The 144,179-nt window shown below is 35.7% G+C and overlaps 1 protein-coding gene across 3 annotated transcripts; it reads left to right on the top strand.

Annotated features, from left to right (window-relative positions):
* The first annotated feature begins 39,218 nt into the window (after positions 1-39,218).
* CDH9 (cadherin 9) lies at positions 39,219-135,385 on the top strand. 3 transcript variants are annotated; one of them, XM_054059997.1, is made up of 12 exons: positions 39,219-39,523; positions 64,093-64,405; positions 90,358-90,652; positions 111,804-111,923; positions 114,242-114,409; positions 118,337-118,524; positions 119,853-120,106; positions 121,450-121,586; positions 122,937-123,058; positions 130,883-131,000; positions 131,083-131,334; positions 133,874-135,384. In XM_054059997.1, exons 2-12 carry the CDS (start codon positions 64,178-64,180, stop codon positions 134,359-134,361), a joined length of 2,370 nt encoding a protein of 789 aa, XP_053915972.1. In that variant the 5' UTR covers positions 39,219-39,523; positions 64,093-64,177; the 3' UTR covers positions 134,362-135,384. The 3 variants fall into 3 exon arrangements, with proteins under 3 accessions (XP_053915972.1, XP_053915973.1, XP_053915974.1); XM_054059998.1 differs by lacking the exon at positions 39,219-39,523 and adding an exon at positions 63,411-63,428; XM_054059999.1 differs by lacking the exons at positions 39,219-39,523; positions 64,093-64,405; positions 90,358-90,652 and adding an exon at positions 92,652-92,670 and having other exon boundaries at positions 133,874-135,385.
* Positions 135,386-144,179: the final 8,794 nt, after the last annotated feature.

Genomic DNA, 144,179 nt, shown 5'->3' with positions numbered 1-144,179 from the left:
TCATCTTGGGCATTTAAGCTATTTCATTAACTTGGCCTTGGAGATTTTTTTGTCCTGTTTTTTAACCTATCAATTTATACTCATTGTACCGCAGATTTATACAGTTTATTCTCACCATGTAATGATAGTGTTGCTTCATCTTCAAATCTCTTCCTCCTAACCAGCTGGATTCCACCTGTTCAAAGACATTCTACTGCATGCCTTTGCAATGTCCTTCCACATGAGATTGTGAACAGTGGGTTGACTATTTTCCAGTCAAAACTACAACCCCATTCTTTCAGCTTGACTTATGCTTAGTGACAGCTCTGTGTATTTCTCACTGTGATGTAAATACATGAAAGACACAGTATAAAGATGGACTGAATTATATTACATTGAGTGGTAAACGTGATTGGAGTAATTTCCAGTGTCCATGTTTTTATCCTTTTTTTCGTTAAAGTCTCTGTTATGCCAGTGATAGAACTAAATAATAGAACTATTTTATTGTCTGTCTTACCTAAAATGTGAATGACAAAAAAAGCAATAAAGAAGGCAGTAAAACCATAGAATTAAAGAAAAAAATGTGATTCTTAAAAATGCAGATGTAATTGTCAATACTAAGGTAAGAACAGATACTTGATGTTAATTATCCTGAGTTGCTTAAGTGCAGATCTGAATATAAATATTGGAGGATGCTTGTAAAAAGATATAATCAGAAAAGTTAACCATTAAATTGTATCATGCACTGTGTGGAACTATATTCAGTTTCCTTTGTAAAGTGGCATTTTAAGGTGTGTAACACTGAATGTACCAACTTTGACTAAAATATTCCAAATATATGTGAGATTCTTTTTTCCTATGGTGATTACAGAAAGAATGTTTTCAAGCAAACCTCTCTGAAAAAGTTCCAGACAAACAATGGGTGCTTTTAGGCTGTATATTGCGTTGCTACTTTTATTATTATTTACTCTTAGCTACCATTATTTTTATATTGTTAACATTTTTTTTCAATTATATTTTATTGACACAGTATTATTTCTGGGTTTTACTATAAAATTATTTTGTACTCATCATTGACTTTAGTACTTCTCCAGGTGTTGCATAAATCTCATATTTTGGACTAATTTCAACTATTGAGTCATTATTCCAGTCTGGGAATGTATTTAAGGGGGATGCAACTATACTTCATAACCAAGCATAGATCACAAAGCTCCATTAAGTAAGTGCTTTATCCATAGACTGACTCTGTGGGGTGGTCTCCTTTTTATTTAGGAATGAAGGCATTTCAACATCTTCTACACATTCTGTTTGAAATAAATTATAATTCCTGAAGATTTTTTTCCTTACACAGAAGTCATAGGGTTTTTTTTTCCGATTCAACAAAGTTTTTAAATGCTTTCTTTCAGACTTCTCCAAATGAGATTAGTATGAATTTTAAGTTGGTTTCTAACTCATCTGGCTCTATGGAAGCAAGTGGAACTAAACTAATTCACACTAGCTTAGAGTATCTCCATAACACTTACAGTCCTGTTCCCTAAATTTTCATCGTAACATTGATTTTGCAGATTGATTAAAACTATATGTTAAGAAATTTTGACAAGAAAGAAAAGAAGCTTTTGAAATTTTGATATCAACATTTCACTTTAAAACAGATCAGCAAGGACCACCTGCTGTAAGAAATCACAAAGAGCAGCTCTTATTATATAAATTAATTTCCTAAGATGCACAAGAGAGAACATTTAAAGTCTATAGTTCATTAATCTTATTTTTTAATGAAGTTGGCAATAATGACTCATGAGGAACACCCTTCACAGTGAATGGCAGTAGTGATAGAAGAGTCACAGCATAAATACTATTACTATCACTATCAAAATGCTCCAGTGTTTACCTAACTAGAAGTCAGTGATGTTATTAGAACATTGTACTCTGTGAGTGTTATATATGGAAATAACCATTTCTTATACTATTATCATATCATATTTTATTCAGTATTTTCCTCTGTCCAAAATCAGCTTAAAAATAATTTCTGAGGAGAATTCTACATAAAAAAATAGGAAAATGATGATTTAATACTGCTAACAAAATAAAGGTTAATTGCAAATATGTAGTTAATATTATCTGACTTATTTCTCTCTACCTTTCTAGGAAAACTTCTTCAATTTAATATCTCTCAACTATGACATTGAATCTTCTGACAGAATTTCAGTATCCTCATTGAAGCAACTGCTCACATAGATTGATTTGCAAAGGTGTGAAACATTTGAAGCTCCCTTAGAGTGCTGCAACTGCTCAATAACACCATTCTGACACCATTTGCATCTGTTAAATATAGACTTAATTGTCAAATTAAACATTGGCCACACAGAACTCCAAGACATTGACAGTGAAGTGTCAAAACAGTCAAAATTAACTTTCTAATGATCCCAGTGTTCTAAAAATAACACTGCAGCTTTTTAAATTGCAAAATACTGATAACATTTTTCCATTAATGTTCTTTTTGGTGGGAAGAAACATTCAAAAAAACAAAGTACAATCATGTTTTTCTTTCAATTTGATAGGAAACGAATGAAAAAGTAAAAAGAACACAATTCTCAGAAATAACAAACAAATGTATCTAAACTGTGCTAGAAGAAAAAAAATGCAAATTCTTTATAATCATTCCAAGAGTGATTTGAATATTGAGAGATTCAGAAGTTTTAATCCCCTTAGTCTCTGAGAATTTCATAGCCTCTTAGGTATTTAAATCACATTTGCAAACTTTTCTTACCTCTAAGCATATTAATGAAAGTGAAAATCGGTTTAATTTCTAAATCATTTAGACATCTTTGAAAATGTTACATCTGGCTAAAGAAATTGCCAGAGCTGAATCACTACAAAATTTTCTTCTCTATTTCTTTTTTGTGGTGTTCTCAGGTAGTAACAAAAGAGCAGAGGGAAGGTGTAAGTCTCCAAGGTTTTTTCAAAATTTAAAGGTGGATTTTCTATTCCTTCTCAGCTGGACACAATTTTTTTTGTCGATCTTTGACAATATGTTTTTTTGAAGAACATTTGCTGTAACTTTCTTCATTCACAGTAAAAGCAGAAAAATGCATGAACCAGTGCTTTAATTTTCAGTATGTGATTCAGAGTGCAGAACTCAGCTTTATAAAGATCTGTAGTTGCTGATAAGAATTAACAGTGTGAATGATATGCTTGACCTACAGTTACGTAGCCTTTTGTATTTCATGTAAGACACAGATAAGAATGCTGAGTGTTCATTTAAGTGTTTGATTGCTAGGCTGAAAAGCTATTACTGTAATATGGAAGGTAAATGATAAGATTCAGACCTTTACAGTGAACATAGGAAAGGGAAATGTTGAAACAAACAGCAGGATGCACATTTCTGCAAACCAAACCATAAGGAAAAATAAAACCTGCTTCTATGTTAATCCAAATACAACGTAGACTGCTAAACATATAACCCTGGTAGACAAGATATAACCTTTATTTTAGGGTTAAGGATGCAGAAGATGGAAGAATAGCATAGACTATATGGTGTTTATAATCTTTAGATAAAGATAGCTGGAGTGAAGCAAAGCCAGTCATTCACAGGGGCAATCAGCTTCAGTGTGTGCATGTACCACAGCAGAGTGGGGAATTGTGGTGTTCAAAAGGGTTTCCTGAACCAAGGAAATTCCAGGAGGAGTGCAGAGACCCACAGAGATTCACCAGGAAGTGGAAGTTCTCATAACCTAATGGTGGCAGCCCTAGGAATCACAACGACCAGAAGCACAGCAAATAAAGTGGACAAAGAGAAGAGGTACATCAGTTTGAGTGTGGCGTGGCAGCTTACTAGGCAGTTCACAATGGGAAAGTGCACAGAGAGAGTGCCTCTCCAAAGGTGGCATGTTACTGGCCAAGTAGGAGTCAGAGGTACACTTAACCCAGCACCCAGGGATGTTCTGTGACCACCTGAACAGTTCAACTACCCTCAATGTATCTGGCTTTCAAGGCAGAGTGGTGGGCACTCATCTCAGAACAAAGGCTGCGGCTCTGGCTGGGTGGATCTGTTTCATCTACCCCAGTGACCACCAAAGCCTCCACACAGATAGAGCTGCTGAGGAGAGAGGCTGTGGTGCAGACCTTGGACTGCAGGAAACACCTAGACCTTTCTCCAGTAGCAGGTGCAGGTGGCAGAGTTGCCTGCAAAAGGTATGCTAAGGTGGAGAACCTCCTGCAGTGAGTGGCTGAGCTGCAGGAGGTGGTGAGAAGGCTGTGTAGAATCAGAGAGCCTGAGAAGGACCTAAATAGCTGGTTCCAAGTGCAGTCTGCGGTGGACAGCACATGGCCAAACAGCCAAAAAGTCCCTCACATGCACACAAAGGAGTGAGAGGGGACAATAATGAGAGAGAATAGAAGCTTGAAAGTTCAAGGACCAGCAAGAGGAAGAACCCCAAACCCAGCAGTGCCCTTACAGAATTGTTTATCTGGTCTGTAGACTGAAGAGGAAACACCCATCACATCCAGAGAGATGCTGGAGCCACGTAAGGCAGCCCCCTCTGCTCCTTGGAGAGCAACCAGCAGAACAAAGAAAATGTGATGGGTCAGAGTAGTAGAAGACTATCTTCTGACAAGTACGGAGGCACCCATTTGCCAACCTGACTCACTCTCCAGAGAGGTGTGCTGCCTACCAGTGACTGGAATGCATTGATGATAACTTTCATTTCCAATTGATAAGAGAGCCAAAGAGGAGAAGTGCTGTGCTGGACCTTGTTCTCACCAACAAAGACGGGTTTGTGGGCACTGTGAAGTCCAAGGGAAGCCTTGTGTGCAGTGATCATGAGATGGTGAAGTGGAAGACCCTTAAGGCAGCAAGGAGGGCACGCAGCAAGCTCAGTGCCCTGGACTTCTGGAGAGTCCTATGCAGATGGAAACAGGAGACCTGGTTACCAAAGGTATGGAGAAGGCTGAGCTATTCAACAGCTTTTTTGCTTCAGTGTTCATTGGCAGCTGCTGGAGCCACACTGCCCAAGTTGCAGAAGGCAAAGGGAAGAATGAAGAACTCCCTATTGTAGGAGAGGATCAGGTGCAAGACAATCTAAGAAACTTGAAGGTGCATAGGTGTATGGGACGTGATGAGATGCATCCACAGATCCTGAAAGAACTGACAGATGAAATTGCTAAGCCACTACCCATCATATCTGAAAAGTCATGGCAGTCCAGTGAAGTTCCCACTGACTGGAAAAAGGGAAACACAATCCTCTTTTTAGAAAAAGGAGGAAAAGGAAGATGAAGGGAACTACAGGGTGGTCAGTCTCAACTCTGTGCCCAGCATAATCATGGAGGAGATCCTCCTGGACATTCTGCTGAGGCACATGGAAAATAAGGAGGTGATTTGTGACAGCCAACATGGCTTCACTAAGGACAAATTGTGCCTCACAAATTTGGTAGCCTTTGGAGACTGGTAATAAGTCAGGGGTCAGTATTGGGACCAATGTTGTTTAACATCTTTGTTAAACACAACTATAGTGGGATTGAGGGTACCCTCAGCAAGTTTGCCAATGACACCAAGCTGTGTGGTGTGGTCAACATGCTGGAGAAAAGAGATGTCATCCAGAGGGACCTTGATGGTCTTGAGAGATGGGCCTGTGAGAACCTCATTAAGTTCAACAAGGCCAAGTGCAAGGTCCTGCACCTGGCTTGGGGTAATCCCAAGCTCAAATATGGGCTGGATGGAGAATGGATTCAAAGGAGACCCAAAGAGAACAACTTGCAGATGCTGGTGGATGAGTAGCTCAATATGAGCCAGTAATGCATCCTTGCATCCAGAGAAAACCAGCCGTATCCTGGGCAGCATCAGAAGAAATGTGACCATTTCACACAAGAAATGTGTGAGGGAGGTGATTCTCTTCCTCTAGTTCACTCTCGTGAGGCCTCACCTGGAGTACTGCATTCAGTTCTGAAGTCCTCAGTGCAGGAAGGACATCGATCTGTTAGAGCAAGTCTAGAGGAAGACACCGTAGATGATCAGAAGACAGGAGTACCTCCCATGCTAGGATAGGCTGAGATAGTTGGGTTTTTTTAGACAAGAGAAAAGAAGGCTCATGAGAGACCTTGCAGTATCCTTCCAGTACTTAATAAAGGGGGTCTACAAGAAAGCAGGGGAGAGGCCTTTTATCAGGGAGTACAGGGATAGGATGAGGACTAATGGTTTTAAGCTGAAAGAGGGTAGATTTAAATTAGATATTAGGAAGAATTTTTTTTACTGTGAGGGTGGTGGGGCACAGGAACAGTTTGCACAGAGAGGTTGTGGATGCCCCATCCCTGGAGATGTTCAAGGCCAGGCTGGACGAGGCTTTGAGCAACCTGATCTAGTGGAAAGTGTCCCTGATCATGGCAGTGGAGTTGGAAGTAGATGATCTTTAAGGTTCCTTCCAGTCCAAACCATTGTATGATTCTATGATTCTCATAATTCTATTACCTTGTTCTCTCCTGATTTTTGTATCCGTCTTATAAATGTATAGAATTAATACCCATAAGGTCCGTTAGGCCCCCTGTATATTATATGTTGTATCCTTTCACCAAATGATTCTATGATGTAGCCCTTAATTTCTGATGCTTTGGTTTTGTTTATCTTTCTTCTGTCCTTTAAGTGATATATTCTTCCAGTGTGGGTTGTCTGTCAGTGCAATGCTTCTAGCACTGCAGGACGATCTTCTACTGCTGCTTAAATGAAATCTTGCAGCATAAAGCACGAACTGTTTGTTTGGGTAACCTGAACAATGCATGGCCTGAAACTACCGTTTCTGGGAGGGTGGTTGGAGCTGCATGATCTTTAAAGTCTCTTTGAACCCAAATCATTCCATAGTTCTATGGTTCTATGTATAAGTAAAAACTATTCTTTCTTTTGTGACAGGCATATTTCCTTTACTGATTTCAGACAAGGGAATCTTGTACTATCTGAAACTGCAAATCCTGCTCCAGACATTCAATTCACTGGAGCCTAGAGGATTAACTTGGACTGAAGAGTGATCACCAAAAGGAAGCTCTGAAAATAAGAATTATTAAAAAAAAAAGAAAAAGCCTAAATAATTTGATTGATAATTAAAACATAATTTAATTGATTCTTCTCTCCTTTTTCCAGAAATCAAAACCAACCTCTGTCCAAACATTGTAAAATTCATTTTTTTTTCTCCTCTGAGTGTTAGAACTGATTTTCTTTCCCACAGATCTGCATGGGATACCACCTTTAAATTATGGATAATCATAGAACAGACTACACCCGATGATGTACTGTCCAGCTCTCAGCACTTTCTGAGGTAGTGCTTCACACCATTAGACTGGGCATACACTCCTTGTTACTGTGAAAGCCTTCATCTGGTATAATTTCCTACTTTTTGAAAGCTCAGGCTGTGCTATCAGAAAGAAAACACAGTGCCGTTCCTGCAGCTGGACAGATGATGAAACAGAAATAGGAGGGTCATACATATATCTCTCTTGGCTAGTTATAGGAAAGAAGCAATTGGTGCCTGAAAGGAAAGATGCAAAGTTTCTCAGATGCTTCGTGTCTGAAAAAGCCAAATTGATCAGGAATTTCGGGCCACTGGGAGAAGGTCAATGTTGGAAGACATCTTATTCAGATTTGGACAGATAACTGACAAGGACATAGTTATCTTGTTTCAGAAGAACATCAAGCAAAGGATGAAGGAAAGATAAAAGGACAAGTTTGAGATATGTAAAGAAGTCCTATATTCCTCTTTGCTTGTAGATTTTCCCTCCCTATTTCCAGAGCTTTTGTTTGTATTCAAGACAAACATAACCAGTACAGGTCTGCTGTGGGTTGGGAGCTCATGCCTTTCAATGACAAATTGTGTGGAAGTGGAGAGGTTTTTTTGTAATTAAATAAGCTTCTGACATATGGTCAAATATGCATGCACGAAGGCACATAGAATACAAAGAAAAAAAAATCCTTTCGTCTTCTTTCAGTGTTGGAGAATTTTTGGCACATATAGGTTATCAAGAAAACCTGTACTGTAGTTTTGTGTTAGAATGTACATCACAAAAACTGAGTTCTAAATACAGAGGAAATGGGTTCTCAATAAAGACCTACAATACATCTGTTCATTGCATGAAACTTTCTGTCATAGTATCATAGTATAGTAAGGGTTGGAAGGGACCTTAAAGATCATCTAATTCCAACCTCCCTGCTATGGTCAGGGACATCCCACTGATCCCACTAAATCACGCTGCCCAAGGCCCCATCCAGCGTGGCCTTGAACACCTCCAGGGATGGAGCACCCACAACCTCCCTGGGCAACCTGTTCCAGTGTCTCACCACTCTCATAGGGAAAAAATTCTTCCTAATTTTCAGTCTAAATCTGCCCCTCTCCAGTTTATACACATTCCCTCTGGTCCTATCCCCCAAAGCCTTTGCAAGCAGCTCCTCTCCAGCTTTCCTGCAGGCCCCCTTCAGGTACTGGGAGGTTGCCAAAAGATCTCCTCTGAGTCTTCTCTTTTCCAGGCTGAACAACCCCAATTCTCTTAGCCTGTCTTCGTAGGGAAGGTGTTCCAGCAGTACAGTATTCTGTCCATAGATTTTGAAATGCAGAACAAAGATTTGAAAAGTAACCAATGAGAGACTAGACCCTACAAGGTGATGTGGTTAAGATACCTGAAAAATCAGATCCTTTAAGGCCTCTATCTCCTTTTCTTTAAACTGTAAAACCAGAAAGAGAGACATTATGCATCACTGAGTTTGGGTATACATGGAATCTTTTTGGTGAAGTATAGCTGGAAGAATGAGTTCAGACAGAGTGAGTATCATACTAAAGTAAGAAAACTGTTAAGTAGATTGCTAGTGCCTTCCCCACTTCTCAGTTTTTAACATCATATTTTCTTTCTTTTATGGCTAAAGCAAAGCGATGAAATCACTATATAGTGAAAAAGTACGGGCCAGCAGTTCATAATTGTTTATGACTGTTACTATTGGAAAAATATCCCTGTTGTACTTCTGATTCATTTTCATGATCCATTGACCAGCTGGTATGAGAAGCATCATTAATGAAGCATGAGATTTCATGCAGTTTGGCCACCCAGCAGGAGATACGCTTCACCTTATACTGATTCTCTTTTTACTAGCTGCTATACTCCAGAAAGTCAATGTGTTAGGGACACATTAAAAGTAAGTTATGTATATATTATACAGTCTTCTTTGGAACTCATGAACAACTATCACAATGCTTCTTAGAGTGACAGCTTTCAACAGAGCATTGCCGTGTCAAATAGAGTACAGAGCCACATGCTGTGAAACAAAAAATGTAAAATCAAAGGAGTTTTATAACAGTTGTTATTCAGAGAAGTTTTTGATACCTTTAACAAAAGCAAACCAGGAGTTTTTCTCTCTCATAAGAAGTCAGTAGTGGAAACAAATTAGATTTATATATCAAGACAATAACTGAATTAAAAATACACAGAGATATTTAAAAAAGAACAGTCACATATGTACATGAACATCAATAGATGGGAAGATGTGATAGAGTCTTTTAGCCATGCCATTGTGCATATCCCTTACCTACATTTTCTTCCTAAATCAATCTCATAATAGGAAAAAATATCTTTGATGCCTTTGCACAACAGGCACAGAATAATGACCAAAACATTAAATCTAGTTCAGTCCCCAAGACTCTTTGTAAACCATTTCATTACCTTCCTCTACATGTCCTGGTCACTTAAAATGAAGGATGGAGGCAAGACTTCTGTAAAGTACATATGAAAATTAAGAAACAGTGTCAAAATGAATTCTTACCTGATTTTGACGTTCCTTTCTTTTTTAACATCCCTAACTAGAATTTTCAACATGTTACTATATTACTGTCCTGAAACTGAAGTAGAAATTGACAAAGGAAATAATTGATTTTGGACCTCACATCTGGGGGATGTCTGAAAACAGTTGCACATCCCCAGGGTTACAAGAAGTCAGATTGCAAGCCATAAAGACATCATTTTATACTCTGATCATTGCAGCAGAAGAGGTGATGTTCACCACTTTGTAGGATGGCTTTTTATTGGTTCAAAGAGGAATAGACAATAGACTTTGTTCCAATAAGGGATACTTACAGAGATTCTTGTAAATTCCTTGTATTATTACTGAGATTTGTGTTTGAGGGTTTTGGGTGGGTCAAAAGGAATCTAAACAGTACGCAGAAATAAATTCTATGAAATTATGTTAATAAATAATATGAGGTGATATATATAGCGTAATTAAAAGTAAATGCATTCTTTATGCTACTGACTGGATATCCATTTTTCTCTGAACTCAGTTTTCTCACTTTATAGCAAGAAATACCAATCTATTTCTACAGAAACATCGGCTGCTGGAAATAATTCATGAAGGGTCAAATGGTCTAAGTTAAAAAAAAAAAAGCAATCAATCTTAAAAAACATTGAGTAAATTAATATGAAGAAATTTAAATTATTTCCAGAAATCGTTGAATATGCCTCCTAAAGAATGGTTAATATTTCTGAAGCATATGGACTAAATATTACACTAAACCAGCGCTGTATCAGAAGGAAATTATAAGATCACCTTACCTAAGCAAAATCACAAATGTATGTTACTGAACCACAGAAAATGATGATGGTATTTTATGTCATAATCTCAGTTCAAGATTTATGGGCAGCTTAGTAGCAGTGACAGTACTCCTATCCTGATGCAGTTTTGCATTTTTTCCAGTCCCTCTTTCTGCCCAAAAATGCAATGGTGCCAGAAGACTTTCAAGTTCACTGCCTGAACACCTCTATTTTCATAAGAAATGTCCTGAGACTTTAAATGACCACAAGTAACCAGTGGCTCAGTTCTCACATCACTAAAATATGCTAAAGATACTTATAATCAGGTTTGGAGTTATTTCAAATTTTTCATTGAGACAGAAAAGGTACATCATAGCTGTCAGGGTAAAGAAACATCAGCCAGAAATGATACTTTAAACAAATGGATAACACTGCATAATAAGAAGACATTAAAAACATAAAGTAATTCCCTGGCTGTTCCAATATTTGTTGGTAGAAAAACATGACAAAAAATACACAAATAAAACAATAATTAACATTAGATGAATTAATTATGAATGGCATTTGCTTAACATATCAGGTGGTTAGAAGACAAAAACAATATTGCATATATTTACACATATCAATTTTTCAATAAGAGGTTAAAAAATAAAAAAAAAATTACATCACATTGATGTAATTAGTGATTAATGTGATTCACATAAATGTGAATCTGGAGACTTTCTTTAGGAGAACAATGAATGAAACTATCTTCTGTAGTGCTGAAATGAAGAAATAGCTTTAAAAGTTCTCATAATTATAAAAATAAACTGGACACCTGTAAAAAAATATTTTAAATATCTAATCTTTAAAAATCTACCTCAGTGCCATTTTCAGAATATCTGGCATAAAGCCAAGCATATCAAGTTCACAGCCATAATGAAAATTATCAAATTCGGAACTCAATTAATGCTGAGATCATTTAAGCATAAGCTTCACTGCAGTTCCAGTTAAATAACAAAGACAGGTGTAACAGCCCTGTAAGGTGATGGAATGAGCTAGAGAAATGAATTGTGAGTCTGCAAACATAATAAAAAAAAAAGAGCTCTGTGAGTTATGAAACACCCCAGGCAACTCCCTGGAGTCTTGAAGTAATCAGGAGAATATTCCGGTCTGTCCATTTAATTCCAAATATTTCTGTTCTGCAGAGAGAAGATAGTTTCAAAAATGACATTTTTTTAATGAAACAGTCTTTATCTGAAAAATTATCAATGGAGTCAGTTAATATCTCCGTGCAAGGCCACCTGAAAACACATCTCTGAATGAATCGGGTAAGGAGAAATGAAGGTTGCCCAGTCTATTACTTATGCAGACACGGGTAAAATAATAATGAGGCAAACAGTGGAAAATGTTCCCTTTCATTCGTCTGTATACACAGACAACAAAAAAAGGGAATTTTGGTCTGATTATTCTTTAAAAGATTAAATGCTTGGGGTGGGAACAGGGGAGAGAAAAGATGCACTGAAGAGCAACAGGCAACTAGATATCTAGGCAACTAATAAGGATATCTAGACTGACTTTACCAAAGAAAAAGAACAAAGAAATTAGCAGGAGACAAAAATAGCCAATTATCCCTCTGCATGAAGTTATCCTATTACATCTGTCACAGACCCTGGAGGAATCCAAATTTTCAAGAGTGTCTTCCCTCCCATGTGTTACGCAAGGCTTCTTGTTTTGTAGTGGCAGAAAGTATTTCAAAGCAGCGGTGGGTGCTGTTTAGAAGTTAGCCAAGAGGAAATAATGGTTTTATTGTATACTTTCCGAAGATATTCACAGGCAATGAGCTGCAGAACATGGGAAGATGTTACAAAGATACCCATGTTCCAAATGCATCAAAAATTTTACATATGTGTGCCTCTTCAGTGAAACTGCTTTAACTGTCTAGAACAAAGATCCTTGCTTATATCTAAAAACAACTGTGCTTTATAGTGAGGTGACAGAAGGATACTTAGCTCTACCTGTGTAACAAAATCTGGTCAAAACTTTGGGTTGCTTGTTCGCTACCAATGTCATTTTTATTGAGTTTTTTTTTTTCTAATTTGTGGTGAATGACGTGTTACTAGAGCTCTATTCATTGATGACATGAGCATTTTTTCTGTGCTAAGGAAAAATGTCTATTTCATTAAATTCTAGGTAAAGGGCTGTAGATCTTCATCTGCTAATATGCCAGAAATCTTTCACAGGGCTCTTTAAGGATTGGGAAAAAAACCATTGGATGCAAAACCTTTCAGGTGGAAGATTAAAAGCTAAATAGACTCACATTGTTTGAACCTAATGTTGTTCCATTAGATTATTTACTGTCACCTCTATTCTCTGAAGACTGAATATCTCATTTATTATAGATTTTAGGAAAAAAAACTGAACATATGTTCGTTGTCGAAATTGTATGGAATTTTCATATGATATTTTTCTTAAGAATTTAGAATAGGAGACTCTAGATGTGTCTGGATCCATCTCTAGTCCCAGACTTGGTCAACAGTTTATGACTAAAGAATTGTGTGTCAGAATTACAGCAAACCATAGCAAATTTATTTTAAGTGACAGAAAGAAACAAGTTGATGACCACTTAACAATGATCATATATATATATATATATATATATATATATAGAGAGAGAGAGAGAGAGAGAGAGAGAGAGATGTAAGAAACAATTGAAACTCATGTTGGTAGTTATTTTCCTGGGGGAACAACCAACAAAGTCAACAAATAATATCCTCCCCAACTTTGAAACAAGTAGTTTTATGACTTTAGTGTCAGTTGAAAGCCCTTGTTGAAGCTTTTCCTGCCACTGAGTTAAGCAGAAACATTCACTCCAACAGATACGAAAGAATATTTGTAAAATATATGGAAAATGGGAAAAATATGCTCTAAAATTCCCTTTCTGAATCTCTGGCTACTTCAGCCACATTGTCTCTCTACTTAATTTCCTCAAGGATTCATATATCTGGAATTTCTTCACAGATCTGATAGGGTGATGTACTTGCTTCGAGAGTAATGCTGTGATAAGAATTTATGGAATACTTTCAGGTTTCCTAAATGTTTGTGTTTATAATATCTTTTCTTCTTAGTCATAAGAAGAACATTACTTTAGAAGCAGAAGAAAACAAAGGATTGCCTACATCACAATAATTCTTTTTAAGTAAATTTTTGTTATGTGGTGTCAGTGCACTGTGTCTGGATGCGGTGGAAGTAACAGACTTTATGGTCCTGTGTTTTAGATCTGTGAGTAAAACAGTGTTGATAACACAACTGTGTTTTAGCTGATGCTGAGCAGTGCTTGCACAGCATCAAGGCCTTTGTTGTTTCTTCCTCTGTGCCCTCCCTCCAAGTAGGCTGGGAATCAACGAGAGTTTGGGAGATCACGTATCTGGGACAGTGGACCCAAACTGACTAAAAGGTTATACCATAATGTACAACATCATGCTTACTGAAAAAACTTGTGGTGTTTTTCCAAGGTAGTCATTACTCACAGAATGGCTGGACATTGGTCTACTAGCAAGAGGTAGTGTGCGATTACCTTATAGTTTCTTGGGTTTGCGAGGTACTTAAACTATATAGAAAATTAGTCAATATGTCCAAGTCTTGATTATAAACTTCTTTCAATTTCTGGAGAATGGAATTAACATTTGAACATAATACTAGACTTGAAGCCAGAGATGTTTTACAGTTTTATGGTCATTTGAATTGGAAATGAGAAATATTTATTTTGTAACTTGGAAAGTGTGTCTCAGGAGGACACATGCATTTATAAGTGTTCTTAACTTTAGAGGTTTGAAATGTCATGAAAGTAATAGCTCTCATAAGCTTTCCACTGGTGGAGAAAATAAGCCTTCTGATATCTATTGACATGGGATATAGCTGTCAGGAAAGGCTAAATTCAGATAAGAACAATTCTTCACATTTAAGTCTTAATCTTGCTTTTCATTTGGGTTCAAATTTTCCCTGAAGTTTCACATCCCTGACTACACTGACATGACTGAAATTTAATGATAGGTCAAATTATAGAGCTTTCAAAATAAGGTTTAAAAATCCTCATGGAACAGTCGAACCACATTTTGAATGTTTTCTGAGACAATTGATTGCACAAAAGGTGATAGATCCCTCTAATACATTTTCAGATCAATTGATTTTTGTAAGACAACTTGACCTTTGCTTCATCCTTAAGAACAGAAGTTATATGGTAGTCCTGTCCGTCTTTCTTACCAATGGAATATTTGTTTGATTTAAATGCGGGCTAATTTATTCCCCTGTAAAGTCATAGTTTAGTTTTTAATAAGTTCAGTTAAGAAACAGCAAGTTGTATTGTTCATCATGAAAATATGTAGCTTTATCAATTAAACAATAATGGTCTCAAAGTCAACTAATAAAGTTTAAGTAACACAGGATAAAATATCCCCAAAATTCATCATGCATATTTTCAGGTATGTGGCCAAAATCCCAAACTTTTTGAAAGCCAGATTTAATCTGTCCTTCCACTGCTCAAATATGGTGCAGAAATACAAATCTAAAAGAAAAAGAAGCAAACAAAAAAAATAAAAAAACCCCACCACTGTACTGCATTTTTTTTTTAATAACAACGTACCTTCAGGCTTATGCAATATTCACGTGTGAAGTTTGCATGCACATCTGTACAAGCACAGCGAAATCATCAACAATGGATATTCTGGAGCCAGAAACGTAAGGGAGAGGAAAGTTCAAGTACCTTAGCTAAAATCAAAATTTGTTGGTGCATCTACAGATGACAATTTTGTCATGGAATGCATTGTTGCTAACCTCAGTTAGGGTCACAGAAACAAAGCTGGCTTCTGGGAAATTGAGATAAATTCCTCCCACAACCTCTTTTTCTCTAATCAGAGGTCTTGCTGGTATCACCTGACAGAGGAATAATGTTTGTCCAGGTGGGAAATGCTGCAGTTTAAAAGACCACATATGTCAGCAACTGAATTTTAGGATGATACTGGAAAGTCTTCTCTTCTGAAAGGGGACATTTTCATAATAACAAAAACAGTGTAAAGGAGGAGACAGTCTGGGCTGAAAGGACTATATCAGAAGGTTTCACTTCACCTGTTATCAGGTGGTTTTGTGGGTTTCAGAGTTCTGGTCCTTCTGAAGACAGACAGGAAAAGTAATCCTCAGTGACATCTAGAATTAAAAAGATAAAATCGTGCAGAAGTTGAGTGCGGGGAAAGTTTCTATCAATGAAAAGAAATGCATACTGCAGCAGAGTGGTGCAATTTATGTAAGGTAGTCCAGAAGCTGTAAGACAGCAGAGATAAGAGAGTAGTTCACAGGAGGTCTTATTAATGAAAACAGAAGTATTCCACCAAAAAAAATTACAGCTTTCACATTTTACAGAAAAACATTGCACTTTTCCTCCAGAAAAGAGTCTAGAAAAATAAATAAATAAGTGGAACCCAGGTGCAAATGCTGTATATGAAGGGAATAGGACATTTTTGATCTTACGTCAAGATAATGGACAGATGTTAAGACTTCATCACAAATGTGAATAAAATAAAGCCTAAAGTTTTGGCATCTTTCACCTTCTCCATGCAGAAGGGAAATTGTTAGCCTTCTCCTGAGTTGGAGAAAAGGGATTAAATTAGATGACCTTTTGGTCTGACCTATTAGGACTGTTCTTATTTTCTTTTTCTAGGAACTAAAATCCCTGGGATTTTGAATTCCTACCATAAAGGTCTCCCAAGGCTACTGATGAGCATAACGCTGGATTTTTTCTGCAGAAAAAAAACCTAACAAAGAATCTTTTATTTCTGTTGACTATTTGTGATTGTTTATGTTACTTTACTGTCATAGTTCTGAAACAGCATCAAAGGACATATACTGCTGCAATTGTATGAAATAATAAAAAAATTGTGTACCACAATGTTTGCACTCCACTTATAAAACTAGAAGTATAGGATGAATAAGGCAAAATCATGAATGCTCTTTGCCCTAGCAGGCAGTGGGTTTGAAACATTAACAGCCTTAAATACTGTCAAATTTCCTGTAAAATATTTTGACAAATGAAAGAAAAAGACGGATGTGATAGGTAAAAATGCAGTACCTATAATCGTACTTCTCCTATATTAGAGGACAAGTACAACAAGGAATTCTGAAGCTCTTTATTTAATTGTTCAGCAAAATAACAATGGGTGATAATGTCTGTCCTTATCAGAGGTTTCAGGTAACATTTTGGTAGAGAATGAAGACTGATAGTCAGAGTGAGAAACTATGATTGATGGCCTTAAAAGCAATGCCTTTTAGACAAGGTATAGAAAGTTAAACCAGAGGAAGGAGACAAAAACAAGGAAGCATTTATAGTCTTGATAACAGAGATTATAAATAAACTGCAGAGCAAGATTTTACGTGAATCTCAGGAAAAAAGATTATTTATTAATTTATTTATCAAGTATAGGCAGTATGTTTTTGTAGTAGCTGAGCCAGGAGTTTAGCTTAGTGGATAGCCATCAAAGGAATTGTTTTAGAGGCATTATGCAAAACAATCTGAAAGATTTAATATCTAGTAAATTTCTGAATTAATGATGATATCCAGATGGAACTGAGTGCATTCCAGATGATGTCAAAAAAACCCAAAAAACCCAAGAATAAACTTGTTAGATAAAAGTAGTTTAGTGAAAACTTTTGGATAAAAAAATGTATGGAAAGAAAAGCCCTGAAAAATACTATGTATCTACTGACTTTAATGGTGGAAAAGCAAATGGAGATGAAATGGTTACTGGAAAAAGAAGACGATCTCTTGAGGACTTTTTGAGAGAACAGGATACATGCTTTTATCATGAAGAAAAAAGCTCTGGAAAACAATTGACAATCAACAAGATAGAGAGAGCAAAACAGAATTGTCATGGGAGAGACCAGGGGAGAAAGAGGACAAGGTAAAAGGATAAAATGAAGGAATTAGAGGGAAGAATAGATTAGTAGAAGAGGGCTAGATGAATCGCACTGTGTGAGCATTGCAACAAGAGATCAAGGAAAAAAAAAAAAAGAAGAAAACTATGAAATCTATAAGAGAGTGACTCAACAGATGAATTGGTATTTTTCAAGTGAACCTTCCAGTTCATTCTATGCAAATATGCAACATAAAAATCCACACTCAGTTGTGCCTCTGTGAAATTTTCTAATGATCTTCTAAACTGTGTGATGGGCAATGCTGACTCTTAAATCACTTCCCACAGTACCTAAACATTCCTTTGATGACTGTCTGCACATCTGACCAAACACTTGCTTTTAAGATCATTTTAATGGAGTGGCATTGCTGCTGAAGAGAAGTAAAATTAAAATGCTGGAGGGCAAAATCCAGGTGCAATGAGACTTTAATTAGTCAGATTCCTTGCTAAGGCTTACTTCAGCTTTCACTGAAATCAAGAGAAAGTCTGCTACTTATTATAGTGGAATTGGATCAAAAATGCATAACCAGAGGAAGACTCTGTGAGCTCTTTGTCCTCCACTCATTGCAACAGAGAGGTAAAAACATCATAATTCTTCTTTGAAGAATATTTTAAGATTTGGATTTATTTTCATACATTTTGTAAAGCTAAAAATAAACAGATAATGCAAAATAATTTGGTTTCCTTTCCTCTACTTGGTCAATTTTTTCCTTTGTGTTTTTCCAATGGACTAGAAAAGGCGAGAGGAAAACAATTTAGAAGAGTCTTCAGCAAAGTGATAATTATATGTCCTTTTTAAAAAAATTGTTTTTTTTCTCCCCTTTATATTTCTTTAGTAAATATTTTTCTCATCCATCGTCTTTTAGGAAGTTGGTTTAAATCACCGCAGTATCTCCTTTGCATGTGAAGAACCAGAGATGTTATAATCTCCCTGCCCTCCTTGTTGGAAAAGGAAAAGGGTAAATCCTCTATTCTCTGCTTATTATTGTTTCCTAAAACAACTGGCTTCTGTAGGTAATTGGTTATAAATGAGAGCAACACTTTCAATAAACTAGCATCAATCAGCAAATTCGCAGTTACTTGTCAGTGTTAGAACTGGTGGCCAGAAAGTTTGCCATATAGGTAGATATAATCCCTGTTCAGCTGAACTGATCTCGCAAGCTCACTAGTCAGTCATATATATCAAGGAACAGTTTATTCAAATACAGCTACAGAGGGCTGTATTTAAAGGCTGATACAATAATTGGTGAGTGTGAAAAACCACAGTTGCGCTACAAGGCCTACATGTATCTTCAAGGGAATAATAATCAAGAAAAATATCCAATATTTATCATCTAAAATTTATTGTTAAATAAGACACATTTTATGTTTTCCAATATTTAGGCCAAGTCAGACAGGATGTATTTTTCTACTTAGCAATTAAAGAATGTTGTTTCAAATTTTTTTAAAAAAAGAATCTATTTCAAGTTTGGAAAATATTTTTTTAAATTAGATTTTTTAGTAATTAATCTTTCCATTTAAATTTTTCTTCAATTTACTGAAATAAAAGGAAAAGTTCGGTATTAACTTTCAAAATGTTCAGTTTCAGATCAATAATTTAATCATCATTTTTCTTTTGACTATAATTCAAATTGTACTCAGAAGAAAAACTAATATTCAACTCTAAAAAAAATTATGAAATCATTAAAATAAGACACTTTGGAGCAATTTGTAAAAATTGGTTTCATCAAAATGGGAACTTAATTGACATTAACTTTTTTACCTATGAATTTCAGCTCCCACAATCATCGTTTTATCAAAAAAAAAAAAAATTGCACTCTAGATTTGACTAAGTTTATGAGCTACAAGTTTGTGAGTCGATCAATCATATCTGTATAGCATTCCAGATTGTTTGTTCAAACATTGCAAAATTTATTTAACATATTCTTTTAATTTATTCCCATAAAACTGGTCTTGTACTTATCAAGCGTAAGAGAATCTCTGAAAAAACCTCCACTGCCAGCAAAGGTTGAAGTAAGAATCACAGTCTCAGCTGAAAGAGTAAATCTTTCTAGGAATTACTATGTATAATCATTAGTGACATGAGGCACAGGTAAACTTTAGTATACAGGGAGTTGACCTTCTTTACAGAAATTCAGGACTGATGATGAAAGTCAGGACTAGATGACAGTGTTTTTAATGGTCTGATAGTCATAACAGACTTGCAGTGCTTTTTAGCATTACCTCATACAAGTCAAATTAAAATAACACAGTGACCAATGGAAACGCATTTCCACCTTTGACATACATGTAGAAAATGAATATTGTAATAAGACAACAATCAGTGTGAAAACATGCAGCTCTAGAGGAAGAATCTAAGTAAGGAAGTGGAGAATTTCCTTAAATTGATTCATATTTTCAAATATACAGGGGCTTGAGGGGAAGGGGGGTGATGCTTCCCCCTCTCACAGGTTTTAGAGTCTCAAAAATCAAATAATAAACCATGGAAAAATATCTCCCTATTTATAACTATGTAAAAAGCACACTTCACTCAGCTCCACCATCCTAAATTGTTCACTTCTTGTATGGCCATGAGATAAGGATTTAAAAATGTATAGGTGTGAAGCACTGAAGCGTGTTCAAAATAAGGCCTGTCAGTAAGACCTAACAAAACAAGACATTCCAGAAGACATTCTGACCTACAGTCTATTGTTATTAACTTCAAACTCTGGAGCTAAGAAAGCAGAGATGCAGTTAAAACAGCAATGAGTAATATCAGAAGTTCATTGTATAGTCCTGCAACACTACTCACAGTGTCAGGCTAATACTATTTACCCTGTTAGTGAAACAGGCATCTTAGATGGAAATTGACACTTGCTCATAAAAATCAAAAGCTATAATTGGTGAAATATTAGCCTGAGATTCAGAATGAGTTGACTCCACTGAAAATATATATATAAACTCTTTTCTGGGTTTTTTAAATTTATTTTTAATGAGTGAAACAGGCTTTCAAGAATCAGTTTTAATAGTTATCAAAAATGTTTTGGTTTTTCTTGTTGGTTCACGTGTTATGTGATTCCCTTAAAAAATCTAATAGAAGTAAAAGATAGTATTAGGTATATTCCTGGAATTATTTCTTTTCCTCCAGCCATGTTGATTGAGTATTATGTAAAAATATTACCTTGCAATGAGCTTTTCCTCACAGCTTTTGCTTCATGTAAGAAGGCCCTTGGGGCTCCTGATTAGATTCATGGAAGTTTATTAATTAATAATTAATTAATTAAAATATATGAATACTGAATATGACTATGTTTATAAGCAATTATCATGTGGATCATTGGAAATTGTCAAGATAGTCTATTTAAACTGAAGATTCCTTCTCATTCTTTCACTATTTAAGGACATAATGCTTCATTCTCCTTAAAAGCCAAAGGCACTACAAGAAAATTCAGTTAGAAAATCAGGTAATCAGTTTAATAAAGTTACTTCTTCAAGATAAAAAAATGAAAAAAATTTTCAAAGCTTGGCATTTTAAATACAGGGAGGCTAGGGATCTGTAGGATAAACTGAGCATAATTATGGAAACATATGTATCTCAAAAAAGCCAGACCTAAAAAGTCCTTCATTTCCATCCAGCAGGATTGATATGGGTTGCAGAATTCTTTCCATAGCTCATAAGCTACATTTTTTAAAAAAAATTCTTATTTCACTAAATTGTTTTCAATTAAGAATAAAGTATAATGTTAAGAACAATTGGATCTTACAGTAGCCCTGCTTGCCTTCCAGCAAGAACTATGAAGCTTCAGTGCAGGGTTCAATTAATATGAGGACAAGACAAGCTAACTTGTAATTTTTGCATGAGTAAACGTGTCAAGGTAAACTCTTGTCTCCTTCAAGACTTTATCTTGCACTGCTAACTCAGATTAAAACAACATGTCAATTCTTTTTCACTGAATTTTTGTTGTAACTTGATTACTTTGAACTAAAAAACAAACAAAAAACTTTTTATAATAATGTGAAAGTTAGATTTATTTTGAGAGGAGAGCTTCAGCATTATTTTAAAGAGAAGAAAATGTTGCCTTTATTCATCTCCTCTCAAAAAGATTAGTGTCATTTACTGCCACAAAAACAATCATAGCCCTAAGTTAAGCACTACACCTTTGCTCAAATAACAACCTAAAAGAACAGAAAGTACTACTATAAAATATACTTAGTTATGAGATGATGCTTTACAAAAGGCAGATTTTCAACTCTGTCCCTTAGCCACACTTAAATGTAAAGAGAACTCAAGAAGAAGAAATGAGAAATGCAAGAGACATGTACATGAAGATAAGAACAAATACATTCCGATCTAGGATTATATAGGAGCAAGTAATTTCTATGTAAGCAATGATTTATTTCCTACTATACGTAAAATAATTAAGCATAACAGAGTAGATTTTTAAAAGCCTTTTTCGAGTGACAGTAAAGTCTAAAACCCTGGCAGTACAGATAATAATAATGCCCCATACTTATTTAAATAATAGGATTCTTTGTCTAATTGTCCTGACCTGAGACAACTAATAGCTGTAAACCCTTCTAATTAGTTCCTAGCATAGGATTACTTTCACCTGACTGAGTAAACTGACATTTTAAATTCCTTTTTTACAATATAAAATGATGTGTTCTGTTCAACGCTGCATTTCTAATGTCCCAGTGTCTGGCAGAAGCATATTATGAATTTCATTCAAAATACCAAGGCAGGTGTTTAAATAGATATCCCAAGCTCCAAAGAAAACACAACAAAAGCCAGCATTTAGCTTTCAATGAGGAAGGAAAGGCAAGGAAACATGTCAACTTATGCAATCCTTAAGAAACAGAATAACACAGAAGCTATTTAGACTTGCATCAAATTCATCTAACTCATATGCAAACTCTGTCCCAAAGTAATTTGAAGATGCCCTTGAAGTTTTGAATGTGGTCTGGTTACTCAAATATGTAAACATAACAAATTTACCCACCTAATTCTTATTGAAGAATGAATGGATCCTATTGAAGAACTTGTAATATACAATAGAGAATCCAAGGATATAAGTTTGGCAAGTATACATGTGACTAGCTTTTATTTGGCTGAGTTATCTTACAAAGTTAAAGAAATAATTTGTCTTATCAGCCTAACATTTGAGATTTAAAAATTAGTCATATATAATTTAACCAACTTTTCCCTATAGTTCACACATTTACACCTGATTCAGATTTCCAAGTTCAAGGCTGAAAAATACAATGCACTGCACTAGAAAATCTCATAGAGGCATATTTCTTCAAACAATGGAGATTGTACTATATGATTTACATTGCGACAGGTAGCAGGGAACAGCTCCCTCTGTTTATGTAAATCCACAATATTACATGTAACTTAGATAAAGGGGTAACCTCTTCTATGGAGACATTCAATTCTGTAAGTTCAACAACGCCATCCCAGTTATTATATCATGAAGTAGATGGATTTTTCCATGGAGAGCATCAAGATTTTCAGAAAGCTGGGCAAATGAAATGATTGCTGAAGGCAGTGTCAGAGATGCTGTGTGAGAAGCAGAAGAGAAAAATTGGTTTGCTAGGGAGGTGGAAGCATACATGCCTCTTAAATCACAGATAATTGAATTAAAAACAACTCTATTGCCAGCAGAGCCCCATATCACTGTCTCTTGGTTGGTCTGCCGAAGACAAAATAGTGCCCCATGGAGATACCACAGCAGAGGGAAGGGCAGCATTACCGCAAAGGCATCACAGAATCACAGAATCACAGAATCACAAGGTTGGAAAGGACCCATTGGATCATCGAGTCCAACCTTTCCTAACACTCCCTAAACCATGTCCCTAAGCACTTCATCCACCCGTTCCTTAAACACCTCCAGGGAAGGTGACTCGACCACCTCCCTGGGCAGCCTGTTCCAGTACCCAATGACTCTTACTGTGAAGAATTTTTTTCTGATATCCAACCTGAACCTCCCCTGACGGAGCTTCAGGCCATTCCCTCTTGTCCTGTCCTCTGTCTCTTGGGAGAAGAGGCCAGCTCCCTCCTCTCCACAACCTCCTTTCAGGTAGTTGTAGAGAGTAATAAGGTCTCCCCTCAGCCTCCTCTTCTCCAGGCTAAACAAGCCCAGCTCTCTCAGCCGCTCCTCAGAAGACTTGTTCTCCAGCCCCCTCACCAGCTTTGTTGCTCTTCTCTGGACACGCTCCAGAGCCTCAACATCCTTCTTGTGGTGAGGGGTCCAGAACTGAACACAGTATTCAAGGTGCGGTCTCACCAGTGCTGAGTACAGAGGGAGAATAACCTCCCTGGACCGGCTGGTGACCCCATTTCTGATACAAGCCAAGATGCCGTTGGCCTTCTTGGCCACCTGGGCACACTGCCGGCTCATGTTCAGTTGGCTGTCAACCAGCACCCCCAGGTCCTTCTCTTCCGTGCAGCTCTCCAGCCATTCCTCCCCCAGTCTGTAGCGCTGCATGTTAGGGAATCTGACATCTCTGAAAACAATATATTTATATATTTGTGAAGAGGTTAACTATTGAATTGATTAGCTAACCTAATCAAGGCTTTCAAACATTGTTGAGGTGAATAGTTCATATAATAAGGATCTTGAAAATACATGGTTCATACAATAAAGATCATTCTGTTACACAGAATCACAGAATCACAGAATCACAAGGTTGGAAAGGACCCATTGGATCATCGAGTCCAACCGTTCCTAACACTCCCTAAACCATGTCCCTAAGTACTTCATCCACCCGTTCCTTAAACACCTCCAGGGAAGACGACTCGACCACCTCCCTGGGCAGCCTGTTCCAGTACCCAATGACTCTTACTGTGAAGAATTTTTTTCTGATATCCAACCTGAACCTCCCCTGACGGAGCTTCAGGCCATTCCCTCTAGTCCTGTCCCCTGTCACTTGGGAGAAGAGGCCAGCTCCCTCCTCTCCACAACCTCCTTTCAGGTAGTTGTAGAGAGTAATAAGGTCTCCCCTCAGCCTCCTCTTCTCCAGGCTAAACAAGCCCAGCTCTCTCAGCCGCTCCTCAGAAGACTTGTTCTCCAGCCCCCTCACCAGCTTTGTTGCTCTTCTCTGGACACGCTCCAGAGCCTCAACATCCTTCTTGTGGTGAGGGGCCCAGAACTGAACACAGTATTCGAGGTACGGTCTCACCAGTGCCGAGTACAGAGGGAGAATAACCTCCCTGGACCTGCTGGTGACTCCATTTCTGATACAAGCCAAGATGCCATTGGCCTTCTTGGCCACCTGGGCACACTGCTGGCTCATGTTCAGTCGGCTGTCAACCAGCACCCCCAGGTCCTTCTCTTCTGTGCAGCTCTCCAGCCATTCTTCCCCCAGTCTGTAGCGCTGCATAGGGTTGTTGTGCCCCAAGTGCAGGACCCGGCATTTGGTCTTGTTAAACCTCATCCCATTGGTCTCGGCCCAGCAGTCCAGCCTGTTCAGATCCCTTTGCAGAGCCTCCCTACCCTCCAGCAGGTCGACACTTCCTCCCAGCTTAGTGTCATCTGCAAACTTGCTGAGGGTGCACTCAATGCCTTCATCCAGGTCATTGATAAAGACATTGAACAGAGCTGGACCCAGTACTGAGCCCTGAGGAACTCCACTTGTGACTGGCCTCCAGCTGGAGTTAACTCCATTGACCACCACTCTCTGGGCCCGGCCATCCAACCAGTTTTCAACCCAGGAGAGTGTGCGCCTGTCCAGGCCAGAGGCTGACAGTTTCTGAAGCAGAATGCTGTGAGAAACTGTGTCAAAGGCTTTACTGAAGTCCAAGAAGACTACATCCACAGCCTTTCCCCCATCCAGTAGTTGAGTGATTTTGTCATAGAAGGTGATCAGGTTAGTTTGGCAAGATCTGCCTTTTGTAAACCCATGTTGACTGGGCCTGATCACCCGGTTCTCTTGCGTGTGCTTCATGATAGCACTCAAGATTACCTGTTCCATGACTTTCCCTGGCACTGAGGTGAGACTGACAGGCCTGTAGTTCCCCGGATCCTCTCTGCAACCCTTCTTGTATATGGGCACAACATCAGCCAGCCTCCAGTCTAGTGGAACTTCCCCAGTCAGCCAGGACCTCTGGAAGATGATGGATAGGGGTTTGGAAAGGACATCCGCCAGTTCCTTCAATACTCTTGGGTGGATAAGTGGGTGGTTAGTTTAGACTTTGAGATATCTTCTTGCTATGGACAACTGAAAAATTTCTATCAATTTTGCATGACATACAGAATTAGATTTGAATCAAAAGTAGTTTCCATGGAGAGTCTATGCCTTATGGATTCTTATTTTAGTTTTAATTTAAAGAAATTAAAAACCTAGGAAAAAAAAAAGAGATTCAGAAAAATAACAAGATTGCTTTGTTAAATTGTTTTCAAATTTTTAATCAAAGGAAAAGAGTTCTCATTTGGCTTGTCACTTAAATCTTCTATCAAAACACAATTTTCAGACTATTTTTTGAAGGTGCTGTTTTTCCCTCTAAAAAGAGTTATTTAGGTATCTTTTTGGCAGAATGGACTAGTATAAGTTCTTCTTATTTTCCTTATTTTTGACGGAAGGGGTCATTGGGCACTGGAACAGGCTGTCCAGGGAGGTGGTTGAGTCACCTTCCCTGGAGGTGTTTAAAGGACGGGTGGATGAGGTGCTGGGGGGCATGGTTTAGGGATTGATAGGAATGGATGGACTTGATGATCCAGTAGGTCCTTTCCAACCTAGTGATTCTATGATTCTATGATTCTTAAGTAAGTAGGTCTCCCATATTTATGTTCATTAGGAAACCCTTCTGTCTCATGTGTAAGATATACATCCAGCTCTTGCGCACGTAGCATATCTGACGACACATACTGTCCATATTCAGGCACATAATTCAACATATATCAGCAGTTCAGATGCATCTGGAATACCTTGGAACCAATATGTACATATTGTGAATGCTAGACCAGTCATTGACATTGCTTTCATTAGGTGTATCAGGCTTTATATTCCTGAAGATAGGAGTGTTATAGACGAGTTTCTCCAGTCTTTGGTAAAAAGGTGGAGTTACTGAATTTCCTTCTATTTTAGCTTTTTTTTTTTAAACACAGATTTGCCCTGCTTGGGGGATTTTCTAAGCACTAACACTCTGAAAGCCAAAAGTATACATTACAACATAGACACGTTTCCGGAGGCTGTTTGAAACATGCCACCTGATTTACTGAAGTACTAGAAGACTGAAAATAACACAGAAAAAACAAACAAGCAACCTCCCTTATACACACACTCCAGAAGTCCTAATTTTTCACACTGTATTGTGAAAATATGTGATGTGCTTGTCCTCCACACAGAACACTCTTCATTCAATCTTCACTACCATGCATTATTTCTTCTTTTGAAGCTCATGCTGTGTTAATAAGTTGCCTTTAAAAAGGCAATTATTTTTTAAAAAGGCAATTATTCATAATATGTTTGTATTTGAGAACAAAGTTTTATTATTATCTTGAACAAGTAATTTGGTGGAAAGTGATGATATTGACACATTGACAACACTAGCATGTGTAAAAAGGAGAATGAGCTTATCTTTCAGTGGCAAAGAAAAGCCTTATTGTATTGCCTTATCCAATAGGCTTAAATTATAATACAGTAATGATGTGAAGCTTTTGTTCAATTTTGAACATATACTTCACTTAAAATATCATATTAATTTGAGATTAATGTACTTAGTCTTTTTCCATGTGACTTTAAAAATATTTTATAATATTCTGCCTATATATGTTTCAAAGCATTGGAAAAATATCTTAATTTATAGCCTGAAGCTATACAAGCTTGATCATATCAGTATATCTGTCAGGAAACAATTTTCCTGTCCTTTGAGAATTTTTGACATATCAAAAAAATACCATCTAAAACAAAACCAGAAAAGTCAAATTCCCCGAAATAAAAGAGTAAGAGCTGATTAATCCTTCAATTCATATCCAGTTTTGTTTCACATATTGTCTTTCTCATAGAAAACAACAACAAAAACACCAGTTGTGTTAGAAGTACATTGTTTTACCTTGGTAATTTTCTCTGAAACTATTCATTAGGTTTTAATTAAGATATTTTTGATACCATAAAAAATAGTTAAAAGCATTAGAGTTGGCTCTGTTTACTAGATCCCCAAATCTACACAGGGAACAGTCATGGAAAACTGATTTTTGCTCAGTAAGAAGAAGAAAAGCCTGCATCTGTGAATGTGCTTAAAGGCAATTTCTGAACTTAAGAAACATCACAAACAAACCAAAGATACAAGCCTTCCCCCAGAAAACTAAGAAAAAAAGAAAATCAGAAAATTAGTAAATTGTCTCTGTTTTCACTGCACATTTTTTAAGCCCAGATGATATTTATATTCTTGGGTGTGTAATTCTAAAAAAATCTTATTCATTCTGAGAAAGATGGTAAAAGTCATAGTATGCATAACTAGCAAACCCTAGTCATGGTAATAATTATAAGTCCTAAACAAACAACTTCTTAAATGTGTTTTAGACAAACAAAACCACATTATTTTTTAAAAAATATGGACATCTGTTGATAGTTATTTGCAAGTTTACTCTGCATTTAGTATTTACATTTTGTACATGAAATACCTAATTGTTTATTAAAAATGAATTAATGAAAGCAAACCTTATGGCAACAGAGGAGCACATCAGAATGGAACATAAACTGTCAGAATAAAGCAAATTTGCCCTGAAGCTCTGTTAATCTGAAGCTTTATGATTGCCTGCTTCTTGTGCTAATATGTCAACAACAAATGCGTTGTAGGTTTGGGATACTTTTAATCTCTAAATGGAACAACTGTCAGTCAGAGGAGAAATTACATTTGAGTAAATGAGTGTGGCTCTCCTTTAGGGTAAAGGGAAATTATCACTGTGAGGGTGGCAGAGCATCTGGGCTGAACTGTTTGATCACAGAGATCTTTAGTGTCTCACAGACTGCATGCTTCTTCTGACACATCGAACAATTTCCCAGGAGACTTTGTTTTGGTCTATAGTACCACAAACCATTTTAGGCAGCCTTATGCAGACTGAATTCCAGCATAGGTCTAATTTCTTTAGGATATCCATTCCCCTTAACGCAACCAACACTGTTTGTCCCTGGGGAAAGTTACACAAAGATGGATTTTTTTTCTCCTTTTTTTATTAGGATTATGAATGGCATTGATGTTAAAAGCAGTAGTAATACATAGTTTCATCCTAATCAATGACTTGTAGAGTAATATAAAAGTCATTTGTCACTCTCACAACATCACTAAATTGAAAAAGGAGAAAATTTAGTGTAATTTTTTAGGAAGCCTGGCAAAAGTTACATAAGCTGAAGGACAACCAGAAAAAATAATTTAGAATCCATAAAAGAGAGAGGAAGTCTTGAAAAAAAATCCCAGAGAGTAGTTTGAATAGAATGAAACTTCCACTCAAGGAAATCCAGCAGACATTGGTAAGCTAGTCCCTGTATTGGTTCTGAACACAGTTCAGAGGGAGAAAAGATCATTGCACCTTCCCTGATATGAAGGACCTTTTGGCTGCACTAGTTTTGCAGCTTAGCAGGGGAGAATTAATTTACAATACAAGCTCTTGAGAGTCATACTGTAGAGGAAATTCTTTTAATTCAGAGCCCCCTTTTTAACAGCCCTCCAGCTGTTTGTTTTTGTGTGTTACAAAACACCCAGCTTCAAGCTAAAGGGCAGCAAAGCGATGCTTAGGGCTCAGGCTCTGGAGAGGAACATGAAAGTCCTGTTGTTACTTCTCAGATGAAGGAGGAAAAGAGCAGAGCAGTATCAGGAAAGCAAGTGTTCAGGCAAGACTGCACCAGGGCTCTGATTTGAAGGAAGCAACAGAAGGGTGACTGCTCCTTTTAAGTCTTCTCAGCAGGGCCCATAGCAGTGCCTGAAGAGAGGAATTGTGACTGGCAGTATGGTAAGATAAGGCCAATAACTGAATCTGCATATTTTATACAAGAGAATTGTTAATTGTACACTGTGGCTGAACATGAATGCACTGAGATCAAAGCATGGACATTTCTTTTATTCTTCTGAGTTCTTACACTTTAAGTATTACTCAGAGTCATTTCTCTAAGCGACTAAACCACTGTTTTGTCATTCTGCTGAAGTAACCTGACTACTTTGCTCTTTCGAGGGAATCAGTGACAAATCACTCCACTACTTGGTCTGGTCATCATCCTAAGAGGATGCCTAATCACTCCAGGATAATATTTTGAACCTTGAGCTGTTATATACCTCTTAGGATAATGTATTTTTTTGAGCACTGCATATTGTTTTTCACTAGCATGCACATCTTCAGGGGATTTTGAATAATTTCTGATTCTGAACAAATTTTGGATATTGTACGATACCACAAAATAATCAGATGATCAGGCCTCACATTTGGATGCATTTATCTAATATATTTTCCTCTCATCTGTCTCCTTTATTTTTATCCTTATAGTGAGATATAGTTCCTCTTGCTATCTTTTTCCCATTGCCATGCCTAACTTGAGATGCTTAGAAGACAGTCACTGTTTTCATGACATATAAAAACAATTAATAATTAAAGAGTATAGCATTTTTATGCTAATCTCCGTAAGTTCAAGTGTCACTGTGTGCATGGTTATGGAATATAGTTATGAGATTTTCATTAACCTCCTGATAATATTCAAGAAATGTCAATGTAAAATAATGGTTAATATAATTTAGTCAGTATTGCTTCTGATATGTATAAAGAATTATTTACACAGAGCCTTCCTACTGTGGTTAGAGTAACATTTACCAAAAATGGGGTTTGTTCAGAGAAAAGTGATTACAGCCATATAATTTTTCTAGTTGAGATAAATTCACATTAAAATAAGCACATCTTTATGAGAAACTAAGCATTGTGTAGAGCATAGTCCCATAAAACAAGACATAGAGTTTTGCACTGCAAAGAAGAAACGTATAAACCTGAGAACACACTGTTAGTTCTCTCTTTCACATTTCCCCTGTTAGAGAGAGCAATGCTATTCTAGTTGACAGAAACATAATTTTCTTAAGTTGTTTAGGGTGGTTGGGGTTTTTTTTTCAAATCAAAATTAAAAGCAGAAGAGCCAATACTTAAAAAAATCAAGAGGATGAAGTATTTGAAAAAAAAATAAAATAAAATCCAGACTCTTCCAAATGGCATGGGACAAGAGGTTTCTCCATGTACTTTAAACTATCTTCCATTGGTGAAGCCTACACAAAACACCAGGAAAGGTTGCCTGCAGAAAATACTGCCTGTCACTCAAGCCACATATACCAGCTCAAGGCATGGACACTGCCTTCTCTCAGCACCACAACTCCAGCCTGCGGCACTTAGACCTTGCTGTCTCCAAGGCTGTTGCTCAGTCCACAAACTTGAATCAACTACCAAAGCCCAGTAACTCTCTGACTGCCCTAAGAAATACCCAAAGACATAACCACGTTTCATTTACTTCCTGATTGTCCTTTTGTGAAATCTTGAACATTTCAAATTGTTTACTTGAAATGTACCAGTATTGCCAAACTGGTTTTTTTTGCTTGCTTTTCTACTAAAAAATATTTTTAATTAGAAAAAAATCTTAATCATCAATGTACTTTCTATGAATGCATGACTCGTAGGATCTATTTGCGAATCCATAAAATCTAATTGTTTTAACCAAGTCAAACTGGTCAACAGCACCGCTTCTCTCAGTATTGTTTCATTTGTATGACCTATATAAATACCTTTTTATAGCTGAGCAGCATGGCTGAGAAAACAGTGAGAGGCCATCGTAGTTTACAACAAAGAATTAGATGTTAAAATCTTCTTTCTTGCCCCATTTTTCAGGTGTACTTACATTCTTTCCTTTCAGTCATGGTGACTAGAAACATATTTTAAGAACAAGTTAGGGGAAAAAATGGATCTTGAATAATTGACATAATGAATCATAGTCATTTCAGAACTCCAGGATTTGGAACTTGAGGGCTGGATTCATTTCAGCTACTATCAGTAGTTGAAAGTTAGTCAAACAGTTGAGTTCCTTAGCAAGTTTCTCTTCATAGTCAGCTGAGAGTAAGGAAAAAAAAAAAAAAATCCAGATGAGGTTGCTTAGCAACTCCAATTTTCTTCAAATATCTTATACAGCTATCTTAAAATGGGATGACTCTTCCTCTAGAGACCTCTTTCTTCTTCCAATGATTATAGATGAAATAGCTACCTAACTTCTGGACCAATAAAATAGGTGAAATTAATTCCACCTCAAGCTACAATTACAGCACAATTACAGACTTTTGCTTGTGCTCCATGGACTGTAGAGGAAGGGAATGTAAGTATCACCACACAGAAGGTGAAATTGTTCATCTAAATAACCTGATGTAAACAAAACAGAGATTTGCCAGAGTGATGGAGGACAGCAGTGGCATGTACAGTCTTACATTCTTAAACAGAGAACAACATGGGAGAGGTCTGGGAATATTCTACACAAAAAAAGGATCCCTGTTAATAGACTTGTTTATTTGTGTATATTTTTCCCTATGTAGAAAGAATGAGAGTTAATTTATTCAGTTCTGGGATCTTTCTTTACCTTGGTCATATCAAGGGGCAAAACATCATCTGACAGAACTTTGTTTCTTTTTTTCGAAAAACATGTTGCTTCTGCTATTTTCTTTATTCTAAATCAGATTCTTCTCCAAAGTTATGAAAAAACAACTGCCCTTCCATGATTTTTTTCAGCAACTCTTCACAACTGTCATACGTCACACACTGTAAGTAAAGAACTGAGGCATCAAGCTTATGAAGGAAGGACAGCTGAAAGGTTAGCAGTTCATCTTGATAAATTTTGAACACAAATATACACAGCTCATATGCACTCTAGCTGTGGAATTAAGGAAGGTAATTTTATATGAAGCTAAAGCACTGTCTAGCTCTTCCTTAGCAAGTCAGAAATATCACAGTAGTTATTTTTCTTTTCAAAAAATAAAATTAGAAAAACTCCACGCTAATTTTACTGATATAAAATTCCAGCCCAATGAATTCTTTCCTTTTTTTCTTCAATATTATAATTTTTATGGATCATATTTGCAAATTAATTTTAATGATTTGAGATATCATTCTATAAATAATGTATGTACTGCCTAGGGTTCGTTCCTTCTGCAGCAAGCATAGAATCCTCTAATCATTGAATGATTTGGGTTGGAAGGGACCATAAAGGTCATCTAGTTCGAATCCCCTCGCCATGGGCAGGGACATCTCCTACTAGACCAGGCTGCTCAAGGCCCCATCCAATCTGGCCTTGAACATTTGCAGGGAAGGGGAACTCACAACTTCGTTGGGCAAACTGTTCCAGTGGCTCACCACCTTCATTGTGAATAATTTCTTCCTAATGTCTAACCTAAATCTTCCCCCTTCCAATTTAAAATCATTCTCCCTTATCCTGTCACTACATGTCCCTGTAAAAAGTCCTTCTTCAGCTTTCTCGTTGGCCCCCTTCAGGTACTGAAAGACTGGTATAAGGTCTCCCCAGAGCCTTCTGTTCTCCAGGCTGAACAACCCCAACTCTCTCAGCCTGTCTGCATAGTAGATCATCTGATCATCCCCATGGCTCTCATCTGGACTCATTCCAACAGTTCTAAGAACTGTTGGGAGATCCAGAACTGGACACAGTTTGCCAAGTGGAGTCTCACAAGAGCGGAGTAGAGGGACTGAATCATTTCCTTTGACTGCTGACCATGCTTCTTTTGATGCAACTCAGGATGTGGTTGGCTTTCTGGACTGTCAGTGCGCAATGCTGGCTCATGTCAAGCTTCTTATCAATGAGCACCTGGAAGTCCTTCTTTACAGGGCTGCTCTCAATCATGTTATCCCTCATTTTGTACTGAAACAGTGAATTGCCCTGACCTAGGTGTAGGATTTTCCACTTTATCTTGTTGAATCACATGAGATTCTCACAGACCCACTTCTCCAGCTCATCCAGGTCCCTCTGGATGACATCCTGTCCTTCTGATGTGGCAACTGCTCCGCTCAGCTTGGTGTCATCTGCATTCTTGCTGAGGGTGCACTCGTTCTCTCTGTCTATATCATTGATGAAGATATTAAACAGCACTGGTCCTAGTACAAACCCATGAGGGATACCACTTGTTACAGATATCCATCTGGACATCGAGCCATTGACCATTGCTTTCTGAATGGAACCATCCAACCAGTTCCAAGCAGGTGGCATTCATACTGCAGAAGACTTTGCTTGTGTCTCTTCTGAACCACAATGACTGCCATTGTTGCCCTGAAACAATTAGGTATGTAGGTAGGTAGTAGGTAGGTAATGTATGAATGAGGGTGGAAGCAGTTTCACATCAATGTTCTAGATCAAAGACGAGGGCTTTGCTGTGGCACATGAGTCTTATGTTTCTACAAAATGAAAGTGAAGGTGGGTGAATGCCTGCCCTTGGGAGTAGTACTGTTTCTAAAAAGAATTACAGGGTTTGTTTGTATACTTATTTTCTCTAGAAAATGCTGAAAAGCCATTGAAGATATGTTATTCTATTCTATAAAAAGCACGTGTCGTAGTGCTCCCTGTTCTGATGGGTATGCTCTGTTGGAGTTTTGAATATTTTTATTAATATTTGAGAAGCCTTATGTTCTTAATGTTTGGAGGTAAGGATGATGGTGTTTTGAGTAGAAAGTAGATTCAGGATATCAAAAACAAATTATTGCCTTAACTTTATTTCCTGTACTAAAAGAATGTTTAACTTGATTATTTCATCCCTGCAGCTGAAGATTTTTTTTTTTTTCACAAGTACATCTTATGAAACTGTATTGCTATAGCAATTAATTGTATTAGTATTGTGGAGAGGTCAAGAAAATTTCTATTCAACATAATTTTTCAAGTTTCTGAAAAATGAGAAGTCCTATCCTTAAGTAAAACACCTTCAAAATATTTTGCAGACAATCAAAACAATGCATTTAAATAACTTTGAAAGGACTTGTTTCATGCAGGAATCATAAGCTCACAATTTTCTCCCAAAAGAACTGATAAAGGAAATAAAGAAGAAGCAACTGATAGTTGACAATACTTGCAGTAAATCAATAATTTTTCTTTCCAAGAAAAAATCCGTATTAAAAATTGTGACCAAGTCTAATTACACATGTAAAAATTGTTTACATGAGACTGAAAAATAAAGTGCTATATGATTCAGTTTATAAAAGGATTATGACTTAAAACTCAGCCTGGAATTTACACTTCCATGTACATGACTTTATCTTCATTTTCTCTTCATTTATCGGTATCTTCCATCCAAAAATTGTTGCTTCTACTTAAGCATACTGCACTTTATATTATCACATAATAAATCATGTTTCTATGACCATTGTAATAAAGTGATTGAAACTTATAATATTTTGAATTCTACACATAGTTATATTGGCTACTATGCACTTTAAAAATATTCACTAATTTTGATCTGATTAAATGCTTAAAAACATTAAAGTCTTGCTGCTGTAAAATGATGTTTTAAAACTTCATCAAAACCCAACCTAGATTAGTCTTATTTTAGTATTTTAAAGCAGTATATCTGCAGACCAAGGAAAGAAAGATAGAAGGATCAATAACACTGATTTATGGATGACTAAAAAAGTTAATCCAAAACAAATTTATAAATCAGAAACCTCCAGGGATTTCAAAAAATGTTTTTCTACCTATTTAACCCATGAAATCAAGTTTTTTTAATATTAATTTTGAATCTTGACATACTGAGATAAACGTTCTCATATAAATGGAGAAGATGTGCGTGCAGGTAAATGAGTATTTCCATGTAAATAACTCCAATAATTTTGTGCCAAGTATCTAAAAAATAATCACTAGGTTTTTACCAAGCTCAGAAAAAAATCAAATTTAGAGATTTAATTTGCTTAAAAGTGCTGCAAACAGAATATATTGATTAAGCTATAAAACTGACTATTGCAGATATTCTTACCTATAGGGTTTATTACTGTATTTCTCAAAAGAGAAACACAAATAAGTCTGGAGACAAATTAGCCTAATCCAATGGTCTGTGTGGCACAGGGCTACCTTACATATGTATTTTAACTTTGCTTTGTTTTAAACAACTCAAATTTATCAATGTCTAATTATTCTTACCAGGTTTTGGTCCTGTTACATATTCCTTCCCTCCTCCCATATACATATCTTCCTTCCTTTCATGTCTTTTTTGGGAACTTGGAGCCAAATAAAGAAAAGTAATTCTGCTTCAGACAAGACAAACTGGTTGTTCATTGCATGATTGTAATGAAGGAAGAAGTTGAAAAGTGGGAAAGGAGCAGAAGATTTTATTCTATCTTTTATGCAGTATCCTGTGTATATGACAGAGGGGCAGCCAAAATCTAGCGCATGTCAGGTCAGATTTAGTAGTGTTCCAACAGTCTTCCGAAGTCATACGCTTTATGAGATTCTTTAACAAATTAATCATGTAAAGTCTTTCACAGGAATAGAGAAGAAAACAAGGAGAAAAGCTGGAAAAGAAGCTAATAGCATTCTTTCGAAATTATTTACTAAATGGAAATATAAATGTGTTTAGAATTAGTTTTTCAGCTAGTGGTAATTATTTCATCCAGTTTCTTTATATTTCAGAATCTTAAAGGCTCCAATGAAAATGAACAGAGCTGAAGTTGCACAACTCTTAGCTTTGTTCTTGTGACTCTTGGGAGTTTCCTTATTTATGTGTTTCTTGATTTTTCCATTCTGTTCAGGTCTGCTCTCTTTTTTGGCACCACACAGAGTGTCTTATTTGAGAGGGATTAAATACATATTTAGCATTTCTGAAAATGATAAAAACTCATAAAAGTGGCATATTGAAGGTAAGTTATTACCACCAAAACCCAGACCACTTTTTCCCTACAGACCCTAGGACATGTATGGGAACAGAGGTTTGTGAGAATTCAGGCCTGCCTTGGCTTATCGGAACATGGGAAGAGATTGCATGGGATATCAAAGTCCCACTAGCAGATTTCTAGGCATCATCTGCTGACTGGATAGGTAGAAAAAGCTAGGAATAAATATAAATTATTCCTTCCTCTTCTGATGTTTTATTTGCATTTAATTTTGCCTAAACAAGTTAAGCGTAAACATGTCAGGAGAAGACAAAATGATGGGAAACAGTGATTTAACTGAGAATGGTTTAACATGGCAACCAGCCCATCTTTGTGCACTGCTAAGTGTTTGTAGACTCTGTGAATACGGAAAAATTCAGAATTTCAATGAAGATCTGGTATGTAATAGCTGCTTTTTTGGTAGCAGACACATCTTTAGAAAGGTAAAGAAAGGATGATGAAAAGGGGTCAAAAGAGAAGAGACCCGATTCTAAAAAAGACCTCATAAAAGATAAAACTGAAGTATAACCTGTACTGTAATTAAAAAAAAAAATCCTGCCTTACACTTTTGGTGTACTCTCTGTTTTTCCGTATCTGTATCCACAACCCGTTCTTTTTCAGAAAGAGTGTTTTGTTTTCCTCCCGTATATGGAGTAACCTTCTATGTGTTAGAGCACAGCCTCAGATTTCCACTCATCTCTTCGTATTTGCTGTCACACCCACACTTTTTCATGTTTGGCCTACTTTTCATACATATTGCATTTACAGTGTATATTGCAAAAGCTTTTACCCCCATTACAAAACATTGTTTGCATTAGAAGTGCCTCTTGTTGGTAAAAATATAGCATATAACTTCAATTTTTTTCTCCTTTAGTAATTACTGTCCCATATTTACAACAACATGAAAAATACAAGTGAGAGAGCAGGCATTCCTCTGTCTAATATAAATAATGTTCCTTATTTTACTGCAAACTTGTAAATGGCATCAACAGAAATTGAGCCATCCCTATTTGTCTGAGTGTCCTCTGCCTCTTATCTGTGCCTGCCTTTAAAGCAGAGGCCAGTTCCTCAGTAATGCTTTCTAAAGCTCAAGGAGGTATTGTGCATAGATGCTTTGTACACCTCCTCAGTTTCAGGGATTCCTCTGTACCTGGACGGTCTCCCAATATTGATTAAAGTAGCCACTATGTTCCCAAAAAGCAGCCAAAAAAGTGAAAAAATGTCAATGCAGTAAAAAAAGTACAGCTATTACTCATGCCTTTTTATCATCGAGATGCTCCCTATTAAGAAAATATCTTTTAGGATCTCTGAGATGCAAGGCTGGGATCAGAGGGTATCAGAGATATACACTTACCTGTAACTTTACTTTTTGCCCTACCATGTAATTACTGAGACAAAAATTACACTAATTTCCTTTTTCTTTTTTTTTTTTTTTCATGATGAAAATATTGATTAAAACTTTGGTTTATATATTTTAGCTGAGGCACAGTGATTGATTTTTTTGGGGGTCTGGATTTTGCTTTTTTATTTTCAAAATATTAGATCAAATCCAGTACTCTGTTACATATACACAAATATTGTTTTAATTGGATGTGTTTCATTCTAGAAAAGACTTAGTTCATTCAGGGCCTAATATAACTGCCACTGAAATCAGTGGAAAGGCTCTGATTGTTGTCTATATGGATAACATCAATCTCTTAATCGTTTCAAATGGGATCTAATGGTGAAATAGATGTCATTAGAAAAAGTGTACCATGAACATGAGCCTGCTAAACTCATCAATAGTAATATTAAACCAATAATAATAATATAAAGAAAAAGGAATAATTTACTTTGGTTTCTCAATTAGCTGTTTGATTTAAACAATCTTCCTGTTATAGTAAATTTTCTCTGCCAGAATAAATAGATTGCTCCTTTCTCCCCAATTACTGAACCCATAACCCTGATGGTATTTCATAATTACAAAGCAGCCTCATGATCCACCATTCTAGAAGAAAATATTGATACTAAATTAAGTATACTACAAGCCCAGAGAATTACACCTTGTACCACTTCATGTTACTCTATTGGTACTTGCAACAGACATCTAAAGAAAGCTGTCTTCAGAGTTTGCTGCTATGTTGGAAAGGGATTGCAACATAGCAGTTCGCAGGAGTCCCATTGCAAGCGTTTATCTTATCACAGTGGCTGAAAGTCACTAGTCCCCTGAAATCCATGAAAATGTACAAATAACAGATCCAGACCAAGAACTTCATGACACTCGAGTTCTCTCACTTTAATAGTAACATCTTATGCTTCAGTTAAAGATGCTAATTCAAGGAAACCACAATATTCTGTAATAGTCAACATTTGGTGACTTAGGAGGTAGCAGTGATTACTTCCACCCAAACAGGCTGTACCAGGAAACCGGAAATTCATTACTGTTGCAGGAAAAGACAGGTATTTCTGTGATTGACCTGAAAATCATCCACAATTCTCAAAGAATCCTTTGCAACATGGCATTATGTCCACTTTCAAGTGCAGTGACAATTATAATTAACAATAACTGTATTTGACAGCAATGCTGTAAACCTATTGAGTACAGGGGGAAATTGCCTACATCTTGCATTCTTTCAGCTCAAAAACGTTTGTTACTGCACTACTACAGGATAATTTTGTATTCTTCAATGAGTATGTGCACACAAATGGGACTGTACTGCTGGTGTAAATAATCAGAATTTTTTTTTTTTTCTCCGCATAATTCACAGGCTGAGGGCATGTCTTTATTATTACAACTGAAAACAGATCAAACTGAGCTGTTCTCCGTATTTAAGCTTCAGTTAATAAGAGGGTCCTTAACAAAGCCCTCCTCTCTGAACCCTCCCACTGCATTTGCTTGCAAATCGCTGTATGGCTGGCAAAGCCATAGTCCTTTCCCCCTCAGCCCCAAACCTTCTCGTGTTTTTCACTGCGGTTCTATCAGCAGCAACATCTTTCTCTGTGAGGGACGTTTCTCATTAATCAGAGGCACTGAATGAAAACCAATCAGATAGAGAGTCCCTTTGGATTCAGCTCGCTGCCTCCCTGACTTAAAAGTGATGCTGGGAGAGAGGAAGCTCTAGTTAGATGCAAGCACATACTGCGCCGGAGATACAGTAACAGGCAGAAGGGAGAAAGCAGATAGAGAAGCGACACTGGACGGGCAGAGCTAGGCTCACACTGACAAATACGGTGAGTAGATTAACTTTCTTTAGCATGGAAATTGAGGAGTGCAAAAGAGCAGGTGCTTTGTTAAAAAGTGTCTGAAATGTTAAAGATGCCTTACAGACACTTCTTAAGTGGGGGGAGGGGGGGTCGACAGAGCACTTTGGGGAGATTTTTTTTATACAGTTCAGAAAAAAATACAATTATACTAAATGGCTAAAATCTAAACTTCTGTTGCTGTATATATGATAACTGCTTGTGCATACGGGAAAGACAGCTATGTGTATGTTATTTGGCAATACTATTAGACTTTATTCCGCTTTTACTGCAATATAGGACTAACAATATAGCCTAACTTTTGTCCAGGGTGCTTTTTCATTTGTCTAGGTAGAAGCTATCTTTCTTTTATTTCTTTTTTCTTCTCTTTTCTTTTCTTTTCTTTTCTTTTCTTTTCTTTTCTTTTCTTTTCTTTCTTTCTCATTTGTTTTGATCAAAAATATCTATTCAAGACAAATCCAGTTAAGGAGGATGAAAAAGGAGAAGGTTTTTACTATTAATAAGAATTAAGTACTGATGTTTTGTTTTTCTTTAGTAGTAATAGCAAAATTGCTATTTTTGTATATGTGTTACAGGGGAAAGTGGTAGCTCAGCATTCAGAAAGAATGAGAACTGAGGGAGATGTCCCTTTGGATATTCATAGCAGTAAGTGAAAGTCAACAGGCTAAAGTATAAGGCTGTTTCCAGAAGTGCTACAAAACCTTATCAGCCTACTATGTGTAATCAGAGATTAGCAGAGAAAGCAAGGCAGAAAGCATAAAAGGTCTAACTGACTACTTGATTTTGACATAATCAGCAGAAACTGATTGCTCAATGAATGACATTTTCCTTTTTCTTTTCACATGCAAGAAATGTGCAGTCATACCCATTCAATTTCACTATATGAGCTTCAAACGATGCATGTGAACTATAAAGAAATCGATATCCCCTACAGTAGCTACTCCTCTTCTAATTTCCATTTTCAGTAGATAAAATTACAACTAATATATCAGTCTGGCTCTTATTAAAGTTAGCGACAAAATTTTTATTTAAATCACAGCAGGATTATGCTTCATTGCTGAGTACTGCACTAGTTGCTTATAGTATGGACAAATATGGATAAAAAGGCAAACTTAATACTTGCAATACTTTCACTAATGGGATCAAAATCTTTGTTTAATGAATAATGTTAGAGCTAATTATATGAATTGCTAAAGACAGATCTTTAAAAATCATTGTTTAAAACTCAATCTCCATGTCTAAGATGCTAATTTGTATTCCAAAATGTGAGAATGTGCTAATTAAATATTTAGAAGTTTTATGTAAAACTATTCCTATTATTATTAAGAACTCTATAGAAGAATGATGATAGTTTTAAAAAAGGTGTGTTGTTATCTATTTCAATTTGATAGGTAAAACATATTACCCTGTCATTTGTCCTTCATGATGTAATAATATAAATTCAAGATAGAGTTAAATATGTTTACAGATAATGTGATTTTTCTCCTAGGAAAAATATTAAACTTTTAAAAGCCCATATTATACAGTGAAATGGCCATGTAAGAAATAATACTTGGTTTGGGTTTTTGAGTTAGATAAACAAGATTAATTTTATATGGGGAAATAAAATTGTATCAGCGTTACATACTAAATGTGTACATAAAATACTTGTTAAGTCTTTTAAACTTGATGGGATGGTTTCAACAATCAAAATTTTCTGTATTTTTATTTTAATGAAAAAAGTGGAGTATTTCACTTCAGAGTCTGTATTGCAGCTGCTAGAGTGAATAATCACATTGCATAAATAACCAGTATATGTCACCTAAACAGAAAAAGCAGTCTGGAGATGCAATTTGGAGAGAAAATATGGAGAGAAACAGCTCTGCCATGTACTTTGTACATCTCCATGGTAAAAGTGCTCCAGGCTTTCAGAATTTTCACTCTTGTGAAAGAGGAGACCACTCCAAAAATGTTGTCCTACCCTCTGGATAGCAGCCCGTTCACAGGGATCTGTGCTCTCCCCTTACCTGGCTGCTGCTTCATAAAGATGCTGATCTCAGCAGCAGTTGCATGGTATTGGTAGAAACGCCCTCTCATCACTGGATCAGCCAATGAGAATGAATTAATTCCCCAATTTATCTGCCAAAAAATATTTAATAATTTAAGTCCACTAGTTTAGATGTTATCACCCAAAATACTGCAGAAAGAACTGAACAACTTAATTCTGACATTTCCTTATGCCCTGGCATCAGGACAGGGTTTCTGGAACTGTGCAACATCGGTTGCAGGGAATCTACTGGCAGAAAAACCGAGAAATAGAGCTAGAAAGTAACGGGACTGACAATTTCCTCTGAGGGTGAGTTTGTTCAGGAGATAAAACAAGGTAGACTGCTATGTCCTGTTGGCTGTCCAAAGCTTAATGATTACAAGACACATGAAGGAATTTTATTATACAGTAACACACACAAAGGGAATCTTGCAACTATTTTCAGAGATAAGACCTTGCTGGAACTCAAAACTCAGCAATGACCACTGTTTAAAAGGAATTCTCCCAATTCCTGCACAACTCTTGTGCTTATAAGAAAACTAGGCTATATAGGCTTGGATATAAGACAATATAGATGCAAAGTCTTTACGCTGTTTTCATTCAGTCAGTGCTATTTAACTGTAGAAGGCAACTGAAGCAAAAGCCTAGACAAAAATGTATCTCCTACTCATATCAGAATGCCTTCTGAATTTCTAAGGCTTACAGCAGGTGTTACATGCAAATGTTCTCTGCAGAAGCACAAATATTTGAACATGAATAGGGATGTCTGAGCGAAAGCTAACTGCTTTCTGCATGTGAGAAAGAGTTTATGAAAAGTCATTTGTAGGAATAAATCCAAAATTTTTGTAAAAGGCTGTGGGAGGAGAAGGAAAATAATGCAGCGGGAAATGAAGAAAAATAATCTTTATAAAAGCAGTCAAGCATTATTTTAATAACTTTCTCTTTTTGCCTTTTAAACAAATAGGAAATGTCTGAATTGCAAAAGGCACATTATCATCCTGACTTTCAGCAACTAATCGTGATAGAAAAAAAAGATGGCATCAAGGCCTACGTGCTGATCATGACTGAACAAGAGGAACATACCTAGATCAGATCATACTAGGTGTTTGCAGTGCAAAATCCTAGCAAAACTAGGCTTCAGTAACTTCAAGGAAAATGTTGTTACTAATTTCAGGGAGGAAGGGAAAATACTGGATGTATACTGCAGCTTACCAGAAAGCTCTAAAATTATTATGTTTTAGAAAGAATTTTTTTAATGTGTAGCATATAAAGTAATTATAGAATTTACTTTAGTATATACTGTAGTATATAAAGTAATGTGTAGTATATAAAGTAATTATAGAAAAGATAGGAAGTGAAATATGTTATTCATAATCTCTATTCTGCAGTCTTGGAAAGATTACAAAAAGTCATGGGTGGTGTTATCTTCATCCCATACACAGAGATTTTTGCATGGAGAGTTGGAGAGAGTGATTGTTGCATGGAGAGTTCGTCTCAGTTACACAGCAGCTGAGTGTTAGAGCCAGAGGTAGAATGGGGCCTCTGCTTTACCAGTCCTCCAGTTTCTCTGTATGAACATAACAATGTTCATAAAAATAAACGTGCATTGAATGTTTAAATAACACCATAAACAGCCACAAATATTTCTCTGAACATACATTTCTGCAACTGCAAAATGGAATGTTTCAAGTATTTCTTTGCCAGTTATGTGTAAATGTATATATTTAAATTTCACGACTTCTAGTAGTAAGGGTAGTAGCAATATCAAAACATGACATTAGATTCAACTTTCCCTGCCTCACGAACATTGCTCTCATATTAGAATTTTTTGCTATGAACATGTTGGTGTAAAGTTGATGTAAATACAAATTTTCTAGGTGCTAGATGATGTTCAAGTTACTTCACCTTCACAAGCCCTATTCAAGAGAACTAATGACAAACTTCACTGAAATTTTGCTGGGAAGAATATTAGTGTTGGGCCATGCATGTCATTGCTTAGAGACTCCAGCTTCCAAAAAGTACTTGAAGTGTTTTTCCATTATATACAAGTATGTTGAGAAAGAGCTTCTGAATTACTTGTCCAAATTCAAAACATTCTTGTTAGAAATGGTACCCAGAAATTATTCCAGAAAATATTCTGTGAAGTAGAGAGAATTGTGGATAATTCTTTTATATTTGCTGTTTGAAACAGCAGGCCTTTCCATCATTTTATACAAACTAAACAACTCTCATAAGATTATCTCAATTTACATATGTTTAATATTGAAGGCAATTAACAAAGTATACAAGCCTATCTTGTAACACATACAGACACTACTTGATTTAGCCATTACTTTCAGAAAACTATGATCAATTACACCTCTTGAAAATAATTCAATAAAACATCAAGTTGTGTAAGAGTGTTCAACAAAGGAAATTTAGAAAGTATAATTATCTGATATCCTTAGCATAAGATCTTAACAAAAGAATTGTTATTTATTTCCTCTGTAATCCATTATTCAATACTTGTTCCTGAGGAGATGACAAAGAGCTAAATTTAGAATGGTGTGAGTTGGGGATAAGGGTGGAGCTAATCCCATTATTTCTGTTTTGAAAGAAGAATAGGCGTATTACAAATAAAAATTAACATTTTAAAATCCAGCATTTATAGGTTACATATGAACAGAAAAAATCAATAACCCACACGTACCTGAATTTAACAAATCAAAATACCCCCAGTTCATGAAGAGAATTCTTGTACATACATATACATACATCCATATATATACATATATAAATATATATATGTACACAGGCATAAACTCAAGTGCTGCTTTCTCACTGAATTTGTTTGCCTGCTTACTTTGTTGTTTATCACAATGCTTCTACGTGATTTTTAATAGTCTCTGTCATAATACTTTATAATATTGGATTGAAACGTCAGTTCTCATAATAGAAAACTATTGTAAACAAGTTCTGATTTTTTAAGGCATAGGTGCTGCTTTTGGGATAACTTGTGGAAATAATTCAGCCTGTGTAGTAACTGGAAAAATCAGGAAAATATTGTTATTTCAAAAGGAAATTCTTGCAGTTGTTTAAATTGTCAGGAGAGTTGTTTGTGCTTGTGCCACAATCTGGAACCCGTGTGCAGAAAGGTTAACATTTTTCACTAAGACTAGTCTCATTGAAGCCACTCAAATTGGTTTTCTGCATTTCTCTTACCCAGAGTAAAAATGAGTATTGAATCTGTGTTTTTATGATGATTATATGATAAAAATGTATTTTTCCTCAGAGCAAAAATAAAAATATTATGTTACACAAAATATTACTTCTTTTCCTGCAAAAAATTGCAACAAGCATTACATTTACTTCCCAAATGTAAAAGGAAATTTCACCTCTAATGAGAATTCAGACTTGTTGAAAAAGAGAAATTTAATTAAAAAATTCTGTAGTATTTTCATTCTTTGCTGTTATTTGCATACCGTGGATTAACAGCAGGACTCATTGCTCCCAATGTTTTTACATTTGTGTGATACATGCTTCCTTTCCTAATCAGGACTCATTTCTATATTGCATTTATAACGGTTCCAGGGGTAAGATACTAAGTAGAACCCTCTGTTTTCTAGAGGATTAATTAGTCTTTTCTTTTCCCTTCACGGAGAAAGAATTTCTTTACCTACGATACTGGAGATATTATTCTTTGCTTAGCTGCAGCAGCAGCAGTAGTAGTAACATTAAGACTGAGAACTCACATATCATTTCAAGTAAGAGTTTTGTAATGTTTTAATAGCATTTGTCACATTTCAATAAAATCCAAGCTTCTAGTGCTGCCTGCTCTTCTACTGATAGTCCCACTGAAAAATCCTCACTACTCATGATGGCAAACCCCTGCTTCAGCAAAAAATAGAATTTTGAAAACAGAAAAGTATGTCATGCATTTAATTACTTTTTAAGTCAATTAAAGGGAAGAAACTCTCCAAAAAGTTGGTACTCAGCTACAAGCAAACAAAAATCCTACTGACTGTGGACCTTCTCCTGAAGTTTTCATTCAGAGAAGGGGAAAATAGCTCTGGGGAAATCAAAAGGGGAGTAAATCAGGAAGTGGCTAGACTTCACCATATATCGCTTTTGGGGGAAAAAAAAAAAGTAAAATAAAATGATACAAAACAAAAAGTAAAAAAAAAAGCCACTCTCCACTATCTTTGAAAGATCATGGAGAACAGGAAAGGTGCCCGAGGACTGAAGAAAAAGCAATGTCACTCCAGTCTTCAAAAAGGGCAAGAAAGATGACCCAGGAAATGACAAGCCAGACAGACTCACATCCATCCCTGGAAAGGTGATGGAACAGCCAATTCTGGATGCCACTTCCAAGCTTCTGAAAGAAAAGAAGGTTATAAGGAGTGATCAATATGTATTCACTAAGAGGAAATCATGCTTGACCAACCTGATAGCCCTCTATGCTGGCAGAACTCTCTGGGTAGATAAGGGGAGAGCAGCGGATATTATCTTCTTCAACTTCAGCAAATCTTTTGACACTTGCTTGTAAGCTGAGGAAATGTAGGTTAGATGAATGGGCAGTGAGACAGATGGAGAGCTGGATGGACAGCAGAGCTTAGAGGGTTGTGATTGGCAAAGTAGAATCTAGTTGGAAATCTGTAGCTAGCAGTGTTCCCCAGGGATCAGTACTGGGCCTAGTTTTATTCAACACATTCATCAATGACTTGGATAAGAGGGTGGAGTGTATCCTCAGGAAGTCTTCTGATGATACAAAACTGGGAGGAGTGGCTGATACTCCAGAAGGCTGTGCTGCCATTCAGTGATACCTGGACAGGCTGGAGAACTGGGCGGAGAGGAACCTAATGAAGTTCAACAGAGGCAAGTGCAGAGTCCTGCACCTAGGGAGGAGTAATCTTGTATATCAGTAAAGATTAAGGGTTGACGTACTGGAAAGCAGCTCTGTGGAGGAGGACCTGGGAGCCCTGGTGGACAACAAGTTGATAATAAGCCAGCAATGTGTCCTGGTGGCCAAGGATGCTATCCTGGGGTACATTAAAACGTGTGTGGGTAGGAGGTTGAGGGAGGTTATCTGCGCCCTTTACTCTGCCTCGGTGAGTATTGTGTCTTGTTCTGGGCTCCCAGTCTCAAGAAAAACAAGGAACTACTGAAGAGAGCCCAGTGAATGGCCATAAAGGTGATTAGGGGACTAGAGCATCTCTCATGAGGAAAGTCTGAGACCTGGGACTGTTTAGCCTGGAGAAGACTGAGAGGGGATCTTATCAATGCTTATAAATGTCTGAAGGACGGTGTCAGGGGAATACAGCCAGACTCTTTTTGGTGGTGCCTGGCAACAGGACAAAGGGCAACAGGCACAAACTGTAACACAGGAAGTTCCACCTGAACACTTCTTTACTGTGAGGGTGATAGAATACTTTAACAGGCTGCCCAGAGAGGTTGCAGAGTCTCCTTCTCTGAAGACATTCAAAACCTACTTGCATACGATGTTGTGCAACCTGCTGTAGGTGAACCTTCTTGAGCAGGGGGAACTGAACTAGATGCTCTCCGGAGTTCCTTTCCAATCCCTGTCATTCTGTGATTCTGTGATTTCTGGTCTCATGACATAAAAAGGATCTCAACTTCTGTTAAAAAAAATGTCGCTGGCATTAAATCTTATAAACTTAGGATAACTCTTGGAGCGATATTTTTCTGAAAGTGCAGGTAGCTATGTGCTATGGATGTCTCTGAAATCTTTCCTACACATTGAGATCCCAAAGAATTCAAAACCAAGGCAGAAACAAATATTGAGTAAATAGATATAAATGTTAAAGGACCTGCCTAGAACCACTAGAAGAAACCATGCCAACTCAGTAGAGCTTTCTGAGTGGTCCTCATTCTGAGGGAAGCAAAGAAAAAGAGGGTGGCACCCTCTCCCATTGGGAATGAAAAAGTCCTTTCCCTTTGCTCTGGAGTTTTAACGTTCAAACAATGAAAGATTCAGATGGTCTTAGTAATAATGTCTCTATTCCATCATTATAAAACCTCTAGGAAAGGCTAGGGAACTGGGCTAAAGCATAGGATCCAACCTGGCCCAAATATATGCAACCACCTCTCTGGACATACATAGCTTTTCATCCTTCTAGGGTGGCCATTGAGATCAGGCAACATGTGAGTTACATACTCCTCTATTATATTTATGTCCACTGATAGTGACTGCTTGGCAAAAATAGTAATACTTAGTGTAAATATTAATGATATTTCTACATTCCCTGTACATGGAAAATATTGTCTGTTATTTAAGTGAAAGTCAATTTATCATCTATAAATTCAAGACTTTGAACCCAATTCTCATAGAACAGCACAATACCACTTAGCTCACTAGGGACACACAAGTTTAAGTGAGTGATTTTTCCTCTGTGAGTCTGCAGACTTTTGCGGAATCTTTTCTAAGACATACAAAAATACATATGCCAATTATATGCAGGTTTAAATTTGTGATAAAGAATCTCACTTTCCTGATGGAAGAATTTTGTAGTCCCTCTAAACCATTGTAAGAAAAAAAAAGAAACAACTTAAAGCAACGTTTGTCTATTGCATTTTCAACAGATTTGAGGTTTATAACAAAAATACTTGTCCTAAGTAACTTTGTTTTCATATACCTAATATACTGGAGGCACACAAAGGGAGAGGCAGTGAAAGTACTTGAGTGGAGAATTTTTTACACAGACTTTCTTGTGATGTTGATATCACTAACAAACGTGAAGAATAAGAAAACAGACAGGCAGGCACAGACAATGCCACTTTAAAAACAAGAAGTTTTAAGAATTCTCATTTTACTGTGAAGGTATTAACCACTTCAGAAACCTGAATGGATATAAGTTGGTGTCGCATAATTCCAAGTTTTTGATTTTGACTTCAGCTAAGATAGAAATAACCAAGAGATTTTACTACTGGATTAAAAGTCCTGTCAAACTACTGGTACAACAGGAGAGTGTAAACAATGTCATAGATTATTGTTCAGTAAAAAACGTATACAAACTTGAAAAACAGGTTTTCTCACTGAGCACAAATAGACTCACAGACCAAAATATTGAAATTAACTCTTGAAGAATATATACTAGAATCTGAGAAAGTTATACAAATAATATTAGCACATCATACATAATCTTTTGTAATCATGTGGTTCTATCTAACTGTCACAGAATCACAGAATCACCAGGTTGGAAAAGACCTCTTGGAACTGGAAGATCAATGTTGTATTAAAGACAAAAAAAAATCGTATTCATGTGGTGCCACACAGAAATTGCCACTTACCAGTCAGTAATTGCAACAATTTGGAAGTGTTCTATGAAAGAAGCTAAGTACAAGCTTCAGAGAAGCATCAGGAGTGCACATAATCATTATGGTCCAGCTGAATATTCCCATGGACATCAGTAACATTTAGATTCTGTTATTATAAAGGGAAGAAATACTGCCATGGTCATTAATAAGCAGAGCAGAGGACCTGAGAGCTTCAAAGGAACAGGAAGGGCAGAATCTGCTATGTAGCTGAACACCAGCTTGTCCAGGAACACCTGGAGTGCCTGACCTACACCACATCCCACAGTCTGGGAAATAGCAATCAAACTAGGGGGGAAATCATCAACTGTTGTGTAATCAAGACTAATGTTAAATGATAAGAATTTTTTTATTTCTAGCTTATTTACACCCTTTCTCCTGCACAGGACCTGGTATGGCTGCGGAATCTGCATTAATTTCTATAACATGCATGTGAATATGATATGAGTAGATAGATCACACTACATGACAAAAGCAATTTATATACAACATAGGAAAAATATTTAGATAATTATTTTTTTTAAATGCATAATCTTCTGCATATAGATCATCAGTATCCAAATAAATAAATTAAATAACCCCATACTCCTTGCAAGGTAAATATCAGAGGAAACAGTATTGCAAAATGCCAATAAACATTGATTTCTGAAACATTAGAGTATAAAGTTAGAAGAAAATCTGGATAGTTTAAAGACCATTATTTCTGCACAGACTGTTAGAGAAAGAGAGATTAAGAGTTCATCTATCAAAATGAGGTTAAAATATAATTTCCGTATACCTAAAAATGGGATAAATAGAATATATATTGCTTATAAAAGTAATAAACCCTTTTGTTGTATTTTATAAACAGTTATACTTGTGTACTGGGTAATTGTGGCAATAGGTAAACACAGAGTAGAGATTTTAAAATTATACACAGGACTAAGAAATCTTTGGTTTAGAAAATCAAAATCAAATGTATGTACTAGTAACACAAGTTGAAGAAGCCATTGCTTTAGAAGGCATTGAAAGGTATATATCATTAAGAAAATTTCATTCAAAGTGGGAGACACAAGGTGAGTAATGCCAGATGAAAAACAGAAAAACTACAGAAATGCAGCACAAACCTACCTCTAAGCCACTGAAGGTAGCAGAATCTTTTTACTGACACATCTGACTTATAAGAAAGATCCCAAATTTCCTGAAAAGACTAGAACAGCAAAAGACATGAACGATATTATGCACACCTGAGTAAAACAAATACGGTAGGAAAGAGAAAAAAACCCACCACCCCTATAGAGATGAATTGCTTATCAAAATAACGTCCCACGTAAGGGATGGAGGAAAGATGAATGGAAACAAAAAGTGCCTTATCACAATTAAGCTCTTAATGTATGCCAAAATAAAGCTGATACTGTGTGACAAACACATCAGAAAAATCTGGAATACATTTGCTTTGAGAAAGAAAAAGAAAATTATAAGTGTCATAGAGAAATCACCAGAAATTGGGATTTACAACTGGGAAGTAACTACTAAAGCCCTTATTAAGACCACCTTTTTTGGTATAGGTGCAGATACAATCTGCATTAAAAAAAATAAAATTAAAAAAAAATTAAGTATTAGTTGCAATTCACTGTATATCAGAGGACTTACATGATTAAAATAAAACAAGAAATTGAGCATATGAATATTTTTGTACTTGGTGATGGAGTATTCGAAGGAAGCCTGATGGCACATAAAAGAACTTCATGGAAAGTAATTGTAGAAAATATGAGTATATATTCAAATGTCAACAGGGAAAACAGAAAGTAAAAAGTAAAAGTATGGCTGCAGTAAGCACTTTATTTTTTTAATTATATTCACAACACCCACATCAAATTGAGGAATGTTTCAAATGTAGTAAATTTTTCAATGCATTTTATGTTATAATTTTAATACAAGCTGGTGTTCACAAATGTATTTTCTTATGTATTCATCAAGATCAAAATAGAAAGCTAAAGATCAATACATAGTTTTAACCTCAAGATTATAATTTTTTTGGATGACTTAATAGCATCAGATAACTTTTTTATTTTATTTTATGGAATTAACTTCTCTGCAAATTACTCACTTTCATCATAACACAAGTGGGAGGGGAATGAAATCTGAAAATTTAGATAAAGTATTTCACTCTCTATTAAATAACAAGGTCTTTAATAATCAAAGTTGTTTTATTATTTAATGTTGACTACTGAAGCATATCCTACCACAACAGAAGTGATAAAGTGGAAAGTTGTTTACATGTTGTGAGGCCATATAATAAAACCTCGTGAAATATTGGTACTAAGACTGAAAAGCAGAAACGTGCTAACTAAACAATTCCTCTACAAAAAAAAAAAAAAAAAAGAGTGAAAAAGATATAATGGTTTAAATTCTATGGTGCATGTAGGCTATGTTTAATTTTACTTAGGAATAAAAAAGAAGAGAACTACAAACAAAAAACAGGTCTATAGCAGCACCATTAAGATCATTTTCTGTTAATTACATCATTAGCAAGTAATAAGATATTGTCATCGCTAAACCAAATGAGAGCTTTCAATAAAGCAACAGGCAAATTAAGCCTAAACTTTAGTTCAAAAATATTAGAAAGAGATTAAACAGCTATCAGTAGTTCTCTAATGCTAAAATAGTAGAAGTACTTCCCCACATAGACTTACTAGGGTGTGCTGGGTCTTCCCTCATGGTACACAACTACCAGGAGGCGGCAAAGAGAATGCTCTAGAGAAATTATGAAAGTAAAGCAAGTGTTATTGATCACTGTGCTTTTCTAGTCTACTTTTTCAGATACATCCTAGTACACATACATTTCAGACTTGAAGGCAATTCAGTCCATACTTTCCAAAACACAGGTAGTGCCTTTATGAGTACTGTGTTCATCCAAGCAAAGGTTTCATAAAACTGGACAATTCATCAGTTATTAAGAGTGATATTTTATGTCAATCTTACTTTTTACCAAGACAATCTATCAAAGCATGTTTAGCAAATTCCTCAGTTACTTTTCTTTGATAGCTGGATATATTTTTTCCACTTAATAGGGTAAGAAATAAGTATAGAGAGATTAAACTCTTCTCTCAAAATTGGTGAAAAAACATATGGTGGAATCAAGAGTGAGAGATAAGAGTATTTGACTTCAGTACAACCATTTCACTCAGCTCCAATAAGATTATTAGAATGTATTATCTGGTTCTGAACTATATTGCTTATTCATATGAAAACAAAAAAACCCTCAGAGCAAACATCATCTTTAAGTACAAATAAGAAAAAAGAATAAAAGAATTTATTCAGTTTCACCGTCTTATAAAGTGGAAAGATATAGCACAATGTTATGGCTCCCTCTTTTGGATAGCACATATCTTGTATTTGATACTAAGAAAAATCGTCATGTCCTTAAAACCAAAAAAAAACCCACAATCCTCTCTGTTTTCCCCCAGATCCTGCATAACAGTGATAAATGCAGCCAGTAAAACAAGATTTTATAAGTTTCTTGCCAAATGCAATTATAGTGCAGATCTCTACATTCTATAAAAATAGACATGCATTTCCCTTCTAGGACTGGAGCTAGAATATTTTTAAATATGTTAACATTATTCTATCAAGTATCTATAAAAACTGGAACATAAAATCCTGTCATGGATTGGTCGTTAGTTTAGAAGTGCTGTTAATACAAAACGAAGGAGAACAGTAAACAGAGGATTGATGGAGAGCACTTAAGTTCACTTCTCTGGACAAGTGACCAGAAAGGAATAAGGTTTTTTTTTTTACACTATTATTACTTCATTAGGAACACTGAGGAAAAAATAAAAGAAACTGTTATTCACATTGCTCCTTTGAAATCTTCAGCATAGCAGTGACCCAGTTGAAAGTCCACAGACTTACATGCATTGGCTTCAGGAAATTTTTGAATATACCCTTGAAGAATGAAAAGACATATAATATTTTTAGATGGAAAAAAATAATTTCTGTGAAATAAAAGGTGTTTTATTAGACGGGAAAAGTGAGGAAAGAGTAAAGCTGTTAAAAGTTGTCAATCAACACCAAACAGTAAATCCTGACAGCCTAAACTTCTATGGTGTAAAATTATTTCCTAATGTAAGATTAGTAATTAAACAATGTTTGCTTTTTAGATATATTTAATTCTGAATTTCAATTTTGCTTTCCCAAGTATCAGAGGCACACCATCATTCCTCTACATTAATGTTTAGGCATGATTCCACATTATACAACAGGTTCAATTTTCTCTATGTCTCCATGAATGTTGCTGTGAGAAAACTAGAAGTACTTTTTTTGGCAAAAAAATATACATGAAAAATTCAGCAAGACTATTCAATTACTTCAGCTGTGTCAGCTAGAAGACACACTTTATTTTACTCTAAAATCCTTCCTTTTGCTTTCTTATTACCTTTTTATAAAATATTTACATTAGGTAAGTATATATAAATTAATGATTCTACAGACTGTTTAGCACTTTGTGTTACTAAAATAGCCATTCCTCAATGTTCATTAAGAAGTTGGACTATAGAAGTAAAATATTAGCTGGATTTATATCAACTAACTTAGATTTTTTATTATAGTATGTCCATCTAAATTACACCGTTGCAGCACATTTTCCCTTCACAGCATCCAGAATTGCAATAGGACAATTAAATTTGACTATGCTTGTTACTCACCCTATTAGTAGCTATTACTATAAAATGCTTTTAAATTCACTACTATAGTAACGAGAGTTAGATGGAGGTACATTCTTTTCCATAAAGAACTGTTTGTGGATAGTGCATATAATGACAATTCTTCAGAGTTAGGACAAAAAGGGCGATTTAGTATGTTTTATTAACAGTAGTAATGAAACTGTTTCACTAACGGGTACTGCGTACCACTGCCACACTACTAAAAAGTAACATCAAAATTCGGCTGTAATAATGACTGCAGATTCACAAAGATAAAAAGACAAAGAAAATTTACTTGTATGAATATAAACTTTGATTCATGTAACATATATAGACCTACATAAATCAAGAAAAGATAAAAACTGACTGACATACACATCCCTGTGTACAGATTAACTAGGCACTTTCTTTTTTAGTGTTATGTGTTTGAGGTAACTTGTTTTCTATGAATCCAGATATTTTGTGACTTGTCTTAGCAGTATGAAGCACAAACGGAGCTATGGTTCCTCTTACACCATTTATTGCAGAACATGATTCTGGAATGCTGCCTGAAAAGCACTATATGTGTTTTGAATTAATCGGTATAAATCACATGCAAATCTACATGATCTGGAAATATGTACTGAAATACAGACTATTCTCCTCTCAAGACTGGTTTGGATTTTACTAAAGGAAATATATGACATGTCATTTGTTATTTCTGTCTCTGGTTGCTAGAAACAAAGGAACCAAATAGTAAAACAGTTGGTATCAGCAACGACAACTGCAGTCTCATCAGAGCACAATTAAATGATTAAATGCAGATGGAGATGACATATTTCCTCATCTTTAGGCTCAGTTCCAGATGGGTCTAAAGTCTTCTGAAGTTGCCTATCATTGTAGCACCAATAAGCTACATATGAATTCTGCGCTAATGGTAGAAATTTGAGGAGAATAAATTCAGGAGAGCTTTAAAACTTGAACTAATCAAAATTTCAATATAAATTTGAGCACGGAAAAGAGACTCTGAGCTGCTGATCAGAGTTCTTGGTGGGCTTCTCTGCAGGACTGTCAAGCACCAAAGTGAACTTGACTGATCATATCTAGGCTACTAGCTCTTGGCAGAGATCACAAACCTTTAGGAAACAAACGGCAGAAATGAGCTTCACTAGAACAGCATACACACACAAGGTCCAGTGCCACATACCTGTGTGATAACTTTTCTGTTATTTCATGAGTGGCTGGGGAAATATTTTGCTGTCAACAAAATGGAGTAATTAAAAGCTGAAAACTTGTTTAGGAAGATTTATTAAAGCCTTTGCCATCAGTGCTATGCTTGTGGCTTCCCAGTGTTCTGTGGTTCATTCGTCACAGTTTTCAGGAGAAAACAGAAAGGGTTATAAACCCTTAAGAATTAAATGCCAGATTATTGAGGGGCTTTTATTATTTATTTAACCGAGAACTCATCAGAGAAATCTAATTTTAGTGCAGTGGGATTTGAAGTCATAATGAATGTCAGTGACTTCACGCATACTATCAGGAATCTTAAAAATCTCAGTGATGAAACTGATGAAATATTCATTATTTTCTTTAACCTTTCACTTCAACTTCCTTAATAGTTGAGGATTTCAAGGTACCAAATGTGATGCCAACTTTTAAAAAACAGCTTCAGTTCTAACAGAGACAAGTGGCAGGGAAAACATTTGAGGACAAAATCAGTGAAACTGTTAGCAACTCAAAGTATATAATTGTTGGACACATGACATGCTAAGGAAAAGTTTGTACAAGCTTTGGAAAGCGAAGTTCTGCCCCACAAATTTGCTCAAGTTCTCTGAAGTAGTTACCAAGCATATGGATGGATTTGACCTCTTTGATATGATCTAGTCGTGCTTAGAGAAGACTTTTGACAGGATCACTCAGCAAAGGCATTTGAGCAGCCATGAGCTAGAAGTGAAAGTCCCTGTAGGTAGCAGTAATTGATTAAATGACAGGAACTAGCAGGAAGAAGTAAATAACGAGTATTCACAGTGAAATAAGGTCTGTTGCAATATTTCACAGGAATCTGTACTACAACACTGTTCAACACTGTTCAACATACATAAACTGAAAAAGTGTTTGAATATCAAGGTGAAAAACTTTGCAAGTGACACTCATCTTGATAAAACCAAAGGATGTTTGCAAAAGGATCTTAACAACTGTAATTATACTAATACACATAGCAAGGAAATTGCCTTTTGCAAAGTAATTGTCCATAATATTTCACTGTCATTACAGTGTACCCCTAACATCAGTTGAGCCTGTACCAACTGGCACTTTCCCATAAAATCCCTGTCTGAGCTTGGGGACAAAACGTGGAGTGATTTCTCACAGATGATATGGACATAGTAATCCTGCTTTGGAGCAAGACAGGGGAGACAAGATTTTAGCCATATGGATTTGAGCCTAGCCATGCCAGCCACTGTCTGCCTTGAGGTATTTTTAATAACTATATTTGTTCTCTACATATAATTTTTGGTCTATGCAATACAGTGTGTAGACACCAAAATAATTGATGGTGAATTTGTTGGGAAATTATGTAAAACCACACAGATGGTAAAACCCAGATATTATGTTTAAAATAATAAAGTCTGACTACTGCCATTGGGGAATAATGCTATAATGTAACAATAGAAAATAACAGGAACACATTAGCCCAGAGGTCTGCAGTGGTCAAAGAAAGCAAATAATACCATGTATCATGATGAAGATAAGTAGGGAATGTGATTTGGCTGCTGTCTATATATACATGAAGCTCCAGCATCTTGAATACTGCAACAAATTATGATCACCAGTACAAAAAGATATGTTAAAAAAAAATGGAAGAGATTCAGAGACCTACAGGTGCAATCAAAATTATGGCTAAGCTTGCAGACATGGAATGATTAAGCAAACAGTCCCAGAACTTTTCATCTTGGAAAAGAGACAACCGAAGGAGAAGTAGATTTAAGTCTATACATTCATGAGTGGCAAAGAGAGTGAAGAGCAGATGAATGACTGTTTACTGTAGCTTCCGGTGACAGTCCAAGTCAGTATATTCTACTGAAGCTGTTAGTTACAGTGTTCAAAAACAAACAAAAAAAAGTTAATTCTTCTCAGGAGATTGTATATCTATGCTTGTCTATGCAGAATGTTGTAGATCCTAGAACGTTATAATGTTTCAAAGTGAAAGTGGAGAAAGTCATGACAAGGGGAATTGTGGATTACATAATACTTGGAGACTGAGAAAACCTAGATGAGAAAAATCACTGTATGCTTCCATGCTTACACACCATCACTGATGATTTTCATTAATGAAGTTAACCAAGATGCAAGTGAGAGGCGGTTTTGGTTATTTGGAGGGGGATGTGGTGTTTTTTGGTTTTAAGGAAGAAATTTAGACCTAGAAAATAAGAACAAGGAAAGAAATTGTACTTCTTGTTTCTGAAAACTACATTATTCTTGTAAGTGACAAGATTGCCACTTACAGGTATTTTAGGGTGTTTATTACGGAAACAAAGGCTGAAGCCTCAGCTGAATCAGATTCCTTTCAGATTAGACAACAAATAGCAAAAAAAATATGTTAAACCTATGCACTATTTCTTTGCGTAAATTCCTTTGCTTGCAAAGGGCTTCCTCAACTCTCAGGCTGAGACTTTCCTTGATTTGATGATCTGCTTGGAGACACCAGAGGGGTATAATGGGGTTGAGCTCAGATAAATGCAGCATTTGGCAGCTGCTCACTTTCTTCAGGAAGGAAGTAGAACAATGGGCTCCAGTTACCAGTCCGAATCTGCTAACTACCTTTAATTGATCATCAAGGTTTTCCGTCCAGAGATGCAAATGCATATTCCCTTGCACAAGGTAGTTAAATCTGATTTTCACAATCCTTCTCTACAGCAACAAGATTTTGACCGACTCAGACATACATATGAAAAAAAGTGGGGGTCGGCAAAGATGAATGCTTTTTAAAAATCTGGGAAATATTAGCTTGAAGTTATCTTCATTTTGTGAAATTCTGGCATACAGCAACCTTGGACCATTATAGAGGGTGTAGACTCAGAAAGTTTAGCGAGCTCTCACTCTGGTACATGTAATGCTCAAGAGAAATGCAGAAGTAGGAGGCACCTGACACATAAACTCAAGCTGCTTAGTTGGGACCTGCCTGTGTGACCAGAGTGGACTGCTGTACAAAAAGCAGCAAGAAAGAGGTATTTGGTGAAAACACTTAGTCCGAGTTTTCAGGAGAACTGGTAAGTATGCCCTGTCATTAAGAGAGGTGAATCTCATCTGCTTCATGCAGAGAGACAGATGAGAATCAACATGTCTGGAAAACAGGGAACTACATTGCAGATACTGCTTTAGCTTTTTTTAGGCAGATAGAGGGCTTTGTTGTTTGGGGGCTGGCAGTGAGGGAGTGCGTGAAAAGCCAAAACCTGCCTCAAATCTTGCCGGGTATCAATATCAAAGCAGAGCCAAACAGTCTATGAGTGACAGAACTTGAGACAATATTGAAGTGGAAGCAAAGATAAGAATTTTGTTTTTATTTCTCCTGTTGTCTTTGAAGGTTATTCTTTAACACCATGAATGTGGTGAATGCATTGCATTTGTAAATAAAGTGTGGTATAAAAATCATATAATGCAGCTTCATTATATGATAAAGCTGAAATGTGTTCCCTGTGGAGAAAAATCTATACTAAAGATCAAAGGAATGTCTTCAAAAGGCACTGCGTTAAGGGTTTACAACTGTTATAGTTCCTAGTTCCCTCATGCTGATGAAAAGGAGATCTTGTAAAAAGGTTCAGTATTGGAGAAAAAAGGTTTTCTATTTTATTTTAATGTGAAAACACACATTTCACTTTTGCAATCCAGTGAGCTGATGCCTCAGGGGCAGATATTTCAAAAGTGTCTTTTTAGCCTAGGACTACCATTGTTAACAAGAGAGAGCCTTTTACAGCATGGACAGGGACCGCTGCAGGCTTCATTCACTAGCTGGTGGAAGGATGGCGGGGGGAGAAAGAGTCTAGAAACAGCTTTATCTGCACCTCGGAGGAGACTTGCTCCATGGAAGGGCAAGATGTTATTTCTACAAACAGAGACAGTTGCTTTAAATCACATCTTTGCCTCTGCACAAGTCTTTGTTAATGGGGACTGTCTAAACTTGAATAAATGCGCTATCTTGCCAGATCTACCCACTGAAGGGACTGGTGTTACTCATTGTGAGTGCTATGGAGAAGGTGACTCAAGCCATATTGAGTTGAATTTAGACCAGTTTCTCCAATGTATGTGCCCAAGCAGCTGGCAAAACTCTAAAATAAATGCAAACTCCCTTGTCACATCAAGATAAATGTTCCTTATAATGCACCTACAAGCCATAAATTCAGTTGCCTAAAGACATTAATTCAACAGACATTCCAATAAAGGTTGCTATTAGTTCACATTCTCCAAAACTTTATTTATATTCATGTGACTCCTTGACTCATGTAGCTAAGTAGATCTGCACTGATGTCCCAGACATAAAGAACTGCCTTTAGCTGTTCCTTGACAAAGTTTTTAACTGGGCTTATCAGCAAACCAATGAGCAAAAAATTAGTTGTAAAAATACACTCTGAAAGGTTTGCAGCATGAGCTGCTGATTGAGGAATTGTTTCTTTTTTCATTTCTTTTTTCATTTCTGTTCTGATTGGGATGTGAGTACATATACTCAAAGAACGGGTGTTCATCAGTCAAAAATCTGTCCCTTAAGTTTGGAGGCTCTCTCAAAAGCTACTTCAGCTTTCATAGAAATGAATGAAAGCATCTTTCTTGGTTCTCCCAGGTTCAGCATGGAAGGTCCATTAAAGTGCATATTGGCTCTTTTCATCCTTTCAATGTTCAACTCCATGTTTACCTATAAAGAAGGGAGAGGGAAGGAACAAACTAGGAAGATGAAAACAGAAGGAGTTTGTCTTTTGAAAGTCAGCTGTCGATGATACATTTACAGACTATATTGATGTTTGTAAAATGACTGCACTCAGAGAATATCCAAGCACTGCAGTCAGAGGAAAGCATGTACATGCCTATTTACGTGCATATTAATTAGGTGAGTAATAAAGTGAACCTACAGTGGCACAGACCTAGTTTCTAGACAAGTCTTGGTATTAGCAGTGGCAGTGTGCAGCTTATAACACAGTCTTTTCTTGCTACATCTTCTCTGTTCTTAGTATTCAGACTAAGAATACTTAGTCTTTAAGAAGCTTTAGACAAACTAAAGCTAAATTCAGTATTTTGTTTTCAAAAGAAATGCAGCCAAAGTCAATGAGATCACTCCCATGCATTCAGGATACACAAGATTTATACCTGCTACATCCTGTTGAAATGTATGTTCTAGTTTTACAGATTTTTTTTATCATTCTGAATGGCAGTTGCATCTTTACTGTTTGAAGATTAGTGAGCACAATAGGAAGAACTGCTGCTGCAGTTAACTGCTATTTTTAGCTATGCACTAGCACTCTGGCCTTTTCTTTGAGAACACAATTTTACTTCTCTATTAACGAATGAAGCAAACTAATGTGGGATATGTTATCAAGTTGCCGAAGGTTAGCTTTTCTTCATGTCATGCTTGTGAGAGACTGTGCTGCACTAATTAAAAACATTGCCATGGCAATTGCTATAGAAACATTTAAATTGGCATCATTGCTAACAAATCCTTGCCATTGATCCCAGCAGAGCTTATTTCAAACTACACATGAAGAATCTAAATTGAATGTTTTACATTCAAAAGGACTTTAACAGATACATTTTTCCAGTTGCTGATGTGCTCAGGAGAATAATATCTTTCATACAAAGATAATACATATACCTGGAACTGTTGTAGGATTCTGATATCAGAGTCCTTACTGCAAAGAGAGGCTGTCATCATTCTAAGCTACCACCACAGATCTCTCAAACCATAAAAATAGAAGACTCGGTTGCCTCCACTCAGATCATTACATTTGCAAAGTCAGGAAATAATACAGGTTCTCCACAGTCTGGGGCATTAGCATGCTTAATACATGGACATCTCATCTTAGGAGAAACTTCCTATATAACTAGGAAGAAAATAATTTCCCATTGTTTAACAAGAACAATAAGTTGACTATTATGCTGAGTAAATTATGGAAGCAGAAGTAAAATCAGAGAGATCGCTTTTATAGTTTTTATCAATTACTTAGGACAAAAGCCATTTACATTCTTCTCTCTGGTTTCAGACTTAAGGTATTTGCTTCTTTTAGAAGAAATGAAATCAGATGTTTACCATAATGTTTGGTAGATCCAGACTGATCCAGACTAGTAACTCTCTAAAATTAATACTCCTACCTATTGTAAAAATCAAAAGTGGGAAATAATGGGCTATGGCTTTTTTCTTTTATTTTTTTTTATTTTTCCACCCCTGTCAATTAAAAAACTGAGTCTTATCCTTCTTGACATGAAGGATATTGCCTTTTTTCTCAGTAGTAGTAAAGTTCTTCCTTAATTAGCAAGGAAATCAGTAGAAGGCAGCTCTACACAGAAGCCAACACATTTTAAACAATCTCAGATTAAGTTCTGTGCTATCTGGAACAAAACACGGGAAACTAGTTTCAACCAAGAAAAAAACTGTTAAAAAATTGTTGTTTGTGGCAAAACAATTTCTTACAAAAGGCTAAGATTATCCGTGCACAGTCCATTGTGGTGCCTTGAACTGCTGCTCTTACTTTTGCAGTACACATCAGAATCCTTAGTTTCAGCAGTAAAATAAGTCTTCTGAGTCTAGCATCTGCAACTCCTGATCCACTTTAACAGCTGCTAAGAGACAAGATGCATAAGCCAATGACAACTTCGAAGTATCTGAGTAAAACGAAAAGAATAGTATAAACATCTTATGCATTTGGACGAGTGCGGCAAATAGCATTTGGACGGAAAAGAATGAAGGCAATTTCAGGAAATTAAAAAAAGGTGGTTTTGAAAGAGTAGAAGTGAAACATTTGAAATTAGAAATTTTGAATTTCATTTTCATTTGAAATTATCACAAAATTGAACATGTAACTACACATCTCCAAATAGCGAAATGAAAATATCCCCTATCCTTTCCCCATCTTTAAAAAGAGTAAAGAATACACCAGACTAAATAATCTGAGTGTTAGATTTGTCTGGGTTTTGAAATAATGACATTTTAAGGACGAAATTTAACTGTTGACATTTTCTGATAGTTTATTTTTCACTGCAGTCTTCCAAAGCTTAGAGGTTTTGTAAAATATATTTTTATGATTTTCAGAAGTTTTATAGATTCATTATCTGTTAAAATTTTGCCAAATACATGTGTACTTTTCAGGGCTTTTTTTTTTTTTTCTTTGTGGTTTGTTTTGTTTTAACACAGAAGAGGTGAGGTGTTCCAAGAAGTTAGAGAAATGAACAGGTCGAGACCTAAAATATATATAAACATAAAGTTTGTCAAAATAGTTAATTAACAACACATCACTCATGCAAAGCAAAAGCAATCAAATCCAAAATGTAATCAATATGACTATTTAAGTATGTTATCATTCAGAATATATACAAGGTGCATTCTTCAACTACAGTCCAACAAAAAGTGTTGCAATGCAGCTGTGAAACAACACTATTTGAGGACGCATCAAGCAAGAGTATCTCAGAAAGATAAATGTCTTTAAAGGCATTGGATAAACTTGATCATCCTGCCTTTTGAGTACAGCATTTCCAACAGTATTTCCTGTTGTTGTTTGCTTTTATTCTACAATATCTTAACCAGGATTTAATTTATAGAGTCTGAAGAGACTCTGTAATCTGCCTCAGATGGCACGGTGGGTTGGATTTGAAGATCTGGATGATTATGTCTTATGCTGTACAGTGATAGAAGTTTTATTCAGTGATAAAGTCTACTTTAGTCTATATTATACAGGGAATTAGAATCGTCAAATGTAGACATGGATAAAAGATTGGCTAAGGCTTCTTTTCTGACCTGATTCAGTCAATCAACAAGGGAAGATCATTATGTACATAATATGTTTTCCAGTCAATGTCAAAATTTACTATTGCTAAAGGAGCCACAGGAGATTTCTTCTTTGCTCCTCTGCATGCACCAGGAACGTATTGAACATTACAAGGGAGAAAACAAGATTTTGAGTACACTTACAGAATTCAAAGAAAATACAGCCACTAACATATGCCAAGGTCTATGTACACACATGCTTTTATGTAAATAGAGTTAGTTTACTTTGTTCTTTATTTCTTCTAATAAAATAAAGAAGTGAAAAAAAATAAGAGTTTTCCTGCATTATATCTATGATCTTCTGCATAAATTTGACACCTATTAAATTGTTTTATTTTGTATTTTGAGCATAATGTTAGAAAGTGATAAATATTCTAGACCTTGACTTCTTGCTTAGCTAAAACTCTGTTTGAAGTTACTAAAATGCTAAGACTTTGATCCTCCTTCAGGATTGCTAGTTAAGATCCCAAAACCATACAAAATAGAATTTTAAGGAAAACTATACATAAGGGCACAATTCTATTAATTTAATCATGAAGACCTTTAGACTACAATTCACTGGAAGTTTTCATTTAAATGGTTTTGCTTCTCAGCTGACAAACAATTTTCACAAAAAACATTTATTTCCAAAAATTTGTATTTTTTCATATAGAAAAAGACTCCCTTTCCCTTTCTTAGAAAAAAACAAAGTGAAAGTAGCTGCTGGTAACTTGGGGTTTTGGGAGAAAGGAAGGTAGGTTTCTATGTTGGTTTTTTTTTAATTTTAATTTCAAAATTTCAGTGTTCTCAGATTTCTGGGTATTGTGGTTTCATGCTACTATCACTGTTCATGGACCAGGATTTCCAAAGCAAAAGGTACTTTTGTTGCTGAACTGTTTTCCTATGCTTTCTGTAATATACAATGACAGCTCAGCTAGTGCTATCCTAAAGCAAAAGTAGGCTTGACAGGAAATCCAGGTTATGGAAAACACTGGGACATCAGGCACCTCGGTTGTACTGACAGAGAAAGAGTATCGGAAGTCTTTGGAATTCTGTGAATTGCAGAGGGACTTGTATGAACCAAAATTTATGTAACAAGTACTTTTTCTTTCTTTAATAAGGAATCTGTTGAAGGCAGCAATAATACTTTAAATTTCATATTATATTGTGAGTTTCTTTGTGTAGAAACAGAAGCAGATCCTCTGGACAACTGAGGGCTAGCAAAGGCAAAGAAGGGATTGTATTGATCATGAAGTAACAGAAAATTCAGATTTGCAAACAATTGTGAACAGGTACTAAGAGAGTAATCAGACAGAACTGAGAGAGATTAGGTTAGAAGGTTTCTTAAAATTTGGGCTGTTTCTGTATGTCAGAATGCTGCTGGTTGCTAAAATTTTCAGACGAAGAAGTATTTTATTCAGATTGTGTTTGAAATTAATATACAGTGTGCGTGTTTCCCCTAAGGCCATGTCCTTAGGGGACATATTTTAGGGAAAAAATATCCTTATTACTTACCCAAGTACTTTTCTCCATCCCCTAGGTCCTACTTACAAGAAGATTAGAACATTTTAAAGATTTGTTCTGGTGAATTGTTAGAGGAGTGGATGCTAACAGCACCTCTGTAAATGATGAGGACTTACTCCTTGACAGTTTTGCTTTGGAGCTGTATATTTAATGCAATTCATATGATGCCACCCCTAAAAAGGACTAACAAGCACTCACACAGTAAAAGGATAACAGGATTGTCAGAGAATGGTGGAAAAACACTACACCGCACCAAGCGTGGTTGGATGTGGAATCAATTTTTCTTGCTGGAGGAGTACACAGGTCCCGATACTCAATACGTGGGCAAGGTAAGCCTTGTGTTTAAAGGATTCTTTAGAGGTGATGCATCTGACACTCTTTGTATCTCCCCTCCTTCTCCACACTTGTTTTGCCTTTTATACAGCAACGGTCCAAATTTCTCATCTAAGTCAAACAAAGAACGTCGTGGACAAACTGAAGTTTCCATGATTGTTCAAAATTGTGGGAAAAATAAAGTAGTTCAGTGAAAAAAGTAGGAAACTGTTAGACTGAAACGTTCTGACATCTTATTACATATGGCCTTGCAAGTTTTAGCACTGAATCATTTTCGGTTTTGAACTGTTCAATATAAATATTATACAAGGGACTAGAGAAGTTAGGCCTTCATTCACCTACCTCATGCCATTTACCGCTGTAGTGAGATGTGTACTTCCTCAAGTGAAATATTTAATTCTATCAATTAATAATAAAATCACTGTCTATACACTATTCCAAGCATGGATGAGATGTTCAAGGAGGAAAAAGTCTCATTTTCATCATTTCTGCAATAAACAGAGATCTTTATTTGACGGCTTGAGAGACTTTCCATTCTTTGAGACCTATCTACATCAGCTATTGCCAACAATGACAACTCTGAATTTCAGCTGTCTGCAGTCCTATCTTTTCTGATAACATACAACTCAAAGATTTCCAGATTTTTGCCCTTTGTGGTATCTCACCATCCACAAATCTGCCTTGTGATGTGGTTTAACTAAAGTAGCTAGTAGTAACTGGTAAAGATCTAGAATACACATAGCAACTACGCAGAATTACTTGCAAATTAAGGAAATGCTATCTTAAAATCTTAAGTAAATTAATGTGCATTACAGATTCTGTTATTCATCCACAGTGCTCTCACTAGATTGGATTGTCAGGTAGCACTCTCAGTTTCTGGTGTCTTACTACAAAACATATTGAGATATTTTCAACTAAAAGACACAAAAATATTTTTGTGTATTTCCTAATACTTGTGGCCATGGGAAGCATGATCATCTGGAAAATGTGGAAATAGTCTCTATTAAGACACAGGCATCAAAGAAGCCAGTCATTATAACTGTGAACCAGATTCTGACCTTGTTTATACCCACTGTATAGCCATACAATTCTGTTTTCAGTGAAATTGATTATGACATGCAGTGGCAGAAATAAGATGAGAGCCAATAATCCTATTGCTAGATCTGTTTTTCAGTGTGTAAAATAACAAGGTTTGTTCTAGGCAAAGGAACCTTCAATAAAGAGTGAACAAACTCCACATAGAGATTTCTAAACCAAATTTGGTTGGAAGTATCTTTAGCATTGAGTAAACTTGCAGAGAAAATGTACAAAAAAGTACACAATAATATAGAACTCCATAAACGTAAGTTCTATGTAGACTAATAGAAATATTTTCTGTAAAAAGAGAGCTTTCATAAAGAAGTACCAAACATAAGAGTTGTTTCGAGATTCAGTCCTGCTTCTAAGCCACAAATCAATTAATCTTCCATCAAGACTGCGATCACCATCTCTGTTTCACATAAGAAATGCCTACACAGTATATTGCACTAGATGCAAACTTACTCTGCTCTTTTTCCACATTAAATAAAAGCCGTTGGACTATAGAGCTGAGTCTAGGAAGGAAAACAAACTGCTGTACAGCTGGTTGTATCTGAGATGATTAATTTTTTTAAACTTAAATAATATGTTGATATTTTTCACATTTCACTGAAAAATTTTCGTATAGAGGCTCTGAGGGAGGGGTTAGCATTACTGATTCTCTAAACAGATGGAAGTCACCCCAAATATTAGCTCATGTTCCAAAGAGATGGAGTTAGATTGAAGTGATAAACTCCATATGATAGCATTATCTCTAGAACAGTTTATGACATGAAAAAATGATCATAGATATGTCCTGAGTGGTATAAAACGATTGTAAATGCATTTGAGTCAGTAGAATTAGCCTGGGTACACATGACATACAGCACCAAGAGGGAGCTGCTACAAGAAGTCTAATAAGGAATTTCTTCTTTAAAAAAAAATAATAACTTTATTTGAAAAATATTATTCTGAGAAAGGCTTAAATGTCAGATTTAGTATTCTTCTACTCAGTTATGGTAATTAACAAACTGGTATGTGTGAAGAGAGAGCACTTTCCAACCCACCGGGACTAGTTCACAGCAAGTATTCTTATCCAGTCCATCTTTAACATGGATATGCACAGGCAGATGGATTACTGGGGTAGAATAATAAACATTGTACTAAAACCTAAATAAACTGCATTAATAAAGTCTACCAGGAAATAAAATTCCAAGGGATCATAACCATAGTACTAAAAAAACAGTTTTCCCTCTCCAGTTCAATTTTCAAGCCATATTAGTCTGTTAGGTTACTGTTTATGTTTTGTTAATGATGCTACTTTGTTGATGCTTTATTTTGTTATGAGTGCATTCTGTTATTGGCAGTGGGGTAGGATCACTCGGTATGACATAAATAGATAATATTTAAATACTAAGAAGGATGGATGGGTGCATGGGATGAAGAGTTATTCTGTGACACTTCTCACTCCCACCACCCAGTGCCCCAGCCTTGTTTGGACCAGCAGAAGGGACCAAGGTCAACTAAACACTTGCTTTGACTGCTGGACTGTCCAAGTCCTGTCTGGCAGTGCTGCCCCTAGAAGAGTACTTCTGCCTTGGTCCCAAGCCTCACTTTGTGTCAGAGCTCCCTGGAGGGACAAGTTTCTCCCCTACATCTGAAGAAATGTCATCTTAAGCAGCACTTTTTAAAATCAAATTGTTGGCAACCAATCACCTTGCTAGCCAAGTAGCCCCAGGGCAATCTTTTTTCCCCCATCTCTAAGGCCAAAGAGCAATTGCTACTGGGGTTGCTCTCACTCTCTGGTCACCTTCCCAAATACCTTTCCAGAGTAGAAAGTTGTAAACAGTGCCATCATCCCTGATTTTTCATTTGTTGGTTTCGGTTTATTTTCTTTTTCCTGCACATACCAGACTAATCTAAGTAGTTAGAGCTGGCAGATGCACTCATGATCTCATTGATTTAGTGGTGCTTGTGGGTAGGCTTCATCCTGTGACAAGAATTAACTGAAGAAGAGGTCTGATGTACTTGTAAGGGAGATGAAAAAGCCAGCTCCACACAAAACTTGCATATGGCTACCAGACTGCTAACAGGGTTAACACAGCGTTAATGGACTCTGAGCATCTAGAAAAGAGATTATCTTCCCAATTATAGTTAGATAGATGTTAGACAAAGCAAGGGTAGTGATGATGGGTGACATCAGACCAGTAAGCGCGTGAAGTGCACTTTGCAGAAATAGAAAACATTGTTTGATGAGCAAAGGAAGTTTTGATGACTGGAACAATTGTTGTAAGGAAACTACTCAAAGAACAGATCTAAATCATCATCCACCTTTCGGAGAGAAGGCATATATACAATCACCTTCTGAATGTGATAAGTTGAGTCAAGTTAAACCCAGACAACCTACGGTCTATCCATAACACATCTTCCTTCTTCCAACTCAGAGGACCCATCTGCACAGGAGGTCTTCAAGTTTGTTAGGTCCTGTTATTTGTAGCTTCAACAATGGAACAACTGCTTATGGCATCCTTCGATTTCGTGTCGTTTTACATTATTTTCAGGAAATGCTTTGAGAAACCAGTGCCTCCATTATTCCAGGTGTTCTATAAAAAAAGTGCATAGAGAGATAAACTTTGCTCTGCAGAATTTGCAACTGCAATGTTCAGGCAGAAACAGGTAAGATAAACAGTATCACAGTGTCGTGTTTAAAAATTTAGCCAAGAAAAAAAAAAACTGAAAAATTTCTAAAACGTAAGAATGACTAGTCTTTCAAGGTGTCTACTGTGAATCTTGAATATCTCAATGAGATCATTAGTGTGAGGAATTTTCAGTCAAGGGAAATGTAAAAGTCATCCTTCCTACTAAGAATTCACAAAAAAAAAGAAAAAGAAAAATCTACGTTATAGTATAATATTCAGAGTTGAATACATGAGAGGAGGTTTGGGTTTTTTAAGGCAAAGAGACAGTTGGCAATTTTTCTTGTGAAATATGAAGGGGATGATAAAATAAAAGATCTAACTGTATATTATACTGTGTCATTCCTTGGTTTCTGGGATCTCCATTTCTTTCACTAAGGAGGGGCCGTACATCCACTTTCTCAGCTGCAAATACCTTTAAACTCCATGCTTAAGAAATGGACTCCTAACAACTGAAACGTTATGAGAAAGAAGCCCACCAGATTTACTCACTTCCTAAACAAATAATTTGAAGAGAGATTAATCTAAAAAAAAGGACAAGCAATTTAGGAAGTATTAAAATATTGATGGGAATGATGTTCACTAATTACAGAAAAATCTTATAAAATGCACAGAAGATTCTAACCAAGTAGCCCTTTAGGGACAATTAGTTCTACTTTCCAAAGCTAATACTGACTTTATGTTCCTCCCTTTCTAAATAACTTACTTGATATCCACTTCAGTTGTGCAAAATGCCAGATATTCCACTTCTCTAAATGCAGTCCTTATGAAGTATCCCTAGGTGGGAATAAATAGGCCTTATCAAAATAATTAGCCATTTTGGAAAATGCAATCCTTTAAGCTTTGCAACAATATACTTAAGTGATTTAAAGAGACAAGATTTTCCCTTTGAAGTCAATATACTGTATCAAACAGGCACTCCATCCATCAAAAGCTGCCAATCTTGATGGACAGACAATATGTTGGGTGGGGTTTGTGCAGGAAATGGTTTGGGGGTTTTGGAGGGTAGGACGGACACTACAGGGGGCACCTTCTGCTGGAGATTGATGGAGGGTGCTGGAAGCCGAAGCTAGCTGGCTCCAATGCAGATCTGCCTTTGACTAAGCAAAGCCAATGAGTGACAGTAGTAACACCTCTATGATAACATATTTAAGGAAGATGAAAAGAAATGGTAGGGGCACAGCAGCAGCAGCCAGAGGGAGGAGGTAAGGGGGAAGGTGCTGGCCTCCCTCACTGCTTCCAGCTGGACTACTGGTGCTCATTGAACCAGTTGCACCAGGCCAGCCCAAATTGGCAGCTGAGAGAGAGAGAAAAGAGATGTAGGAGATGACCCTGTAGACACCAACTGCAAGAGAAACAATGATGTAGACACAAGATGTGAGAGAAACAAGTGTGTAGAAAATATCAAGGTCATTGAAGAAGGAAGGGGCGGAGGTACTCTAGATGTCCGAGCAGAGATTTCCCTGCAGCCCGTGGAGGACAGTGTCATTGAGCAGACTGTCTGTCTGCAGCCCATGAGGAGTCTGGGAGGATGTCCACCCACAGCCTGTGAAGGACCCCACGCTGGAACATGTGAAGGTGCCTGAAGGAGGCCATAGGCCCCATGAAAACATGTGCTAGCATGCCAGCTTATGGGAAGGACTCATGCTGGAGAAGTTCATGGACTGTATCCTGTGGAAGGGACCCTATGCTGGAGCAGGGGAAGAAGACAAGAAGTTCTTCCTCCAACAAGAAATAAGCAGCAATATGTATGACATACTGACCTCAACCCCCATTCCACATGTCCCTGCACCACTTTTGGGGAAAGGAGGTAAAGAATATTTGGCATAAAAATTAAGCCTGGGAAGAATGGAGAGGTGAAGTGAATGTCTCCTTTTGGGGATTTGTTTTTGTTTCTCAGTATCTTGATCTAGTTTGATTGGTAATCAATTAGATTGTTTTTTTTCCCCACAAGTGCAGTCTGGTTTGCCCATGACAGTAATTGGTGAATGAAACCTCCCTGTCCTTACCTCAAACCATGAGTTTTGACTTTGTTTCTTTTGATTCTCCTCCCCAGTGGAACTCAGAAGAGGAAGGAATGAGCAAACAGCTATGCGGTTCTTTGTTGCCCACTGGACTAGTGGCCATGTGGGTCTATGTTGCCTGCTAGGGGACTCAAAATCTCTACATGAATTTCCATGCAATGTATGTTACAGTGATCATAAACCATGCAATCAAATACCTCTCGTATCCCAGAATCTTAAAACAATAACTAAACAAAACCAACAAAATCATTTTTGTTCACCAGCTGACACCTTTCTTCTTCATATTAAGATGTGAAATTCAAAATAAAATTAAAAGAACTGATACTACTCAAAATTAGATGGTCCGTGAATAACTTCCTGTGTAATAATTTCCATAAAAATAAATGTACTGGGCTTTGCATGTCACAAGTATCATTTAAATTGTATGAAAACTGAGGAAAAATCTCTGTTCTACCTCTAGTTAATCAGTGAACTTGATTCATGACAACTCTCTGTGTGTCTTATTAAAAAGTATAACCAGAAAAGAAAAATATTCAGAGGATGGGGTTTTATTGCCAGGGACGTGAGGAGGGTATTGGGGTGTTTTGTTTTGGGGGAAGGTGGGCTGCCGCTTATATTCAAATGCAACCATGTATTTCTTGTAGTCTGCACTTTTTGGCTTTATTTCTGATTTAATGGAATTGGATTATATTTCCTTGTAAATATAGACCAAAAATGTATAAAGGCCTAGAAATATTCTTTCATATTACTTTGCTGGCTGCCTTTGATAGGTCAAAAAGTCCAGAATAGGCTCTCTCTTAATACACAACGTAACAAAGAAGTCAAAAAATAGGATCAGTGAAGCCCTTACTCCATTATCCTTATCCCAGTTCATCCATGCCCTCTCAACAATGTTGCCAAAGCAATGTTGGCCATTCTCAGCCTCTGCTCTGAGCAGTATGGGAGGATGAAGTTATTGCTTAAATTGGTGACCCACTGAGCTGGTTCTTGACACCATGGCACTGCCAAACTCTGCAGTAACCTTAGTGTCTTCACCCTGAAGCATAATATTCTCATCCACAACAAAAAGACTTTTTATTAATAAACTAATATTTTTTCTTTATGTATTGATTTTTTTAGAGTATGTGAGAGACCTGACTTTTTTGGTTGTGCCTTTAATTTATACAGGTAATCCATAAAATTTCTTTATGATATTTGCTATTTTCCCTCCACAGTGTCAGTTAAAGAACAGGCCATTCTTATGATGAGAAAATATACAGGAGCGTTATCCTTTCAGTGTTTCATGTACCTCCACCTTCCACTTGTTAAGACATGTATCCCACTTGTCTTATTTGAAAAACTGTTCAATTGATCACAGCATGTAAATGCCACCAAAACCAAGATGTTTCTTTACCATCTTTGGACTTAGCAGAATGATAAGTTTCAAAAACCTAGCAGAGTCATAAATAATCACATGTTGCTGACATATAATCATTAAAAAGTGTAACTCAATTGCAGGAAGGTTTCGTCACATTCTTAATGTATTCCATCTAGCATGTGTTAAAATGAGGCAATCTTTTTAAAACACTGCTTTTGAAGAAGATTTAGTAATGTTTTTCCATTAGAAGCTCTGCTCTTAAAGTAAAATCAGTATTTTAAGATTAACAAAAGAAGAAAAGTTATTGAGAACATCTGAGTGTCCTACTTTTGTCTTTACTTTCCTCTCTCTGACCCTAAGTTTTTCCTTATCTTTGAATAGCTACTACAAAAATAATGATGTATTAAAACATTACAACCTAAAAAAAGGTCACAAAGACAGAAAAAAATCAGAGAAATAAGAAAAAGAGTCTCGCCAGTATTTTAGAAAAAAAGAAATGGAAAAACTGTTTGATTCCTAAATTAACAGCTTATCTCCACTTACAATGCATACTTCAGCACATTTTTTCAACAAACATTTGATCTACTTTCAAGCAGCTGTTTCTCTAGGGAGATGAACCCCAAAAGTAAAACGAAAGTGGAAAAAAACAAACCAAGACAAAAAAGGTTAAAAAAATTGAGGCAATTCCCTGTCTCCAGATACATGCACAAATTAACTACTAATACCAGTAAAGAGGCATAGCTTTATTTCTTTAAAAATAACATATTTTCTGGAGGTTTCTAACATAAACTTTATTGAAAAATTGCTAGAAATAATTTTTTTCTTAAAAAAAAAAAAGCCAAATTTTCAATAAAATTTGATTAGAAGAATAAAGCTGAAGGGCCAGGAAAGAAAATAACCAGTAAGACTGTTCTCTTTTGGAGAAAAGACATCTGCTCATTTCTAATAATTAAATAAATTTTTCATTGAAGTTTTAAAAATAGTTAAGAAATCTAATCACATTATGCATAACTCAAGTATAAACAGTTTAAATATGAAATATATGGAATGTTACATGACCTGATTGGTCTTACCTGGAATTTTGCAATCAAATTTGGATATCATATTTCACGAAATAAAGAATCAGTTCTGAAAACAACTGCAGTGATCAGAGACTTCTAATACATGAATAATGAGTAAGTTGGCATTGTTTTGGTACAGATAGATAAGCTGTCATGAGATCTGACAGTTTCTGTTTCTTCAACTACATAAAAGACTGCTAAAAATATAATCTCAGGTTCTTGTCACGTTGAGGGCAAGAAGTTTGGTTCATATTGTCATAAGGTTGATTTACATTAAACATCAGTAAAAATATTTTGATGTTATATACAGTGAATACAGTGAAGTACTAGGTAAAGATTACTTGGAGATACAGGATTATCTTCATACTAGAGGTTTTCATGACTAACTAAAAAACAGAGAGTCCACACTGACCCTGCCTGGAGGCACAGACTATTTCATTAGGTCCTTGTCTGTTTCGTTATGTTTTTAAGGACTCTGTGTGTGTTTTTCATGTTCAAATTAAAATTTTCTTCACAGCTAAAGTGCTTGTGAAAAACTAAACTAAAAATAAACTCGAAGACATAACAAATTAGGAGATCCTCAAAATGTTTATTCCAAACTGTTCCCTTTCCCTTTTTCTTCTCTTTTCTTTTCTCTTCTCCCTCCTGTCCCCTTCCTCTTCTTCCAAGATGGAGTATCCAGTGTGCATAGATTTTCAAGTTAAAAAAACAGGCAGAAGGCCACTGTGTGTCTTTATATAGCTTTTGTGCATAGTGGAAAAAAGAGAATTTGCAAAATAATTTTTGTGAATAAAGCAAGATTAAGTGGCAACTTAATCCATAGCATGAATACAGGCATCTGAAAAATTAGCTAGCTGCTTTTAAAGCCAAAGCCATTACAAAACAATTCAATAGGGGAAAAATAATAATAAGTCGCCAATTCTTTTTTTTTTTCCCTCTCTCCCTCCATGCTTTTCATCTCAGGTTTGGAAAAATTATACTCACCTGATACCCAACATAGCAGGAAGGCTACTATGTGGAGTCTTTTTTATTATTCACTACATTGCTTGTTCTTTGCTTAGTCACAGCTTCCCTTTCCTGTGGATCTCCTGAGTATGATCAGATCACTGATGATGTGGGAGAGGACAACAGTAATGGGAGTCTGAGGCCCACATATGGAGGTCCCACCTATAGAGTTTTCTGGGATTCAGGGTGCTGACAAGCTAACAAAAAACTGTGCTTAAAGTAAAAAACTCTGATTTAGGCAAAGTGGCCATGGAGAATGGAGTTATTTTCTTTGTCTTGGCAAGTACCTTATGCTAAAAGGTCTAAATAGGTCTGCCTCAAAGACTGGCTGGTTCGGGAGCCTGTAGCAATAGTTAACAATTATTCATAGAATAGTCCTGTGTTCTTATCACAACTCCATAGGCTGGTATTTCTCAGCCTTGCAGCTTTGAGCCTGTGTGACAGAAGATTAGACTAATGGCAATCAGCAGACTTATAATTATCTGTTATCAGGGAATCATTTATAGTGCATGGAAAGGTGGGAGGGTGAGGAAAATTGATTTCATAAGATATTTTTCATGATGTTGTGTATTTATTACATTGATGACATTATGGGAGCCATTCTGAAGAGGGGAAGTGTGTTCCACTGTAATGTGGTTTACTGGTACCTGCCAGAATGGTGATAAAAAAAGCACAAACCCATCAGAGCAAATCAATGTGTGAGTACTTAGAAAGTGCAATTTGACTGCATCAGAGCATGGTATTGTGCAACATCTTGTCTGTTGGAGAAAGATTTTTAAATAATCTTGAAGACAAACAAATAATCAGTCAATTTAGCATCTTACTGGGTATCAGTCAAAAGAGAAATCTGTGATCTTTAATCAGTTATAGAAGTACATAACAATAGTCAAATCCTTGCTGTATATATTGTTGTAGCAACACAAACTCATCGGACTGTCATCTGCTCTCTCATATCAGTCTATGGTCAAGAAACTCTATTGAAACCTCTCTTTTCTGTTTCTACAAAGCAGAGTCTAATAAAAGGAGTGAGAAAATATTCCAGCCTCCATGAACATTTCATAAGCTATACCTTTATCCATGTCTTGCTTTGCATTTCAGAGACAAGCATGCTCATTTCAGAATGAAGATATCATGCCATTTTTGTCAAGTTGGGAGTATGAGGAAATGACAATCAGACTGATAATATTTGATGAGTTTTAGCCTTAAGTGAAGAGAATTTCTTTTTTTAGATATTCTCCATTTCTGTAGAGGGAATGTAAAGAGAACAGTCCTCAATTCCCCTCTGTTTACATTATAGAATTCTTAACAAAATCTCCAAGAGGTGTTTGGAACGATTGACTCCTCTGCAAGAATAGTTTTTGCCCAAATCCTGCCATAAAAATAATTGATGCTGCTGGAAATAATTATTAATAAAATTTGGTGGAATATTTACTTTATGTGCATTTTGCTTTCTTTTTTTCCATCTGTAAAGTGTAATTGCCAACACTTAATAAAAAGTTTTGCTCAATACATATCTATATATGAAGTGTTCCCACAAAATATTAAAAAAAAAAAAAGGTGTGGAACATCATGAAAACAGCCATGAATCAGTCATTTGATTGAAAGCACATGTTGGAAATATTAGGTTGAATAAAATAACACTACACACTATGAAAAGGGAGAAAGAATAAAACTACAGATTTAATAGCTACATACCCAGTGAATGTGGCTTGAATTTGTGATATAAATAATTGCTTTAATTTTTCCAAATGCATAAAAATGACAAAAAAAGAAGTATTGAAATATTGTTAGAATTCTACTCCAACATTCATAAAATGAATTAACTCAACTTCAATATTGTTATTACTGTCACCACCTGTAGCCTTTTTTGCTCCTTGAACTTTTAGGTGTTACTACATATTTCTGATTAAGATTTGAAATAGACTTTGTTTCTAAATACTGACAATAAATCTAATTCTTACAAAAAAGTTCTGGTTTAAGACTTCTAGGCAGCTTAAGCACACTTAACACTACTATATCACACTTTAAAATGTTGCAGTTACTGACGCAAGTGTTAAAAATGGTGCTTTTCTCATAGTTCAATCTTAAAGGGATTGTAGAAGTAAGCGTATTTTTCTTTTTAATAAGCGTTTGTGATGAATAAGCATTGTCAAATACCAGGAGGTAACAGAGCATTAAGTCTTCAAATACTGTCAGGTCAAGTAGCTGACTGATATGGCTGAATTAACAAACAAAAAATAAAATATAGAAAGTATTTCTCAACTTGTCTCTTTACCACTGCATCATTCGTATTTAAAATCCTGAGATTAAAGATCCTTTAAATCAATAACCACACCCCCCAAAAAAAAATGGAAAAGATCCCGAATGTTCTGTGTAACACAAGTGGTTAGGAGAAATAACCACATATATTTAATTTTAAACTTATATTAATTAGATATAAACAAATTGTGAGGACAATAGAATGAATGTAAAGAGGAATTTAGCATGTGAGTAAGTATTTCTGCATATGTTGTCGCTCAAGTAAATAGAACTGGGGTTGTTGCAACAAAATAAATCCTTAAAGTTCTTTAGAACTGTCTCTCTAAGTTTCACAGAATATGAAAATGCATTCATCTCTATACAGGCTAGTAATTGTGAAGTGGAAGAGCTCACAGTCTGATTCTACTCGTTCCATATGAAAGATTCAGAACCACGTGTAGAAAGACACAAAGGGAAGGAGAAGAAGAAATATTTTAGTCTTCAAAAATACTGTTAGTGGAGGGAAACAGGAATGACCCATTCTGTTTTCATTCTATTAGAGGTACTGCAATTAATTGTCTTTATACTTCAGGTGATTAAATTTGGTCTAACTTCAAAGTGTGTAAAAGACAAAGAAATAAAAATTTAATATAATTTTAAGAAGGCTTAAAAGATATGAGAATATATTTAAATGTATGTAGATATGACATTATTTTTTCTTCAAGGTAAAGAAAATATTTATTTTGATCTCTTCAAAGAGGATAAAAGAGAAAAACGATGCTATGATTACTAATAATAATTTCCCTCTTTGAAAGTACTCTTCAATTAAATATATTAAATTATATTATGTCAAATGAACAGTACCTATGGTGAGGCAGGCAATGATATAGTATCTGTTCTTCTGAGGAGAAAACTGCAACAGAGTTGCTGAAACAATAATTTGAGGTCACTGAGTCTGTCAATAACAACAGTTAGAAGCAGAAAAGCCACAGCACAGGGACAAATTCAGCATAATGGTAAGACTTAGAGCTTTGAAGAGAAGACATAGGCAGAAAAAGCAGCACACATCAAGATTGAAAACCATTTGAAAAACATGCCTTCATTTTGAATATTAGCGAAATATCAAGTTCTGTCTTGAAACTTGCCTCCAAATGGTCAACAAGATCATGGTCAATATTTCACTCCAGATGAAGACATAGGGTAATTAACAATGTAATCAGTTTTTCTTTATATGCTGTGTTTTTCTTCAAAGTACAGAATAACAAAAATGGATTTAATCAAAGGAAGCAGGCAGTCAGAACTGAAGACTCCAGGTCCCCCAAAAAATCTTTTTTCATGAAGTTAACACAAATTAGCATTGATCCATAGAGATTTTTATCTGCTTTAACCAGATGCAAATGCTTTGACTATCCATGCTGATAAAGTAACATTAGTTTAAGTCATCCTTTATGAACATCCTGCTGGGCTTCTTTTTCATCAATATTTGCACTGATAATCTGAAAAAAAAATAAAATCCTTCTTCAATAATTCCTGCATTGTCTAATGTCTCCACACTAACCTCACTGCATTTGATCAGCTTACAGATTCAGCTATTAAATGAATCATAACCCTGATGAAGCAACACCGTTGGTCTGCAGGGCTTTATGCTTGGTTTGGGTCTTATGATTTGGCTTCTCTAGATACTACTTCCCTTTCACGAAGTTTTCATCTGAAGACACAGGCAGCCTTATCCTGGCTCTCTTCCAAAACAAAGTCTTCTTGCTTAATCAGAAAGGTACAATCAACCTGCATTTTCTGCAGAACCTGAAGACCGTTTAAGCACCCTTTCTTCCTCCAGATGGCATTATACTTATCAAGTTCTGTTGTGACAGGAAAATAATTAAGGTTTTTTGATCATTATTCCAGCCACCACTTTGTCTTTGTTGTCATTACAGTGACGACCTTCCAAAGATGGTATTTTGAAGAAAGATTTATAAGAAAAATACATGTAGGCAATGAAAATTTCAATAAATATAAGATCAGTGACAACTAAGAAAAAGAAAAAAAAATACCCTAATTGTTCTGTCATAACTACTGGCATTCAGCGCATTCTTCTTGCAATAGCTTCACTTTGGAAGGTACATTATCGAAACACAGATTCAAGGCTTGATGGTTATTATTCCCCATCCTGATTTCAAAACTTATGTTTTGATCTACCTAACTTTAAGGATCTAATTCTCAGGTGGGCACGCACTTATGTGCCTTGGAGCAGGCAAGGGGCAGAGGAATTGCACTCAGACTGGGAGTCACACAAGACGGGTGACTACAGTATAATTTTACTAAGTATCCTTCAGTTGATGCGACAGTTTACATTTCCAGTATAGTCCACAGAACATAGAAAAAGTATAATAGTTTAAATTTCAGCCTGTGTTTCTCTATATTGTTTCGTGAATTTTGCCAATTAATAAGAAGTAGCAAAGACTTCAGTGATTCTTTGAGTCAAGCAACGACCTTACTTACCTTCCACTACTGTTTATTTAAAGTTTACTTTTAGATAAACATTTAAGGAATTTAAAGAGTCATCATTTAACAACCACATTCTGAAATGAGAATTGAGGAATGAACAGATTCCTTCTTATAAGTGGTGTATAGTGTCCACAAAATATTTAGCTTATCAATTTGCAAAGTAAGCTCTTAGAAAAAATAAATCTTTTAAAATTGCAACTTCGGACTTTGTGGTACAGATCTTTGTGAATCAATAGCCATCAAACTCAAAAGCAGCACTTTTTTGGGTTTTTTTAAATGCATCGTGTAAAAGTAAATACATCTTAATGCTAGTAAATAAATTAAAATATTTTGAATATTACTGGAAACAGCATATTGGACAGGTTAGGAAAAACGCATGTTTTGGCGATTTGCTTCCTTTGAGCCAGCAGACTTACAGTCTGTTTTTTCTGTTTGGTGCTGCAAACCTGGAAACTTGTTTGCATATTTTAGACCAAAAAGATGCTTCAATCATATTGCCTTACATGCCAACATCTTACTGTATTACACTTGCATCATGTTGCATAGCTTTCTGAAAAACATTCAATCTTGATCTATGGACGTATCTACAAATATACGCATATATATACACACACACATACAAAAGGGTGATGAAAAGTAATAAAATAATCCTGCTATTGATGTATTCTTCAGATCATTGTGGATTATCCACAACTGGTAACAGTATAATATCAATCAGTTCAAAATAACTTCGATCAATGCAGTACTTTTCCAAAGTTCAACCTGAAAAAGCAACTAGGCAAGCTCAAGGACTTTAGATTCATAAAACAAAGCAAAACAAAAAAATATACCCCCCACACCAGATGTCTCTAACATCCTTATTCTAATCTGACAGTTGCAGATGCTGGGGCTGAGGGAGGTGGGGAGTACAAAAGAAGAAAAAAAATGCAGCGGCCAGACTTGCATGTTCTCTCGAACCAGTATATCCTGGTGACATGGAGATAAAGTACTTGTCTACACAAATCATTGGTCTACCCTACTAGAATATTTCTTCTTTGAGTGTAAGGCTGAGCTCAGATTAATTAGTTCTGTGGAGGGTAAGGGATACTCCCTCTATATGACACACTCGTGTTGCTTCCAGGGCCAAAACATTTATTCCTGCCTATCTTCATGCACAACCTTTGGAACAACAGTATATTTTGAGATCCTCTGAAACAGCAAGACATATCACACATAGAGACAGATTTCACTCAGAAGTTTCTGGTGAGAGAAAAATCTATGAGAAATATATCCTTTCTTATTCTGAAGACTTTAAAATAATGATGGATTTGCCATCTGTTCCAGGGACTGATTAAAATGACAGTGCTTGATGTTGCGAAGTCGTAATTTCTGACCTGTGGATATAACTGATGACTATAGTCACTTATTGTAAACCTGTATCTCATGTTATGGAACAGCCAAATCACAGGGTATGGCAAACCATAAAAAAATAGCCTGTTTCTTTTAATCAGGCTGAAAAACTGCAACCTGGCTGATGATTTGGAGAACAGAGAGAGGAGAACAAGCAAACAAATTCTCTGTGCTCTGAAACCCCATTCTTTGTGCAGAAGAATGCAACCACTTTTCCAGATTTGACGACAGCCTAGCATATAAGGCACAGGAGATGGGAAGGTGTGCAGGGGAAGGCGGCACTTGAGGAAATAGCTTTGGCTTCCAGGACCCCTCCTAGGTATAGAGAGGTGTATGTGGAAGGAATGAATTTTTATCAGCCGAACAAAAAGACTGCTGAGAATACTGCTGAACCCTTCCTGAATGAAAACACAATTTATCCCTACCTACTAAGTCAAAATCAGCACCTGCAGCTGATACCAGCAGTGTTTTTCAGAATATCACTCTCTAGAGAATTTGTAACAATAGACAGCAGAACACAGGAACCAGATGCTGGAAAAGAGAAGATAAGAAGAGTAAATTTCATTTGCCTTGTTTAATATACAGTCACTTAGGTTACCATCACACACAGAGTTTGGTTGTTTAATTAAGAAGTTTTTGCTGATGTCACAAATTCAGGTCAGGTAAATACCTTGCCATTTACCATATACATAAAACTTTTGATTAAGTGCACATAAATAGAAAATTAAAGCAGTGCAGATACTGCTACTGCAATCCAAACTGAAGAACTACTGCAGTTATTAAGATATCTTTAGAGTTTTTAATTAGTTAAAGTGCTAACAAAGGAGAATATTGCCTGAGCTGCTGTTGGTGGTGTATCCTAGCTGCTCTAAATCTCACAAAGCTCTGATCTCATACAGTAGGAGCTCTGGTTAACGTCCTACCTGTCACTAGCACACAACACGTTTTCCATGAGATTTTACTGTTTGCAGGGGTACTCCAAACTCTAATTTCAAGTAAAGTTATTGCATTTTTTTTTTTTTTTTATTTAGGCAATATTCATCCATTCTCCTTCACAAATACTGTCTTATTTCCCACCTCTGTATGCATAGCCTTCTTTACTTGGAGTAAGCCTAGAGTGATAATTACAGTCAAGTTTCCCGGAGTCAAATCAATTTGTGCTTTAATAGATATTTGGAAGACCTAGAAAACTCAACCTTTTTCTGTGCCACAGCTTCAGAATAAATACTTACTATTTATGCTTACTGTTTTCACATTTAAGAAGACATAAGCATATTTCAAAGAATTGTACTAAATCTGACAGATATTGACACTTTGCCAAGTTTACGTCGTGTTCAGTCTATCATTGTATTCCTGTATATTTTCCAGAGTCAATAGGTCTGGATATATTACAGCCAAAACTAAACATTTTCTATCTGTCAAACTATTAATATAATGCTTAATTATGTTAATTTCATGGTAAAGTTTTTCAATCTGAAGTTATATATGGCTTGAATATTTTGCCTTAAGCCATAAAGAAAGCAATGCTATGAAAAGTAAACTTAAGGAAAAGACTCATAGCAAAGGCAAAGTTGTGACTGGCACGTGGAAAGCACTTCAACTGTACCAGAAACTCAGAAGCTGAATATACAGCATTTGGGGGAAGAGGGGATGTTTTCCATCTGAAGTATCAATTGCCATGAAATATAAAAAGAACAGAGATGAGTTTGGACAGCTGTGTTATGGTTTAACAAAATTTTAAATAGAAATGCATTTGCTATAAAAAGACAATACAAATGTAATTCTTCTTTCAACTTTTATTTTCACAGCCGGGTGAGAATCTTTGTCTTTTATAGCTTCCAAATTTCCCCTTCTGACTTGTGGTGGCCTCAAATCAAAATAACTAGAATGATTTACACTTTACGGTTTTGTTCCAGTTCCTTCAGGAAAAAAAAAAAAAAAAAAAAAGGCAAAAAGTAAGCCCTAATATCCTTCTTTAAGAAAGACCTTGGAATTACACATATTCCTATTCCAGCCAAAAATAACAAAGAACATGCAATAGGCTGTTGCTCCAAACATATACAGGCATACAAAACCTAACATTAGCACTTTCAGTATTTTGTGTAAATATAAGTGAAATCTGACTTTACTGGTGAAGGTGGAAAGAAATAACAGAGAAGACTGCAATAGAGTAGATCCCTTAGAAATTGCTTCACACAACTACAATGTGAAAGAAGAATTAAGTCCTTTAGATTGTCATAGGAAGTTTACAGAAATTATGAAAATACCTTCACAATTTAGCTATGCTAAAGCACATGGAGGACGTAGAGGTGATTAATGGCAGCCAGCATGGCTTCACCAGGGGCAAATCCTGTATGATCAACTTAGTGGCTTTCTATGGTGGGGTAACAGCAGCAGTGGACATGGGTAAACCTATGGATGTGATCTATCTAGACTTCTGTGAAGCCTTTGACATGGTCCCCCTTAACATCCTTCTCTCTAAACTGAAGAGATATGGATTTGATGTGGATATGGAACTGTGTGTGTGTGGTACTCCCAGTTAATATCTGGCAAATTGAAGTCTCCCGTGAGGACAAGGGCAGATGTCTTGAAGGCATACCTTAGCTTCTTAAAGAATAATTAATCAGTGCTGTTGTCCTGATAGGATGGCATGTCACAGACCCCCACGATGACATCCTTTTAAATTGTCTGTCCCTTAATCCCAACCCAGAGGCTCTCAACTATGAGTTTGCCAACTGCAAGCTCCGTGTATTCCAACTCTTCCACTACATATAATACCACCTCCCTGCCTTGTCTGCCCAGTCTTTTGCTCCTGAAGAGCATGTAGCCATCTGTCACAGCACACCAGTCACAGGACCCATCCCACCAGGTTTCACTTATGCCAATAATGTCGTGTCTTTGGGACTGGGTCAAGGCTTCCAGCTCCTCCTGCTTATTCCTCATGCTGTGTGCATTTATATAGACACACTTCAAGTGTGGTTCATTGTGCCCATCTCCTCATGAAACAGTCTGAATCTCACTATGAAGCAGCTCCTCAGACTTTGGCATGCCATCCCATTGCTTGTCCTTGTCTAGCTCCCTTCCCCTTTCAACTCTAGCTTAAAGGCCTGTAAATAAGTCCTGAGAGCTCTAAGCAAGAAGCCTTTTCCACTTCTTTGAGAAGTGCATGACATAAGATGTCAATAGTCCTGATGACCAATGGACCATCTCATGGCTAAAAAATCTGTCAACCACAAAGTTCTGCCAACCAGATCAACCTTTGAGCCACGTGTTGACCAACTGGGTCTGCCTGCTCAATTCAATATTCTTCCCCGCTATGGAAAGAATTGAAGAAAGTCCTTTTTCTGCACCTGATCCTTTAACCAATCATCCCAAGGCTAGGAAACACATTTTGAGTCACCTATGACAATTACTTTTCTTTTTGTCTCTACGTGAGTGGTGATGATGTGGAGGGTTGACTGCCTAGATGACCTCTCCATCCCAAAAGGACCTACGCATACATCATCAGCTGTTTGCCCATCCAATTCCTGGGCCTCATGCCTATTGTGCACAGGCACTTAGAAAGTTGAGGAAGGCTGAGAGTGGATTTGTCTGCCACCCTTAACAGTAACTCTTTTTTATCATCTGTCATATCTTGGGCCTCGTCCATTTACCTAGTAGAGGAAGGATGGAGGAGGAGAGTTCCTATGTCTCCTGTGCCATGGCTGGCTGGTGCACCTCTCTCAGGGACTGCAGCATACTATTCCACTAGTTAGTCTCTTTCTCTGACCCCCTGATACTCCTCACCCTGGACACCTCCTCCTGAAGCTCTGTCACCAGGCTGAACAGTTCCTTTACTTGGGCACATCTCCCATGAGTTACCTCACTGCTGCTGTCTGATACTAACCCAAAACTCAGGCACACCCTGTAGTCTGGGACCTAGACAGCTGCATGTTCCTTAGAGAATTCCATTTGGGTGACAGCACCCGTCTTTGCAGCTGTCTGTGAGGGACACTGAGGGCAGAACCTTTTGCCAGGTGGATACCATGGCTCCTGCTGTTCTCAACTCCCTGGGACAGAGCTCTGCCTTGTCTCCCTTCCTATGCTGACCTGCAAACTGAGACACTGTTATTGATAGTGAACACAAGAAGAAAGGCAACATGGCACAGCTGTATTGAACCTGTGAGACTGAGTATGTCTTCCTCATGGCAAGGAAAGACTCAAATTTTCATCTTCCTCCCATTCATCCCTGTCTTGGTTTAGGAAAGCAAATGAGAACAGCTGAAGCAGATAGGAGCCTCTTCTCTCTCTGATTTGTTACTAGGATATTAGAAAGTTTGGAGTTTCAGACATTCGTGCCTTGGACTGGGCATGCTTGTGAATTCACTTGTCATATCAGTCACCTGCCCATCTACCTGATAAGTCTATGGCACATCTGAAAAAAAAAGTTTTCTGACTTTAATACTCTGTGTTTACATCCTTTGTTCCTTCCATATGCATCTGCATTCTATCTATGATTGCAGCTCTATGGAATCCTGTATCCTTTAGATACCCTTGAAGAGGTTTTCTTGTGTTCTTGTAGTAGTTTCGCCACAACAACATGGAAATTAGCATAGGTTACATGTCCCACTAAAATATATAGATGTACCAGTGCAGTGACACTAAAAAGAATTCATTTGACCACAATGATCCCCGAACATATATTCACTTAAAAAGCAAGGAAAGAACGTTACTCACACTTTCAAAAAGGCATTTACAAGCAAACAGATTCTGAAGCAAAAGACCATGGGGTATCAGAATTCCTCTGCTGGAGACAATTGTGTGAGTGGAGGCAGTGAATGTAAGAAATCTGTAGTAACAGCACTTTTTCTATACCATGATACCGAGGCATACTGTAAAGTATCTAAGTTTTAAGCATTCGCATAGTGCATACCACAAGCTAAACATGGATCTGCCCTCTCCTTGATGCGTCTCATCTTTGCTTTCCCCTCACTCCTCTCTGGAAGAGAGATCATATTTCTTTTCTGAATTTAGGTAACAAAAAAAAAGTTTTTGTTTTATTTATTCAGAAAAATCTTTTTAGTTATAAGTAGTTAATTTTGCTCTTTTTTATCTTTTCATCCGCAACAATAGTTGTACAGTCATAAACTGCAAATACAACAACACTTAAATGAGGTCTGGAAATTTCTTATTTCTAAATGGGGAAAATTCATTTGTATCACTATAAAATTTGTTAACTGTATTCATTGACTCTCCCCTCTTCCACTGATTACATGCCTCTCTAACTTGAAAAGAATCTCTATTAAAAGATCTGAGAACCAGATCAGCTGCACAGTTTACAGGAAATTCTGTAGAATATATTGAATGAAGAAGAAATAGTTAAGTGCTTAGAAACATGGACTTTTAAGAAACTCTTTTCTAAAGCAAATTTTTTTCTTTTTCCTCTATGCTTTTTTTTTGTCTTTCCTGAACTTGATAGTTTATGTGATATCTTTTCTCTCCCAAGAATGCTTATACTTTATCTAGTGTATATAACAATAGCAGTTTTGAGAGAAGTTATGGATTATCCTTGAACACACTAAGAATGCATAGACAAATAAAGTACTTCCTGAAACCAGGTAGTAACATGTTAAAACCACTAATCACTGATAAATATTGAGTACTACATGAGGGTGAAGTGTAAACCAAAGGAGCAAGCCTAGGAGAAACAGAATTATGCTACAGAACTCTGAGATAATCCATTGTTTGCCCACTTGTTTACTTTTAGAAAATTAGACTAAGAGAGACCCATGTAAATTTATGTCAAGATTTCTTTTGAGAACATGAAGATCTCAATTACCATGTCATATAAAAATTCAGTTTCACAGAACTGTATAGACAGGCTAATTTGACAAGCACATTTTTCCTATGTAAAGGAAAAGGAAAGATTGAGAGTGCATTTATAAATATGCTCATATTTATAAAACATACATTGTTACAGATATAGCTAACTCTCATAACAATTACCAATATTTTTGTCGCTGATAATCCTCAGGAAAAGATGAGTTGAGAACATGCTTAGCAAATCACATAGGAGACTACAGAAAAATAAATATGTACAAAAGAACATTAAGAAATCGAGATACTCTGACAGTCATCTTCTAACTTTTATCTTCATTCTAATGTGTTTCATATGACTTGATGCTGGATATCGAATGTCATGAGGATGGCACTTGTTCTTGTTTTGGTCGCTATACACTGAGTAGTTTAATATACCTTCGAGTTTGGGATTTTGGTTGCTTTTTTATTTCTTTTCCTTTATCAAAGTATTTCATGGTTCTTCACTGACCTGCTAGCTCTCCACAGAAATTGCAGAATGAACAAGTTATGATATGAGAAAGGACATATTTGGCAGGTTAATTTTCCCTCCCTACAGAGATTTTTCTTCCTAGCCGACTTCTAGCCGACTTCACCTCGAAGAGGGAAAAAGAATTATGTAGAGTGAAAAAAAAACCCAAATATTTCAGCATGAATGACTTTCTGTTAATATGAAATGGTGGACCTCACAGACCTGCTGAGTCTGTATAACATAGAGGGAATCCATAAAAGTCAAGTATTACTTCAGATCAAATGTATGAATACTATTTTTCTAGACTGAACATCTGAGCCCCCTTCACACACATAAACAGTTTACCAATTAGAAAAAAAAAACAACAAAAAACCCACAACAAAAAAAACCCCATGCCCCACAAATTATTTTGTGTGTAAGTGTCTACTATCGCTGGAAATAGGATTTAGAAAATTTATCTGTTCTTGTTCCTTGGTTTTAGTTAATATATGACATGACATTTTGCAAACATATTATATCAGAAAACATTTTTCATATGATTTTCTGTAGCTGAATTTCTGTAGCTGATTTTCTATAGATTCTGTGTAGAGTTAAAATTGTAAGAGCTGAAATCATATTTTGTATTATAAATTCAAAACATTAAAGCAGTTTATAGAAGATTACCAATCATAAAGGAATATAATACAGATGGGTCAAAAATGAATTGCAAATTGCAATATAATTTTACAACTGTATATATCTCTACGGTTATTTTTCATAAACATGTACAATCTTACATGGAATTACTCTGCCTTATAAATTAAAAACATTTAATAATTATATAACAAATTGTGGAAGAATCATTGAACTGTTCTGTTTTCCAGAACTAGCATGTTATTTCTTTAGGATGCTGGATAATGTTTTGCTTTATTTAGTTATTCTCAAATATGAAAATCATCTCTTTTTTTCTCAAACTATGATATTGCATAATTACCTCACAGATCAATGAAGATTCCTTGAATATGAGGTAAAACAAAACATACTTAGGAATTAGAAACTGTTACATGTAGAACAAGTGGTAGTTTGCAACTGTACTTCAAGTGCTCTTGCTAATAGGAAATTATCAATGGGAGGTGGAACTCTTCATTGCTCAGAAATCACGTATCTATTCCCAAATATATTGCGCTTGAAAATCTTATTTATCATTTAGTAGAAACATGATTCATAGAATCATTTAGGTTGGGAAAGACCTATAATATCATCCAGTCCAACTGTCATCCCAACACCTCTATGCCTACAGAACAATATCCTGAAGTGCCACGTCTACATGTTCTTTGAACACCTTCAGGGATGATGACTCCACCACTTCCCTGGGCAGCCTGTTCCAATGCTTGACCACTCTTTCTTTAAAGTTTCCTTAAAGAAATTTCTTTAAAGAATTTTTCACTAAAATCTTATCTAAACCTTCACTTACACATTTTGAGGCCATTTCCTCTCATTCTGTTGCTAGTCTCTTGGGAGAAGAGGCCAACACCCACCTTGCTATATACTACTTCCTATTAGTAATAGATAGCGATAAAGTCTCTACTCAGCCTCCTCTTCTCCAGACTAAACAGCCTCAGTTCCCTCAGCCACTCCTCAAATAACTTGTGCACCAGACCCTTCACCAACTTCATTGCCCTTCTCTGGACATGCTTCAGCAGTTCAATGTCCTTCTTGTACTGAGGGGCCCAAAGCCAAACGCGATATTCAAGGTGTGGCCTCACAGGTGCTGAGTACAGGGGACCGCCACTTCCTTGCTCCTGCTGGCCTCACCATTTCTTATACAAACCAGGATAATATTGGCCTTCTTGGCCGACTGGACACATTGTTGTTGGCTCATATTCAGTGAGCTGTCAACCAGCACCCTCAGGTCCTTTTCTGTTTGATAACTTTCCAGCCATTCTTCCCCAAGCCTGTAGCTTTGTATGGGGGTGTTGCGACCCAAGTGCAGGACCCAGCATTTGGCCTTGTTAAAATTCATACAATTCATCTCAGCGAATAAGTAGGAAGCTCAAAACACATATTCCCATTTGAGCTACTTGGCATCTTTGTAGATAGTTTGAATAGACAGATAAAATAAATTAACTTATTCTCTGAGGATCTCTGTGTGGTTGAGGAGTATGGTAAGGGAATGGCAATGGACAAATGCTATATTTTTTTTTTCCAGAAACACTTGTAGTGCAGAAAGAATCACTGCACTATCTTCTTTTAGTATATAGGGTCTTTTTTCAGCTGATAATCTCTTCTCCAAGTCTAGAAAGTGTTTGTAGAAATAAAACATTTCAAATAGCAAGATTTGCAATCTTAGTAAGTAAAGTCCTAACTTTAAATAAGATTATAGTCTCTGAAAGATTCTTTAGGTAGCAGAACTGCCTGGGAAAATGTGAACTACATTATTAGCACAGTTTTAAATAAAATTCTATTAAAATAATTTAGCATATTTTAACTGAGTTTCTTCTTCAAGAAAAAAGGAGAAAGCTGTATTTATATGACAAGGTGAGGAATATCACCACAAAAATGAATGCATAGTGTTTCTTAGGTACGGGAAATTGTCCTGTGTGGCACTAGACGAAATCATCTGACCAAAAGAAATACACTATGTTGTGTACTTAACATGAAAATAAGTCTACTCTTTTTTTTTTCCTGAAAATAACAATAAAATTTGAGAGTAAACTCAAACATGAAGAAAAGAATCAAATATTTTTTAATGAACTGTGTTTATTGATTACATAGTGCTCTACACTTGTTGTCAAGGTACCCATACAATATTTAAGTTTATTTTGTTTCTATTACCTTTAGAGTTGACAGATTGAAAAGGACTTCTCTCTGAGTGCTGCATGCACCTTAAATATGTGTCTTTCAATCCATTGTATGCAATTCTTAAGATTTTTAACAGATATTTATTACAGACATACATTGAATATATTAAGTGCTAAAAATATTTGGCTATTCATCTCATCCATTTCCTTACCTTTGTAAGACCATAACAATACTCAGTTCACATTCGGTGACTGGTGTTAGGCTACACTGTTAAGCCAGAGGAAACAAAGTGATGAACTAAAACAAAATTCACCACACTCATTCTCCGTACAGGTGGAGTAATAAAAGACGTAATGGCTCAGCTACAAACCATGGAGACAAACACTGGCAGGAATACAGAAGCAAGGAAAAAAGGAAAAAGCAAACAAGTGGTGCAGAAAATAATTTACCTGAATCTAGTGACTATCTAGAGTAACACCTTTACTGTTACTGAATAATATTTCCTCATATATATGATATACTATAGTTTTCTACTGAAAGAAATAAACCAAAAACTGCTGGGATAAGATTCTTTCTGTCCACATTTGAAAAACGATTAGGTCACTGACCTGTGACCAGATATGACTGTAAACATATATCTGAGGAAAATAAACTGAAGATGTTCATAAAATGGAACTGTGGGTCCCTGTAAATAAAATTAGAGGAACAGACTTCCGAAAAAAAAGTCTTATGTGAGAGTTTCTAGTGCCTTGGTCAGCTTCAATTTCTTGCTTTGCCTTTGGTTTAAGGCACTTTTTCATAATAGCACTATAAGTCAAACTAATCAGTGCTTGTATGTTCACATGGATAGAGTTTTGAACCTTTATGAAGAGTTATAGTGGGAAAAGGACTGTTAAACCCCACTCTGTTCTTTGAAAATTTGCCTCCTAATGTTCTTGAAAATTATTTCTCCTGTGTGGAGAGGACTAGAAAGAAGGAAGTAATTAAAAGATATAAGATGTTCCTAAGGGAAAAAAAAAAAAAAAAAAGAATACAACTAAAAACACAAATTGCTTAAATCAGAATATTTATAGCTGAAATTGGGAAGTTCATAAGCTGTAACCTTTAAAACTGACTTCATCTATTTTGTTATAAGGCAATCAGTTGCTTATCAGCAATCAAAAAATGACAATCCAAATGATAATTTACAAATGCAAAATCAGGGGGTTTACGCTACCTGACGTCATCAAAAAGGAGACTTCTAGTAGTGTCTGGACAGACTATTCAAACAAATATTGTATTTTGTTTAAAACTGTTAACTTTAAATACTATTCCAATATCTTCTACATCCCTCTATATCCTTATGAGTTTGTTTGTATTTTTTGTGTATGACCAAGTCTCAAATTTGTGATTTTTCCTACATTGAAACAGAAAATAACCACTACTGGTCCTAATTACAGCCAACATTGTATATTCATATATGCTGAATTATTTCATCTGTAATAACAATGCATTTATTTATAGAATTCTTCTTTTCTACCTCCCTGAAGCTGCACACTGACCAAGATAAAGGAGATGGAAATTTAAAATACATATTAACAGGAGATGGGGCTGGCAGTCTGTTCATTATAGATGAAAATACAGGAGATATTCATGCTGCAAAGAAATTGGACAGAGAAGAAAAATCTCTGTATGTACTACGTGCCAAGGCGATAGACAGAAAAACTGGAAGACAAGTGGAGCCAGAGTCTGAATTTATCATTAAAATCCACGATATCAATGACAATGAACCAAAGTTCGCCAAGGACCTGTACACCGCCAGTATTCCTGAGATGTCTGGAGTTGGTAGGTAAAAACTTATGCTTATGTAAAATGCAAACTAGTCTGAGCTGCTTTGGAAATTATAAGTGATTTATTATTTGAAGCACTTAACACTAGCTTCTGTGGATATCCATGGAATGACTTTGTTGCCAGTAATATATCATAAATGATTGGTTTCTGTTTTATCTGTCTTCATCCACTTTTTAATCTGTTTTCCACACTATAAGCTACTCATTACTCTTTTAAACCTGCTAGAACAATCAAGGAATGCAGCATATATGGTTATCTTATCAATCACTGTATAGGTTTGCCACAGCTAAGAATATAATTTGCATAAAATATATCCTCTTTGTATTTATAAACTCTAATTTACCTAACATTTTGTACCTTTAGACATGAGGAGCTTTAAGCGTGTAAGTATATAAATCAAATAATATATCAAAATGACACCAAATATGTCCTACAAATACCTAAAATTTGTTTGATTCCTTTTATTGATGTTTTGGGTATCTTAATTTTTTTTTTTTTTTTCTCTTTGGTATCAATAGAAGTAGTTGTCATTGATGGTTTTCTTTTTTTAATATGGACTTGTCTTTTTGATTATTTTTTTTATGATACAAAACAACTTCCCCCCAAAATAAGTCCTTTTGTTTACAAAATAGTCTTCTTCATGGATAAATGCTTACAGCTATTCACAAGTGCTGCAGTGAAAAGGAAAAATATGGAGTGACAGTAGAAGATGGGTGAGAAATATAGTACCAGTGGAAAATAATTCTCTGAGGTTTGTTCAAACAATGTGAAGTAATAGATAATATTCATCAGCACACATTCTTCAGAAGTTATTACATTATCTAAGTGCTCCACTCTTTTACAGTACTGGCAGTCTCTCTCATAAGATGAGTAAGCATAAAATACGTATGTGCTGGGAAACATCTGACAGATAGATTCTAAGAATCATTTACTTCCCATGAATTACTGTAATGTTTAGCAAAATCAGCCCTGGATGATGACATTGCTAAGACAGACAATAAAACATCAGTCAACATTTGTGACTAATATGTATCTTTGCAAAATCATTAACAGAAGCTAATGATTGTTTCTGAGAGCAGTAGCAGAAGTATAACAGAACAAGACTTTAGTTTATAACTCTCTTTTACAATAACGAGAAGAGAGTAACTGCACAATTATGTATAATGTGAAGATACCAATAATGATTCTTATAAAGATACATGGAAACTAGATAAATCCTTCCCATACAGAATTTACTTTGCTGATAATCAGTGAAGGAAAAATGTTGGCAGTGCATGTGTCACATTTAATTTGAAATATATTTGTAAGGAAGGAACTCCATAGGAATAGATGGGATAAAATGCATTATGTCCATGTTGAACCTTATTAGTACAACATCATTAGAGTCAATAGAAAAGCATGACTAAAAGAGAAAAGAATAATATATAGTGCTTTGGCACTGCCTGTGAAAATTGAACTCTATGAATTGTCTGTATTTGATGAAGATGATGATAGTACAAGTATACTTGCATATTTTAAGGTAAGAAAGTGTCTGTAAAGGACCCAAGTAAAGGAGAGTTTTACTATGAAGAAAGAATTAGAAGAGTTTGAACAGTAAAAAACCGGCCCTTAACTTCCAATGGGAAGGCAAAGAAAGGGCCCTGAGTTACTCTTTGCTCTGTGTAGTTGACATTTGCATTTGAGTATATAAAAACTACACTGGAATAGCAATTTTTAGCTTTTAAATTTGAATAAGTAAGAATAATTTTGAAATTTCTTAAATAGCAGACATTAAGAACCCAAATCCATATCAGTCCATTCAAGAAGCAGAAATTATGTATTTCTGAATTCAGTCATAAAAATATAACTTCAGCATTCATGATGTACATATATGTAAATAAGGAATACATAAAATTATTCCTTCTTGTAGTCCCTTTCTCCTCATTCAGGTAAGGAAGCAGATGCCATAATGAAGAAAATTACTTGGGAGTGAAAAATTGAGATTCTTTCTGTAAATTGAACATAACTTACAGGTGAGCAAGTGGTACTCTTGTAAACCTTTCCACCAAAAAATTCTCCAATGCATTATAAAAATGGTATTTAAGAGGTTGTAATTATTCTTTATTCAATAGGTATGATTTAATTAGAAACTACCAGCTTTTCTGCTGTTTGGCTATCCAGTTCAAATAATTTTTTTCTGAACATAGTGTTTTCTGCAGAGCATCAGAAATTTACAGAACTGACACTTATTCAAGTAAGTTACACTCAACACTTAACCAATCAATGGTTTTAGTATAGGTTATTGTTATCAGATTAGATAGATTTCAAATACAAATCCGAAATCTACGTTTTGCAAGGAAGTAGGGACTAACCTTTTAGTTGGTTCTGGACTATAGAATTTAAAATCAAATTTAAGGTTTGAAGGTCCAGTAAAATAAGTCATGAAGGAAGAACAAACTGAGGAATTACTGAGTGAGCAATACATGTTAGCATTATTACTGATGTGCAGGCACATCTGAAAGAAAAGAACAGAAAATATACTGACAAATGAAAGACAGAAAAAAAGCTGAGATCGCAAAACTGAATTCCAGAAAACTAGAAGACCTCAGAATAAATAAAAAATATTTGTCATTTAAGTCTATATGTTCCTCTGTAACAAATGGAAGAAAACAGCTATAATAAAATAAAAGGAAGAATCCCTGGAATAAAGTCATCATCTTTATTAAGACTACATCAAATAAAAAAATTAATAGAGTCCTGCATTACCTGCATAAATACCTAAGATAATGAAGGCTATTTTTTGTGAATGTATATATACAGGTTCTTGCATACCTAACCAAATAAATTTTCTGGCTATAAAGAACTATATAATTACTCCATACACATTTTAAGATATTATACATACACATTTATAGATATTATCGTGACAAGCAGGTCAAACATTTGTGGGAAAATCTGTTTCTTGCCATCCTTCACTTTCTCCCTATTTTGTGTTCTAAAGTACAGGTTTTTTTCTGAACCATTATATTTATTATGTTTGTCAAGTTCAGCAAATATGACAGTAGATATTTATGAAAGCTCAGGAAAATGTCACTATGATTGAGAAACTGAAAAGCGATCATCACTAGTAATGTGTCCGGCTGCGTGTGTACCTGTTACTCAAATGACTTATCATGTTACATATTTTTCACTGTGTTACTGACTTCTGTGGAATAACTAGATCTAGAACACACAACAGAAAATGGTAAGTCAACACTTCTGAGAGAATGTGTGATTTTCAGTACCAATAGACAAATCTCACTCACCTTTAAGTAGTTCGACAGTAAGAATAGTGAAAGTATAACATGGATTTTCATCACAACCTATGCAAACCTGGGGGAAAATATGAATGCTTATTTGTGCATTGATTTTTGCTATTCCTATATTGTAATAGCTACACTGCAGCCATCAAGCTATGTATAAAATAGCCTTGCCATGTCTAAATGGAATACAGTCATACCTCCACCAGCATTATGGGTATACCTGAAATGCTGTGTAGAGAAGTTAGTACTAGAAGCAATCAAAACACCTGAAGTAAGCTGACTACAGTGTCATTTTAGACAGTTTTTACAGAAGTGATCCAGTTGACTGGAAGAATCCTGAGATTTATGTCAGACTAAGTAAATTGAGTCAATAAAAAATAGTCACAAAAATTGAGAAAAAGATGCTAAAGACACCTATAAAGGTTAATAAAAACATAACGTAGAAAGTAATGGAACGACAGTCATTCAAATTTTTAAACAGATGAAATGCCAAAGCTGTAAGTTACCATATTGGTCACAGCCAAGAACAGGTGAATTTGCAGCATAACCTGTTCTAATTTGGCTATGTTTTAGAAATACTGTCAGGGGAATATTCAAGGAAACAAAATGTATATTAGGCATCTTGAGAATAATCTTCTAATTTCCTCTTCATGCAGAAGGAAAAGTACAGACCTGATCATACGTAAAATCTACCTATTTAATCATCAAGATTTTCACAAGTAGAAGCTATGGTCCAAGTATTTTTCGAAGTAAAAGATGATTGCTAAAAACACCCCAAAGCAAAATATAATCAAAACTAACCCTACATGTGATTGTGAGAACCATTTTTCTCAGGATTTATATAAAGTAATTAAGAATTTTTAAGAAAGGATGTTAACAATGAGATGTACTGTCGAGTTCAATGCCTTCGGACTCTTGGGTCACTATTATTACATCCTCCTGTACCTGCCTTGTTAATTTTAATGACTAGAGCTTGCCATTTTTTTCTCTTGAAACATCTTTAGCATGCAACTGATGATTATTTAACTACATATATTTAATCTTTGAGTTGATTCTGTTAAGAGAGAGGATAATGCCTAATTTAATTTAGTGCTTATTTCTTCATGCTTACCTGCCACTATATAGGTTTTATGGATCTAACCAAAGACACCTCCCGGTCCTTTTTTCAATTTCTGCATGATAAGATTAGTATAACATGTAAGTATAGAGTGCCATATTTTAAATAATTAAATTTAAAACTATAATTTTTCTATTAAATGATCTTCATTGTAAATGCAGTCAGAAAAAGAGAGATGAAATTGCAGTAAAACGCACAGGGCAATATGCATTATTACTACCACTGTTTTACCTTGCTGTTGTCTATGAGTGTAGTAGTAAACACAGCAAAATCAATTACATGATGATTGTATTAGAAGTTCCATTATCGTTATTCACTATTTCAAGAGTATCTCTTTGGAATCTATCGGTATCACAACTACTATCGGATTTAAGTAAAACTACGTTCTGATATTTAGCTTTAGTTACATCACATTTTCAGCATCTCGTAATCAAAGCTACTTATTCCTCAAGAACAAATTGTGGTTTTGTATAGGAAACCCTTACAAGAACAAGTAGGCCATACAGTAAAAAGAAAAAAAAAGAAACTGAAACAAATATACTACAATCACATTTTCAATTTTTGAATTTGCTTATGTCACTAAGCATTGATCTAACAACTAAATGGAAGCAGCTATCATTTTCACATTTCAACAGAAGATAATTATATTTTCTTCTCTGCATATTTTTACTGGTTTCAGATGCTTATAAAAAAAAAATCTGTGAATGACTGTCTTGATTTTGCCACAAGCTTATGAAAACTGCTTTGCTAACTTGCAAAATTTCAGAATGCTAACTGTTAACATGTACTGTGTTTTAAAATGAATTATTGATTTAGCTTTACAAGAAAGATATATTTCAAAAATTATTTTATCAGCAAGTTCATATTTTACATTCTGCTGTTAAAATACAGAATTAAAAATCCTTTTAGTCAAACTAAGGACAAAGGTAGAAATCCTGTAGCTAAAACACTTCCTGTATTTCTGTTTACATTTACCACTATAATTAAAGAATTACAAAAAATCCTTAACTAAATATCTGTATTAGGTTCTCTCTTTTAAAAGCAATATCTTGATGCTTTTTTAAAAATCTGTTGCTTTATTATTTTTATATAGAGTATTATAATTAAAAAATTCCTTTCAACAAAATAAAGATAAAATATGAAAGTACAATTCCTCATAATACTCTTTTCAAAACAACCCCTCAAGGTAAAACAGGCAAAAGAACCTTGTTAAACAGTTTGAAGTAAAAATTTAGTCTTCTCAGAAAATTGAGATATTTTGGGGTTTTGTCAGTTTTGAACATGCATTCTATTAGATACATGCATCACGTTTTCATTCACAGTATTCTTGCACTACATTTTTATTAAGAAAGTCTATAGAATGCTTTACAGCTATTTATATCTGGTATGAGGGAGAACTTTTTCAGAGGAGTATGAGGAGGTGCTTTAAGACTTTGTATTTTCAGATGAAAAAAAGAAAAAAAAACTAAGGGAATCTTATTTAGATAATGGCTATTTTTTTTCAGAAATTATTTGTATAGTTCTGTGTATAACATGGATAATATTTTCCTATAAAAAAGGAGGTCTACTTTCCTAAGAACTCACTTACTAGAGCTCTCTTACTATAAAGAAATTATTTTTAATTTGTACAGCTACATTAACTTCAAGCTGGATGTTATGTAAATCTTAAGATCTCCCTGCACTGACTTTATTGCATGATTAATGCATATATTTTCTGCAAAATTTAAATGCCTGTGTAATACTACTATTTTTGTCTTGCGTTTTTTCCTATGCTTAGTTAGATAAACAAAATCATATATCATGTAAGCATTTTGGCTCTTCAAGAAACCGATTGAAATCATTCTCAGAAGAAAAGCTATGAGTTTGCAACAATCCCAAATCATTTTGCTATGTCAAGAAAAAGACAAACATACACTCCAATCCAAGTAAAAAGCAAGAGTTTCACGTTAGGGACCAAATAAATAATGTAGCTAATTTTTAACATCATCATCTTGAAATGATTATCATTGTTCAGCTCTTTTCAATACGCAAACATAATACTGGAATTTAAATGTAAACATTAAATTTATATTTTTTTTCTTTTTCAGAGCTTTGTTAATTTTATATTTACACAAATTATTTTATCCATTAATGATACTGCATCATTCTTTACTACTGACTGAAGGAAACACAAGCACTAAAAAAACTAATATGAGTAATCACATAAAAATTAATATATATTTATTATATACATGAAGGTAAAGAGTAAACTTAAATAAATAAATAATGTTTATAAATTTTGATAAATTCCTTATAAGTCTTTGGAAATACCATAGTTCCTTTAAAGTTTATGCACAATATATTAATGTCACACTTGAAAGAATTGAGAATCACTGCACATTCAGGAAAATGAGGGACAATAGTCAATCTTAAAAAGATTCAGACCAGTGCTTCTGAAGGTTTCAAATCATTCACAAATTTAAGTTTTACAGAACATTTTAATATTACAGACAAGCAGAGGTCAAGCTACAGCCAAAAATAGTGGCTGTTCTTTTTCTTCTTTTTGTCTCTCTTCTCTTAGTAGCAGTGACTTAATGCCTTACACACTGTCTCTCTAAACGAAAAAGAAGAACATTTAAGGGCCTAAATCATCAGAAAAAAATGGACTGTTCAAGGTTGATGTTTTGAGTTTTTTTCTGCTTTGGTTCCTTGGCTTGGATCACAGGAGGTTAGATGCCAGGATGTATATGCAAAATATAGCAGGTAAAAGAAGAAGAGACTGTTTAATCCAGCAGTAATTAACCTTATCCAAAAAAAATCACTTGATCTACTGATTTTTCTTCATCTACAAAATAGTCAGATCTTCTAAACAGGACTTCTCACTTCCTTTCTCATCTTTTTTTGAGGGAGAACTTGATTTCTTACCAAGACACTGCTAGTCTGAGGTAGCACAATCGGAAAAGCAGAACCATCTATTCACTCTCTGTGAGTAACCACTCACTGTAGGCGCTGGAATAGTGATTTTGTAGAATTGCTGTCAGCAAGTAAAGCTACCTAGCACTTGCTCTAAACACAGGAAGGTATGAATTGTTTCCATATTTCTGTGCTGTGGGGACTGAGCCACTGAACTCATTGTCAGAAATTTGTCACCTCTGAGCTCCCATAAACCTTTATCTGCTGCTGCGTCATGGTATTTTGGTATAAAATATTTCCCATAGGAAGAAATAAGGTAACAGAAATTCAAATGCAGCAATTAGTATCAGGGTGGATGACTTTTAAAGCATTCTGTGTTGCTTTAGGCTTCATAAACAGGTTGGCCTAAACTGTAGAGACTATGTTTTAAAGTGGCCACAGACTCATTTAAATTCATATATCTGTATTTCCCATCAAGTAGTGGAAGACTTGAACAGCTTTATTCTATAGATATGTCCAAACGTCTCCAGCTACCGTAGCAACAGATGTCACAGAGCCCTTGGAGTGACAATCATCTTGCAAAGAGGAATTTTCAGGCCAGAATTGCCTTAAAAGTGGGTCCTCTTCACATGTCTCTGAAATCATCCAGTGTAATACAGTCTGCCTGGCTACTTTATTGAAAGAAATTTATTATTTCCCATTATCTGTGTACAGTGAAAGAAAAAAAAATCTCAAATAAAACAAATCAAAACAAAAAAACACACAGAGGTATAGACCTCTGTAGAGCAGAGCTTGTAATCAGCATTAAAAGTGGCTCTATCATACTTACACTAAAAATTGTTTGATGTATCCATTTTCCTCCCTTTTATTTCAATTAATTTTCAGCTGCAACAGTATAATCTCTGAACAAAAGCATAATCGGTCTGAATTGTTTTCATCAGTACTTTCGCTCACACTGCAGTGCAATACAGTGGGATATGTTCTGCGTTGTTCGGGATGCAGTCCTTTAGATAGGATGTTAAACCAAGGCCCTTGCATCTTTCATGGCTTCACATCTAAAAGTAGAAATCTCACTGACATTCTGAAAATATTAAGGAACAGTTATATGGCTTCAGCCAGTATACATAGCTCTTGATATGAACGTGTGTTACAATTCACAGCCATGTACAACCTGCTTTCAGAGCCACAGTAAATACATCATGGCAATTTACAGGCATCTAATTTATTCCTTTACGAGCTCTTGCAGCTACCAGCCACCAAACAATTTTGCTTCTTTTAAGACAGACTGCAGTACAACATGTGTGGTGAGCACCTTCTCACATTTATGTGACCAAATTGAAGACTGTGGCAATTATATAGTTAGTGTTAAGGACTGGAATAGTTGAGACTAAGAATTACTAATATCAGTAATACTTCTGGGTTTATCAGAAGAAACTTGTCAAATAGTTGCATACACATGCTATATCCTTTACTAAAACTAAAACATGTCAGAGATTAAAATAAGCAATCTAATAATGGGAAGGATGTAGTCTACTGTCTAATGATATATCTTGCTCTTAAAGTACCAACATTAATGTCTGTACTTATATAATGCTAATGCACAGAGTTTTTTCCTGACACCATGTACTTAAGTTACTTGTGTAGTTTTAGGTGTCTGAAAAAAACCTCATTTTCTTAATTTAAATGATTTTTGAGATTGGAATTTCTCAAATGTTGGATCTGTCTGGGAAAACTGGATATAACATATAAGTCAGGAATTGTAATTAATAAAGCAGGAATTAACTAGATATAAGTAAAATCCATTTGAGAATTGGTTATATGTATCCATAAAAGTAATTTTGAAATTATATTGAGAGGTATTGTTTCATTTTTTTATTCTGTTAAGTCAAAGTACATCTGGAATGCCTTCTTAGTCTAATCTTTCTAACAGAGAAGATTTTCAGTTGTTTTTAAAAACAAGGGCAGCTTGCTGAATGCCTGAATATACATTTTAGTTGTTAACTTAATACATCTGAGTAAAAAATGTCAGATTTATTTTTTAAAATAATGCAGGCATACATGTATTTTGGAAGTAACACAGGAAGGCAGGGTGGTTCATGGTTTTTTTTTTCACCAGATTTCTCTACATCTTCTAAATATTTTGAAAACGTGTAAATAAGATACAATGGATATTTGGCTGCAAGATAAAGCAAAACTTCTTTTCTTTCTAAGATAAAATAAATTAAAATAACTAAAGATCATACATGTGGAATGTATATAAAGATTTTTTGACATAGTTTTCAGTCGTCCAAAAAGGTAGCATTCTCATCAAACAGACCAGTCTGTCACAAAACAAAGAGTCTTACATCTGTTCATCCCGTGCACCTCATTTTGTGAGCTGTTCACCTCCACACCTTACCCTATGTTTTAGTAGAGCCCTTGAGAAATGATCTCATATAGATCTGAATAATTAGGACTACTTCTACTATAAATTATTTAGCCACAGCATACCACCAGCCTAAGAACAGCAAATTCAGGAAAGGAACCTCACTCCCCCTCAAAAGTCCACTTTTGTCGGTCAGCGACCCCATAAAATGACTCTCTATTGCAGTGGAAGAATTATTAATATCTACCTATAATGTATACAGTATTGTTGAATAAGTAAATTTCTCATTTAAAAAGTATCCATACATAGGTATGTATGTATATACGTACATATAATATTTATCTATGTTTAAATATATTATAGAAATAAAACATGACATTTCTTTCAATTAAATCTTAAAAATAGGCACGAAAATTGATAATAAATTTCTAATAACATAGACAATGAATTACAGAAATAGCAGTTACTGTATGTGTGTTTTTCTTTGCTCAGTTAACAATTCAACTTGAATTCTGTTATACTTCACCATTTTTTCCTTCATGCCAATCATATAGTTATTTTGGAAATTTTCTGTCATACACAGACTTCACAGAGTCAAGAAAGCAAAGGTAAGAAAAACCTTATCCTGGACTATCTTGTCTAACTCCTAACAAGTTTATTTGAAAACTTGTTATTATTCTCACTGATACTCATCTTTTACTAAGTACATGGAACAATATAACTTACACCATTTCTCATGGCAGTGTATTTTTCTTAACTAGTAAAATGCACATCTACGAGTTTTCACAGTGACAGCAATTCCGATGCTCACATTTACTTCATTATCTGCTATCTAACTGGATGCCTCAAAGACTTTCCAGAAGAGCTTTTTCCTATAGCCCCATGGATATATGACACTGTGATATTAAGATCATTCATGATTAAGGGCTGTGCAAGTATAAATTTTATTCCTTATGGAGGTTGTTTGTATATTCTTATATAAAAAAAATGTATTACTCACACCTAATTGGTAAATTAGAAATAAAAACTCCAAACCAACCAAAGTAACTTGCTGTCCACTGAAGTATGTATAGGTGTGTGAATACCCTGCATGTAATAGAGTTGCTGCCAATAAACTGCAAATTCTCATCAAAGCATCCTGTCAGAAAGCCAGTTCAATAAGTTACTTCACTCTGCTCCAAGGCAAATAATAAATAACCTGTGATAAATAAGGCTATGTACACAGCATATTGGAAAGTAAACAAAAAATCAAGATGTTTATTTCCTCATAAAGTCACAATATGTGACAGTTATTAAAAAACCTACCTAAAAAATATCCTCTTAAGCACACTTAAGTGATTCAGAAAAGGAACAGAAAAATGAAGTCTTATATTTCAATGTACATACAGACAGACAGAGAAACATGTATAGACTTACATCTGTATTTACCTATATATACCCATACAAGTTTTAAAAGCATTTTGTTTTTGTGTAAAAATAGTACTTCCAACTAATTTTTTTTTTTTTTCAAAAAAAATCCATAACTAAACTAGCCCTGGAATTTCTTTCATTTTCTCTGCTTTAGACTCCATTTCTCTTCCAAATTACAGGTCTTTGTCATCATTTCCCCATACAGCATCCACTGTATCTAACCACAACAGAATGAAGAGGCTTTCACAAATCACATTTTATAAACTAATACATATTAGAGTTCACCAATATTATCTTCATTTACTCCATTTTCATAGAAAATTCCTCTTTTCCACAGCTATATTAATGTTCAAAGAGGCAGACTTTATTGCTACCCAAACAGACTTTCTCACAGATGAAAATGCCCCCAAATAAAATAAACATGAGGCCAGCTTGTTTCTTAATAAAAATTTAGTACGTTCTCATAGTCATAACAAAAATTCATATATAGTTTTAAATTGCACCTGTTTGCAGAGCTAATAAAAAGGTAGAAATTTTGTAGGGATTTCTATTTATTTTATTCAAAATTCTGAAGATGCAAAGGAGAGTAAGGTTCTAGCTCCCAGTCATAGGTTGGAATCCATAGTAAAGAGACTATCCGGAAATCCCAAAAAATCATAAACCTATATGTGCTGCATTGTGAAGGCATGTGAGTCAGAAAATAAAAGTTTAGTCCTAAAAGCTGGCAATTACTGAAAACTCTTTCTTTCAAGCATGTTTTTTTTCTCTTAAGTGAAAATTTTAGACATTGTATGGAGGACCCCTGGTAACTTATTTGGAGAAAAGAAAATGGCAAAGCAGAAAGCTTCTGAAAACTGTACTACATGAACAAAGTGCCCTGAGGGAGGTGCAGAAATAGCACTTCTATAATTACTTCATTATTTTATAAGTGAAAGATTATAAATAGAACCAAAAATATGACTGGAACTGTTGGGTAGAAATTGAGATTTTTAATCAATAGGTGAAGTTGCAGCCTTTAGGAACGACTACTTCTCCTAGTACAATCAACAGGGACAAGTTCTTCCTAAGTTTATTCTAAAAGCAGCTGAAAGCTTTTCCTTTCTTTTGGAGTATTCCAGAAATTAAGGTGGGCCAAAGGATCAAGATTGCCAGCTCTCATCTTTAGAAAGGATATAAACCTTCAAAGATTCTTAAGTGGTGGAGTTCCTGTGACTGACCTGTCATGGATGGCAGCTGTCAGTTCGTAAAGCTTGCTTATTTCCCCATACTCTGTAAAAGCACTGTGGTCACAGAGAGTAACTGAGATAATTAACTGTCATATTATTTGTTTATATTATTAACTGCATTATTTGTTTCTCTTTCAATGTATTGCTTTCATTAGCAAGTAATTCTAGTTGGAACAACCCTACCATACCATATGCATAGCATGCTACTGGTGAGTTTAATCATTGTTTTGAAGAGAAATTTTGAGAATAATTTTGTGATTCACTCTAACTCTTTTGTTATTTCTTTTTGAATATAAATTACAGATACTTGCTTTGTCTAAAAGAAGGGAGTTTTCTAACTTTAAGTACCCTTAGCATGTTGAACAAAATTAAAAACATTTCTAAGCTGCAGTTCATCTATTATGGATGGCAGATCACTTCATACTGTTCCTCTTTAGTACAATGAGATGTAAAACGAGTTAACATTAAAACTTGAAAAAGTCTGACTACTCTTTTCTCTGTCTTATCACTGTCATTTTATGGTATCAATATTGCTGTTTCAGAAGTGAACTTCATTATGGTAAGAAGGGGAAAAAGAGCTTCCCTAAAGAATAAACACACAGAGTTTTTCACCCACCAGTATTTCAAAGCACTTCTCATTTGTTTTACTGTTTCCCACTTGTTATTGCATCCATAATGCTTTTCAAATTCTCATGCAGGGCATCTAATGCACTTCACTTTTGCAATTACTGTTAAAGGAAAACTGTAGTATTGAACAGCAGGAGGGCAAGTGCTAGAGGCTTTGTTCAGCTTTAACCATTCTTTTCCAGTTCAATTTCAGATATTATGTTACAATTGTGTGTGTACTCTATTCACTGGCATAAGCCCCTACCCCACACAGCATTTCGGGCAGACTAAAGACAGGGTATTTTAGTTACATTACATCTTTCTATATGATGAGAGAATCATTAGTACATACTTCTTTAATGCAAGTTCTGATAACACAATCTAAAATGTGACTTCATTTTCTCATAGAAAACATTGAACAAAACCCCAAAACATCAAAACACAACACACAAGAAATGATGACAATTATTTCCCCGTTATGTTTCTAAAATACAAAGAACTGTTTCTAGAGTAAAGCTGCATAAAAATAGCACTTATTTCCAGAGTTGGTGGTGGGTCCATCCATTTTTACTGGTATGGAGTGAAACAGAGATGAAAAAGTAGTTCTGAGGGAAGAAGCAAGGCTATTCTATACAGAATAACTCGGTATTCTTGCATATGTCATAAATTATTTTTAATCACATTAGCGGCAATTGCAGTGACTGTTTATGTACAACACAGTGGTGCAATATTTGTCACTCTGGATGGGAGATCAGTGGGAGACAAAACAAAGGTGTAGTACCCATCTACAGGAGATAGCACACCACCTAACTTCTGAGTCAGGCGTTCTGTGAGACTATTTACACAGAAATAACAGACAACAGGTTTTCAAGTAAAATTGTTTCACTCCATACCTATATGGCAGACAATTAAAAACGATCAACTTGGTAACACGTAATTTATGAAATATTGCATCTCCTGTTTATGCCACCTTTTGCCTCCTCTCTTTTATTCTTTTTTATACATTTCTGCTCAAATATATGGCTGACCTAAATTTTGAGTTCCTTTTAACAGTTCAGTGCCATGTTATTTCTTCACTGATTCTAGTTCCTTAGGTTCCTTATTTGTTATATATTCACTTTTTTTTTGCTTTTCTCAGTCATGCCCATTTATTCCTCTTTTAGCTTGGATCATTTATCTGTTTACTTGTTGACACTTCTTCTTTTCTGCCTTTATTCTTCATTTTCCCTTGCTTTTATAAATCCTTTGTACTGCCAACCTACTGGCTTTTTCTGCATCAAAGGAAAAGCATTCTAGTGAAATATATGCTAAATTGTGGTGATGTACAAAAGACCAAAGTTCACATTGCAGTTCCCTATTCTTTTGGCTTTCTAAGTAGAGTTGTCTACCAGCCAAAACATGAGTTATATCTCAAACTTATTTATCTCTGCCCTTTGTATAGAAAGCAGTCTGAAGTGATGTAAACCATCCGATGTAATGAGGTCCTCGGTGGTGAATTCTACATTTTACTAAACTTTTTAGGCTTAGGTAGTGCCATATGACTGCACCAAGTTCATTACCTAAGCACAAAGTCCTATACAGGCAGAACAAGCTACTCTCAAAAACAAAAGTGGGTTAACACCTCTCAATATTTCCACAACTCACGTAAAATTTAACTCATGTCTTCAGCAGGGGCAAATCCATTTTATGTCCACAAGAATCTTTGGAGCCACGCTATCTAACCAAACTATCTGTCCACTTCTCTTCTTTAGGCTTTTAGCCAAACAAGATTCTTAATTTTGCCTCCAGAAGTTTTCCTGAGCTCTCCCAAAACTTTTTAGCTTGTAAAAGTAATCAACTTCTAAAATCTTCCATCCATGAATAAGATTGATGAACAGCAGATTGTCATTGTGCTTGAAAACAGGAAGCAAGCACAAGAGCTTCTCCTTTAGGGAGACAAAGTCCTTCCTGCATCTCCACTTGCCCCAGATGGTCTTCTATTTCTGAAAATAAAACAGCCTTTCTGCTTTGAGTGGAGCTCTCTCTTCAGCAGATCTCACTACAGACACACACACACACACACACACATGAGTTCTGTGTAAAGATGACAACTTTTCAACAACTGCCGGAAGTTTCACAGAAGTCAACTTGAGATAAAATAGAAAGGAAGCTGTCTAGTATTGTAAAAGGCACCTTGGTTTAATATTTTCAGATTTTTTTTTTTTAATTTTCAAATTACTTTTTGAAAACTTTATATTAGAAAGCCAAGGTCTAAACCAAATATCTTATTTTTTCTTAAAATAAAAAGTTTGTATTGATCTGAAATTCTACTTTTATAAATAACATCAGAATCAAACTCAAAATGCATTTTTGTGTTACAGAATATTCTGTAGGAAAATAGGAAAAGAAAAGTTATGATTCTGAATGATATTTAAATCGCTGTCTTTTTTTCCATGGTGAAATCTTGAAACACACTATGCTAACAATATAATCTTCTCATTTTCTTCACCTGAGATGGAGACTATTGTGTAAAATGAAAGTTACAGAAAAAGCTATCAGTAAAACCAACATTTTCAAATAGACCAGATAAGTTCTTCTGTCTGGCAGAAGCTTTTAATTTGTTTCAACTAAAGAAGCCAAGTCGGAACAAGAGCTTCACGCTGGAGACTATGACTTTATATGAAAAGAGAGCAGAATATGTTCCCCCTCTTCTAGTGGATAACCCTTTTGGACTACAGCAGTCTTCTACAGAATTTTTACTTCAGCTTTACAATGCACTCTGATATTGTGCTAGGAGACCTAATTATAGCAGAGGGACTCTTTGAAAGTCTGAATACCATAAAATAATAGAAGGCATTTTAAAATTTTTCAGTAAAGGATTCTCATTTCATAGAATCATAGAATCATAGAATCACTAGGTTGGAAAGGATCCACTGGATCGTCGAGTCCAAACATTCCTAATACTCCCTAAACCATGCCTCTCAGCACCTCATCCACCCGTCCCTTAAAGGAACGGGTCACCTTGAGGTGACTCAACCACCTCCCTGGGCAGCCTGTTCCGGTGCCCAATGACCCTTTCCATGAAAATTTTTTTCCTAATGTCCAGCCTGAACCTCCCCTGGCGGAGCTTGATGCCATTCCCTCTTGTCTTGTCCCCTGTCACTTAGGAGAAGAGGCCAGCTCTCTCCTCTCCACAGCTTCCTTTCTGGTAGTTGTAGAGAGCAATAAGGTCTCCCCTCAACCTCCTTTCCCCAGGCTAAACAACCCCAGCTCTCTCAGGCTGACAGGCCTGTAGATCCCCAGATCCTCCCTGCAACCCTTCTTGTAGATGGGCACAACATTAGCCAGCCTCCAGTCCAGTGGAACTTCCCCAGTCAGCCAGGACCGCTGGAAGATGATGGAAAGGGGTCTGGAAAGCACATCCGCCAGCTCCTTTAATACTCTTGGGTGGATCCCATCCAGCCCCATAGACTTGTGGGTGTCTAGCTGAGCAAGCAAGTCTCTGACCACCTCCTCTTGGATCATGGGAGCCTCATTCTGCTCCTCTAACTCCTGGGTTTGTACACAGGGGGAACAACTTCCCTTACTATTAAAGACTGAGGCAAAGAAGGCATTAAGTACCTCAGCCTTGTCCTCAGCCCCTGTCACTGTTGTTCCTTCTGCATCCGATAGGGACTGAATATTCTCCCTAGTTCTCCTTTTCCTGTTAATGTATTTGTAGAAAGATTTTTTATTATCTTTCACAGAGTTAGCCAGTTTGATTTCTAGTTGGGCCTTAGCCCTCCTGATTTTTTCCCTGCACGATCTCACTTCCTCCCTGTAGTCCACCCAAGACACCTGTCCCTTCTTCCAAAGCTCATAGACATTCCTCTTCTTTTTGACATCTCTCAAGATCTCCCTACTCAACCAAGCTTTTTTTTCCCCCTGCTGGCTCCTTTTCCAGAACATGGGGATGGCTTGCTCCTGAGCTGCTAGGATTTCATTTTTTTTAAGAATGCCCAGCCCTCATGGGCCCCCTTGCCCTTAAGGACTCAAGGTCTGTCTCCCATGGGACTTTGCCAACCAGCCTTCTGAACAGGCCAAAGTCTGCCCTCTGGGAGTTTAATGAGACTGTTTTGCTAATCCCTTTCTTCATCTCACCTAGAACTAAAAACCAAATCATCTCATGATCACTTAGTCCCAGGCGTCCTCCAACAGTCACATCCCCCACAAGACCTTCTCTGTTCACAAAGAGCAGGTCAAGAAGGGCACCCTTCCTTGTTGGTTCACTCACCAGTTGTGTGAGGAAGTTGTCTTCTACACACTCCAGGAACCTTCTAGACTGTTTCCTTTCTGCTGTATTGTACTCCCAGAAGATATCTGGAAGGTTGAAGTCTCCCACAAGGACTAGAGGTAGAGATCTGGAGACCATCCCCAGCTGTTTATAGAAGAGCTCGTCAGCTGCTTCCTCTTGGCTGGGTGGTCTGTAGCAGAATCCCATCACAATGTCTGCCTTCTTGTGGGCTCCTCTGATTTTAACCCATAGGCACTCAGTCTCTCCCTCACATTTCAAATGTTTTTCAAATTTTTGTCTCAGTCTTCATGAGTTCTGGAAATTTGTGTCTGTGGAACTTATTTCTAACACTGAGTTATACTGTTCTAGATATGGAGTGATGCCTTCTCTAATTAAGTTTTCTTTTTCGGACTCTATATTCCTTCTCTGGAGACATTAAAAATCTGCCTGCATGTGCTCCTATGAACCCTGCTCTAGGTCAACCTCCTTTAGCAGGAAGGTCGGACTAGATGATCTCCAGAGGTCCCTTCCAACCCTGACAACTCTGTGATTCTGAGATCCTGTCATTCTTGCTTACACATACAGGCATACAAGCACACAAACAAACATGCACCAAAGACACTTTTCTCAAATTATCTTCACAATCATCCTTCAGCATTTCTCCACCCTCAAGTTAGGACCCCATCCATAACAGATGTGCTGTCAAAATGCTTAGGCCTCTAGACTCAAATGTACATCTAAGCAAAGAAGAAAATGAAAAAAACCCCAAAACATTAATGCCAATGCTACAGCACCTATAAAGCCTGGCATATTCGACTATTATCGAACTGCTATTTCTTTCTCAAAGTAGACAGACATAGACAGAATCTTTGAGAGACAAAGTAACAAAGCATTCTGCAAGCTATGTGAAAGTAGTACCAGCAATTAATCAAAACTAAACAAAATAAACCAAAACCAATAAGATAAAAAGAGAGAAAGGAAAAGAAAATAAGACATACCTCTTGATAACTATTTTAGTTCCTATGCTGAGACGGTTTGCTGTTTAGGACTGGGTTGAAGTTCAATTTGTTTTGTGGATAAGTGATGTCATTGCTTCTTAGACTGCTATTGTAGTCATTTTCACAGTTTCTCTGTCATCTTTCATAAAATTTGTTTGCATGGTATGTTTGAAATTGACTGGCTGCCAGGGGCCCACCTAGCTGCTCTCTCACTCCTCCTCCTCAACAGTAAAATAAAATGGAAAGGATCATATATCTAAATAAAGACAAGGAGATCACTTAACAGTAACCATCAGAGGCAAAACAGATCTGCTGGAGAAAATTAGTTTAATTTATTGAACATTAAAAAGAGTTGGATGGTGATAAACAAAGACAAAACCTAAACCACCTTCTTTTGTCCCCAACCCTCGTTTTTTCCCAGGCTCAGCATAATTTCTTCATTCCTGTCCATTTGGGCAGCTGTGGATGTATCTCAGAAAGTTTCTAATTTCTAATGTAGCAGCCTGATTCTATTTTAAATCATGCTGAATTTTGCTGAAAAATTTGGGCAAAAGGCTGCTTGTGAAATAATCTAGATTATAAATTAAAAGAGAATAAATTAATCCAAATTATTGGATGAATACCAATAATGGTATTCATTACCAATAATGGTACCAGGTACCATTCAGACAGACAAGAGGATAGGCCTTAGTTGTGTTTAATTAAAAAGTTCCATACTAGTTTTGCCTCATTACCAATTACTTTTTAATTAGCGCTGAGCTTCTGTATTTCGCTGCCTTTCCTGAATTAATTTTGCATACCAAAATCTAAGAGAAGTTTCTTTCCTCATAAAAAAACCCCTGCACAAACATTGTCTATCATCTGTGAGGATCCTTCTTTATGATACAGCAGACTGTTGACAGACAAGGCAGTGAAATGACAAAATTCTTAAGGCTACACATTCTTTAATTCTTTTTCACAATTACACTATTTACTAAGAAGAAGCAGCTGTTAAAACAATACATTTTCACTAGTCTACAGAACTGGACAAATAAAAGAAAACATCTATATTTGCAGACTATGAGGAGATTTCGATCTATGTAAGATACACTTGAATTATCTGGTAGTTACCCCCAAAGATTGTGTGGGGTTACAACTTCAGTACTCTCCTTGGCAACCATAATTATAATGGCACTAGCGCTTCAGGAAACAAAGACATATATCACAATGAGACAAAGACAAACACCTCCCAACGACTGCCCAGAGCTATGAAATAACTTTGTTGAAAGCAAGGGAAAAAAAAAAAAGAAAGAAAGAAATAATCATTCTCAGAAGAACAGGCTTTTTTTTTTCAGTCCAAATAGTAAAATAAGAGAAAAAAGTTAATATGCCTTCAGTTGTTATGACCACACTTGAACTTCTGTGTTAGTCCCAACACAGTGTCTAGATCGGGAAGCCACAGTGATAAGTTTTCCTGATGAAGATAGATTGGATTTTTTTGAGGGAAGGATGGAATGGACACAAACTTTTCTCCTGGTTCTTAATTCTAGATGTTAAAATGGCATACAGTGTAAGCACATGATTGTATTTCTGAATTTAAATTTTTTTTTATAGGCTACCAACTCATATTGACTCTCTTTTCCCTATTAGTCTTTAGGAGGCACAGGGTTTAACTTATTTGCTTTTTTGAAAGCAGATAACACTCATGGATCTTTTCTCAAAAAAAAGTCTTCATTTTTTGTCCAGCTGAAGACTTCTGTTGAAGACTCTTAGTAATAAAATCAAATATTCACTTCTTCAGGAATTTCTTCATCTTAGCTTAGCACACAGATGACCTCTGACTGTTTAACCAGGCAAAAAGTAATCTAGATTGCTGATGGCAAAAATCCTTTACAGAGTTTGATGAATTGTGACAAAGCATTTTACAGTTATGTTCTGCTGATTTGTTGCAGAGAATGAAGTATTCCTCCTCCTTTTGCAATTCTGTTCAGATAACCTGAAACAATGGGAAAATTTACTATCATATCGGTAAAATCAGTATGCATAAAGATGTGCTACATACTATGAGAAAACAGATGCATCTAGCAGGATCTAGTAACAACATGTGCTCTCATAAATTTGTTTTGATTACTCTGGATTTCTACTGTCCTGAATTTCTCATATACACTGAAAAGTGACACTAGAAATGAGTCAGTTCAATTCCATTAATCACAGCTAAATGAGTATCTTCTAAATTTACAGTCAAGAGGAATACTTGACTACGATTTACGTGGATGAACTTCAATGTAGAGAGGTTGAGGGTGAAGAGAAAAAAAAAAAAGATTAACGACTGATATCATTTAAGTGGACAGTGCTCAGGAGACATTTTTCTTCTAAGGAAAGTGAAATACATAAAAAATATCTAGCCAAAGTTAGTGTAAAGAACTTCTTCTCAGTAGCCTTCTGCCGTTGGCAAGGAGTTAAGGACCTTTATCCTTCTGGGTATTGGACTGCCGGCATTTATCCAGATATTTGTCATCTCTAGATTGTATCAGCAAAATGTATCCTGGTATCTTGAAAACGGCTTAGAAAGAAAAGCTCCCTCAATACTCTCGAGGAGGTCTCATACAGCCTTGTACACTTATGAGTGTCCAAGTAGCATTACAGGTTATTAATTGCCTCCTCCTGGATTAAGACGGGTTTATTCTGCTCGTTGTCCCTGTCTTCCCATTCAGGGGTCTGAATACCCTGGGAAAATTGGTCCAGCAAATACAGACTGAGGCAAAGAAGGCATTAAGTACCTCAGCCTTTTCCTCATCTTTGATGGCAATGCTCCCCCTCTGCATCCAATAAAGGATGGACATCTTCCTTGGTTCCATTTTTGTTCTTAATATGTTTGGAAAAACATTTTTTACCTCTTGCAATAGTAATTGATTGAGTTCAAGCTGGGCTTTTACCTCTCTGCTTCTATGTTTCTACAGTTTACAGGAAATAGTTGCCTTCTTTAAATCTGCTGATTTGTTGTTTGGTACCCATTTAGGGACATCTGTTATTCAAGTGACAGCGACAGATGCTGATGATGCCAACTATGGGAATAGTGCAAAAGTGGTGTACAGCATCCTCCAGGGACAACCATATTTCTCAGTGGATCCAGAAACAGGTTAGCAATTAATTCAGTCTTAGTTTTCCAATGACTGAGACAGGATGCAGGGATCAAGCCACTTTTCACTTGCATTTAAATATTGAAGCAGGAATACAATATAATCTGATTTGACATAAAGCTAATAAACTTTTTCTGAATGAAAATTGTAATCACTTTGAATGTATGTCTTTTTTTTTTTTTTTGTGAAAATAGTAGTATTGCAGAAGAACTGCTCTACTTGGAATTAATAAGACTTCTAGAACACTACTGTTAACTGCAAAGGTCAACAATACAGAAAGGGTGTAGAATGCTGTAAAGTGTCCAAAGAAGATACTAAAGCTTATTTTACACCAAATTTAATCTGCATGTCTTTAAGAAAAGAAAAAAAGAATCTGGATAATTTCATACTATAGGGTATAAAAAATAATCCCCAAAGATAAACTAATTCTTTCTAAAATTTCATGAGATTCTTGACCATTGACAATTTTTAACCCAAGGTGCTTTTTGAAACTGTACTCTGATTCCAACAGCTATTAGAATTGAAGCAAGAAGAATTAGTGCATTTAAGTTGTAAAACATGAATGGAAGCCCTTTTCACAGTTCCATATGTAGGAAATCAGATGAGAGACAAACATAAATAAGAAAAACTTGTGTGAACTTTGGATATCTAAAATCCAAAATTTGGCCTCAAAAAGAAGCAAATAACAACACTCTCCCTACCTCCAGATATTTAATCCTAATACATGTAAAATTTGACATTGCTTTAGCTAATTCTTGCATGTTATCAAAATTGTTCTTGTTTAAGAATCCAGAAGTTAAGTGCAATTGTACTTAGAATCCCTAAAGTTCCTAATCCATTGAGCATATTCAGATGATTGCTAATTTCCTTTTTAAGCAATTTCTTTTTTAAAATACATCAAGGACATTATATCAAAAGGATAATGAGAACCACATGACTACAGTTTTAAAAAGGCATATAACAATTTTGCCTAGAAATAAAGTGTTTGGGGGTTTTCTGCCTTTTCCTCTTTCTCTTTTTCATCTTTTCTCCAGTTCTCTAGTCAAAACATCTTTACCACATATGAACAGGGAAACACGACCAGCACCACACAACCATTAACTGATGGCAGCAGGCAGTTATATAATCCAATGGTTTAGAGGAGAAGTCAGTTCTCATCTTTGGTTTTGGGATTTTCTTTCACCTTTATCCAATTAGTTTTCTAGCATTATATATATTAACAAGCCCAGGTACAGTAATCAGAACCCAGCAATCCTGGATCAAATGTAAATGCCATAACCACTGGAATACAAAGGGATTTTTTCTATTTATCATTCTCATTCTAGGAGTAGGAATTGTCCAGGGTTCCTTCTTTTCTGCATAATGGGAAGGCAATTCTATCAAGCCAAGCTTGTAATGATAGCTGCCTTCTGTGAATGGAAATGCAGGGGTCCTCCAAGCAAAAAAGGACATAGCATTTAAATTCTCCCACTTCACAAAATAAAGCCCATGTCACTTCAACTTGGCAAGTCCATCACCCTTCTAAATACAAACAAAACAAAAAAAAATAAAAAAAAAAAGAGAAAAAGAAAAAATAGCTCTACTTGGCTTTCTGAAAGAAAACTGAAATTGGTCTGTGTCAAATTCAATGAAAAAATCCTATGGGCTCTGGATCCCAGGAGGACTGAGGTCATATCTCAGTTCAGGTTACGGGATTTTTGTTTAGTTCTTACCTGAGGTCCCTGCTCTATATGTGTGCTGTACAAGAGTCTGAGACAGTTCAATTACGTTTATAAAATTCTTGATATCAGAAACCCCCAAAAGATTTCCCAATACTAGTTTTATAGTCTTCTCCAATTACTTTAGCAGCTACTCTCCTACTTGACTTACAGTGGCCATCATTGGGCATTAAAATCTATGATCTATAACAATACCAAAGAATAAATCTAGGACATGTTAGCGTTTATCCTTGTGGTGTAATCTAAAAAACGTCTTTAGTGCAGGAGATTACACAAAGCATTAAAATAAAAGCTGTGGTTAGTAGCGGAAAATATTTCATCAACCCCAAAAATATATATTTTTTCATTGAAGGAAAAATTTAACTGTTTTAGCACATCACAAACTGTAGATGATATCTGTCTATTTCTTTTATTTCTTAAAATCACATTAAATCACTCATAGTTTGAAAGGTTTATCACAGTATATCTTGTCTTGATTGCTATGGATTAACATCTGCACTGTATATCTTACATGAATCCATTTAAAAACAATGAAGTTAAAGCAGGTGGTAGTACTTCTCCTTCACCTCTGTGTCTCCTCTTTTTCCCTCTTCTCCAAGGAATAATCAAGACTGCTTTACCAGAGATGAGCAGAGAAAACCGGGAACAGTATCAAGTGGTCATCCAGGCAAAGGACATGGGAGGCCAGATGGGAGGACTATCAGGGACCACCACCGTGAACATCACACTGACTGATGTCAACAACAATCCACCTCGTTTTCCCCAGAGTATGGAATATCTAATAGTTCTGTTGTTTTCCAAAGAATTCTCTAAAATCAGCTGTTTCACCATCACCATCTGGGATCTTCTTTTTTTCTCCCCCCCTTTTTTAAGTATAAACACTGGCCTACCTCTGTGTCTGTTTATGTCGCAGCATTATTAAAGCAAATGGGAATCTCTGGCTCCACTTTCTTATAGTAGCAAATTATTTCTTGGAATGATAAAGTTACTTCCCATTCCTACACTGTTTACAGGAATGTAAGCTGTAACAATAGGGCTAACTACATGGACATGAAAGTCTTTAGAGGAATGTAATTACAAAATCTAGAGTTCAGTTTTTGGAAAGTCTTGTAGTTCCACATGTTTGGGTAATCAAGTAGGTCAGTATATTTTATAATGTAACACCTCGTACAGGCAGAGTTGGTAAGGTATTATGCTCTGCTGAAGGTCTAAGCATCTGGTTTAGGTACTTACAATGTGTGTTCAGTTCTTGATGTTGAGTTATACAATTGTTGATGTTGAGTGATAATCTAGATCAGTTTGACACAATTAATTTTTTTTAAAAAACTGTAGAATAATAAATATCAAACAACAGAATGCTGAACAATACAGAATGCTGAACAATACAGAAAGCTTCACAGCATGCTATAGATCCTTTTATCCTAGATTACTGGTTTAAATCCAATCCCAAGTTGTTATAATCAGTGTCAGATAGCTGTTTGATAGACTGCAGACAGGAGAATTTTACAGCCTCAGTTCAGTGTCTGCTGGAAAAACGTCCACATTATAAAATTTGAATTTCTTGTTGGCACTGATTAGGGACCTGACAGATTCACCAAGGACTGAGCAAACTGAGCTGATTTATAAAACGCTTTCCTAGAGCTGAAGAAACTGGAAAAGCACCTCAGTACCATGGCAATAAATATACTTAGGGTAGTATAAACAGGTCAACCTAGAATACTTTTTAAATATTAGAAAACTGACAGTGTGGGAGAAAGAATTCTTGAAATTGCATATAATTATTTTTAATCTCTATTCAAGGTAATAGATTGCTTTTTAAAAAGAGAGATGAGAGGAAGTATTGTCATTCTCATAAAGAAAAGATAATTTGAATTAATGCTTAGAGTTCACTTGCTGAGAATCATTGCTTCATATGACAAACTCAAACACATCTTTTTACCTAACCTTCTTGTTTGACTCCAGCAGAGAATTCTGCTTAAACGTATATCATGATATAGCTAACCATATTTTGGCAAATAGGAATTCTTGAACCTAAATTAGAATGTGGTGTGGCATATTGCATTATTAACTTTGTTTCTGAACTAAATTAAATTAAATTAAACTAAACATAAAGAATAAAAATTAAAAAAAAAAGCAATAAACAATATAAAGAATGAAGACTGTATAGAACTGCAAAATTACTTGGGTTTTTCAGTCTCCTTAGCCTTTGTTCATTATGATGCTCTTCTTTCAAGATTAGCTGAAGTCTGAAGTCTGTGGAAGTTCTTTTGGTTATTCCAATAGGCTTTGTGTTTAGTAGTTAATTATAGAGAAATTTACACAATTTGCTGCCTCATACAATATTCTCTGTAGCTTTCTACTTTGAACATCACTAAAACACATTGGGTGGGCTATAGAAGACCTGCTGAGGCACCTATTCAAATGGTGTAATTTCCATTTTGCTGATGACCTTACCCTCTCATTTTCTTTCTCCTCAGCAGGGTGGTTTTCAACACTTCCTAGGAAATCACACATAGAGAAACATCTGGAGGGGGGTTATGTCTTCTTAGATAGTTATGAAGAGGGGCATATGTTCAAAGAGCTCTCTAGTTCTGGAAGTCTGATCCTTCCAAAACTAATTTTCTTGCATTTTCTCTTACATGAGGAAACAGTAAGAGAAAGTGTGAGCCAAAGCAAAGGGTGAATTGCAAATGGAAGCCACAGGAGTTAATGTCTAGGTGTTGAAGAACTAAAGACTAATTTCTTAGAGGGACAGAAGAAAGGAAAATGGTAGAATGCATTGTAAAGTAGTAGTTAGGCAGACTGCATTAAGAAGGAACAGATTTTCTGTTTTGTTTAGTTTCTTGACAGGAATCCTGGACAGTTAAAAGACATGGCCTAACCTGAATTTAAACAGTATCATAATGAAAATCTTGCACACTTTTAATGTACGCTAATGGTACTCTAAACCAAATTAGACATCTTGCATGCCAAAAATGCATAGCACTCACACAGCACCACAAAAATAAAGAATTCTTTCAGCTGCAAAACACTCAAGGAAGTAATTTATTCTGGAAGAAGTCATAAGTAGCATGATTAAATCTGTTCATACAGTATTTCTGGCTCACCTACCAAACTCTTGAATTTAAGCAAAACTTCAAACTTATGGTTAGCTGGCAGGAATCCTAACTTTCATCCCATTTTCCGGGTAATATAGAATAGCATGTATTTTAGCCTGTGTGGATTGCAGTGAAACATTCTGCTGCTGAGTTTACATATACAATCTTGAATTTGTAAGAGGAAATACAGTTTAGCATCAAGCATTAGCTTCCATTTTGTCACACATTTATATAAATGGGAGATGTTTGCAGTGACACTCCTTTTTACTTAGTGTGTATAATTGTGGATAAAAACTCCTTGTACATAAAAGGAAGCTTCAGGAACATTTGAGGGTCTTAAAAGAAAGCAAAGGACAGGTAAATAATTGGGGTAGGCTTGTTGTAAGAACAATACTTAGCTATATTTTATTACAATTTAATACAATTTATACAATTTCTTACTGAGCCGTTCAAATAAGGATTGTACGTTTTCTTGGGTGCTAAGTTTGTAAAGTCCAGACTCTTAAGGTATTTTTCCAATTCTACTACTTCTTTTAGTAAATTAATATTCATTTACATGAGAAAACAGATTAAAAGAAATATCAGATTCTGGAACATCAAAAATGTTTAATATAGCAGATTATATTCCTATATTTATATATATATATATATATGTTTGTTGTCAAATAACTTCAAATACTGATTTAGAAGCAGTTGTTATTTTGCTAGTGATGAAAAGTCTTCATTGCCTAGTTCTGACTGGTCAAGAAAAGCATCTGATTAATACTTTTTCTGCAGTAGTATGTCTTTATAATTAGATTTTTATTACAAATGTTATCAGAAAATACATATAAATTTATTTTTCATACACGTAGGATTAAAATGTCTGTATAATCAGAATTCTCTCTAGCAAACCCTGATTATAAAAACATTAAGTGAAACCAACCATTGAAAGAGCACAAAAAAATGTGTAGAGTAAATTAAAGAAAGTCTGAATGTATCTGCATTTTAATTAACTATAGCAATTAATATGAACATGTATCCAAATGCTCTTTACCATGACTCTTTAGTATGTATTACCAATAATGGATGAATGAATTACTTTCACACAGAATACCTACAAATTTTGAATACATTTTTCAGAAGGATTATAAAAAAAGCCTATTCTACTTTAATCACTCTCCAAAATCCACAGTTTCTATAGTCTTGTGGCTTGAGAAAACAAAAGAAAATCCGCTACTATTTCTAAATATGTCTGGGAACATTTCTAGAAAACTGAGAGAAAAAAAAAAAATATATATATGTAATTAATCAAGGTTAGAACTGCTGCCTTGTTATTGAGCTTCTCTCTTCCTTATAGCTGCAGAATAATTTTATTTAAAAAGGCATTAAAAACAGAATGCTAAATGGCTTTGAAAAATCACTTGAAATTTTTGTGACAGTTTGTCAATCACCTCCAAATCTTATTTTAAAGTTTAACATGATGACTAAGAGCATTTTTTCTTAAACTTCCTCAAATTTCAAGTTACTTAAAAAAAACAGGTGAAATTGAAGATGTTTATTACTCAGAAGGACAAAAATTCTTAAAGTAATAAATAATTTATTTTGCTCTTCCAGGCACCTACCAGTTCAGCTCCCCTGAGTCTGCACCACCTGGGACTCCTCTTGGCAGAATTAAAGCCAATGACCCTGATGTGGGTGAAAATGCAGAGATTGAGTACAGCATCTCCAATGGGGATGGATCAGACATGTTTGATATCATCACTGACAAGGACACACAGGAAGGGATTATAACTGTCAAAAAGGTTTATTTTTTCTCCCTCTCTTTTATATACACTTAGCTCTCCAGGTGTTATGGTTGTTTTTCTTTTTTCAGGGGAAGGGAGGGTAGATCTCACAAAGGGTCAGGCTGCCAAGGAGTTGTTGGATTAGTTTTGTTCTTCTCTTTCTTCAGCAGATACCTGCTATGTTCAAGTCTCGAGGGAAATTTACTGTCATGTCACTTCACATAAAGAAATATTTCAGTGGCTGCTGTCTGTTCAATATATATACTCTCACACACACAGTACTTTTGAATTAGGGCTGTGAAAACCTGGAGGGGTTCAGTTCACGGTAGGATTTGTCAGCTGAATGCTGCGGTGTGTCTCACAATGGTGGGAGGCTCATCTGAAGTTTGATGAACTTACACCTCCAAGGCTAAATTGTCCCACTCTAAATCTGTCAGAAAATCGGGTATCTTGAGTACATAAACCCTGTCCTCATTTAAGACTAATCTTAAGAAAACTGAAGGTTTTATGTATTATGCCAATTGAAGTCCAAAAACTTCAAACAACAAAGTTATGGGAGAAACTTAATTTAAAATAATATCTCTGATAGATTTAGTGGTTTCTTTTTAGTGTTCATGCTGTTAAAGTCTGAATATTACTTTCAGTTTTATTCTTATTGAATATACAATTAACAATTAGTTTACATATTATATATCTACACACATATATTAGGAAACATATGCATATTTCTGTATGTGTACCTGAATGTATATGTGTACATATGAACATATAAGTACACATACATATATGTATGTGCATAATATAAATGTTACAAAGACTGGAAATCAGACTTCATAGTTTTTCTTTTCTCTCTGGAATATGCAGGCCAGGGACAGGTCTGTGCTGCCTCTGATACAAAATAAGCAAGGGTAGATGGCAAAGGAAGATGAGTAAGGTAAAGAAAAAGAAAACTGAACAGAGGGCATTTAAGAGCTGGGATAGTTGTTCTTGTTCCTACAAATAAGATGAGACAAATAAGACCTTCAACAATTCTTACTTGTGTACTGATTCCATCTTCCTTGTTTCTTTCTCTCTTTTTGTTTTTCTATAGATTGGCACTTCTGGGTTTTCCAGGTATCTGAACAAGTAGTAGGCAGAGGGATCATAATTGTCTTGCTGCCCTATAATACTCCCTATTTTTCTTATACCTACAACAAGACCTAGTACACTCATTCTTCTTCAATATGCATCACTTTAAGAGCTTTTGCTCCTAAAAATGCCTATGCTTCTAATTTAGCATTAGAAAACTGACTTACATTCCTTGAAAAGTGACTCAAGCTTCTTTACTATTATTATTTGCTCCTCAGCGTCTGGATTTTGAAAACAAGATGTTATACACGTTAAGAGTGGAAGCAATCAACATTCATCCCGATCCTCGTTTTCTTCAGCTGGGGCCATTCAAAGACACGGCTTTGGTCAAAATTTCTGTGGAAGACATAGACGAACCTCCAGTGTTCAGCAGACCCTGGTACTTAATAGAGGTAGATGAAGATGCCAAGGAAGGAAGCATTATTGGTCAGGTTCTAGCCCGAGATCCAGATACAACAATGAATGCAATAAAGTAAGCCATTATACAATGAAAAGGATTTGGATGTGGATCTAGTTACATGCACAAAGTGTGATAAGAGTGCAATGTAATAGGGAGTCACTTGAGTAATGAAACCTGCAGGGGCAACTGAAACGTTTCAAGCAGAGAAATGTCTATGGGAGCTTGTGAAGGCAAACACAATTAACAGTGCAGGATATGCTTCTGAAGGAGAGCCTATAGGCACAAAGTGAAAAGAAAGAAAAGGTCAGCATTTAACTGGCATCATGTTTCAGTAATTTCACTAAACTGTTCATAAGATTATACTTTTACACCAAGTTTCCAATGGCAAATTTAAGAAAAATACTCAAAATGGTGTTTTTCTATGCTCCCTGCTGGCAGGTAGCAGTCAGCCTTCTGTACCTTCATAATCCCCTAGACATAACACTATCTGCCATGTTCACTTGTTCAACTATTTTTTGATCACACTATATTAAATAAGAAATGATTACAGGAAAGTCATAACAATTAGAAGGAAGTGTTCAGTGTTGTGAAACTGCTGTAATTGTTAGCCATCTGCTAGTATTATCTGCAGTGACAAACACTGAACTGAAATTTGTGTGTTTACAATGCAACTGATAAAGAAATCTGATTTCTGCATTTCTGAACAAGCCTATTATGCCCTGCAGCAGTACAATTTGGGGCAGGAGGTGCAAAAGGAGGAAGAAAATAAAATATTTTTAAGTAATCTATATATAAAATCTCAATTTAACCTATAGTGACTGGTAACTAATAGGCTAATTTAAACACATAAAGAAACCTGTAAAATAAATTTTTGCTTCCTAGAAACGAACAAAACAAAACCAAGTGTAATAGAATAAGATTTTAAGAACTTTCATCTTAAACAACAAATAATCTAAAAATTTTTCTGGTGATTTTGATGGTCCTTGTGAAATTTCAAAGATAAATATATAAAGTGATATTTAATAATATATAAATTCTGTGTCCTTTGATGACTGAGCTCTCCAAGAAACAATTAATTTGCAAAATTATTGTCTAAGAATGTTCACTCTTAGTCATTATTTCAGCATTCACTTTGTAAGCTAACATATAATTCTAAATACCAGTCTAACAAATTGCCCACATAAATAGTTTATTTTCATCTCATTCTCTGGTCTTAAAAAATTGTTTCTCAGTATTCATAACACGCTGCACTCCTGAGAGAGCTACAGGAACGCTCAGGAAAGCTCAGGTTAATTGTAAAGAAAACATTCTTGATTAACCACAGTTAAAATTAGAAAAGTTTGAGAGATGGCTGTGAGATAAACTAAAGACTGTAACGAGAGATAGTGATGCTTAGTTGTACTTTATCTTAACAGATATTCTGTGGATCGACACACTGACCTTGACAGAATATTCAACATCTATTCAGGAAATGGATCGTTATTCATCTCAAAGTCACTTGACCGGGAAGAAACTCCATGGCACAACATCACTGTCATAGCAACAGAAATTAGTAAGTTCAAATCATTTGTCTCAGAAGAACGCTAGAATTAAGAAAAGACTGAAATTGTGCAGTATCTATGCTTTATCTTGTTTCATTGGTTTTGCCCTTATTGAGATGTTATCAATAGACAGTATCTTTAAATACACAACTAAAACTTCAGTTTACTGCTCTAGGACTATCTTTGTCCATTTGTGGAAAGATAATTTGGAATTCTCAGCCTCAGCAAAACCATGTACGGTATATTTTGGACAAGTTAACTGGTTACCTGAGAATACCCAGCAAATAATTTGGTGCAGGTGTGAGAAACTGGCTTTATCCTAAGCTAAGTGTTCAAGAAAATCTTTGGGAAAAAAAGGTGTCCATGACTGACAAATAATACTTTGTGAGAATGACCACTATAAACAGGGGAAGACACTCTAGGAAATAGCCTCATTTGAAGCCAAAACTGGAGGTCATTCTTTCCCCTCCATGTCTGAAGCAAACCTTGGCCCTCACTCTTTCACCTGGATTCTTTCTATTCTTTTGGACCCTTTTAGATCTGGATGACACTTGCTTCCCTTTTCTTTCCAGTAAATTATAGTAGTCATCAGAGAGGAAACAGAAACAATGATTTTAAGGAACACATTTTCTCCATTCCTTCATTCTCCCCATAGATCATACAGGAGCCTATTTGCTCAAACGGTCTGCAAGTCGAGTAATACAGAGAGATTATATCTGTATTATATCTGGAATAATATCTCCATTTTCAGAAAGAATGATACCTTTTTACTTTTTTGTTAAAATATGGTCTCCAGTTTCAACATGTGTTCTGTGACGTTCATCTCCAGTGATGGCTTCACCTTGGAGGTCAAGTTTAAGAAAACCAGTTGATGATAACATCTATGGATTTTTGATTTGGTTTTTACATTTTGGACAGAAAGGACATTTCTGGGTTGGGTGTTTTTTTGCATGTGTAGTGGTGGTGTTTACTGTTTAACTGCTTTACTGCTTTGAACATGTAAATGTTCTTGACAGCTCAACTTCAGGTAACAACTTTTGCGATGAATCATTTGCTGCACTGATGTACGGAATACAAGTCAATAACAACTCAGTGGACTGTTTTAAATGCAAATCAATTTAACTATAATTTTTGTTGTTTCAAAATACATATATTATAAGAGAACAATTTGTTTCAAATATAAATAAGGCTTTTCTGCATATCTAATATGTATCAGTAAAAAAATGAAATATAATTGTTTTAATATAACAAAGATAAATGAACATTTCTAATGTGTTTTGGAAAAAAAAAATAGAAAATTCCAGTTCTTTTTGTACACTGTAAATCTTTGCATTGTGATATAAATATTTTTCTTGTTTCAGATAATCCTAAACAAAGTAGCCAGATACCTGTCTTCATCCGGATTTTAGACATAAACGATCATGCACCAGAATTTGCCAAATACTATGAAACATTTGTTTGTGAAAATGCAAAAGCAGGACAGGTAAAGAGATACTTCTGTTACTGAAGAACCTGTAACTAGACCCTCCTTTAGAATCATCATGAAAACTTTGGTTTATCTTGATTTCAAATAATCAAACTAATTCAACCTCTTTATTCCTTAACTTCTACAGAAACTGTCAATTGGTTCAAAAAAGGTTTGAGGAGATAAAAGACAAATGATTTTACCATAATAAAATAATATAGCATATAATTAAAAAATATATTTTGATAGTGTTTTTTCATACCTAATATTAGGAAAAAAAAATATACAACACCCAAAGCCTTTACAGGGCTGAGGAATATGGATAGAAACCAGGAAGCATGCGTATGTTTTACCTTGGTCACTGCCCAGTGTTGTATTTAACATAGCACAGTGGCTGCACTGAAAGCAACATAGATGGCACCCGAGTCTAAAATTTCAGGTCCTGCAGGGAAAATACCAAAAAAGAGAGAAAAAGAGGATATAGGGATTACTGGAGATTGCAATCAATTTTACTTATTTTTCATTCTTTGCACCTAATACTGGAATTTAGATAAATGGTTTAGAAAGAGAGAGGATACTTTGAGTGAAATCACTTGGCTTTGAAGAGGTATTTGACCATTATTTTAATACTTTTTAAAGAAAGTCTTACTATTTTTAATGGAAATTACATAAATAAAGGCATATGCATATCAAGGGCAATGATGAAATAAATTATAACAGTGGGAGGAATTGTTTCAGGAAAATTAAGCAGAGAGCACCTTTCAAACCAACTGAGGTTTATGATAAGAACACTGTATCTTAATTAGTGACATAAATTGTCACATAAGAATACGGTTTAAGACTTACAGAATGAGTAGAACTTCCCTAAAGTTGGGGTTATTACAACCTCATGTTTTGAAATTTATAAGATGCTTTTCCAGGTGGAATAAATTCAATAAATTCTAGTCATTAATTACAAACAGCTGGCATATGACCTAAATTCTCTCTGTGCAAAAAATCCCTTTACACAAGATGAAATTGAGACAAATAAATCTTAAACTCTCAGTATGATGACTGATAACAAGGTGAGTAATGTATCTTAATTGCATAATACAAAGAAATGTTCCAAAGCTTACAAATGAAGATTGCATTGAAATTAATCATGTGCAATTTTATCAACCAGCAAAACCAAGTTTTGTCATATATTTGTACCAAGTTCAGTCCAAGTATACTGCTTGTCAGTTTCCTTATCCCAGTTTCCATGTAGTCCAGCATACTTGATGAAATATCCATTAATGTCTAAAATTTCTTTTACTTCTCTGATAAATTTTATGTTTTTCTAACAACAGAAATGACAGAGGGCTATTAGATAGCAATACTGTTAGTCAGACCTCCTTTCCATCTAGTGCAGCAATGTAATTTCAGGAATAATTTCTTTTTACTGGGAAAATACACAAAAATATTAGAAAGACAGTGCACATCAAGCGTAGTTAAGAAGACAGAGATCCAGACTGTACTTCTATTTGTTTATGACTGGTTTCCTCAAGACAGGCATCTGAGTTCATACATGGACATTTACATGCAGTTGATTCAGTGTTTCAGAAAATGAATTCCCTTCATTATATAAGACTACTTTTATATTCGTGCCTAAAAATAGCCATGAATACAGAGATATACACTTGAATATTTTGATCAAGAAAGTTCCAGATAGCCTGTATCACTCATATTTAGCGGTCCTCCTATAACACAATAAAGATATAGAATTGTGTTGTGTTCATTTAATATTACTCCACGTTATTTTAGAGATCACTTAAAGAAGCCATCTTATTAGAGCCATTATTACTTCTTCATGTATCACAACAGCATTTTTACTTCTGATCCCCATAGCAGGAGAGCCAAACTGAGAAGATATATTTATTTAGCCAAGTTTCAAATTTATTTTTTTAGTTGGGCCCAGCTAATAGTCACACTGTTCTCTAAATTTCGGTTGCATGAGGAAGGAGTCAAAGTGATCAAGTATTGCTCTCTAACACCAGGTGATATTACTCATTTTCAACATCAGAAGATACTAGAGGCTGTGTTCACTGCGTTTTTCAGATAGCCTTATGATGGTCAGAAGAAAGAAAATCCTACAAAGTCTCTCCTCCTCCCCTGCCACTCTTTTGTCTCCAAACAACAATGGTACAACTAGGGAGAAACGTTATCTCTAGAGGTGCATAAACAACTATGCTCATTAGACTGGAACAGATTTATCACCATGCGAGTCCCACTTCACTGGCTAATACACAGGCTAAAGAAAAATACGACACAGCCTTCCTCTCACACAATTTAGAAATCTCTAATCCTTTGATGGTGTGCTAGAGTCCCAGGGACTGTTGTGGGGAAGGCTCCGGTACAAGATCTTTCAGGCCCTTGTCACAGGAATTAATTGGTTCTTTTTAGCTGGATTAAAGGATGAGTCCTCTCCATGGAAACGAGGCAGATTTACTTGAAAATGAGACTGACGTAACTGAACATTTGACTAGTAACAATTTAGCTAATTTTAACACCAATCAATAATGATTTTTAAGAAAATAACCTGGGTCATTTTTTCTGTGCTGAGGCTATATCCTTTCTTGCCATTCAGGGGCTCTCAGATATCAAAACAGAGGAAGAGTTTGATTCCTGTTTCAGAAAGCTGGCCGATTTTCCTTGTCGTTAGTCTCCATAGCCTCCTCTCTTTTTCAGATGGAACAGACAGAGACCACATTTTTTTTTTTTTTTTCGTGTAGCCAAGGCTAATTATCAGTCCTGTGTTGTTTCTACATTGTAGCTGCCTTCTCTAGGTAGACACTCATTGGCTTGATTTCTGGGCAGACACCTATGGCTTGATTTATTGTGAGACTCATGCTAACAGTCTGTCGCTCTTTTAACGTAAGAATTGGAGTTCAAGGGAGAATTTTCAAATTTCTGATAAGCATTCAGTCTGCTTTAAAACTGCCAACACAGTTGTGGAATAGAGCCAAAATGGTTTGCATTGCCAAACATAAAGCTTTGTTAAGTGGCAGGCATTTCAGAATATTTCTTTAGACATAAAACATCAAGATCAAAAGACTATTCAAGCTTACGCACAAGCAGTGGAGGTTTTTTTCTGCAGCAAGCACCACACGGGTGTATAGGCTAAAATTGTACCTGAACATGTGTGACCTCTTAAGCCGCAAAATGACAAGATACACATCCACTGATAGCTATATTGATTTTGAAACACTTCTGTATAGGGACACTTAAACTCTATTATTACTTCACTCCTAGAGAAATATAGCCACTTTGAAATCTTCTATAAAATCTTCATCCCACCCAATTACACTATCCTGTTTTATTAATATATTCAAGATTAGTTAGTGATTTGCCCTACCAGATCACAGAAGCAGTGAAAGGGGTAAGAGAAAGAAATTGCAAGAGAAACACAAGGTTTCTTTTCCATTGTTTCCCCATAATATCTGCACACTACAATATTCTGATGATTGTCAAAAACACAGTTGCTTTCACAATATGTTTTTCATAGTTATCGCAGATGAAGTGGTGAGATCTTTCCAGATTCCCTGAGGAAAATTTGCAGCACAAAACAAGTTTAACAAATTTCCAAAATGGCAAAGTCAGAGCTCAAAGATCCAGGAATTGTTCTGTTCCCTCTTATACCACTTTGGAATAAAGTGTCAGACAAAAACAAAGAGCAAAATGTCCCAATCAGTCTTTTCTCAAGTGCTTAGTGATATTTTTTAAGTCTTATCTCAGAAGCAGCTGAAAGTATATAAGTTGCATTTGATAAATTTCTCTGCTGTATGATATCAAGGTTTAAGCAATAGCATAGCATAGTAAGAAAGCAAGCCTAAATTATTCAAGCAAATTGAAGTCCTCCTATTCCTCTGCATATCTACAATCTGATACTTGAAACAACAAAATTCATCAGCTGTTACTGTATATGTAGCTTAACAATGTTTGTCTCCAGTGGTCTTACTTCTCTGATACTGGAAGTACAATTTTCATGCTATATAACAATTGCACTGTTTTAAAACTTCAGACAACAGATCATCTTTAAATTCCTGTGAAATGGACATTATTTTTCACTATCCTATTTATAGTGAATTTTAAAAGAAGGAGTTTTGAAAAAAAAGATTCAAAAATACAACATTGACCACTGATTTGCTGCTGTTTTGAAAAGAAGTGGACATTTTTGTCTCAAATTTCATTTATTGATAGAATTTTTTACCTGAAAATATATTGCATCTGTCCTCCCGTAGATATTATTCTATTTAGCTTCCTTCAATGAGTCTTTCAAGAATCTGACTGAAGCATGTTGATTCATTTTTTAAGTATGTACCTTGGAGCCAATATGCACCTGTAGTTTGTTCACATGGCATGCCAAGCCGGCAACAGGCTGAAAAGCCCAACTGAAAAGTGCCTAGCTGGTGTTGACCTCTATACCATTAAAGATGCACTATTGGCTTAACATTTGCTTTAATGGTTCCTATATTCCTATGGTCCCAAGGCTGAGAATACAGCTAAAATCACATACTTGTGCAGCTCTCTGTGTCCATAAATGCAGCCTGGGTAACAGGAAGGGCATGGTCTGAAGTGCACAGAGACCCTTGTTGTTGAAGAACACCCTCACCTAGCTTTTCTGTCCTTAAAACAGCTTGAAAACTGGAGAGCCGGCTGCATTTACGGATGTGCTGGAGACACCCAGATACCCAAGGAATCTGTTACTAGGCAGCCTATTCATCTCCGATCACTTTTTTAGAGACAAGTACAGATAGCTATAAAGTAGCCTAAACATAAACTACAAACACAGTTTTGACTGTGGTGTAAGTTACAATCCAGGAGGAAAAAAACAAAAACGGAACAAACACAAAACAATATTACAATCAAACCATTTCCACACTTGAAAAAATAATATGCCCGAGGGAAAAAGATCCGAAACCTTTAGCAGAATCGCTGACTTCATAATGAAAGAAATTCTGCAAGAAATTTTTCCAATGGATAATTCCTCCTTCACCTTCACCTTAATCTTCTATTGTCAAGCTGCTACAACCACTTTGTCTTGAGTGTAGAAGAGAAAAGTTATGTAAGTGCTCAAGATTAAATTTTCAGTGCCTTCAGAGACCAGCTACCCCTAAAAACCCGAATTTACCCAGTAAGATCCACTCAAGAGTACAAGACTGTTTCTTTAAAAATACAGAAGCATGCCCACACACATGCACATGCACACATAACCTTCAAAACAATGACAATAATACTGTATTTTCCAATTTGTGCTCATTTGCAGGGGAAACTATGGAAGAAAGATAAATAATGGGGATACCTTTTATCTTTTCTAAGACTAAGATGCTTGAAATATATTTGTGTAAATGCCATTTTCTAGAAATAACTTTTCCTTCATAAATCTTACAGTGTCAGAGATCTTTCTCTGATGTCCTGGTGAAGAGTGACCATAACTCAATGTTCATAACTGCTTTAAAATGGAGGAATACATTTCTAACATGAAATTACAAAATTTACATAAAACAGTACTAAATTTTTTTTTACATAACCATGATACTTAAAAGTAACTACATCTCTCTCATTTCTGCAGTAATTATCGTGAATATCATTCTCTTTTATTTACAGCTGTATAACTGAGAAAAATGTTTAACTAGATAACATTTCTAATTTCCTTTCATCTATTCAACATTTGGAAAAATTCACCTGAAATTATCTTTTCTCATTTTTCTTTTATTCTACCATCTTTGCTCTCAGAAGAGCAGCTGGTTCTCAATTTATTCAGCCACTAGTTATATCAGATAATAAGTTGTTTGGGGTTTTTTTTCCCCTTCTTCAGCCTTATCCTCAACAATAAGTTTTCAACGTAATTAGATTCCTCTATGCCTGGCTCAATTGTCCTCTTCCATGTGATTTGCACATGAAGGGAATCAAATCCAGATCCTACAAACACCTCACTGATTACATCTAAGAAAGGTCCATGATACTCAAGTGCAATTTCTAGAACCTATTATATCATGACTTTTTCTCCATGAGTATTTCAGCAAGTAATTGCACAAATATTATCATTTATTCTAATTCTCTTCTCCCTGGTACTTTTACACTTTTTCTGTCTTTTAAAACTTGTAAAAATGTAAGAGGGAAATATTCTCATTTCAATTTGGTATTTTAGTCCTATCAGAAGGATGGGTTTTTTTGGTAGTAATGTCGTATTTTTGCATTAAACGATACAAAACTAAAATTAAGCACCATCCTGGTCTTGCTCTCTGCACTGACATTCTCAGAAGCAGATTTTGGTAAAAAGAAAAGCAATGAGACATTGGAAAAATGTTTGCATAATCACAGGTTCAGCAAAATAACGAACAACCTGCTTTAGCATAAACATGGATTTGGCTAACCTTGTGAAACAGCTAAAACTTAAAGAAAAATAGTATCTAAAGAGCAATGTTCATCAAATACATTAAAATTAGTGATATTTTATTCTAATCACACTTAGAAAAACTGTACAATCCAGTTTTCACTATAGTCATATCCTCTTGTACAAGGCTGATGTTCACAAACTACCTTTTGAGTTCCACAGTAAGCCTCAAAAAATAAAAAGAAAATTATTTTTAAAAGCCAAAACCAAAATATGTTGTTACTTTAGAAGGAGCTGCTAGGAAGTGAATGAGCCAAACTCAGATTTTCTCTACTGTTTTTATAAATAGCAATTTAATATTATTAGTTGTAATAAAAGTATCCAAAATTAAACAGAAAAAAATGGGACAAATACTAAGTTTGCAGTAGAGCACTAGGAGCAGCAGGTTTCTGGATGATACAGTAAGAAAAATACTTCAGTGTTTTGGGTAGCCCAACAATTACATTTATCTAATACTCCTCATGCCACCAAGCTTTGTCATCTTGTAGTTGAACTCAAACTTGCCCTTGCAAGCCCAGGTGGGGAATGGGTCATTATCCGGTGTGATACCCATTAGGGAGTGCAAAGGGCATGGCAGTCATTAATAGGGGTCACTGGAGTCACTATGACTCATGCAACCCTGTATAGAGTTAACTATTGCAAGTCATTTCACAAACCACAACCATTCCCAGATAGCTTTTCCTTCCTCAGTTCTGCAGCTGTTTTCCTTAGCCTCTATCTATGAGTCTAGCAGCACGTAGACAGAAAAAGAGTCAAACTGCTAGTGTATTTGTTTGTCTGTATGTACATGAGTACTCATATTGGCATGTTTTGATGCACCAAGAAAACAATCCAGAGGTACTGCTGAAGCCTCTTGTTTTTAAGTCCACTCTACTCTGACCTTATGCTGGAACTTTTATCACTTCTTCTCAGCGTAGTTTAGGTGGTCTTGTTAGGGCAGCTGTAAAGCTCTACAGCCAGAGGTTTCAATTTAGGAGAGAGTAAGGCATCTCTTTTTTTTTACCTCAGGAGAACTAAACATCCTGCCACTGGAGTACTCCAATTTATTGCCAGGAGCCGTTGAGGTGGCCTGGGAATTAAACCTGCTTAACAACTGATTCACAGGCTACTTTGTGTCATAGCTATGTGAGGCCACAAGAGGTTTATGGCTTATTGAGAAGGGCAATTGTTTTTGTACAATTGTGGGATACTGAGTACAAACCAAACCACACAGCTGTTTTGTAGTGCAAACGGACCCCCTTTTCATCCTTTGTTATATGTTTAAACAATAAAGAACAATTTGCTTACTATAGCCTCTCCTGTGTTTATGACAAGAACATTTGAGTTAGAAGACACATTCACTGGATTTTTACTGGACATGAAAACAGACACATGATTTAAAATGAAATATTTATAAAATAGCATGAAAATATTTTTTTTCTTTATAGCTGATACAGACTGTGAGTGCAGTTGACAAAGATGAACCTCCTCGAGGACACAGATTTTTCTTTGAGTTGGTGCCAGAATTTGCTGTTCATCCAAATTTCTCCATTGTAGACAACAAAGGTAACTGCTGACCAGTATCTTTCTTCCCTCCATATCACATAAAACATCTTTCAGCCACATTTATTCTGTTTTTCCATTCTAGATAACACAGCAGGAATTATGACTAGAAGAAATGGATACAGCCGTAGTAAGATGAGTATGTATCTCCTGCCAATCATAATATTTGATAATGACTACCCAATCCAGAGCAGCACCGGCACACTGACAATTCGAGTGTGTGCCTGTGACAGCCGAGGGAACATGCAGTCCTGTAATGCCGAAGCCTTGCTCCTCCCTGCTGGCCTCAGCACAGGGGCACTGGTGGCCATTCTCCTCTGCATCATTATCCTGCTAGGTAAGTACCTGTGATGAGATGTTTAAGTAATCAGGCAAAGGTCTGTTCACTTCTAGATCTCTGATACCCTTCAATATTCATGTAACCCTGAAGAGCAATATTTCCTACTTCATGTGGTCTTTTGTTTTTGTTGTTTCTTGTTTCATTGACTGTTTTTTAAGATGGAAAAGGAGCTACAAGAATAGTAGAGAAAGTTACTATTGGCTATTTGTCATCACGACTATTCAGAAGAATGTGTTAAAGAATGAGGATATCAATGTTACTTAGATTAAATAAATTAGAAAATCTAGGGTCAGTTTTAAATACCATGATCATTTGAGTAATGTTTTATGTTATAAATAGTTCTTCATTCATATCAAGGACTTTCAAATTGTACTCCTGAAACAATTATCAATTATACTAGCTATATAATGATTAATTATTTGTAATATCAGGAAACATTTAGCTCAAAAGCAGAGAAAAGAAATGTTCCACTGCTCGCATGTGGCAGAAAGAGCAACTGATTAAACAAACCAGGAGCACGGAAGCTGGGTGACCGAGGAGCAGAAGTATTAGAAAGTTGAGGTGATAGATTAAGAAACTAGAGTAAATACTAACTCGTAACCTAATGTTAAGAATATGAAAACTAAGCTTGGCTGTTTTGCCTACCAGGGAAGTGCCTCCTTAAAAGTGCCATCTTCTCTACTTTCCAGTCAAAGCCTAGGAAAGCCGCTTTCCCTTTTCACCTGTTCTAGCAAACACAGTTTACTATGGGTGCAGTAAACACCATAAAAGTGTCAGTTTATATAATTCTAAAGGGACTAAGTCTTTTGAATTTTTAGACTGGATCCAAGCTACCTCTAGTAAATATTCAGAGAGTCACAATAGTTGTGACTCTGCCAGATTTGGCTCTCCACCTTGCATAGTTCACCACATCAACAGGTGTTGTGTCTTCATATTCACCTTTTATTCCCCAAAATAGAGTATGAAATATTACCGTGAAACACATATCCTTACTCACTCACTATAAAAAACATCACTCTGATCAAATGCAATGCTTTAGTACAGAAAAATTGAACTAGAAACAAAAATCAAATTGTCCCTTAGGACCACAATGATAGCACATGAGACTCAGAACAGGCTCAGGGACAAGTGCTGTGCAGAACACATGGGACTACTTTGTGTCTCTTAGCCCCGGGGTCAAGAGACCCTGTGTTACAGATGTAGCTGAAGCCAGAGTAGCATTAGGTTACAGAGCATCTAAACTGAACTGTTAGTTGTTGGTGGTGTTCTTGGCAGCTCATTTAATTGCTCAACAAAGCGTAGTGTTTTAGGATAGTACACTGCTGTCATCATCCCCAAAACAGGAGAGACATATTAAGTACCTAGCTGTGAAATACACTTCATAACAACCTTTTAGTGATGTGCCCTACTCTTGTGTATGTAATTCCTAAACTTACTTAAGTGGGCTATTACTTGTCTAAAGTTATAAAAACTTGAAAAGAATGATTCTTGTATAGATAAAAAACAGAACAGGTTTTACATTCACAGAATTGTATCATTGTATTTGGAAGACTTTTTTGCCCTCTCCCTACCTGCAGTGTGTCCAATCTTCCATTTTATTCGCCAGCACTAAAACAATTCAGAGTAAAAACTTTGCTTCTAAGACTCAACAAAAGTTCTTGGCACTACTGCAATGTGTGATTCAGCAACCACTGTTAGACCTTATCGACAGATGATTTAACTGGCCTCTCCTATTTACTCCAGCTACCTGATCTAAGGTCAGATATTTTAAATACATTTAAGCAATGAATTCCTACTGAAATCAATATCATTTAGGCACTGGAATGAATGTATTGTATTTCATTTTTTCATCTCCCTCTATAAAAGTTCATTTTTGTGTCAATCCTTATCTCTCCAAAAGGAAGAGCTGTTCAACTAATATTTCTTAAACTAGAAGAATCTTGTTCTTAAAAAGAAACGTTTAGTAGCAAAAATTAGATTTCTGTTCTTGCAGTCATTGATTCCAAAACAGTCTTGTCAAAAATGTTGATACCTGAAGATTTTAATGTTCTTTTTTTCACAAGGATCTGTAGATCCCATTTTCAAGAGCAAATTAGGCACTTAAGAATACCTAAATCATTATCTTCCAGGAGTGCGAATTATTTTTTTTCCGAGTAGATTCAACTACATTCGACAAAATCCCTCTTAGTGACTGCCAGGAAGTTGGTTCTTCATAAAAATAAAATAAAAGTCAAACTCTAGTAGGATGGTATATTTTAAGATATTGTCCGCTTTTTAATGTCATTTAGCTGCTTATCTATTTCAAATATATAATATTTTAATTTTTCCTCCTAGAGTTTTGAAGAAGCATGATTTTGACTGCTATAATCATTAATAATTTTCCTTGTTAACTTCAAGTTAGAGATATTTTTTATCACTATTTTCCTACTAAAAATCCCATATCAGCCTTCCAGTTCAACAGATAATGCAAAATATTTATTTTTTTTATTTAATTTCTAACTATCGGTTTCTTCATTCACCTTTTGTTTCTTTTCAGTACTAGTTGTCCTGTTTATGGCTCTCAAGAGACAGAGGAAGAAAGAACCCTTGATCATCTCAAAAGATGATATTCGGGACAACATCGTGACCTACAATGATGAAGGAGGTGGGGAAGAAGACACGCAGGCTTTTGACATTGGCACACTGAGAAATCCAGAAGCGAGGGAAGAAAGTAAGATGAGAAGAGATGTTATTCCAGAAACTATATTTCAGATAAGACGAACTGTGCCTATTTGGGAAAATATTGATATCCAAGATTTTATTCATAGAAGGTTAAAGGAAAATGACTTAGATCCATCTGCCCCTCCTTATGATTCTCTAGCAACATATGCTTACGAAGGAAATGATTCGATAGCAAATTCACTCAGCTCCCTGGAGTCACTTACTACAGAAGGCAACCAAGACTATGATTACCTCAGTGACTGGGGACCTCGGTTTAAAAAACTAGCAGATATGTATGGTGGAGAGGACAGTGATCGAGACTGAGAAAGTAATCTGTGACCTGGTCAGTGTAAGTGGAATTCGTGTCTATGTTACTAGATGAAGTGGCCTACTCTCTCTTAGTTGAGAACAAAAAAATTACAAAAAATAGATGTTGTCTTAGTAAGGGTTTGCTTAATCAATAAGTCAACGTGAATGAATATGAATGATTTAGATTTTAAAAAACTTCACCCTCTCTGCCTAGAAGCCTCTGATGAAAAGTTTTCATTGACAATGAAAAGATAATAAAAGGCTTTTTGTGCCTTTATTAACAAGATGAAAACAATTTTTTAATTGCTTTGCAGTGTCTTTCCTACTAGTTGGGACAGTGTGCACCCACGTTGTAACATAATCTCAAAAATATACTTTAAAAAAGATTACTATTACTGCCATATTTATTGAGTTGAAGAATGTCTGTGTGTTGATTCATCATATTTTTATATATGTATATTTATATTTTTGTATTTTTATTAAATAAATTAGTATTTATAAAAACACTACTTAATCATGTACTTTGTTAATCATAAGGAACTGTCTAATCTTTCTGAACGAAAAGAAACTGCATATTGTTGAATTCTTAATTTTTGAATGCTTTTTCTTATATTGGATTAGAGGTTGAAATGTACTGTGCAAGAACAATATGGGGAGAGTGCTCTGTAATGGGAATGCAGTGTAGAAAAAAAGAAAAATTATTTTGAAAATCACTTATAAATAAATGCAGTCTGAATTCCAATGTGTATTACTATATGATATAATAGTATAGTTTCATTGTGAAACTTGCCCCCACATACCTTCTTATATGAAAAAGTGACCAGTGAGCAAATTTAACAGATATATACCTGGGGATTTAAGGAACAGTGAATGTTTATTCTGGCAGATGAGAGAACAATTTTATAAGAAGATTTTTAAATAAAATGCAATAATTAAGCAAACACCAATAATGAAAGGAAGCGGGTTGTATTCTAATCTTAATTTTGGGTTTTGAATAAATTAGGTGAATGATGTTAATAACTGGTTATTTTTAAATCAAAGCAAACCAAGCCAGATGTTAATGTCCTCTTTCTTCAAAGAAATATTGTATATATTCTAAAATGTTAATTAAAATCTTAGAGTATATATTTGCATTTAAAATCTATTTGCTGGCTCAGCTTTTATCCTATGCAATTTTTTTTCCACAGCACAGGGTAGGAGGAATTTACCTGGATCACTTGTGATCAAACTGAGAGTTGCAAGGTTTAATCATATTTGTTTTAAAAAAAAGAAAAATAAGAATTCTCAAATATATGCAAAAGAATCAAAGATATCAACAATATAGGAGTACACTATCCATAGCATTTCTGGTTTTAATATTGACTTTAGGGAAAACCAAATGCAAAAGATGTCCAAAATAATAATAATATTTTAAGGTTTTGTCTGGAAGATTCAGTTATTTTATAGATACTTTCAGATTGAAACTTAAGATATTCATTGGCAATGTAATGTACTGAGAAGCTAATCTCTTAATGAAAAAGATAATAAAGAGGCTAAACATAAACTCACTTCACCTCAACACAGAAAGCACTCCTACTTTCTCTCTACTGTTAACTTTCAGATTATTTCCCCCAACATACCTCTTTATTATTACTTATTTTATCCCTTCACCATACTCTTCTGCCAGGCCCAAGGATGCATTTCATGTTTTTTGACAATCAACTCAGAGTTTTTTCAGGGGAGAGGTGGATGTGTCAGAGGACTGAGAGGTCCAAACAGGCACTTGAACACCTCATTGTGAGATGCATGTCAAGCCTGCAACACTATATTGCAAGTAAAAAACTTCAGTGACACAAAAAGGTCAAAATAACTTACAGCCATGTGGCAGCATGACTGTGATGTAGTAACACGACATCCGTGTATGGCTCGATGCTGTAAGAATGCACATTTCTTTGTTGTACCTTTTGGAGGTGAAAGTAAAAGACTTAGCAATGTTTGTTCTCAACAGTGTTGCTGGCAAAGTGGAAGTATGCGGGAATTCATTAGGCATTCAATACAGTTTTCATAACTCTAAGGCACTGTCTTAAGACTGGATAGGACGCAATATAGAGATGACAAAACAGCTATATCCCTGAAGGGAAATGACTGGGTTAAAACAAGAAAAGAATAAAAAAAAAAACCAAAAAACAACAACTTAAAAAACCCAAGAAAAGAATATAGAAAGAAATTTATTGACTTACAGAAATTGAACACCGAAACATCATTTTCAGTGACACACAGAGTAGATTGGACTAAAAAGAGAGCTTTTGGCAACCTTGTAATTTGTTAACAGAAATCTGAATATCACACAGTGATGCAGAATGGCAGGAGAGAGGGAAATCAAAATATATCTGTCCCCAGACAAAGACGGATACAGGCAAGGTATGTGTCAGTGTTGCTGAGTAAGTTTTTAAGGTGTTAACAGATGATGCAGGACACATCAAGGGGTACCAGTTTTATTTCAGAGAGGCTACTGGCTAAGGCAGGAAGAAGGAAAAAAGGGTGTGAGGAATTCTTCTTCCCTGAAGATGTGTAAATTTGATATAGAAATTATATTTTCCACAGATAAATTATTTATTTGTGTGTTGCTATTTATCCTTTTTATTCTTTTTTTTTTTTCCTTCTTTTCTTTTCTTTTTCCCCCAGAAAGGAAAAAAAAAATATTATTATAATATGGAAGTCACTTCTCAGAACGCTCTGGTAGAGACTCGTCCTCAGTATCATTATGTCATGGTAACACTGGTATTTTGGGAAGAGCAGAAACTCCAGACGACCATCAAAAAAAGGCACTCCCCTTCTCTCACTCTAGGTTTTCTCATCCCATGAGACATTGCCACTAAAGCAAAGAGACAGAGCTTTAGCCTGTGTTTTCAGTAGGAAAATGAGACTTTCCTATGGTTTCCCTTTATTTCAGTAGTAAGCCCAAGAACTCTGTGCCACTTAAAGTAGTACATGTTTAAAAGATGACCTGCATGGATTTACAGCTGACAGAAATTCACATAGTTGATACACCCTACAAATACGTAGACAAGTACACACTTGTCTACAAGTAATCGTGTACTTGTCTGCAAATAGACAAGTAATTTTTCAAAACTGCTAAAAATTTCAAGCATTCTTAAAATGACTAAAACTAGTTGGCAACCTGACATGCCTAACTAGTAGTTATATGAGCTTTTTTCATTCAAATGGGCTGCAGAAACTATTTTTTCTATTACAATTATTTTTTTTAAATGATCTTTTACATCTGAAACAACTGCAGATGAGAAATTTGTATTCACAGGGGAGACTACTGTGAGTGGTTTGCTCTGTACTATTTCTGTCTATCTATATCCATTGTGATTTTGGGGGAGGAGCTTTTTGATTACATTTTTTACAATGGAATCAATGTGATACGTCATGTGTAATGTGTTAGAACCATATGTGATAGTATGAGCTGCTGCTTTTGGTGTGATAAGCCAGACTGATTCCCATGGTGTTTCCATGGAGGATTCCCCTTGCCATATCCCTCAAGGGTACCGCTGCCACCACAGAAGCATGCACTTTTACTGAGAGAGGTTTTCAGCAGAGCAGCTGCAATGCCCCTAAGTTTGCCCACTGGAAATACTAGAGAGTTAAGACTTCAAAACCCATGCTGTATCACATTCCACTGCTGAGGATATTCTGAGATGAACAGAGACAACTTCTGGCCTGTGACTTGCTGAGGCTGCTGAATGCCTAGTTACTTTGGATGCCCTAGTGGTTAGTGAAGTTAATTAAATCTCAGGTTTTCTGTCTCTCTGAACAGGCACAGGGACAGATACAGGAACAAACTGGAACTTGCACAGCATGGGCAGATGCAGAAATCTAACTTGTCAGGTTACAAGGTTGGCAGAAAAGCTCCAGATCACCCTTTGATCAAATTCTATTTTCCAGTAATGGGTTCAGACTGAGAGAGTTATACATAAAAACTTTTTTTCATTTAAAAAAATATTTTTGAGAAATAAATAGTAAGAACATTCATCATTCAATGAATAAACAGGAATTTTGAGCGAGAAGGAAAGGAGATTGCATTGCGTATGTGGACAACTCATTTTGATGTCCAGTTACTGATAAGTCATCTCCTTTTAATGATCCATGAAAAAAAAGACATTATGATTTCTCCAATTCCTAAAGGTAGTGTCACACCTATATCCCACTATTACATTGTATTTAGAATCCCAAAGGTTCAGGGAAGGAAAAGAAGGTCCTGGGAGACCTCTTAGAATTTGATGGTTGTTGTCAGTTTCACAGCTCCACATTTAACAGAACTGGGTGAGATTTTGCATGGATACCACTATCCTTGCATGGTTGAAAGAGCTAATTGGCATAAAAAAATGCCTTTGAGTTGCCCAATACAAACTGATACTCTCCTTTGTCTTTTTAATATTATTGACATTAAGGAGTACAACTGACAAATGGCCCAACAAAAAGATTAAGCTTCAAATGGATATGCAAATAATATTGATACAATACTGAGCGGAATTGCCGATTGATGCAGTGGAATAAACAATACTGGTTAAGCATCAGGAAAGAAAGAGAAGGCTGGGATGCAGGAACTCCTTCCAGTGATATTTCTACAGAAATTCCTCCCTCCGTAAGAGAACTGATACACAGTGTGTGGCAAGTGCAGGGCATTTCATATTTGTGCACATATTCATCCTCTGTGAAATCAACTGTGCTTAGCAAAGTTCCTTATCCATGGGATTGTCTCAAATCTCAGACATAGCTCACTGACAAGTTCAAGGCTTTAAGACTTTAAAAGAGGCTCAAGCCAAAGGAGAAAGGTCATATGGTAGGTTTATGATATCAATCTTGTCAAGGATCTACATTTCTGCCACTCAGATGTGATTTAGTTCACTCTGAAGGAGAAGTAGCTGGAGACTTTTCTAATGCACAGGACTAATTCATAATCTCTTATATAAAAACTACTTGTCATCACTAAGGACCAATGTAAAATAACTCCTGTGGAAATACTGTGAGAGACGAGTCTTATTTATCATCATTCCAAACAGAGCCTTAAATCAATTTTGAATGGGCTCTCCCAAGGATTAAGAGCAAATAAGCTGAGAAAAAGGAGTGAAAAGGGGCGAAAGTGAACACAGAAAAGATCCAACTGAATGTTTCAAAAAAAAAAAAAAAAATCAGGTAAATTCATTCCATCTCGAAAGCAGAAAGCAGAAAAGAAAAGGAAAAAATAATTTGTAACATACTAATAAGAGTTACAAGCCTATCATGATAAGCAGTCTTATCAGTAAAAAATAATGCTGGAGAAAATTTCCCACAGAAGGTTACATCAGTGAAATTCCAAAACAGATTCTTCATTGTGTCAGGTTAAGCAACCTAACTGCAACCACCACAGTACATAAACAAGCCTAAGCCTAAAATTTTAGTCATTTCATGAAATGGCTGTTTTCAGAATCGAATAGTTGCTCAAAAAACTTATATAGAAAACTTTCCCTTAGTACTTTTCTTATGTATTGATGGCATTAACATCATCTGCTCTACCAAAGCTATTCTAAACCGCTAATGCTCTAAGTTATACTGAATATTGTATTTTAAACTCACACTTAGACTTCACTCCAACTTATGCTAAGCAGGCAGTTAGAGAAAATAAGTGTTTGGGTCATTGCATGTTAGAGTATTGTTACATTTTATGTTTTATGATAATGGAAAGAGGAAAGCAATTTTTGCCTCTGCTATGGGAAGATGAATGGTGGAGAGATGAATTCTACAAACATTTTTCAGGAGCATAATATGGATACTTCTTTGTATGCATATGATTGTTTATATATATGGGTGAGTGTACATAAATGTTTATATTAAAAATCCCACTTTGTTATTTTAGAAACCCCTAGATATCACTTCTTTTCAAGCAGAGTTGCCTACCTAAAAGAAAAAAAAATCATAGCGGAGTACAAGACAAATTCAAAGTATGTGCAAACCAAAGAACATAAATTAATCTTATTTTGCAGACTGTTTCTTGTTGTTCTAGCATCTTGCTGTTAGAGGGTAATATTTTACACTTCGGTTCTGTTTCAGTTCAGAGCCTAAACTCTACTTAAAAAACAACTTCCATATTTGGATTTTGTGTCTTCTTTGAAATCTCACATCAAGGGAAATGCAAAAAAAAGTTGCGAATGTCACTGGTCTTGTGTTACAAAGAAATCATGTTGACATTATTTCTGCAGGGAAAGTGAGTCTGTCTGTGTGGAATCAGTCCATTGGGTGTCACAGGGCACCGTGGAACAGGGGAAATCCAGGACCATTTACTTCTTTTCTTTTCCTCCCCACCCCCCATCATCTCCATTCAAAGCAAAGCACTTTGCAGCATCCTTTATTCAATCCAGGAAAATTCATTATAATACTTTTTAGCAAATTTCAGATCACCAGTAAAAGCCAAAGATATGAGTGCTTTGTCACAACTTCAACATCTTTTTTCCTCTTACTGGCGTGCACCGTTTTAACAGGAAATACATTTTCATAGCAGTCCTGTGACTTAGAATATGAACACATTCTTGATTTTTTTCATTTTATCTTGAATTTGACATAACTTCTGTCATAACACATATTAGTATGCCTTCATCAAGCCTGGAGTGAGCTCCATAATTTTAAAGAGCATTTACTTTTACAGTCAGTGTGCCAAGCCTTTCTCGTATCATTTCTCACAGAGAAATGACAGGCTGTATAAAGTAAGCCTACAAAAACACATATTTTGATTTTTGGTGGGAGTAAAATGATAATAATGTTGTTCAAAGCTCTTAGTTCTGTCCTTCAATTTACTTTTTGAATTACTGGTAGACATTTAGAGCACATTTGAAACAGTTTATAGTCTGTTAGAACAGTGCAAGAATATACCTTTAGAGCAGTGCAGGATCCAAAACTCATCCTATTTCTAAAATACAGTTTGTGATTCTTACACTCCTCCTTTTGCTCCAACAGCAGAAGGCAGAATGACCCTCCCAGGCACTGCATCATATAAGTACTTATCTGACACTAACTGCTGGAGGAAAAGGTGAAAGCAAGATTTTCGTGAGTAAAATGGTGAGAAGGAAATAAGGGCTAGGATTTTTGCTACTTGAGAATTGCTCTTGCAGCTGTCAGAAAGCAGGCTAGTTGCTAGGAGTAACAATAATAATACTTACTTCTTATATAATGCCTTTCGTCCCTAGTTTTTTACGCTTTTTCACAAAGAAGGTCAGTATTGTCATCAAGATTTTACAGGTAGGAAAAGTACATATTTGTGAACCCATTTCCCCAAGGACACGCAGCAGGATCATAGTGGAGAGAGTCTCCTCGCAGGACGCACTCTCTTGAGGACAGATAACAGCTTAGGCAGCATTAATTTGTGTAACTTCACTGCTTAAACTGATCAGAAATCTAGATTTTAATTATCTTTTACTGCCTCACATATTTCAGACACCTTACATGGAGATGCCCTTCCATGAGATGCCATGAGTCAAAGATCCTTTTCCAAGAGCTGAGGTAGTTGCAAGAGGAAGTGCTGCCCGAGGCTTGCTTTCTGATGGAAAGAGAATAGGAAAGGTTATTAATTGCAGGTGAAAGGTGAAAAAGAGACTCAAAGAAATATGGAGTAAGTCCTAATAACTGCGGGATTATGCCCAGGTTTGGCAAAGAACTAGCTTTAACCTAAAAGTTAATCTTTCATTTAAAGCAGATAACAGTTGGACAGAAGGAGCAGACAGTAGAAGAATATCATTTTGTAGTATCCAGCACCAGCTGGTCTCCACTCCTTCAGAATTAATCATTTTTTACTTCTAAGGGCTCCTTCCACACCTTTCCATTTGATTTCTTGATGAGATATTATCTTTTGATTGCTGAAAAAATTGCTTCTTCCTCAGCAGTTCCTGATTGGTAATTTAATGACAAATCTTCAGGAACAAGACTGACCAGCACTCAGCTGAGATGCAGACCAAAAACAAGGCATGAAGAGGCTCTTCAGCTCCATCCCCCGTGTATGTAAAGGCTTTGTTTCAACAAATACTCAAGTCAGGATACAGAACAAATACCAGGCATCATGACACCATCCAGCAAGATCCAGAGTGAGAGCCAAAGGGAGTAAACAGCTTCCCCACCTGCTAACACATATGCTGCCATCTGCAACTTACTGACCAAGAGGGAATTTTGATCTTTTCCAAAGCAATGGCAGTGTTCTTTCCTCTGTGTCACGGTTGAGTGCCTTCAGCTGTCCTGTGCAATACTGCCAGAATATTTGTTGCCACTGATGTCTGGCCAACCTTGAACTGTTTTATCACCAGGTTTAGCACAGCAATACCAGTAAGGGCCATATTTTACTCCATGCATTTTTCTTCCAAAGTCAGTTATGTGTTGCTGGACTTCACAACATTGAACTCATTGCAAAGTACCATGAGAAATCACACAGTATAATTTTTTAGAGGAAACAAAACCTCTAATGTTAATTGTCTTTCTCTTGATTTTATGAAAAGTTCTTAAAAATTAAACAAAGATGAGGTTTGCATTATATCATTAATACAAGCATACGCCTGTACAAGTGATGTAATCTGAGGTAATATACACATGGGTTTGAGTGATATAAAGGAAATCTCTTTCAATGTTTCAAATGAGATAGTTGCTCATAAATTAAAAGCTTGATGCTTTCAGTCCTATAAAGCATGTCTAAATAAATTTTAGATGGTTAGATATTATTACATATTCTAAATATAATTTGCAGAAGGATTCTTTGTAAGGAATTTCAAATAATCTTACCAAAACTTATAATCTACACTGTCTGTAAGTAGAGAAAAGAAAAAAATGATACACGTCTACTTAGCAAATAGGGACTTTCATTTAAAAAAGATTTATACATTTGCAACAGAAAGAAAGTCTGAGGAGAGAGGTAGTATCATTTATCCAGCTGTATCAGTTGCTTGAATAAAACCAGATAAGTTTTTAGGCTTATGAATCTCATCTCATCAGGGGTGACAAAGCTTAGAAAAATCTCCAATGCTACTCTGCAACATAAGCTTTCTAAGTCCAAATGCCAAATTAATTTTTAAATTGTTTATTAACAGTAGTTCTCATTTATAAATTGCAAATTCTGAGTATTTTGGTAATGCAACATCTGCAAAGTAGATGTACCCTATAGCTACATTTAGGGACATTTGCCAATTAATATTTTTTCAAATCACTTATTTTATATGTGCATAAATAAGGCAAATCAGTTTATGAAAAAACATTCTTCTAATCTCACTTTTCAGCCAGTAGGGCAATACGCTGCCTGAATTTTTTAGGATACAACTGTCAGCATACCCACAGAGGCAGAAAAGCAGAATTTCAAAGCAACTAGTTCAAAATTATTAGATAAACCAGCTTGCCATAAAGTAGTAAGCAATTCATATGCATAATATATACATATTTTAAACAAATTAATGCAATTAAATAAGTTTATTCTATGTCTCTTGTAATACCTGCAGTCCTTTAAAGTATTTCACACAATTTCCATGAAGCCAGTGGGTCACAGCAGCCAGATGATGGACTATAAGAAAATTCCTGCCATGGTTATCCTGTCAAAGATAGGAATTCTGAATGGTTAGGTTGTAGCTCAAGATAGCAAAAAAATCAAGAGCAAGAAACCTACGAAAATGAATGTTCATTGATAATGCTTCAGTCATTTCCAGCTTTGAGAAGAACAGAGTAAAATGACTATCATATTATATTTAGAAGCTTCAGATTTTATTTTCCCTCCAGAGCAAATTAATTTGGAATTGGGTGGAGTATTTAGCCATCTGTACCATGATACCATATCCTTTCCTTACAGA

This window comes from Cuculus canorus, chromosome 2 (assembly GCF_017976375.1).
Source record: "Cuculus canorus isolate bCucCan1 chromosome 2, bCucCan1.pri, whole genome shotgun sequence".
Taxonomy (NCBI): Eukaryota; Metazoa; Chordata; class Aves; order Cuculiformes; family Cuculidae; genus Cuculus; species Cuculus canorus.
This window is presented reverse-complemented; position numbering and strand designations above follow the sequence as displayed.

Coding starts and splice junctions, on each gene's coding strand:
- CDH9 (XM_054059997.1), top strand. CDS start 64,178: ATGATGAGGACTTACTCCTTGACAGTTTTGCTTTGGAGCTGTATATTT. Junction 121,587..122,936: donor TGTCATAGCAACAGAAATTA/GTAAGTTCAAAT, acceptor TTCTTGTTTCAG/ATAATCCTAAACAAAGTAGC. Junction 131,001..131,082: donor CTCCATTGTAGACAACAAAG/GTAACTGCTGAC, acceptor TTTCCATTCTAG/ATAACACAGCAGGAATTATG.